The 144,179-nt window shown below is 40.2% G+C and overlaps 2 protein-coding genes and 2 pseudogenes across 2 annotated transcripts; all 4 read right to left on the reverse strand.

Moving 5' to 3' along the window:
• Positions 1 to 2,282: 2,282 nt before the first annotated feature.
• LOC126016275 (keratinocyte-associated transmembrane protein 2-like) lies at positions 2,283 to 3,089 on the reverse strand (annotated as a pseudogene).
• Positions 3,090 to 4,994: 1,905 nt separating this feature from the next.
• LOC126015950 (guanylate cyclase soluble subunit beta-2-like) lies at positions 4,995 to 77,667 on the reverse strand. The gene is made up of 18 exons (XM_049778480.1): positions 77,600 to 77,667; positions 61,538 to 61,632; positions 45,345 to 45,505; positions 39,211 to 39,310; positions 37,776 to 37,960; positions 37,073 to 37,184; positions 35,662 to 35,765; positions 34,075 to 34,291; positions 30,254 to 30,574; positions 27,264 to 27,412; positions 26,629 to 26,775; positions 22,208 to 22,362; positions 18,627 to 18,778; positions 16,525 to 16,620; positions 7,701 to 7,791; positions 7,486 to 7,573; positions 6,853 to 7,029; positions 4,995 to 5,030 (listed from the first exon to the last, which is right to left on the reverse strand). Exons 2-18 carry the CDS (start codon positions 61,602 to 61,604, stop codon positions 4,995 to 4,997), a joined length of 2,358 nt encoding a protein of 785 aa, XP_049634437.1. The 5' UTR covers positions 61,605 to 61,632; positions 77,600 to 77,667.
• LOC126017195 (uncharacterized) lies at positions 42,354 to 42,453 on the reverse strand (annotated as a pseudogene).
• A 22,956-nt stretch (positions 77,668 to 100,623) lies between the features above and the next one.
• On the reverse strand, positions 100,624 to 125,614 carry C8H13orf42 (chromosome 8 C13orf42 homolog). Its single transcript, XM_049778826.1, has 4 exons — positions 125,189 to 125,614; positions 103,834 to 103,981; positions 101,785 to 102,022; positions 100,624 to 100,798 (listed from the first exon to the last, which is right to left on the reverse strand). The coding sequence occupies exons 1-4, from the start codon at positions 125,612 to 125,614 to the stop codon at positions 100,624 to 100,626; spliced, it is 987 nt and encodes a 328-aa protein (XP_049634783.1).
• Between the last annotated feature and the right edge of the window lie 18,565 nt (positions 125,615 to 144,179).

The following is a 144,179-nucleotide window of genomic DNA, read 5'->3' on the forward strand; positions in this document are numbered from 1 at the left end:
TTCTCATGTTATTTCCATGGGTGTTGTGAATGAAAACACAGGAACCAGCATTCAGAAGGAATTGAAGATGATACTCACTAAAATCAAGCGGATCAAGAAATGCAATATATGGAAATTAAATTGGCTCATCAATGTAACTAGGAATTCTTCTAATTCTGTAAGAAAATGCACAGATGTGAATGGTATATATGTGTCTTGTATATATGTGCATTTACACAGTATATGTGTATTATATATTTATGCATCTATGTGTTTCTGTATGTTCCAGTATGTATGTACACATGAATTTTTCAAATCTAAAAATACATATTGCACAGCTTAATTTACAAGGCAGTATGTGCTTTGCAAGCATTATCTCATCAATCATCAAAATATTTCAAAGTGGGGCCGGGAAGATGGCGTTAGAGGTAAGGTGTCTGCCTTGCAAGCGCTAGCGTAGGACGGACCACGGTTCGATCCCCCGGTGTCCCATATGGTCCCCCAAGCCAGGGGCGATTTCTGAGTGCATAGCCAGGAGTAACCCCTGAGCATCACCGGGTGTGGCCCAAAAACCAAAAAAAAAAAAATTTCAAAGTAGGAATTATAATATTTTTATTGTACTAAGAGGAAACCAAGAGTTCAAAGGTAGAACATGATTTACACAATCCATCAAGCCACAGAGCAAGATTCCAAAACTAGTGGCTTAGTGCCAGTGCCCCTGCATCATGCTGAAAAGTTATCATGTTATTATTTGGAAAAGTCAGAAAAGTATGGAGAAAAAAAAGAAAGCCAACCATAATTCTAACTCCTAAAGATGTAAAATTTTTTGTCTAAATCAGTGGCTTTCAACCATTTCTCCACCCCAGTGCATCTGGGGACTGTGACTCATTTCTATGTGTAAATGTGGCTCTGTCTGAAAAAAATTTCTCAAGGGCATGAAGAGTGTAAGCTGAAAAATCCCACATGTGTTTTTTATATAATCCACTGTCTTATTTATTTCTTTTAATATGTGACATGATTTTTCCAGGTTCACATTTTCACAGTCAGGTATAAAAAAGTTTATGCTGTTATTGGATGATGAATGAAAAACCTTTCTGCAGATCTATATCCCAATTTGTTTAATTCCCCCCATGGATATCTTTGTCATTTATTTTAAAGTCTTATTCAAAATATTAAAAATACAATTTCAGAGATGATAAAAAGTTCTCAATAAAACAGTTCAAGTGCATTTCCATGGGCTTCCCCCTTCCTTCTCAGTAAAGTGCATCGTCTACCCAAGGAAAACAATGGGTGGCTGCTTGTCAGCTTTATACACACCATGTCCAATGGTCAACCATATTCTGAAGTGAGTGCTTGATGTGTGTTAGGGGTCATACTTTCTAAAATGTTGAGAGATCACTCATTACTCAACTAGCATTCAAATCATATATTTATGATTTATGGGTTAAAATAACACAGGAAATAATTAGCAATTGTTTAAAAAAAAGTTCAAGGGAGAGGGAAAAAAAGTCAGAATACCAGAGCATACATATATCCTTTATATATACAAACAACTTCATTCAAAAACAATTTGAAGATCCAAGATACAATATTATTTAAATGACAGCAGTCCCTAAGATTTATTCAAAATTACAAAATAATAAAGTGAACAGATCTCATATATAATTTTTAATTATGGCCCTTGCTTGACTTTTTGGAGGAACAAGCCTGTGCTATAAAATTGCTACTTAATTGCTACTAAATTTGTAAACTTATGTGATATTTTGCCTCAATTTCTACCTCTAATTTAATTCAGCAATTTAACCCAAAAATGGCATCACAATATGCACAATGAAATAGTGTGCTATGTCCACTGCAAATTTCAGACTCTTTTTCCAAATTTTTTAAATATATTGTTATAATACTGTGGTCAGCTTGAGTAATATCATTATCTTATATTAGGTTTAAATTATCCAAAAACAACCAAAGTGATTTTCCTGGGAGAAAAAGAAAAAAAGTGACTTTTATGCAAAAGATTATAAAAAAAATTATACATCCTATATATTACAGTTTGGAAACACAAAGAAATATGTGACTAAAAATAGTTTTTGGATATATAAAAAGAAACTGAATCAGTGGTACCAGTTTCGTTAAAATTCAGATAAAAGTTGAGATCTTTTAAAAGTAGCATTACTAATACTTCCAAAATAAGTATAATAAAGATATTTAAAACAATACAAAATTACAGTTAATGTTTAGCTCTACATTTTGAAAACGTGATTGACATTAACTCTATGTAGATAAAAAGTATATACTCGTTGTTTGTGACATTAAATTTCCAAAGCACCAAGGCAAAATAAAGAGAGACCCATCTCTCATTAAGTACCAATTAATTGCACAGGCAAACATTTGTACAATAACATAAAAAAGTCAAGCAAATAAAATTATATAATAAGCACACTCAAATCACAGTGCTTTAAAATATATAATCATTGGTAATCTTCAGAGAAGGCATTGCTCTGTTAACATTCTGGTTTAAACGATGATATTCCACTTTTTTGGAACAAAGACTATCACACCATTTTCTGCTTGAGCTAGAAGGAAAATCTTTCTTTTATTGTGGTAGGTAATGTAAATAATTGCAATACAAAAAGCAAAAATAGTAAGATGAGAAAAGAAACGGTTATCTTTCTCTTCTACATGTGAAGATGGAGTCTTAAAGGACCTCACTAACTGGTCCATTTCCATGTAGCCCCTGTTTTCTTCCAAGGCCTCATTGGACTCATCATCTCTAGGGCTCGTGGGCCAGCCATAGTCTCCATTGTTCAGATTGTGGGAACTATTCAGGGTGAGAAAGTCCTCATCCTCAATGCTAGGCTCCTCATTATTGTCAACTTCCTCTTGGAACAGAGCAGCAATGGGTGAGGGATGAGGGGCAGTGGATGGCCTTCCACTTTTCTCTGTGCTGGTCGTTGAGATGGAGAGTGGGGCTGGCTTGGGAAATAGGTTTGGTTTGGTTTTCCTATGTTGAAACATTCATATTTGTGGTTGAAACTTCTGACCATTTGGTTGTATGAATTATTCTCTGATAAAACATTGGCCATAGTGGTAGATGCCAGCAGGAGCGCCATGCCCAGCCCCGTGAGACAAGCATCAGTCCCACCACCATCTTCATCCTCTCCAGAGTGGCATCAGCCATCTGCGTTCCTATTTGTACCTCTGTTGGCCAGCTATTTCTTTTTATTTGGGAAGAGCTAGGTAAAATCAAATTTGATTTTTCCAATCATAGTTTTAAAAATTCACAATCAGAAGATTATATAATAATACATTCTAGTAAATGTATTAATACAAGATGAGAAAAACAAAATCAATCCCTCTTTAACCAGTTTTTTAAAAAATGTTTCTATCAGAGGGGCTGGAGAAATAATACAATAGGTAGAAAACCGTTTTTCCCTGAGCCAGAGGTAGCCCTCCAAAAAAAATCTGGTCAGAAGTTGATCAAAAGTTTTTGAATGCTTTTCTAAAGTATATTAAAGGTTTTTAAAGGAAATTTATTTCTAAGTATATTAAAGTTAATATACTTAAGTAACTAACAGAATTGATGGATGTTTGTGTTTCTCATATTTGTTAATCACAGAGAAAATAGTAGGAACTTTAGGTTTTATTTTGTAAATTATTTCTGAAACTTGGGAATCCTGAGCTATCAAAATAGTACTTGTTGAATCTGGGAAAGTGCAAGAAATTTATCTGTAAGCTGCATTTTAATAATTTTTAGTAAATGTATTAATATGAGATAAGAAAAATAAAATCAATCCCTCTTTAACCAGTTTTTAAAAAAATGCTTCTGTCAGTGGGGCTCAAATAATTTAAATAATTTAAAATTATTTTTGATGTGCTACTTACTTAAAATAAAACATTAAACAGATTACTTTAGGGGAATTTGTTATATGCTAATGTCTGATTGGCATTGTAATCCAGAAGTTATAGGGACAGTTGTATAGAAAAAGAGAACTAACCATAAAAAGACACAGACTTGCAAGTTGAGTAGTGATTCTGACCTGAGCTGACTTATAGACAAAATTTCAGATGGACTGGAAAGAAGAATCAGCCATTAGAACAAGTAGAGTTAGGATGATGTAAAAGTCAACATATTAAGGAGTCTCCCAGAAGGAACGTATATATATTTGTAAGGGGAAACAGTAAGCAGTCTCAATTGAACAACATTCAGTGACATGAACAGAATAAAATGCTATTTGTACAGAAAAGAGTAGAGAAATGTCAACAGAATATATGGTTTTAATAAGATAATGAAAGAATACAGAACTCTGTTAAGAAAGTCTTTAGTGCCCAGTCTCAGATGACCAGATTCAACTACTCAGTGCTCTGGGATCCCTTTCACTCCATAAGGTGTTGCCAAGCCCTGTTGTGGCCCAATCAGAGTTAAAGAATGTTTAGTAGCTCTCAAGCAGTGGGGTGTCACATAGTCCTAGTAGTAAGGTAACCGGATATCTTGGATAATTCTCTCTAATTTTTTCCATTGTTTTGAAGGCCTTGCTGTGCTTGTAGTTTATTGTATCTGGCTGACCCAATTGTCTCATATAACCTGGTCCAGGAGATGATGCTTCTGTGTTTTAGAACAAGCCATTTGAGACAAATTTGTAACTTTAGCCTCTTTCTGTGCTTAGCACAGTTGTTTTCTGTTTTGTTTTTTTTTTTATTAAGATATCCAGGAGATAGAGATAAACTATAATAGGTAGGGCATTTGCCTTATACTATCTGGCGTGGGTTTGATCCTGAGCATTTCATATGGTCCCTGAGCACCTCCAGGAGTAATTCCTGAGTGCAGAACCAGAGTTAAGCACTGAGCTTCACTAGGTGTGGCCTAGAAATTGAAGATCTTCAGGACAAGATGATACATTTAATATTATTAGTCATTTCTCATATGCAAGTTTTATGTGTTCAATAGAGATAAAAGGAATTAATTTTTCCATAGTACAAATTTAAATTTTCCTAAGTTAATACAAAACTAGTGTGGTCTAAAACACTTTGGATTTCTTTAAATGTTTTCCCACCTATGGATAAGATAAAAGAAGTCATAATCAGAAGTGTACTTTTGATTTTTTAGTGATTTTTTTAGTTCCCAATAAGTTAGTAAATGTTTTGTCTCCTGAAACCTCTGGTTTTGTAAATTTTATGCATTCTCTGGGGCTCTATGAACTTTCAAAATGGCACATTTTGACCTAAAAAAATTCTTCCAGATTCCTATTTTTACTTGTTTTGTTTTGTGATTTGCTTAGTTAAAAAATACTTTTTCGGGGCCGGCAAGGTGGCGCTAGAGGTAAGGTGTCTGCCTTGCAAGCGCTAGCCAAGGAAAGGACCACGGTTCAATCCCCCGGTTTCCCATATGGTCCCCCAAGCCAGTGGCAATTTCTGAGCGCGTAGCCAGGAGTAACCCCTGAGCATCTAACGGGTGTGGCCCGAAAAACCAAAAAAAAAAAAAAAAACTTTTTCTAAGAAAAGATATTATAGGGAGTAAGGTAATTGCCTTTTCTTGATGGATGGCCATTGTTCTAACCCAGTACCATATGTGATTCCCCATCACCTAAGCACAGAATTAGAACATCACTGGGTATAGACCCAGCACCTTACCAGAAAGACTTCTGGAAGATATAAAGTTTTATTAGTTTGGTTTTTTTTTATTTAAACACCTTGATTACATACATGATTGTGTTTGGGTTTCAGTCATAAAAGGAACACCACCCATCACCAGTGCAACATTCCCATCACCCATGTCCCAAATCTCCCTCCTCCCCACCCGACCCCTGCCTGTACTCTAAACAGGCTCTGCATTTCCCTCATACATTCTCAATATTAGGACAGTTCAAAATGTAGTTATTTCTCAAACTAAACTCATCACTCTTTGTGGTGAGCTTCCTGAGGTGAGCTGGAACTTCCAGCTCTTTTTTGTGTCTGAAAGTTATTATTGCAAGAATGTCGTTCATTTTTCTTAAAACCCATAGATGAGTGAGACCATTCTGCGTTTTTCTCTCTCTCTCTCTCTCTCTGACTTATTTCACTCAGCATAATAGATTCTGCTTTTTTTTTTTTTTTTTAATTTTCAGACCATACCTGGCAGTGCTCAGGCAAGGCTCCTACCAAGGCTCTAGCAACTATATAGGGTGCCATGGTTTGAACTTGAGTCTACCAAGTGCAAGGATCTACCAGGTGCCCTACTCATTGTACTCTTGCTCCAGCATCCTATTTTTCCAGTTTGAATTGGTTTCAGCTTTAGTCCAAAAGGCTGCATGCAGAAGAAATTTAGGGAGTGCTAAGGCCCAATATCTGGACTAAAACCATCTGAGTTCTTCAGTGGCAGAAGAGCACAATGACAAGATTGGGGCAATTATATTTTGATACTATGAACAGTTTGGGATTGGAAATAGGTTTCAGTAGTAATATACATGCTTTGCATGTAGGAGCCTCTAGATTTGATCTCCAGTATTTCCCCCTAAATTAAAAAACAAAATATAAATAAACTTACATTGGGGAACATTGAAAGGTGACTTATTACGAATGTTTTGGGCTGCAGGTGAACCATTTCCTTAAATTGGATAATTTATGGGACAAGGAAGGTGGGAGGAACATAATAAGTTTTGACTTTTATTTAGCTCTTCTCTGTTTAAGCTACTTCAACTAGATGCATCTGGCATGAGGACTTTTATTAACAAAGCACATGAACAGGTAAGTATCTTTGAGGCTTCTTGTGACAGAGGAGGGTGCCACTCAGACAAAACTATAAAATGAAGCACATCCAGGCAGATCTGACACCAAATTCTTCCACTTACATCTGTGCCTGTCTCCCATCTGTAAAATACAGATAATAATAGCACCTACCTCATGCCCACAAGATGAGAGCAGGAGGCTGGAACTTGGCGCATACCCAATGCTCGGAGGGAGCACTCGGCTGATGATGTCACCATAGTTTTGTGGCAAGAGCAGCTGAGCAAGAAGCTGCAGTAGCCTTGGGAAGACATCAAGCTGCTCCCAGCTTCTTTTAAGGCTCAGAACACCCTATTCAGGGAAAGCAGGTAAACACAATGAAATAAACTCTGTAGTTTTGCCTTTGGAAGCAGCAAAATGGATTTGCAGAGCAGGGTAGCAGCTATTTGAATGCACTTTGTGACCCATTCCCTAAGGACTCCTTCCAAAGGATGAGTTCAGTGCTGCCTTGACATATCATTATCACCTTTTTGTAGTTCAACAGCCATAGGATCTATGAACTCTCATCACACAGTTCATTATTCCTAGACTTCTATGCCCTCTTGAAGCGTATCCTATTTATTTAAGCATCCCCCTAGAGCACGGGCTGCCTTTGTCCCCAAGACACACGGCCAGTGGTGTAAAACCTCTGCATCTGTCAGATTTCTTCATGTGGAACATAATTGCCTGATTTCCATTTGAAAGTACAGCCCTGACATTACAACGACATAAACCCACCAGTGATAACAATGATGTTCTGACACCTACAAGGGGCTGGGAAAGGGGCACAATGCCAGAATAAATGTGTGCCTCAAATGAGGGCTCCCCTTCCAAGGGACCAGGTTTGAGTTTACAGCTGCAAATGAAGTGTTCCATGGGCACAACCACAGATTTAAAAAAAATTAATTAAAAATAAAAATAAAGCAATAAAAGAAGAAGAGGAAAAAAAAGAAAAGAATCAAGAAAGAAACTAACAGATTAACATCAGCGTGAGTCTGGTGGAGCCAGATGGCTCACTGCGGAAATCGAGCTTTCTCACTTGCTTCCAGTAACCTCGACCAGCAGACTTCAAGCCTGTTGAGAGGGGAGAGGCATGATCTCATTCTCAGCCAAGCACCCGATTCACCTTCTTTCTCTCTCACACAACTCTAAGTGAAAGAGAGTTGGAAAGGAAGAATGGGTGAAAGAGAGATGAGGGCTGTGGGAGGGTAAACTGCTGTTGGGAATGAGCCAGTTGTGGGCCAGGGGGAAGGCCAAGACCCAAGGCCCTGCCAGGTCTGGATATTCTAAACCCACTGGATATTCCAAACCCAGGTTCAAGTGTCAGAAGTGAAAGCACCATTCACTGAGATACGGGGACTGGAGGCACCTGACACAGTCCTGCCCTCTTCCTCTCTGTCCTTTGCTTTGGTTTCATGTCTTAGTGGCTTGGTGTGTCCAAGGTTGGAAGGTAGCAGGGTTGTCAGGAAAAACCTCAATGCTTAAACTTTGTATTCTCCCAAGGAGTTTAGTGGATAAATATGGGTTTCAAATTCTTACTGATGGTGAAATGAACCTCATGGGTGGTAGGTGAGGGGAGGCTCTTCTCCTGGTGTTAGGTTAAAGCTTAAGGTGCCTTAGCCTTCTCATTCCAAGTCCTCCTTAGCAGAGTGTTCTCAGCACATGAACCTTGGACAGATGAATATAGGGCTGACATTATTGGAGGGATGCAAAGGCCCAACATTTGCAAAGGGATATCTCACCTTCCACCCCTAGCTGAACTCCAATTCTCCTAAGGGCTCAAACCTATGAAAGAATCTCTGGAAGAAAAATTCTCAGGAGCACCTGGGACTCACAAGCAGGCTGTCAGCTGAGTGGGTTTCCCAGAACACTCATAATTTGTCTCCACCATTGTTTACTCCAAAATTAAATTGCAGCCTCCTGAGGTTGCCAAATCCAGGGTGGAGTCATTCATTTACAGATGGAAATGATTTATTTCTATCACAATGTGCACTATAAGAAAATCCTTTTCATTTTCAACTGGGATATGGACACCTGCTTTTTTATGCCTGGCAGTATGGGTATCACTGGGCATCATACTGACATGTCCTGTTGGGCCAAGAAAGTAGAGCAAATTGTCAGCTGCTAGCTAAGGTCTTGGGATTCCATTTTTCTCTTAGACAGAAAAGATATCACTCCATTCAAGCTCTGTTTGATTCTTCAGCTCTGGGAGAAGTGTAGCCACCTAAAGGTGTTCAAAGTTCTAGGTCAGGTTCCTCTTCATAACTAAGCTTAAGAATTTGGGGGAAAGTAATGGGAATGGCAAGCTGGATCATCGCTTGCCTCTGCTTGAGGCAGAAAGTGCAATAGCACAGTGGGAGGGAGTTTGCCTTGCACACAGCCCACCCGGTTTTGATCCAGCATCACAGATGGTCTCCCAAACCTGCCAGAAATGATTTCTGAGTGCAGAGCCAGTATTAACCCCTGAGCACTGCCGAGTGTGACCCAAAAACAAAACAAAACAAAAAATAATAACGACTTAATCAAACTTCTGTTTGGGCATATCTCAGGTATGCTCAGGGCTTACTTCTGACTCTGTGCTCATGGGTTATTCCTAGCAGAGCTGGGGAATCATATGTTGTGTCATGTGCCAGTTATAGAACCCCAAGCCTGCTGTGGACAAGACAAGCATCTCAACCTCTATACTATCTAAGCAGCCCTTAAGAGGACGTTTTAAAAATGAAAATACGGACCCAACTTGGTGGCGCTGGAGGTAAGGCATCTGCCTTGCCTGCGCTAGCCTAGGACGGACTGTGGTTCGATCCCTCAGCTCCCCATATGGTCCCCCAAGCCAGGAGCAATTTCTGAGCGCATAGGCAGGAGTAGTAATCTTTGAGTGTCACCATTGTGACCCCCCCCCCAAAAATAAATAAATAAAAATGAAAATATTAGATTTAAAGAGTGCTTACTGAACCTCAGCATTGTTTCTAGTGTCTGATGTATATTTCATGTAATGCATATGACACCTAAAAAGGAGGACCTCAGCTTGTCCCCATTTTGCCAAAACTGAGGTATAGAAAACAGTGGTAATCAATTTCCTCAAACTTACAACTGGTCAGTGGTTGAGCCAGCAGGATTCTTACTGGACTCTCCTACCTTAAGTTTTTGTTACATATTTTATGGAGAAATTTCTTTTTATTTATGACTGTCTTCCTTTCGAACTTGCTCTAACTTTGATCAACATGTGTGCTGTCTCAGCTCTGAACTGTGCCTGCAGTGTGATCTTGCTTTTAGTCTCCTTTTTTGTTAGGTGTGATAGCATCACCCTGGTTGCTGCTAGGACCAAAAGTAATGTGCAGTGGACATGCAGGCCAGCTGCTGCTTGATGTCTGCTGTGACTCTGCTTATAAGCATTGCTCATCTTTGTACGCTTGTATGTCACCAAATCCTCACTCCTAAAAATCCTGTGAGGAATGTTGGATAACTGTCCCTTCAGCTGTTTATGGAGCTAATGCATCTGGGTGGCATCTGGGCAAGAAGCTCTCTGGACAAGAAGTTGTATCACTGACTCTGTTCTTGTCAATGATTCTAACATGGGCTCACTTTCTGTTTCTCCCTGTTAACCTTCTGCCCTGCTGAACTTGCAGTCACAACTGCCTATTTTTAGTCAAGTTACACAACTGTTGTTAAAAATGAATAAGCAAGGAATTTAGTTCTCACCACCATCACTTTCTTTCTGCACCAGGGATTGGTTGGGACAGTTGTCCTCAGAATCACTGGAAGTTAAGGGATATCTCTTGGGACAAGAAAGGTGACAGCAAGAGTGAATCATCAAATTTTGTGTACCCTGCTAAATTTCTAGAAACATAGCTCAGGCCAGGGATGTGACTTAACTCATAGAGTACATACTTGTCTGGCATGTGTAGAGCCCTGAGTTTGATCCCTAGTATCACATGCTTTCCAGCCCCACCCTCCACTACAACCACATAGAAACTAGTGTTTTTCATTTTCTTTCCCATCATTAAGTGCTAATGTATAGCTCCATACTTTGCTGCCACCCTCTCCTACGAACTCAGACCTCTGAACACATTTCCAGCACAGTTTACTGCAGAAGGGGCTTCCAGACTCCCAACTTGAAGCAGTTGGAGGTGTTTTCTCTGCTCAGAAAGCAAACACTGACAGGGACCTAGTGTTTATCTGGCTGCAGACTTCCCTCTCTTTCCTAGCTCTGCTCTTCCAGCAATTTTCACATTTCCCCCAAATTCAACTTCAGGAAATTCTAGGGAAAGCAACTCTGATGTCTTGCTCTGCATCATTCCCGAGGCTGGGAATGAAAGTGATTTTCTTCCATGGCCCTAGCTGAGTGCCTTTCCTATCACTGCGTGTTCTGGGGTGATTTATAAACTGCTCAGTTTGGGTCTTTTCTCTCCTCCTCTCACCCTCTCCCTCTGTCTGTCACTTAAAACAAGACATTACACATGATGAACTTTGAGGTCAGAATGCCCTCTGAAATTGGCCACTAAGTCTTTTGCTCAGAGGCAGCAATTCAGTGAAACTTCGGTGAGGAGTTGATGAAAGCCACAGACTCCTATTGGAAACCAGAAAGTGGTCCCAGGGCCAAGTGTATCCTCCCCTAGAACAAATCCAACCCCAAGTCTCAAAGCACAGAGAATGACTTTGAACTGAGCCTGTAAAAGCACATTTTCCAAACTTGTCAAGATGGGATTTCGTTCCCTGGCTTTTATTCTCCAAAGAACCCAGAGGAAAAGATAACAGCAGAAGTTTTAAGCTGCAGCTCAAGTTGCTTTTAGTTGCCACCATATAGCAAAGGCCAGGGGTGCTCCCTCCATGCCCCCACCTCAAACATTACAACAAAGCACAGAAGTTGGAAGGCAGAGGATCAGGAGGGAAGGGATTTGTCTTTGTCTGAGTGCAAGGCCACGGTCCAGGTTCCTCAGCCTCTCCCTTGTCAGTCTCTGCATTCCCCATGGCTGCTGCTGATCCATCAGGAGCTGAAACAAGATGTGGGAGTAAATGAACCAATAGATTAACTCTCAGACTAGTATCTGTGGTCAGGAGGTCTCTCCTAGTCAAGACTAAGGGGAACACGGTGGGAGCACTGACGGCTCCCTGCTGACCTGAGCAGATACCCTGCACGCTGCTGTGTCACTTGTGCTTCACTTGCCTGGGCATGTCTTCTCTGTACTGATTTTGAGTTCTTTTGCTTTGAGCCACACCCATTGGGCTTAATCTGGGCTTAATCTGGCTCTGTACTCAGAGATCACTCTGGCAGAGTTCAGGGAACTGTAGAGAGTATCGGGAATCAAACCAGGGTCATTTGTATGCAAGGTCAATGCCTTATCTCTGTCCTATCTACTCTGTTCCTTGACCCTGAATTCTGAGCTTGTTGGGATTTAGCCAAGCACTGTCACTGCTGTTTGTAACATTGCTGAACCCCCAAAGTGGGAAAATAGGAAGTAGGGAACCCTACCTTCTATGATGGTCAATATCGTTAAATCAAATGGTTTCTAAATATCAGTGAGCACAATATCCACCTTCTTTCCTCTACATTTCAAACTTTAGAGTGCCAATTATTTTGGGCAGGGAGCTTTTCGAGCAACCTTTGGGGGTCTGGACACCACACACAGTAATATGTGATGGGAGCCATCAGGGCCACACCCATTGGTTCTGGGTTCAGAATGCTAGGTGGAGGAGGTTGCAGTACTGGAGATTGAACTCATGGCTTCTGCATTCAAGGCTCCAAGCTCTCTGAGCTAGCTCCAAGATGCCAATTCTTCACAAGGGAAGAAGTTCAGAAAGAAGTGACTAGGAAAGGTCTTCCCCAGGAGAGTGAACCATAACAAATCAGGGAGGAAGCAAAACCCAGTAGGGAAATACAAGTAAGTGTAATGAACGACAAGGTCTCCACTTCCTTCTGCTATCCCTGCAGTTGCAGTTGGATGGGAGAAATGTGAAAATTATCAGTCCTTCCTATTTCTTTGTGTTACACTCATCATTGCTCCAGGGGCATTCAGATGCAGAGAGGTTACCATATTAAATTTAAGGCTCATCTAAGTTAAATGTTCTGAAAAGCAGGAAATACAAACAGGGCTTCTGTCTTCAACCTTTTATTCTCAAAATAATGAACGAGCTTCTGTCTTCAACCTTTTATTCCCAAAATAAAGAATGACTTTTTTGCTATTAGGAGCTGGAAGCACCTCAGACTTCTTCCTGAACCTTTGTTTTAATAGGCAAAAAACAATGTAGTTAGTTCTCAACACAAGCAATTAGATGGAGACAAGCTCAACTTGCTAATGTGATGGTCATTAATGAACATAAGAGTTGACATACATGTGGAAAAATTTTAACTAATAGAACGATCTACATTCTCAGGCCCAGGTTGAGAAAAAAAAATCACTGAGAGAGGATCATAGATAAAAGAAGTGAGAATTCCTGGGACATTTAGAACCATGTGAGAGGGACAGTGTTGGGTGAGAATTCATATGAAATTTATCTATAATATTTAGATATTGCATGAGTAAAGCTATTATGATAAGGAATTAGTGTTCATAAAACTAAAATATGATTGATGTTTTATGGTTTTGGCCAATGTACAGTTGACTAAGTGTAATGCCATTAATTATAAGTTCATTTAGGACCACAGCATATCACAACTATCACTAACACCATCATTCGCTACTATATACACATACAAATACACAAACACAGAGGACTGAATCATGTATAGCAATTTTATGCTATTGGGAAACTTAATTATTTCAATGTCTAGAGTTTTTATTTTCTTCTTTGCAGTTGCTAATTTTTGCTAATTCTCAATTAGCTTTATTATTTCAAATACATATACCCTACCATTTTGAATTGCAAAGTTTATGCAGTACTGTTTTTCTTTAGGGTGAAAGCACTATTATAATTTTCAAGGGAATTAGAAAGCATAAGCATGACTTAGGAGAAAGCTGCCTGAAAAACACAAGGTCTTGAGTTTGATCCCCATTATTGCCTGAATTCTCCAAGCTCTGCTTCCAAGGTTCTGCTGTCTGCTTCCCAGCCCCTGGCTGCCTACAGCAATGTTCAGTCTCCAACATGTAGCCAACTGTATACAAGCACCACAACGAACTTATGCAGACCCTGGAGAGCAACCCAACCAACAGTTGGGGCGCCATAATCAAACATGTCTGCAATAGCAAATGGAAGAAAACAGGGAAGTATATTTAAAAAACTAAACTCAGAAATGGAAACATGTCTGATAAACGATAAGGACAATTTGAAATGTTTGATCAATTGGATATTATAGCAAATGGGGAACATTGATGATGGGAATGTTGCACTGGTGAAGGGGAGTTGATTTTTTTTATAACTGAAACCTAACTACAAACATGTTTGTAATCATAATGCTTAAATAAAGATATTAATTAAAAATTAATTAGAGACAGAACTTTCCTTCAGGTTTATCATTGCTCATGAACTTAAGGAGTGGTGACTGAATTCTCCTCAATGTTTTTCTGTGCCTCTGTTTCTCCAGATGTATAAGGATTACTGAACAGCCTGTTTCCCCCTGAACTAATAGAAATAAAATAAGAACTTCCGAGAAAAAAATTTCCCTAAATAGTATTATTATCCCAGAACTTCCTCATTTTGTGTTCTTGTGATTGTACCTTAAGTAGGGATTAGCTTAACAAAAATTAAAACATAAAAAAAGAGGTTGAATTTGATAGAATAAGAAAGAATACAGCAAAAAAATATTCCTTTTGCTGTCAATAGTCATACACCATTCAAAATGTGCTGCTTCTAAACAGGTTTAGGATTTTCCAGCCTAATCTTCCACAAACATTTTGGAAATTTATGAAAAAATAAATAATAATTTAAAGACCTCTCTGTCTCCCTTTGGCTTGATGTTTGTTTGTTTTGTTTTGTTTACAATTTTCTTTATTCTAATTTCTTCCCCAAATTTCAACTAGGCTTTTCATTTCTGATTTGTTCTCAGCCCTCAGAGCACATCAGTTTCTCTTTTAATGTGGGTATTTTTCATGTTCTTGCTTGTGTCTTAGTTGTGTTTCTCTTCCATTACTATTGCCCATTTCTCTTGCACTTTTATTTTTCTTTTTCCCCTTTCTATTCTTGGGAAGACTTTCTTGCTCAACAGGGAAAAAAAGATGACAGGTGGGAATTGATGGGAAAAGAACCAAGACAGCCTGTTGAAAGCAGGGCAGACAAAACATGACTCCTTCAATTTGAACTGAGACTGCCAAACAATTCAAACAAGACCTGATGAACACAAAATTGTAAGACTCTCCTGGAATTCCTACACACATGCATGTGTGCACAGACACACAGACACAGACACACACACAGACACAGACACACACACAGACACAGACACACAGACACACAGACACACACACACACACACACACACACACCACAGTAGACAAGTTAGTTCAATCCAATTTCACAGTCCAGATGGTGGAAGAATTTCTTTGTTTACTTGAGATGAATTCTCATTTATCATCTTTAGCTCCCCAAAGACCATTGCTCACAACCCTGAGTACTATTTGTACCATCACTTTGCTACAGTTAATGCTCATTATTGGGAACAGTTGGGAAATGTAATGTTCTGGTTAATTAAGTTCTCTGATTAATTGAAAATTGCACATCTTTTGCACTACTAAAAGACTTCTGAAATCATCTAGTTCAATTCAACTGTAATTTTAGGTTATTCTTAGAAAACAGAGGCAACTTCAAGATTTACAGAATGACATGATAGTTGGGGTTTTTATTTGATACAATAAAATCTAGCTTTGGGTAGATAACAGCACAAAACCTAGAGAGACCATTGGACCTGGTCAAAATGCATGATATCTCTTTTAAACTTTTCTCTTCTTTTTTAAAATATAATAAAAAGATTTCAAAGATAATAAGTGTATGATATATGAAGTGACAAGACAGTATGTGACAATCCCCTTTTCAGTAAGAAAGAGTAGATCCTTGGTATCTCATACACACCCACAAGCACTTGAGCCGGGAAGAATTATTGTAGTCTCTGCAGCTACATATGCTTTGGGCTTATCTGAACTTTCTGGTTTTAGAGTATTATTATTTAGAATGATAATTTAAAACTTCATCTATAATATAATTGAAAAACATAAATAATCTTTGAGCAAACTAACCTGGAAAAGAATTAAAAGCAATTTAGAAAGTCTTGTAGATCAAAAATGATTTAAGTGCTATGAATGGTTGCAGACATACTCCATTGTTTAGAAAACCACCATTGTAAGACTTTATTATATTATAAATTAAGAAAATTAATTAATTAATTAAGGGGTACTGCAGCATAGATGTGATGGAGCAATGTGTCCAGATATTGTCAGTAAGACATACAATTTTAGGGTTGTCAAGAGTAAGCTCATATCTGAAGAATGGTGGAAAATTCTCTCTGAACTTCTCATGTCCCAAAATCTAAGAATTCATTTAAACTGAATCCAAATGAGAAAAAAATGGTAGCTTATGCTCTCCAGCACTGAACAGCACTCCTTACCGACACTATGTAAAGGGTACAATGTCCAAAGAAGCTTAATTTTGTGAACATGTAAAAAAAATGAAATTTTTCAGGTATTAAAGATTCCTTGACATGAATACTTGGAAGTGGGAAAGACGGTGGACGATTTGAGGAAGGATTGAAATAAAAAAAGACCATGGAGCAACAATGGAGCCGACATGACACCTGAATTGGACCTGCCTGTCTGGGTTTCCTTATGCCCTACAAACCCTGTCTCTGTGCAACCCCACTTATTTCTGTGAAGCAGCACTCACCATCTGCAGCCACCCTCTTCGGGAGCAGCTCCTTGTTATCTGCGTACCTCATGATAGCCACAGTCTTGGCCCTCTGACCTCCCTCTGCACTGGCTTCTGCAAATAAATAGAAGGAGGTGGAAGAGTAAGGAGGATGTGCCTGCAGGCTTTCTACAGCATACCTGAGGTATTTTGAGGGACCTCTGAACCCCACAGCCTTTAGCTATTTTATAAGTTCCCCTTATTTGGAGAACATGTTCCCTACCAGAGCTCAGAGGTCATGTGCACATTACCTAGAGAAAATGCAAATGTGCCTGCTTTGGAGAACTCAGGAGGGAAAGGGAGAATAATTCGCAAGTGCACTCTTCCAAATGTCCCCTTTTCCTGTGGCTTTCACTTCCAAGTATTTTCCTCTCAAATTGGATGCTGTCACCCAGGAGGGCAGGATAAGGCAGCCCCACCCCCTGAATGGCTGCCACCCAAATCTTAGCACTCACCACTGCCTGCATATTCGCTTCATTTCATGTCTGTGCTGGGAGTTAAGCCCATCTGCACAGATAAGTTGAGTCTCTCTCCAGCCATTTGAATACTTGGAGAAGGTCCTCCAACCCCTGTGACCTGTCTCCTTTCTTCCTCTGCCCTCCTATCTAGTCAGCTGGTCCTTAGCCACATGCTGTGTGCCATCACCCTGTCAGGAAACCTGAGGAAAAGGGCAAAGGCTAGACAAAAAGCACCTTGAGTTCTCCCTATGAGGCACAAGCAGCTTGGTACTGAGACCTATAGGGATGAAGTCAGTTGATCTCTGGGATGCCTCCTAAATACAACTCTGTCCTTTGGTGAGCATGAATCAGGAAGAGAAGGTTAAGGAGTGGAGGAGACCCATCTTGCTCCTGAGGGAGAATTAGTGTAGGTGTCAGTTACTGCTTCTTTGAAAGGGGCCTCCCAAATGACGCTGGGCAAGGATGATAGGGACCATGTTCTGTGATATTCAATTATCTGGCCAACACTGATACTCTGGACCAAAGATGCTGGGGACCACTCCAGTAAAATTTTCATAGGACTACACCAAAAGATCTTGTGAGAGCAGTGAGATGCAGGGATTGCACTCAGAGCTTCCTACATGAAAAGCTTGTGTTTCATCTTGTTTAAGCTTCTTGACCTCCATTGCAGCTTTTGAAAGCATCCTAGGCAGGGGCCGGAGAGATAGCATGGTGGTAAGGCTTTTGCCTTGCACGTAGAAGGTCGGTTGTTCAAATCCCGGCATCCCATATGGTCCCCGAACCTGCCAGTAGCGATTTCTGAGCATAGAGCCAGGAGTAACCCCTGTGCACTGCCAGGTGTGACCCACAAAAAAAAAAGAAAGAAAGAAAGAAGGAAGGAAGGAAGGAAGGAAGGAAGGAAGGAAGGAAGGAAGGAAGGAAGGAAGGAAGGAAGGAAGGAAGGAAGGAAGGAAGGAAGGAAGAAAGAAAGAAAGAAGAAGCAAGGAAGGAAGAAGAAAGGAAGAAAGAAAGAAGAAAGAGAGAAAGAAAAAGAAAAAAAGAGAGGGAGAAAGAGAGAGAAAGAAAGAAAGACAAAAAGAAGAGAAAGAAAGAAAGAAAGAGAAGAAAGAAAAGAAAGAAAGCATCCTAGGCCAAAGAACAATTCCTCTCTGACTCAGCATAGTTGTGGGACCTTAAACTCCCTCTCACTACTGGGGATGGGTTGTGGATAGGTTTGTCCAGCATCCCAGCTTGGGAAAACAGTAGAACATGAAGAAAGTGGCTAGTTTCAGTGTGAGAGAAGAGCCTATTGAAAGCCCCTGAAATTTGACTAGCAGAGGACTACTAGAAAACTTCCCCCAGCAGCAGAAGAGGCCAGTGGGAGAAGAAAAAGTCCCTCTCTTGCGCAGGAAAGAACCTTGAAAGCAAGTACTAGAGGAGTCCTCTATCTTGACTTTAGCCCTGGGCATGACTTAACACTGTAAGAGGAATTTTCTGGCAGCTAGAATGGGAGGTAGTCACTTGATGATGCATGAAGAGGACTCCAGCACTGAACCTGCAACCAAGGATCCCATCAAACACGGTCCAAACTATTGGAGGAAAACGTAGTTCAGCTTTTAGATTAGAACAAGCCACTCTGCTAACCCTTATCATCCAGCGCAGATGGTGCTCGGCCCATGATCTCATCTTCAGAGGCATTCAGGTTCTGAATCAGAAAGTACGTGGTCATTTTTCCTTTCCCTTTCACTTCAATTTCACCTCTCTCAATGATTTCAAACCCTTGATTTTCCAGGGCACTGTATGAAGAAGAAAATGAACCAAAATAAACATTACAGGTCTGTAAGGCAAGAATTCTCTACATTGAGAAGGGAGGGTGGGAAAAGAAAGCAGACCCAAGGAAAGAAGGGGCCTCCCAGCAACACTACAGCCTGCTTAGAGGAGCAGAGAGGCAGGTGGAAAGAGGAGGGTATGAGTTCTGACATGGTGAACAGTGTACCAAAGACTGTGGGAGAGCCCAATGGAGCCACCAAATCCTCATGAAACTATTAGTGGCCTTTCTCCTTCCAGCACTCCTTACTCATCCCAGGAGTCCTGCTGTTTCTATAACCACATGCTCTGTGCCCATGTGTGCACATCACTGCATGATTTTTATTGGAAATAGGAACTCCTCCCCATCTTCCAATCATCTAATATGTCTCAACATTGTTGTCAGACTCATCTAAACACTTGCTGTTTCCCAGTTTTGACTGCCAAGGAACCAGACAAGGAGTATAGGATGGGACAAGAAAAAGAACAGAGCTATGAGAGAATTGTGAAATGTTTACCCATTTACTAATTGGCCATTTGTTTACTGCCTACTAGGAGAGGCTGGAGTGAAAACACAGAATCTAGCAGACAGCAATGTTTCAAATTTAAGAACAATTTAAGAACACCAACACAGCTGGGTCTAGCACTCATCAATCTCCCCCTTGTCCTTGGGCATTTTCACAGAGATTTCAAACCTTCACCTCACTCCTCCTGGCTCCTAGCTCTCAGTGAATATACATTGTCCTTTTACTTTCAAGCTACTCACTGTGACTCCTGCTTGATTTGCCTCATCTACAAAAACTATAGCATTACAGGCAAGACTCTAATACTCTCCTGCCCACCCCACTGAATGCGCACACACACTCTTTCCCCAAATATCAGAAGGTGAGGTTCTTTTTTTAAAATATATTTAAGCACCATGATTACAAACATGTTTGTAGTTGGAGTTTAGTTACAGAAAAGAACACCCCCCCTTCATCAGTGCAACCTTCCTACCACTAATGCCCCCATCTCTCTCCTCCTATCAGAAGGTGAGGTTCTTGTGCATGGTCACCCCTCCTTTATTCTCTTCCCACTCCTCATGGACTGGCTCCATATTTTATTCTCAACTTCCACTCCATTTTAGCCTCTCCTTCTACTAGCACTCAAAGGTCTATTCTCATTCAAAGTAGCAAGTTATAACTTGACTGTTTTCTGATTCAATACCACATATATTCTTACTTTTATCTTTCAATCCATAATCCAGTATCTAATAATTCATTCTATCAAAATTACTTTGGATAACCTTCCCCTAAACCTCTTGATTTTCAGTTTCTCTTAATGATGTTTGACATTTTTATTCAATTCCTCTTTCCCAAATATAACCACAAAGGCACTCTCAGATGAATTCTTGACTATTTCTCTGCCTCTTATGTAGACTCTTTAGTTCCATTTACCACTGAAATACAAGTTCTATTCGGTATTTCATTATATTTCCATCATTCTCACTCCTCACCCTTCCTGACATAACCTCAACAAACCATATGACTTTAATTCCTGCTATTTTGTTTTTCTGTATTGTTTATTCCAAGTCTATATCTCTAACCAACAATTTTATCTAAATTTTATTCATGCATTTAAGGACACCTCTACCTAGAGGCTGCACACTTCTTTTGAATTTAAAATGTCCCAGCTTGAACATCTTCCCCCTGTGCATTGGAATCCTTCACCCTTGTTCTGATGAGGTTCACTTTCTAGTCAATGAGAAGTGAGACAGGGAGACATTCAAGGCTCCTCCCTCCATCTCATCCCCCTTTTCTAGCTGTTACTAGATTTAACTAATTTTACTTCATTCCACATTTTCACTTAATTTTTTAAGTTTAAATCAAACTCCCAAAGGTTTTTTCTTGCCCATACCATGTTTTCAAATCTGTTCTTACAAGGTCACTAGTATAGTCTCTGTCAAGTATCACTATGATTTTGCATTGTCTCTGATGTCATACTTCTTTGCCTCCCTCTTGCTCACTGAGAGTATAGTCCTTTTCCCTTCATGAAGATGCACACAGCTCTCAGCTCTTTCTGCCTCTTATTTTCAACTTCAAACCTAATTTGATTTTAGTTCTTTGCACCTATTTTACACATGTGCTTTGATCATGTGGTTTTTTTACTCACAATACCCTAGCATAGAACCACAAAGACTGACTTCATCATAACTCCCACCGCAGGATCTGTGCAGATACTGAGATCCCTAGAAACAGAGGCCTGATAGTATCACCCAGGACAGAGCAGAGGTCTTACAAACACCACAAAAGCACCACCAGGAGAGTAAATGATCCTGAACAGAGTCTATAGTTGATCCCATGACAATACACTCCAAGGGCGGAGAAACCCCATATCTCTTAGGCCAAGTGAATTCCTTTTCGAATGACCCCAATATTTACTGTGCCTGGGCAGGAGGGAAAAAACAAAAAGCACAAAACATTATTTTTTATATATATATATTATTTTATTTTCATTTATTATTATTATTTTTATTTACCCATCTATTTTTGGTCAATTTCTCTGTTTGGGTGTGATAATTGAAGTTGTCCCCAGTTATACTTATTCTTTCTCTTCCTTTCTGTTCTTCCTTTGTATGCTATGCCATGTTCCCTATATCAAGACCATGGCATTTTTTTGTTTGTTTGTTTGCTTGTTTTGTTTTGTGTTTTTTTTTTTTTTGGTGCTTGTGTTTATTGTTGGAGTCCTCACGGGATATTTGACACTTCTTTTTGTACTGGTGGAATGTTTCACCTTTTTTCTCTCCTTCATTTCTCAAACCGATGTTGAGAGCCTCTGGAAGAATTCCGCTTATTTTCGGCGTATTAGACTTTTACCCCAGTTTATTACTTTTCTCTCCTTCAAACAAAACCACGTAACTTGAAATAGCTAGTCCTGCCCCCCCAATTAGAGGGGGAAACAAGGGAGACACCAGGACCAAACAGGTGCAAGACTACTATGCAGTAGGCTAGATACAGAGGAGACCACATATCCTAGCTACCCTGGGGGTGAGGGAAGAGGATATGGGTGGTAGGACAAAAACGGAGGTGTAGGGAGGACAATTTGGTGATGGGAATCCCCCCTGATTTTATATAAATATGTACCTAAAATATCATTGTCAACAATATGTAAGCCACTATGATCAAAATAAAATTAAAAAAAAAATTAACCAAGAGGATTTTGCCACTTGCTATATAATTTGCACTAGGTTATATGCTTCCTAAGAATAAAACCTATTTTATAACATTGTTTTGTGACGTTTTTTGTGTGACAAGGAAAACACATGGATTTCTTTCTGATCATTCTCTTTCTTCTCCCTCCATCCCATAGCTATTAGGTACTTTGTGTTGAGATGGGGCAAAGCAAAGATGATAGTAACAATGAATAAATGAACGACTTACCTGTAAGCTGTAGGGCTGAGGTGCACTTTATCAGGGAGACCATGACTTTCCATCCTCGAAGCTGTGTTCACAGTATCACCAAACAAGCAGTAACGTGGCATCTTGTCTCCCACGACACCAGCTAAAACAGGTCCTGTGTGGATTCCCACTCTGATCTGAATAGACAGAAACTCAATAAAAATAGATTCTTGTTTTATCTTTTCTTTTCAATTTTTGTTTAGTTACCTTGATTTACAATATTTACCTTGATTTAATAGAAGAGTTTCAGGCATACTGTGTGACAACTCTACATCCACCTAGTGTCAGCTTAAATGATTCTTTAAATTATGTTGCAATTACTCCAATTATTATTTATAATACTTAAAACTGGATCAGATAGTCTGTTTAAAGCTTTTTTCTTTCTTTAAAATCTATTGTGCTCTCATTGAGTAGAAATAAAAAAAAGACCATACTTAAACACAAAATCCAAAACCAGCGACAACAGAATCAATACCCAATCTACAACAAGCTAGACACAGAGGGGACCACTTATACTAGCAGCCTGGGGGACAAAGAAGGGGATTAGGGGATGCATGCTGGGAACAGGGGTGGAGGGAGGACTACACTGGTGGTTGGAATGCCCCTGATTCATTGTAATTATGTACCTAAAATATTACTGCAAAAGATTTGTAATTCACTTTGGTCACAACTAAAATTATTTAAAAAGAAATATATTGTGTTCTCAATTAGTTTTTATGTACTGTCCTGTGTCTGACACTGATAAATACACTTACTAGAAGTGATAGTTTTTATAGATTTCTAGTACATTTTATTGGTCTTATATTTTTCTTTCTTTACAATATTTGTGTCTCACATTTATTTTCATTGCCTTTTTGTACAGGGTAGGACTTTTGGTTGAACACTAGAAGTGTTTGTATTTATCTTGTTTGAGTTTGCTAAACTCTTGGATATGTAGGTTGGTAACTTTCAACAATGTTGGAAAAGCCTCAACTATTGTTTCCTCAAATATTTCTTCTAGTCCTATGATACTAGGACATAGCTAGGATATTTGGTTTCATTATTTTTACTATTAATTCTTTGATTAAAGTTTATATAATTCTGTTGCTCATGATCACTTATTTTATTGTGTCCAATCCTTTTTAAGTCCATAAATGTTTATTTATTTCAAATACCATAATTTTTGTTTCCATTTGGTAGACAGAGAAAATAGAGGGAAAGAAATGAGGATGAAGAGATACCGTTGTGTATATTTCACATCTGTTCAAATTTATTGGTCCCCATTTCTAATAGGTCCTTTAAAATTCTTAGCAAAGTTTAAGTATGCTATCTGAGAAAACTACATCACCTTTGTTGATTGCTTTCTGCTTCAGTAACTATTTCCTCTCTTGATCATACATATAATATTTTCTTATTTCTTTTTTGCATCTTATTTTTAATGATTTGTGTGTCCCTGCTGTGGGTGAAAGTAAAGATTTAAATAGATAATATTCACCCCTCAATAAAGTTCTTATCTCATCTATCAAATTGCTGGAGTGTAGGCTGAGTAAATTTAATCTGTCTTTGAGTTGTATCTAAGTATTTTCTAGTGTTTTTGCTAGATTCCTTGCACTAATTTGAATACTATGAAAGCTGTATTGGTCCATTCCTCCAGCAGAATATCAGATTTGAGCAACAGCAAAGTTCTAAGTATTTCCTTTGGCTTCATACAAAAATATGTCGTTCTATAGCCAAACTGTGCACTTACTGAAATGTAGAACATCTCTTTATGCCTTATAGCTACCCATGGAATTTGAGGTGGGGGAGGTCTGATGCTCTATGTCTTGGGACATTATTCTATATTATTTTCTTCTGCCTCCAGACTTTAATGAGTTGCTGCAGTGCACTTGGTAAAGATCAAGTCTACCACAGAGGGGTTCTTTCAATGACCCAAACTTAAACTGAATAATTTAAGAATTTTACCAAGTACTGGGGAAAATGGTTGGCACAAATTTGCATCTACAAGGATCAAGACAGCACATTTTGGTTTCTAAAGATTCTGATGCTTTTCAGTCCCAGTTAAATATTCTATAAATTCTTGACTAGCTCCTTTTTATTTGCAACTCTAGTAAAATACTTCTGCTAAACTAGGGGTAAACATATTTGTGGGTATTCTCTTAAAAGTAGAATCTCTCTGTTTTTCCTTTTCATAAAAGGAAAAATGACTATTGACTATTCTTTTGCAGCTTTCCACATCCTAATCATGCTTAGACACTTAGTTAGGCTTTAGTACCAGATATTCTTCTTCTTAGAATAATATTTATTTATTCATTTATTTCTCTAGGTAAAGTACCTAGGAATGCTATTTCATGCATAATAGGCCCCCTCCATATAAGTAAAAACAACATGTGAAGACATTATGAACAAAACAATAGAAAAAGTCAATGATTAGAAGTTTAAAAACTGTAGAAATAGCATCACAATTCTCTTAAGAGAGAAAATGTTTCCTGTTCTTTTCCTTAAGTAAACCTACATGATATGTTGTTTCTGGGGAATATTTTATGGTATCTTTATTCTTATCTTAGATGTGATCACATCTTTTCCTGTTTTCTTCTTCATAACTTCATAACAAGAATTTTTAGGAATTTATTGTTGTTGTTTTTTTTACTGCAGCAGTATTGTTTGCCATCTCTATTGCTAAGTATTACATGCATACTATTTGCGCAATATCAGGTTTTCAAATATTTTGTTCTTCAGCAACTTACATGAGAGCTCTTTAATAGAAACTCTTGGGCCCGGAGAGATAGCACAGCGGTGTTTGCCTTGCAAGCAGCCAATCCAGGACTAAAGGTGGTTGGTTTGAATCCCGGTGTCCCATATGGTCCCCCGTGCCTGCCAGGAGCTATTTCTGAGCAGACAGTCAGGAGTAACCCCTGAGCACCGCCGGGTGTGACCCAAAACCCCTCCAAAAAAAAAAAAAGAAACACTAACTCTTATTTGACCTTATCTCTATGTTACTTTGCCTCACATCTTGATTTAATTCTTTCGTGAGATATTTTATTAAACAGATGTATCTGTGAGTTTAGAATAGGCCAAGTAATGGACTTACTGTTGTTATGGTTACTCACAGCTTTCTTTTACTCAAAATTACAGAGGCACAATAACATAGCCCTGCAGTGTTTCTCAGCTTCTATATTGTTGTAGTGAGGGTGAGTGGAATACTTTCTCAGTATCTTCTACAGGAGGTTATAATCTAGAAAATTCACATTTTTATTATAATTGGCTTTATTTTTTTGAGCCAGCACTTCAGTTTAGTTTGAACACCTGACAGGAGATGGAAAGGTATTTTAATGTGTAAAAGCAGAGACAGAGACAATCATCACAGGATGGTTGGGAACTGCTGAACAGAGGGAGGAGGACACTTAGTTTCATCTCCAAAATTGTCCCACTCTTGTAGTGTGAACAAACTACTGAACTTGGAAGAGTAGCTTCCTGTGAGTAAGGCTTTGCTAATGGTTATAATGGTGGAAGGAAAACTGTTCTGAATATCTTATGGCACCCTGGTGGCTAGCCTGCTGGCTAGAGGCACTTTCACACCACAGCCTGAGATATGAACCTGTCAGACAGCATGTTGTATACACAATTTTCCTAAGTGAAGAAAATTTGACTATTTAATAAGCCTGGCCCATTTGTTGAAAATGTGTGAACAAAAATCAGGACGTATCAATAAACTGGCATCTGAGATGGACTGAGACTACAAAATAAGTGAAGAAATAAACTCTACACTATGGACAAAGAAAACTTGCAGCAAATCACATGAAGATCCAAAGTTCCAAAGTCTCCCTTAAAACTTGAGATAATTTTGGGCTAGAACAATAACATAGTAGGTAGTGCTTTTGCCTTGCACATAGTTGACTCTGGTTCAATCTCTAGCATCCCAAATGGTCCCCAAGCCTGCCAGGAGTAGCTTCTGATTGAAGAGCAAGAGTAATCCATGAGTGCCACCAGGTGTGCCCGCCCCCCCCAAAAAATTGAGGGAATTTGGGTAATAAGACTTTAAAGAATTAGGGCAATAATCTCAATTATAACTCTAGTACTCAGAAGCACATGCAGTAAAAGAGAAGAGTTAGGGGCTGGAGTGATAGCACGTCAGTAGGGAATTTGCCTTGCAAGCAGCTGATCCAGGATGAACCTGGGTTGGATCCCCTGTGTCCCATATGGTTCCCTGAACCAGGAGCGATTTCTGAGCACATTGCCAGGAGTAACCCCTGAGTGTCACTGGGTGTGGCCCAAAAAAAACCAAAAAGTAAAATAAAATGAAATAAAAGAGAAGAGTTAAGATAAATTGCCTGTCATTACTAACACACCTAGCAACTATCTGAACCAATATAAAATGTTCTGGTTTCTGTGTCTGAGAGGTTGGTATTAAGCAAATTACTCTGTACCTGGATGGGTTCTCCAGTAACAGGATTTATCACTTCTTTTGCAGAAATTCTCATCCCCAAGGCAAAGTTAGCTACTCTTAGAGCATGGCTTTCAATAGGCACAGGAACACCTCCAACCACCATATAGGCATCTCCTATAGTTTCTACCTGTGAGAGGAGAGAAAAGGGTTTCCTCAATGCACTAAATATATTACTCAGTTTTCTCACTTGACAAAAGAATTATATTAAAGCTGGGCATATGAAGGCATGAGGAGACAAGATCAAAAGAAAGTGATTCAGAAACCAATCATGAAAGAGCTGGTAGGCCTTTCTAATCGATAAAATAAATAAATAAATGGTTAAAATAAAATAAGTCCTCTAAAAGATGAATCTCCTGGGATAGACAGACAAGGCTATATATTATCTGTATGTGGTTTAGATTAGTCTTTATGAAAAAACTTAAGGAATAAGAAAACAGTTCTCTGGGAAAATAATGCTTACAATTCACAGGCATTTTAGCACTGAATATTGTTAAAAAATAAATGTTAAAATTTCTTAATTACTTTGCTATCATCTTCATTCCACTCCCACTAAAACCAAATCACAGACCAGAGAAGAAATAGGCAACTGGGACTTACACCGTAATTCATGCTTACTTTGTAGACATCATGGACGCTGGTTAATCTGTCAAACTTGGAGTACATTGAATTCAGCATATTCACTATATGGATAGGTTCACAGGCTGCACAGATGTTAGTAAATGTCACAACATCACTGAAAAGTATTGTGCAGGTTTTAAATTCTCCTACAACAAGAACCAGGTGTCAGTGACCACGAAGGGCTAATAAATAATAAACAATTCTATACATTCTAGATTCAAGTGCCCTTGAACCAGAACTGACTTTGCCTTGGGGAAAAGAAACCCAGAAGCTATTAAACAGTTTTGATTCATCATTTACTCAACAGACATTTACTGAGTGCTTGCTGTGAGCTCTCTCTCATGCCCAGGGAATCATATAACATGAAACAGATAGGAATCCTACTCATGAGGAGCTCCCAGTCTGGTGAAGGAAACTGAAGTGTAAACAAGCACTCAATGAGATATGCTGATAGCTGTAATGTCAAAACTGGGCTCTGGCTTGTAGAGAGGTCCTTAGGAGTGGGCCAAGGCAGATGTTGGGCTATAGGATACCCAGTTTCCATGCTACTAGAGACTGGCCCTCATGAAGTGGTGGGTTCCCTTTATCTCTGTACCAAGTCACCTTGTCTCACATTTAATTTCCACACAAATTGCTCTTACAATGATTTCTGTAGAACAGTAATCATCTGTTTAAATTAGATGCTGCCTCCTCTAACTCAAATCTTCTACAATTTCCATGACTTTTAGGAGGAAAACACACATACTTCCTTTGGCATATAAAAAGAAAAACTTTCTTTTTTGTTGTGTTTTTTGGGTCACACCCAGAGGCACTCAGGACTTACTCATGGCTCTGCACTCAAAGATCACTTCTGGTGGAGCCCAAGGAACCATATGGGATGCTGAGTTTGAACCCAGTGTTTGAAAGGCAAATGCCCTACCCACTATACTATTACTCCAGCCTTTAAGAATCCATGCCTGTTTCTATCACCCCTTGACCTCTTGTTTCTATACTCTCCCCACTCTCCATGTTCATGTCCCCATCTTAAAAACAATCTTGTGTTAAAACTCCCCTGGGTAGTCAGTCTTCCTTATTCTAAGCACAATTACCTCAACAGCTCTAACACTAACCTTTCTTCCCTTCCATCCTTCCCTCAAGTTTATCCATTCTTGTTCTGCTTAAAAATAAAACATCCCATCTTTTGCTTTTGAAAATCTCACATCTGTCACTAACTCCTATAGGCCCATCTCACCAGCTGAAGCCTTCCAGACCTCAGATATCTTTGCTGAGCCCAGTACCATCTTTTTATTTCCCCAATACCATCTTTAAATGCACTTGTGGAATTTAGGGTGGCTTTTCCCTTGTGTGTTCTCTACACAGCACTCACAGTCATTTTAATGAAGCTAGTTATCACAGTACCAGGAAAAAAACTCTGTGATAGGGCTAGAGCAGTGGCACTGAGCAGCAAGGTGTCTGCCTTGACCGCGCTAGACTAGGATGGACCATGGTTCGATCCCACGGTGTCCCATATGGTCCCCCAAGCTAGGAGTGATTTCTGAGTGCATAGCCAGAAGTAACCCCTGAGCATCACTGGGTGTGGTCCAAAGAACCAAAAAAACAAAAACAAAAACAAAAACAAAACAAAACAAAAAACAGAATCCAAAATAAAAGATACTTTTTTATCAGGTCATAACTAAATACCCAAGCTAAAGTCAATGACAATAGAATCAAGAGACCCAAACTATAAAAATATAAACTTAAAATGGACCTGTTACATTGGCAGGCCAGAGGGCTAAGGGTGGAGGTATGGGATGCACACAGGGAACTTTGGTAGCAGGAGGTCAACATTGGTGATGGGAATGGCCCTAATTCACTTTCACTATGCTTGAAATCCAACCATGAAGGACTTTTAATTCACAATAGTCTCATTAAATTTTTTTTAAAAAGATACTTTTTTTCTTTCAAGTAATTTAGGTTTATCACTTATCATCGCCTCACCCTCTCTATGTCACCAGTACCACTTTTTCTTCTACCCCCATATTCTAAGGATCATTCTCCAGTACTTACTTTCACTTTTCATATATTTGCTTTGGTATTTCTTTCTCCAGAAAGGCCTTTTCCTTCTTGTACCTTTTTTTCTTAAATTTTACCAACTGGCCTAATCCCAGTGCCACACACTTTTAATGAGCAACTCATAATTGCCATGCCTGCTTCTCTTTTGACATGTACTGACTATTCATTTTCTGTCACTTACTTCTACAGCACCTTATGTGTCAAAGTAAAAGTTTTGGAGTTTGATAAGATTAAAATTTCTTTCTTGCTGTTTACTCAAAATGAAATGAATCTAACTTTGCTCAGCTCTTATGGATAATAATGTCTGCCTTATAGAGCTACTCAGAAAATTAAGTAAAATAGCAGATGTAAAATGATCAACACAGACCCTCACACAATAATTGCTTTGTAATTTACATTAGTCTATTTTCTTTGGCTACCTCCACCCTTATTAATTTATTCTGTATATATCTGCTAAACTCAAGTTCTTGGTCCTCATGGCCTAAGCAAACACTTTGGCCCTTAGTAAGTTCCCTGGAAGGGTCTGGTACACAGTTCCTGTGACAAATGGAAAGTGACTAGAAATAAACATGCATCCATTCCTCTAAAGAGAGCTGGCTCTTTCACATATGATTTAGTCTGTGTGATTCTACAATTCCCAGATGTATGGAAAAACTCTATTCTTGGTACTATGCAGAGACCAGTATCAAGACCCAACTTGAAAATCTTAGAGACTATGACATATGTGCATACAGTTGCAACTTAGTAAACATTTTACTCGTATTATATTTATGTTTCTCAGTTTAGAAAAAAGAAAACTAAAGATATGCAGCTTAAAACATTAGTACAAGATCATGTTGCTAAACAAGTAGCAGAGACAGAATTCAAACTTAGATCTGTATGGTGAAGAGAATCCTCCTGCTCAGAGATCCCTGGGAAGCACAGGCAGTGCCTACCTGCAGCGACTTTTTTACCCTCTTTCAGCTGGTTGGCCACATGTTCAGGCAACATAGCATAAAGCAAGGTCTCAGTTTTTTTCTTTTCTATGGCCAAGTGCTTGGAGAGGATGCGCAACTCTTCCTTCTTCCTCTCCAGCTGATTGGACAGTTCTATCTCAGCCAGACGCTGCTGGTTCAGGAGGATGAGATCCCTGGTGGTGTCATGGGGGGCTATGTCAGAGAGGTGCATCCTGCGTTCCTCCAGTTCCTGCAGGCTTCGGAGCTTGGGGGAGCACATGTAAATCATGCATCGCATAGACTCCATCCAGATCATCTGACCTTCCATCACAGAGAGAAAGGAGACTATGTGACTCTTTACCACCAGGAAACAAGAATAGCTCACAAGATCCCACCCAACTTTCTAGCCACCACACAGTTTCTCTCCCCGTTTTAGTCACATTTTATGGATGTGATTATTACATTATCTCTGCATTCTCATCTCTGCTTCTCTTCTTCAGGGTGGATATTTTTCTTACAATGAGGTGGCTCCCAGCCTTGGCCTCCAAACTCCTTATTCCCGTTCCTTTCTGTCATGTTGTCTATACTCAGCACTCATGCTGTTTGATGATGTTAAATGGACCCTTTTCTCTGGAATCTTGCTTTTAGGCACTTTCTTGACACTCTCAACTTTTTCCCACTTCCTTTAGTTTTTGTCTTCTTTCCTTACATGTTCATGTTGCCCTTACATGTTCAGGATAATGTTTGAGTAGTCTCTTTTAACATTCCATAACTACATCTATATTATGCTGACAATAAAACAGAGAAATCTTGCTTCTTCAATGCAAGATTAAGGTGAATTAATATATATATTTTTTAAAATATATATCTCTTTAAAAATAAGATATATTTCTTTAAAAATATCTTAAAGTAGATAAACTTATTGTCTTATATACAAGCAGTATACATTTACTACAAGTGATAAAAGAAAATGAAATAAAATAGTAGCTATTATCTGTATGCATGCCACATGCATATTACCCCTAAATGGAAGGATTAGGCATTTTATTATTGTAATATAAATTTTTATTTAAAATTTATATTGTTATTCTTCCATAGCATTAAATTTATATATGTGTAATTTTTGTCAGTTGAATTGACTGTACCAAATAGTATTTAGCTAATAAACTATCATTAGGTATATTATATTATTATTCTAGCAACAGCATTTCAATAAGTCAAATTTAGGTAAAACATGATTACAAAAAAAAAAAAAAAGAACAACCATTAGTACAATCATGTTCATTTTGTTAAAGGATACGGTCCTTACAGGAAATTAGATTAAGAATATGTAAGGGAGGAGGGAGGCATTGGTGGTGGGAATGTTGCACTGGAGAAGGAGGGTATTCTGCTTATGACTGAAACTACAAACATGTTTGTAATCATGGTGCTTAAATAAAGATTTTTTAAAAAATAAATTTAAAAAATAATATGATTATTTTGGGGCCGAGCGATTGCACAGAAGTAGGGCATTTGCCTGGCACAGTAGCTGACCCAGGATGGACCTGGGTTTGATCCCCAGCATCCATATGGTCCCTGAGCTAGGAGCAATTTTTGAGCACATAGCCAGGAGTAACTTCTGAGTGTCTGTCACCGGGTGTGGCCCAAAAACAACAGCAAAAATAAAAGAATTTGATCACATATATGAATTTTCTATATATTGCAGATTGCCCTTTAGAATAATTATGAGAATTTATTCTCATAAACATGATTTTTAAATTATCTTTAAAGTCTTTTTATTATCTGTATGTAGATGTTTGCTTACTAACTCAACTTGAATCCCCTTTGCAATTCTACCACTCTTTGCTCATTCTTTCATCTCTAAATTACTTGGTCTACTAGGAAATGGACATACTATTAACTGGCAATTTACCACTGACCCAAAGTGACAAAAGTCTCTGCCCTCAGAAAGTTGGCATCTGTTTTCTCAATTAATCAAATTTTATCATCCAGTTATCCAAAATAAGGCTAATATATATTCTGTCAATGCTTGTATCCTATACTAGTTTCTTCCATAATCATTTCATGAATCTGTTCCCCAATAATCAGTTCAATGAAGTGAAATAAAAGCTTATTTTCACCTATTTTCACCACCAATTCTTCCAGATATGGTTTTACTATAATCTCCATCCTACATATGCCTTCAAACTGACTTTCCAAATCTCATTTCTGAAATAATAAGTACTTGAAAAACTAAGTCCAGATGAAAAATAGAGCTCACGTACTTATATTGGCCATTGTTTTGTTCTACCACTCCATAGTACACATCACATGTTTTCCCAGAACACAACTATTTTCCTGACACAATACCATAGTTCTGTGCCTAAAATCAATGTGACAAAATCAATGGCCTAAAATAAAACTCAGTAAAAAGCACAAGATTAGAATACTTTGTTTTCCCAAATATTAGAAGGGATCAAGTGTTAATGAGGATGTAGAGTAATTGAGAAACTTTGGTATGATTGAGGAAAATTAAAATGATGCAGCATTATGGTGACCCCTAAATAAACTAAAAATAGAATATCATTTGACTCTGTAATTTCACTTCTGTATTTATACTAAAATGAAGTACTTTGGGAGACATATTTATGGCAACATTATTTATAGTGGAAATAAAAAGTAGAAGCAACCAAGCAAATTCTGGTCTATTTATATATATATATATATATATAACATAAATATAATCATGTAATAATAATTCATCCTTTAAAAAGTGTCTGATATAAGTTGCAACATTGCTAAAACTTAAAGAATAGTAAGTGCAATAAGTTAATCATAAAGGGCCACGGGCCATAAGACATTGGTTAAGGTTCTGCCTTGCACATGGCCAACCTCCAGCATCCCATAAGGTCTCTCAAGCCCTGCCAGGAATTATCCCAGTGACAGTCCCCCGAAAAAAGGTTAATCACAGAAGTGCAAATACTGTATGATTGCCTTCATAAAAGTACCTAAGATCATCAAATTCTTAAACAAAAGAGAAAATAGTGATTGTTACTGAGGAAAAGCCAACAGAAGGTTGTTTAATGGTTGCTAAGTTTCAGTTTTTCAAGATGAAAAAATTTCTGGAGATAGATGGTGCTGAGGATTTTTTAAATTAATACCTTAATTTAAACACCTTGATTAAAAACATGATTATAGTTGGGTTTCAGTCATGTAGAGAACACCCCACCTCACCAGTGCAACATTCCCATCACCAATGTCCCAAATCTCCCTCCTCCCCACCCCACCCCCACCTGTACTCTAGACAGGCTTTCTACTTCCCTCATTCATTCACACTGTTATGATAGGTCTCAATGTAGTTATTTCTCTAACTGCTAGGGTTGAGCAAAAATAAAGCACCTATCTCCACAAAACAGTGTGTGCAAACAGAGTTAAAATGGCAAACTCCTATAGAAAATGTACCACAACTGGAACAAAAGCAAACCAAAGTGTGTGTGCTCTGTTAGCTCTAGGTCAAAATACCTTGTTGCTATCTAAATGGTAAACATTAAAATAACACCAATAGTACCCTATGCACTCTGAAATTTTTGATCAAGGGGAGTAGAATTATATAAGCATATGCTTACTATTAAATTTATGCCTAAACCAGATATAATTGAGGAAGTAAAAATATTGTTTACAAATCAAATCAACTGAAAAAAAAAAAAGGCAAGAAAGAGCAACTGCTCAGCATAATCTCTGCTTTACTTTTATCAAACATTTTGGAAGAGATTGGATATCTGCCTCTTCCCTTGCTGACCAGATTCTCCCAAACTACCGCACCACGGAAGGGGAGTTACTACCTCTAAGTTTGAGCGTGGGCTGGTTCCTCCATGCTTCAGGCATCATTTCTCTTCTAGTCTTCAGGACAAATTGACTGTTGATGAATTTGCAGATGCTTAAAATGTTAAAGGTCACTTGGGGATGAACTATGGAGAAATACTCATCAAGTCGAATCTTCTGTGTTTGGAGTCCTGGGACATACTTCTGGATATTCACCCCAGCTTGCTTGATCCTTAGCTGTCCACAGAGAAGAGATGTAAAGCAGGTTGCAGAAAACAACCTGCACCACAGATGTTCCCTTACAGACGACATTTGAGCCACACTCTGGGACTCACTAAAGAAGGAAAGGGATCTGAGAGGAAAGACACACCGTGAAAGTAAAAAATAGGCATTTTTAAACTGTGAAGTTAACCTTTAAATGAGAAAAGAATAGTGCAAAATATTCAGAAACATCTTTTAGATCAGCAAGTGAGAGAGGCTAAAGAAAGCTCTCTGTTGAGTTCATTGAGCCTTCCTGGTTCTGAACAATGATGTATCTGTTTCTCTCTGTGTCTCTGTCTCCATCTCTCTCTCAAAATCCTAAAAAAAAAATATGTGGTCCAGTCCTGGGCTCATCACAGAGGTGGATAGATATTTTGCGCTAATCTCAGGGAACACCTGAATGAAGAAATAGTGAGTGTCCTGTATGGAAGAAGCTCACAGCCAGCACAAGCCAGGAATACTTACTTAGCCACACTAGCCAATAGGGGATTCTGTCAGACCACAGAGATCAATCTGAGCACATGAAATAAGTACCAGTAACATTGAATCTTCTGCTAGTCTATGCCTGATGTGTCAAAAAAACAACCACAACATGACATTAAAGTAGATGAGAGTTTAAAATGTTAATAGTAGTAATAATAACATCATCATGGCCCTAGAGAAAAATAGGTACATTTTAGTGGTGTTGGATTTTCTTGTTGTATCTATTCTTTGTAAACAGAGATGACACTTTCAAGGAGCAAATGTCAAAGAATCTGTAGAGTTACTAATTGGTAGGTAGGTGATGATTCACCATATTCATGCAATCAAATAAATAGCAGATGATTAAAATGTATCTTAACCAACTTTGAAGACCAAATTATTTTGCTTGGTGCCCCTCAAGTAAGTACATAATCAATTTGGTGACTGTATATCTTACCTAAGACAACAGATCATGACCAAACTTGCTCATTGTTACAATCCCACTCAACAGAAAGTAGCATGAGTTGGTAAAGACCTCTCAGTCTGGGGACACTGAGATATCCAGGGTGGCTATCAGACACCCAGTGTCATATTAAATTCCACCTTGAAATGGCTCCTGGCTGCTCTCTTTTATCATTTGATTACTGATTTCAGTGTCACTTCTCCCCCCACCCCCATATGGGCTATATGCTTAGATACTCTTGTAAATCCTTTGAAGCACCTTTCCCATCAGGAAGGTTCCTATTCTAGCCACTTAGAAAAGGAAGGCAAGGTCATGCGGGGCTAAATTCTAATCCCCACAAGCCTTAAACAAGTCTCCTCCCTCCTAAATATTTCTCCCTCCCAAACCCCAATTTAAGCTATGAGTGCAAGGATTCTCCTACTGATTCATCAAACACAATGTGGAAAGGAAAAGCATTGCAGAATGTCTTCTCCTCAATCCAGAGCCGCTCAGGATAAATGGGCAAGAAGGTGTTCACAAGGTGCCCTGCATGAAGAGAAAAGAGTCTTGTTGACAGGCAGTTCCCACCACCATGGGCTCAGAGCCAGATCAGGAAAGTAGCTGAAAAGGCTCCTGAGCAGAGAGCAGTGCTCACTCTGCATCACAGGCTCTCAGTGTCTCCAGATGGCCACAGCCATTCTTTATCCAAATTCAAACAAACAGAAAACGTGCTACCAGGTTGAGAAGCCCTCCTGGCCCCTGCCAAGTTTCTGCCTGCTGCTAAAGAGTTTCTGGGCCAATTGAGTATGTCTCGCCATGAAAACAGAGTCGGCATTGAGAAGGTGACAGCCAGACAATGGGCCAGTGGAGCAGAGCGTGTGTGCCCAGCCCAGCGTCAGGGACATTTGCCATGGAGCTTTTTAGACTGACAGTTTTGGGTGGCACATGAAAATTTAACCAACAGCCCTCTTTGGCAGGGGCTAGAGATTCGAAATGGAGCCTTTTTGATATGAAAATCTCTGAGACAAAGGATGTCAATTGAGTATTTGACTCGCTTGCCAAGGGCTTGTTGGACTCAAAATACAGCCCTTTCAGCTACCAAATGACTGTCGCTATGACCCATGGGACAGAAGGGGGGCGCCCTAGCTCTTGCTCCCTAAATATGGGTCCTTGTCTTGACTCAAAACTTAAGTGCTGTTAGACAGACTAGCTCAGCACCACCAGGGACACATTTAAGAGGGCACTTTCATTTTTCTGGTGAGAGTTTCAGAACCATTATCTGTGATCGTACATCTCCTCCTGAACAGACCACACATCTGTCTTCTGTACTAAATACAGTGACTCTGAACTGTTGGGCACCTAAGTTATTATCCTTTGCCTCGTAGCCTTGAATCTGAAGGGGAGTTGTGGAAAGTGTGTAAGAACTCGTCCTTGTCTTCCCCGTGGGGGACAGTCTCCATCTTGCTCAGCACAAAGAAAAGGGAACAAGAAAAGCAGTTTAATGTTGGTTATTTTGTTTTTGTAATAGGAATCATGTCGAATAGAGCTTGAGGAACAAGACCTAGAATCAGTCCCCAAGATGCATGGTCTGGTGATCTGGTGTTCATGGTACCAGTAGGACTACATTCAGCAGTGCTTGGGGGCCATATGGTGCTAGGGCTGAACTCGGAATCTTGCTCATACTAGGTAGGCATGTGCACTTCCACTTGTGTTATCTCTCAAGCTCAGTCTGATGCCTGAATGTGAATGACTGCCAAATCTAAGCCTTTAGAAAGCAGCCCTGTCATCCTCACAGAAGATGTCACCACACAATCATTCTGCTCTGAGAGCAGCCTGGAGCAGAGTCCCCTCACCTTTGCCAAACATGACGATACTTCTCACGATTTCCCATCGGGATTTCTTTACAGGGAAAAGAGAGACACTCAAATATTTCTCCTTCATTCTAAGGAAGGCTGCCTTCATGTCCTGCAGACAACAGGAAGAGAGGTAGCTATTCTGGTTATATGATTGACCATGTGACTGTAGATATGTACATGAATACACACACATACACTCATTTGCTGAGATTCAGATGAGAAAAACACCAAGAGTGTTTGTAAGCATTAAGATTTTTTAAATCTAATTAATTCTCATACTGCTTCTTTATTGAAGGAGACAGCAAAGATGTGCTTAAGATCTCACAATGGAATTCTACTTGACTATAAGAAAAGAAGAAATCATGCAATTTGGCACTGGTGGAAATGGAGAGGGTCATACTAAGAGAAGTTAGTTAGGAGAGAGACGTGTGAGAGACACAGAATGACCTCTTTCATATGTGAAATAACAAGAAGCATAGTAAGGAGAAACATAGTAAGGGAACAACAAATAGCCAAAGGTAACAGAAACTGGGTGTGGCTCCAAAACAAAGCAAACAAAAGGTAGAAGCCTCTAATTCTGATATGACCCTGCCTTTATTCTACCATTATATAGTCTAGCTGATTTTGTTCTATGCTGTGATTATTCTAATATTGGTAGCTCCATCAAGGTAAACTTTTATGAAGATAGCAAACAAAATACCTTTTGGTCTTTCTCGAGGTCTTGAGTGTTAGGGTTTGCCTTTCTTATCTGTCTGTGAGGCTTCTGTACAACTAGAAACACAACGTGCTCCTTCTTTCCAGTCCTTTCCTCTTCTTTACTCATGTCAAGGATATCCATGGTCACATCTATGTTAAAGAAGTCTTTGGCCACAGCTTCAATGATACCTTCAGCAGAAAGACACTGACTAGTGAGGTTTGGCAAAGCAGTTGTTTCAGCAAAAAAAGAAATTACATGATAAAACTTATGATGAATATTCCAGAGAATATTCATTATTCTCCACCCTTGTGTCAAGACAGAGAGCATATGATGGATCAATCAAATAAAAAAATAATTTAAGGGTATAAAGAGATAACTCAATGGCTTAAGCACATGTTTTACATTCAGGGGATGCAGTTTGAGTCACAGCAACATATGATGCCCTGAACATTTTGGGAAATAACTCCTGAACATCAAACAAAGAGACCCTGAGCAATGCCAGATGTGGCCCCCAAATAAAGAATATTAAATAAATTAAAAATAGATTTAACAGCAGATATCTAAGTTAATATATTACTAGACACTTAATATATTCCTACTAGTATTGTTTCTAGTTCAGTTTCTATGTATATACTTATTTCAGAAAAGCATTCAACTCAATAAGTAAACTTTCAAAATAAAGTCAAATTCAGTTATAAAAGAATTATGATTTTCTTAAGATGTGTTCATTTGGAATTTTATCCCAATATAAAATATAAGAGAAGCAGGCCTAAAGATAATCATCATAGCACTACTTAAAGCAGCAAAGGAAAATATAAAATAAGTAAAAATAGCAGCAAAGAAAACAGTGTCAGTTCAAGAACAGAAAACATTGCAACAAGAAATACTATTCAGCTGCTAAAGTTGGCAAGATTTATTTTACAGAAACTATGGTCACTGGTGTCTGTGAAGTCATGTGATGTCAAGATCAGACTCAGGACTTTGCAAACACTAGGTATATTTACCACTGGATTTACCTCCCTGGCCATTTAAAGTTGATAGTTTTAAGGAGTAAGTGAAAAGATGGATGCATCTTTTTCAGTATCTGTGAATGCAAAATGTTTATGCAAAATAATACAGCAGAGGGGCCGGAACGGTGGGGAAGTGGTAAGGTGTTTGCCTTGCATGCATCTGACCCAATATGAACCTGGTTTGATCCCCTGTGTCCCATATGGTCCCCCAAGCTAGGAGCAATTTCTGAGCGCATAACCAGGAGTAACCCCTGAGTGTCACCAGGTGTGGTCCCAAAAACAAACAAAAAATACAGCAGAGTTATTACTATGTAAAAATCTACATCATTTTATATGCTGAAACAAAACCAAAAAACTATTCTGTCTTCACCACTGTATTCTAAAGGCTCAATACTGCAAAGAATCTCACAATATAAGGCACCCTCTACCTGGTACAATGTGGCATAAACCACTTCTGTCCGAGTAGTAATGGAGAAGCATCTCCCCATCTGCTCTTCTTTCCACACGAAATGAAGGTGCATTCATCTCCTAGTCAAAAAGAATAAGACATTTTAGGACCCGGAGAGATAGTACAGCTGTGGCGTTTGCCTTGCAAGCAGCCGATCCAGGACCAAAGGTGGTTGGTTCGAATCCTGGTGTCCCATATGGTTCCCCATGCCTGCCAGGAGCTATTTCTGAGCAGACAGCCAGGAGTAACCCCTGAGCACCACCGGGTGTGGCCCAAAAACCAAAAAAAAAAAAAAAAAAAGACATTCCACCACTGCACACAGTTGTTTAAATTAAACTTTTCATTTTTTTTGTTTTTGGATTTTGGGGGCCACACTCTGAGACACTTAGGGGTTACTCCTGACTCTGCACTCAGAAATTATGCCTAGTATGGGGCCAGAGAAGTGGTACAAGTGGTAAGATATCTGCCTTGCCCGCACTAGCCTAGGACAGACGGCAGTTCGATCCCCTGGCATCCCATATGGTCCCCAAGCCAGGAGCAATTTCTGAGCGCATAGCCAGGAGTAACACCTGAGTGTCACCGGGTGTGTCCTCCGGAAAAAGAAAAAAAAAAGAAATTATACCTAGCAGGCTTGGGGAACCATATGAACACCAGGGATCAAACCTAGGTCAATTGTGTGCAAGGCAAATGCCCTATCCACTGTGCTATCACTCCACAGTGATAGCCTTCGCTTTTGAGGCTTTTGGAAACAACTTATTCATTATATCTTCCCCTATGCTACATAAATATAAAAATAAAAATAAAATCTTCCCTGGGGCTGGAGAGATAGTACAACAGTAAGTAAGGTGCTTGGCATATATGTGGCCAACCTGTTTCAATTCTGTATGTCCCCCTGAGACAAAAAGAAATAGTCCCTGAGTACAGAGCCAGAAGTAACCACTGAGCACTGCCAAATGTGGCCCCAAACCAAAACTAAACTAAAAATAAATAAATAAATACTTTTTGGTCCCTAAATATCAAGAATTTTATATTGTACTTTATCTTTGAACCAAATCTCTCTGTAAAATACCATAATGATTTTTATTTATACCATGTTGTATTTTTTTATATTTTTTACATTTATTTATTTATTTATTTAGGTTTTGGGGCTACACCCAGCTCAGGGATTACTCCTGGCTCTGCATTCAGAAATCACTTCTACCAGGCGCAGGGGACCACATGGGATGCCGGGAATCAAACCCAGGTCCATCCCAGGTCAATCACATGCAAGGCAAACAACCTACCGCTCCAGCCCCTCCATGTTGTATTTTAAACATCAGTAAGCAGAGGCTTATTGATGTAACTCAGGCTAAATGCATGATAGGATATTTGGATCCCTGTGTGAGTCTTTTCACAGTGCTATAGTTTTTCCACATTGCACTGGTGGTGTCTGGTTGTAGTATTTGACTTGGGACCAAGTGGTCCTGGGCATCTTCACTTGTGGAAAGATTAGGAGCTCAGAGAAGTTTACAAATAGAAAATGTTTCATTTCTTGTTCTTCAAGTATAATGTCATCTGTGCTGTAACACTGTAATTTAGAAAAATCAAAATTCAGCCAATGAATCCAAATGGGAATAAAGAAATGACATTGCGATCCACAGTATCATTTGGCAGGTATATGACAGAATGAAGACTTGGTTAAGAGAGCACCTAGGAGGCACTTTTCTTTCCTGCTTTGCTTAATGGAAAGACAATACCTAGTGAATACCTTGTAAAGCTGGACTCACTCACAATCTTTAGTCTGATGATGGAAGAGGCTACAGAGGTGGTGACATCCTCAGATCTTTGCTGTCTTTGATGCTTAGGGAGATTTCTAGCTATAATAGTTTTTCTTCTCAAATATTTACCTATTTATTTATTTGGTTTTTGGGCCACACCTGGTGATCCTCAGGGATTAATTACTCCTGGCATTGAGCTCAGAAATTGCTCCTGGCTTGGGGGACCACATGGGACACCAGGGCATTGAACCTTGGTTTGTCCTAGGTTAGCGCATGCAAGGCAAATGCCCTACCACTTGTGCTACCATTCGGGCCCCACAAATATTTATTTTTTACAAAACAATATTCATATAGAAAGTAAGGGCTTAGTGATGAGTGCTGTTAGAGAAATAACTACGTTGAGAACTATCCTAACAATGTGAATGAATGAGGAAAGTAGAAAGCCTATCTCAAGTACAGGTGTGGGTGGGGTGGGGAGGAGGGAGATTTGGGACATTGGTGATGGGAATGTTGCACTCGTGAAGGAGGGTGTTCTTTACGTGACTGAAATCTTACAACTACAATCATATTTGTAATCATGGTGTTTAAATAAAGATAATTAAAAAATAGAAAGTAAGGGCTTATATGTCTGTTTCTATATTTTGACTGACTCAAATAAAGAAAGTTGAGACAGCACATATGAAAAGCATAGGATGCATATACACATATACACAATGAAATATTATGCAGCCGTCAGGAGAGATGAAGTCATGAAATTTTCCTATACATGGATGTACATGGAATCTATCATGCTGAGTGAAATAAGTCAGAGGGAGAGAGAGAGAGACGCAGAATAGTCTCACTCATCAATGGGTTTTAAGAAAAATAAAAGTCATTTTTGCAACAATCCTCAGAGGCAATGAGAGGAGGGTTGGAACCTCCAGCTCACTTCATGAAGCTCACCACAAAGAGTGGTGAGTGCAGTTATAGAAACAACTACACAGAGAACTACCATAATCATGTGAATGAATGAGGGAACTGGAAAGCCTGTCTTGAGTACAGGTGGGGGTGGGGTGGGATGGAGGAAGATTTGGGACATTGGTGGTGGGAATGTTGCACTGGTGAAGGGGGTGTTCTTTACATGACTGAAACCTAATCACAATCATATATGTAATCAAGATGCTTAAATAAAGAAAAAAAAGAAAAAAAGTTAGTATGAAATCAGAAGATACCATGAACAACCCAAGCCCTATAAAAATAAGAAATATGGAGGCATTTTATTATCTTATTTGAAACTGTATTATACAGCTATCCTGATTAAAATTGCTTGGTACTAGAATAATATTAGGATCTCTGATTATTGGGTAAAAATAGAATACCCTATGACAAAAATCACTTATACCTGGCCAGTTAATTTTTGCATGTCATCCTTGCTAATCTTCTTTGTATCATTCCAATTTTAGTATATGTGCTGCCGAAGAGAGCATGATGTGGCCAGTTAATTTTTACAAAGAAGCCGAAAACATGAAATGGAATAAAGATAGCCTCTTCAATAAAGGGTGAAAAAAAAGAAAGAAAGAAAAGCATAGGATGAAACAAGGATTATGAAAAGATATTCTTAAGTATATCCAAAATCAATATAATAGAGAAAAGAGGGTCTGAGAAAGTGGGTAGGGCACTTTTCTTACATTCAGGTACCACATATAGTTTTCCTAAGCACGACCAAGAGTGATCTCTGAACATAGAGATGCTCTCAGCCCTGAGCACTGCTGGTTAAGAGCTCCCCTCCAAAAAATTATAATGATAATAGTAGTTATAATCATTGTAGTAAAAGTGTAGACAAGAGTAAAGAAGGATAGAGTAAAATCCACACACTTCTGTGACCACCTTTATTTTCATTACTCCTTGCCTAGGCCACTTCTCAGACACACTTCTCAAAATTTCTGCATGAAATTCTTCCAGTCAATACCTCCAGCTTTCTAATATCACAATTCCACTTTTGTTTATAGAGTAAAACAAGGCCATAGAGAAGATGTGAAAATGATTAGGGGGGAAAAGTTGAGAATCAGACTGAAACATAATTTTCAGAAACACACACTTAGGTTCAAGTTCAAGTACAGCCATCAGCAACTGGACATTTGAGGATAGTTCCTTGATTTCCCTTGACCTCAATTTTTTGCCTGAACAATGAGAAAATAAGAACACCTTATCTTAGGAAGCAAAAGGGTAATTTAATGTCTATAAGTAATTTAATCTAATAATTGCATAACAGTTTAATTAGTAAATAAATGGAATAATGTTATTTTCTTCTAACAACTGTATATAGCCAAATTTTTAGACAAAGGAAGTAAATTAAGTAAATATCATGCAAATTTATTAAAATGTATTTATTGTATTATAATTATAATGCTTTAGATAAAAAATTTGCTTTTGATTTTTTGGGTCACACCCATTGACGCTCAGAGGTTACTCCTGGCTCTGAGCTCAGAAATCGCTCCTGGTTTGGGGAACCATATGGGACACCAGGGAATCGAACCTCGGTCTGTCCTAGGTCAGCAGCATGCAAGGCAAACACCCTATTTTTGTGCCACCGCTCCAGCCCCTAGATAAAAATTTTAAGGAGGGCCGGAGAGATAGCACAGTCATAGTGCATTTGCCTTGCAAGCAGCCAATCCAGGACGAACCAGGTTTGAATCCCAGCATTCCATATGGTCCCCTGAGCCTGCCAGGAGCGATTTCTGAGTGCAGAGCCAGGAGTAACCTCTGAGCACAGCAGGGAGTGACACCCCTCCCCCCCAAAAAAAAAACAAAAAAAAAATTTTAAGAAATTTGACATGAAAATAATTGTAACTTTAAAATGACCATACTAAATGAAGAGAAGGAAGAGGAAGAAGGGAGATTTTATTTGTGAAGTCATTTATTATAATACAAGCAATTTCTCTCTTTCTTTCTCTCTCTCTATCTCTCTCTCTCTCTCTCTCTCTCTCTGTTTTTTGTTTCCTTCCTTTTTCTCTTTTTTCTTTCTTTTTTCTTCTACTCCCAGATATTCCTGGCTCTCTGCTCAGGGATAACTCCTGACAGTTCTAGGGAACCATCTGCAGTGCTGGAGATAGGACCCAGGATGACTATGAGAAAGGAAAGTACATTACTGGCTGCCCTATCTCTTTAGCCATGTTCTTTATTTTAATGTATCCATACTATGTTGTTAGATTATATTCCTTTTTTGTCTCTGTGTCTGCCCAAGCTTGAGAAGGTGATAGGTATAGGACAGGCACTTAACAAATACTTAATAAATAAATGTGTGAAAAATTAGATCTGGAGAGGGTAAATAATTTGTCTGAGGTCTATTGAGTAAACGGAGAGTTGATCATATAACATATAGCCTTTTAGTGTCACCCTTGCCTTCCCCAGCAAGTGCTGGTACCAACAGAATAAGCCTTCAGTCGGCAATTTACTTGAGGTTTCTTAAAGTTTCAAGCCTCTATCCCTAATTTGAACAATGGAAACAATAATTGGCTCCCCCATTCACACATTCTAAGTGAGTTATAATTCATGAAGTGCTCCTGTATGCAAAATCTCCTCCCATCTCCTATCCTGACTACCATCCAAAGTTAGAAATGATGAGCTTGGTCAACTGTAAAGGATCTTTAAAATAAATAGCAACTAAATTTTCATATTAGTATGATTAATATGTAAACTTATTTTACATACAATCAATTCAAACAGATTTATTGGAAACCATGAAAATACTACTTTCAATAAAACATTTTCTTTGTAAACAGAACAGAAAGTCTAGGCATTTGAATTTCCAATGATCTCCAAAACATACAAACTCGACATGAACTCCTAGCGGACAGAGCCCCACAGGGAAATTAGTTTCTTGACACCTTGGGCCTTTCCCCCTGTGAGTTAATCAGAGTTGGATGGCTTCCGAGATGGGCTCCCAGCACTGTGGCGTCTCTTTCTGATACATGAATAAATGAATCTGGCTGCAGATGCTATTTTTCAGTTCCATCCAGGCCAGGAAACCTGAGGAGAGCTTTTTGTGAAATTTACTGAACCCTGATTCTTTCCCAACCTTTGTTCCACTTTCATCAAGCTTTGAGATTTCATTCCAAACCCATACCACCATTATCAGGATGGGCCATCCTCCATCCCAAAGCTGAGTGCTCCAGTCTATTCTCCTTGGATTGTTGTCAGGCTGTTAGCAAAAGTGGCCAACAGGTATCTATTTCATATTCCTTCCTTGAGGACTTCTCTGCTCCCTCTGACACCACGAATCAAAGATTCCACAGAAGTCTTGCAATTATACCTTTTGGAGGAGGTAGGAAGACCCCTCCAGAACAGAACCCCAACCCTTTGCTTCCTCTGGCCATACCTGATAGGAAAGTGCAAGGTAGCTGTGGAGTGCATCTAGGTTCTCTATAAACTCCATGAGATTTCCACCCAGAGTGCGCAGCATCCGGTCATAGCCAGACATCTTACAAAACTTAAAGAAGTATTCTCCAAAAAGTTTCAGGACAGTTTCCATGGAGACACCTGTGGAACACAAAGTACTTGCACCTCAAGTGGGTTGGTTCTTCGTCGGGGGTTCCCCTTTACTGGCACACAGTTTAGCTTCTGGCCACCTGGAACTATTCTCAGCTCCCCCTTCAGGTTGCCTTTCTTCCTCCATTACTAAAACATTCCTCATCGTTTCTGTGCATGTACAAACATGAAGAGTGACATCTGCAAGGTGCCCCCGAAACATGAGTACTCCTTGTGTCCCCCACCCACCCATGGAAGCAAATTTTTTGCTGTTCAGAAAAGGGTGCAGAACTGCCTCATCCTGCTGGTTCCATCTGGTGCCCAAAAGGAGGCTCCCCAGAGGGGTTAGGAACCCCACAGGGTGTAACCTTCTGCTCTTCATTCCACCACACAAGTAATCATGAAGTAATCAGAATCATGATAACTTTGGAGCAGGTGGAAGAGCAATCTCTGAAATATGATAGATACTGTGATTAAAAGGCAGGACAGGCTAACTAGTGGTATTCTGACTTACTCCAAAGGTGCCCTATGTTTGCAATGACTACCCCTTCCATCCACCCTTTCTGCATAGCACATCCATAAAGATGACTTGCAGAATCCCAGAATCTATAGAATTATATTTTCCAACATTGCAGCTTTACCCTTTTAAGTGTCTGAGGACAGTGACTTCAGTTCTATGCATTTTTCTTTGGTGTTTGTTTTTGGTGTCTGTTTTATGTTTGTTTGGTTTTACTTTAGTATTTTTTGCTAAATACAAAGTAAATGCATAGGGACTGAAGCAATAGGACAGTGAATAGTGCACTTGCCTTGCAAGCAGCCAACCCAAGTTTAATCCCAACATCACTTATGGTTCCTTGAGTCCTTCAGGAGCAATTTCTGAGCAAAGAGTTAGGAGTACCCCGGTGCATTACTGGGTGTGCCCCTCCCAAAAAAGAACAAAATAAAAACCAAAGTGTATATTTAAATATCCAGGGCCTGATTCATGGTATTTGGGGGACTACTGATCCTACCTGCGGTATCAAAATCTGCAACATGCCTGTGTGTTCTTAACAGAGGGAAAGCCAGTACTTTAACTATTTTGTAGTTCTTAAAGTAATCAGTGTCATTCAGGCCCAAATCTTGTAAATCATAAAATGAATCACACCTCATTTTCACAAGTGAGCAATTGAAGCTCAGATTGAACATTTTGAAAATTTTGAAAAACAAAAGTCAGACAGAAGGGTTGAGGCCCCAACACTGACATCTGTGTGTCTGTATTTACCACAGAGTCTCTGGAGTAGTAGTCAGAGAAACAAAGGATGTCCTCAAATAGGAGTCTGATGTTCCTACTAACAAAAACACAGCCCCAAAGTCAGGATATTTTTCCCTAGGCAAAATAGCATGAGGTCTTAGAATATAAATGGTCAGTAAAAATGTGTCTAGAAAAGACTAGAATAAAACAGTTTAGAGTCTTCTAGATAGAGAGGCAAAGATAGAGTAAGACAATATCACTACTTTACTTTGTCCTTTAAGAGTGCCTGATGATTGGCAATGTGGAACATCCTAATGTACCCATTGACTTGATGTCCCTACTGATTGTGCTGAATTTTTCTGTCAACTTAAACAACAACTCATTTGCCAGGAACATGGTCAGGTTGTGATACTGAACTGAATAAATTGTCAGCCTAAATATAATCATTGATGGCTTCTCAGGTGACCCTAAAACTTAGATAGTTCATGTGTGTTCGTCTCGTAGCTTTAGACACATGATGCATGTACTCATGGATGCTGATGGCCTAATAAATCTGTGAGAGCATGTTCTTGTTGACAGTGACCAAGGATACCAGGTAAGTGCCAAAGTCAGGCTTATGGCAGCCCATGGATTCAATTACAGTCTGGGGATAGACCTTTGCAGGATTCTACAATGTTCAGACTGGGTCTGGAATTCACAGTTAAGGGACTCTCCAGCTCTCACAAGCCGTCTGTGAACACTGGAACAGAATTAGAGGAGATCAGAGGAGCTGTGGTCATTTTTCCACCTCTCTTTTTTCCTAAAATGACCTGAGCAACAGGTTCATGTTACCACAAAGATGTCCACAGCCAGACAATAGGAACTTTTGTTTGTAATCTGATCAGCAGAGTCTGCACTGAGTTGTTCTGGATTTGTCAGGGATGAGTTATATATACACCCCCAAATGCATTAGCCAGGCCTTCTAAATCCATGCTTGAGGCGGTAGATTGGGAATGTGGAGAGATCCTGTGTTAATTATCTCCTCTCTGGTCCCTGGTGTGGGTCCCACCCTCACTGATGGATCTCTGTTCTGGAAATCCAGAACCATCTGTGTCCTGGAGGGAACTGAAATTAATTCTGAGCAAGTCCTTTGCACGGCTTGTGAGTCCCTGGGAGGAGAACTCCTGAAAAGTGTGTGGACAGGTGTGGAATTGCACCTTCCTCTTTCTTCCTTCCACTTCTGTTTCCCTCTTACTGTAACTTGCTGGAGCTGAAGAAAAACAGCTGGGCTATGTGTCAGGCAAACCAGGCCTGGAGCAGGTGCTTCCTGTTACCAGCCAGGAAAAGCCAAGAGCCTCATGGGCCCCCTTTCTCCTGGGGACCTCTCTCTCTTGGGCTGTCTGCCAGTCAAGCTGAGTTTCAGTGAAGGGACAGTGGCAGCTTTGTATAGAAAGACTGACTGCTTGACTTTTCAATATGTAACCCACAAAAATCCATGAAGTGGCTTGTTCCAGACCCTGGTTATTTTGTTTCTGGGCACTGGCTCTGTTAATAGAAAAAGACATCTGGGTCTGAGACTGAGCATTTCTTGAATAAGGATATGGGTGTGGCATTTTCCACCCATGCTGGACTTAGGCTTCTTGGTCGTCTGACAGTGGATGAAGGCTGTTTTTTGTTTGTTTGTTTGTTTGTTTGTTTGTTGTGGTCACACCCGGCAGTGCTCAGGGGTTATTCCTGGCTCCAGGCTCAGAAATTGCTCCTGGCAGGCACGGGGGACCATATGGGGCGCCGGAATTCCAACCGATGACCTCCTGCATGAAAGGCAAACGCCTTACTTCCATGCTATCTCTCTGGCCCCTGAAGGCTGTTTTTTAAAGCAGAGCTTCTTTTATTTTGATATCCAATTTTATCTCAAAGTATTTAGGATAAGTTTCTAATTAGAGTGCCATTGGTATATGTGAATTAAGCATGAAAATGGAAATGAGAACAAATCAAAGTGGTAGACATCTTAACAATTTTAAGTGAGGCCAAGGATATAGTGTAAAGCAGGGGTCTCAAACTCAATTTACCTGGGGGCCACAGGAGGCAAAGTCGAGGTGATCCTTGAGTGCAAAGTCAGTAGTAAGCCTTGAACAACTAAAACAAAACAAAACAAAACAAAACAAAAATAGATTTCTCTAGGGCAGGGCCACAAAACGTTGTATGGAGGGCCACAAACGGCTCGTGGGCCACAAGTTTGAGACCCCTGGAAAAGGATGGAATGCTTGTGGGACCCCTCATTTCAGTTCCTAGCACTTCAAGACTTTGGGGTCACCACTGGGTATGACCCAAGTCTTTAGTGATTGATTCAAAATAGGGATGCTTTTGATAATTCAGAGGAGATCTATAGTATTTTTCTGCTCTATTTTGTCAGTAACAAATAGGAGGAAGTGAAGAACTATGTATCTATCAGCTTATTTGTAAAAATAAAAAAGGCACCAGAAAGAGAAGCCAGGTACTTATTAAGACTGGTTGCCATATTCATCTGACAGAATGAGGTGCAAAGTTAGAAAATGGGTAGCAGTTGGGGGTGCTGACTTTTCTCAGATCATAACTATAAACAGTTCTGGTCTGGGTAGTCATCTCAATGAATCATTCCCTTCAAATAAAAACAATCAATAAAGCTAGGGCATACCCAAAATGGGATACAAGCATACAAGCAGAAACATATGAACAAAACAGTATTTCAACAGTACAGTGTTGAATAACCTAATTACTCAAGGGAAAAAACGTAGACCAGAAATATTTGGTCTTAGTATTTTTACTGCTTTATCCTCAGGCTAAAGACAAAGAAAACTTTAAACAAATATTTAACTGTTATTTGCATGCTTCCTTTCCACAGCCCTGTGGGTGAGCAATTCTGGAACAACTCTGAAACAACTTTCTCAACATTTGCGCATATAATCAATTGCATTATGAAGAAAGGAATCCAGCTTTCCACAGAAATGGAAAGAGGAAAAGTAGGATGAAGCTAGTCTGTTGGTGAGAATGTTTACCAGAATAGGCCATAAAAACATCAGTTTTAGATCAATTTGTATGTCCTTCGACTCCAGACTCTAATAGTACAGGACTGTCATGTATACATGTGGGTGTTTGCACATGTGTGTGTGGTTAGAGTTATTTGCAGAAATGAAAACTATCACTGGAGTAAGAAAAGATAAGATGAGTTCATGATATATGTTTTGGGACAACTCAGGTTCTGTGGTGCCAGGGTTACCATGATCAGGCTAGTAGTGCTAGAGGCCTCCAGGGCTAGACCCTGCAATGTAAAGAGATATGTAGTGCTAGTAATCAAGCAACTCTACTGTCACCCCACTACTATAATATCTTTATGTCAGGAATTGAATAAGTAATCATAGAATGATAGAGAAAAGTCATCAGAACACCAAGAGTAGCTCAGAGGATTCCCTCTGGAAAAAATCTGAGCATCAAATAAATCATGAAAGTAAAGAACATCAATCTAATAGTATCGAGTTCACATTAATATATATATATATATATGTATATGTATATATATAAAAGTAGGGGAGAAATGTAATTGTTCCTAATAATATAGATCTGACTAAAATAATTTTAATGAATGTATTTTTATTTTAAAATATATTTAGTGAATTATTAGTTACCACCTTACTTATTGGCTTATAATAAAATTATAATTTTATTTTATAAAATAAACCTGAGAATCTGAGAAGCATCAAGAAATTCACATAGTCTGAAAATATCTTTAGAAAAGATAATAATTACAAAGGAAAGAATAGTAACTTAAAAATGGACAAACTTAGGCTGGGAGATATTGGTACTACAAGGCTTATATATGTGAGACCCTTAATTCTATACCCAACACTACATGATCCCCTGAAAACCAGTTAATATGGTCCTTATATTTATACATATAGAACATGGAGAAACTTGACAGATTTTTCATTAACTAAACAATCAATGTTACCTACAGATAGGTAGGAATATACCGACAGATAGGAGGAACTTGGAAAAACAAATCATATTAGTCTTTCTACCAAAAAAATTGGAGTTGAAATTGTACAAAATTGTAGATAGAAAACCTTTGCAAAGATCCAGTATTACAAAACACAAGTCTCAAATAATGTTATATATTGTAGAGGACAAATGGGAGGTAAAAAAGGACATTATCCCTTTTTTTTCTTTTGTTTTAAAGAAACTTACTGGGACAAGTGGGTCATTTTTTCATAATCTGTAGACTAAAAAATTTGCTACTCCAATATCCTTTCTGAGTTTCATATCTATAGTTACTATATATGAGAATGGGAGTACAGAAAAACATGTCTGCAACATGCAAATAATTCAGAAGAAATATTATTGATCTGGAGAGTAGTAGAGAGCCAATATGGTAAAAATGTTAATGTTTGGGAATTATAAAGTACCTAAAAATTCTTTGTACTATTCTTATAAACCTTTTGTAAGTTTGAAATTATGTCAAAGAACTTTTTCTGATTGTCCTGAAAAGACCTTAGGAAATATAATATAATCAGACCACAAAGACGACATTTATCCATGGTGAGCTGAGCTACAGCTGGGTTGCTGTTATAGTATGAATTTTTCTAGGTAAAATCAGGGCATTATGATTATTTTTAAAATGTCTTTATCTTGTTAGAAACTCATACTGAAATATTTACAGGAAAAATTCTGGGAAACCTGAGATTTGCTTTAAGACATTCCAGCAAAAACAAAACCAGAAAAGGGGTGGAGGGACCAGAGAGATGAAACAAGACTGGCAAAATACTAATAATTATTGAAATTGGGTGAAGGAGCTGTGGACTTTAGTAGCTCATAAGTTTCTGAGGAAAATTCTCTTTAAAGATGTTTTTGTTTTTAATAGAAGGTGTCATTTTTGCCAGAAAAATAACTATCCCTCAGAGCCTAGGGTGATTTCCCAGGTATGGAGCTCTAAAAGCTTTTCAATTGGAATGATGGGCAAGCTCAAATTTTCTCACTTAACCAGCTTGGCTCTTGTCACAAGAAATGTTTTCTTCCTGCTTGGTGACAGCTCCAGGAACAGTAGGGAGCAGAAGATAGCTGGGCAGGGGAGTGGGGGCTGCCTAAAAAGAACTGGCATGCCAGGGGAGGTCAGAGACCCAGCCAATGGTTTCAGTAAAGCCAAATGTCCCTCCACCCCTGCCCACCTTTTATCTCCCAGATACCAATGATAAAGAGGTTGTTCCTCATGCTTGATCACTAGGAGCACCCCAGAAAAACACATACTACTACACAAGATAGTGACATGGATGCTGAACATTTTAGAAAGGTTTTCATTGAAAAGGAGTATTTCTGGTGAGAAATTGTGAGTGCTGCCTGTGTCTGTGTTTCCTGTCCTGCCTGAACCTCTTGGGAGTGGGCTGAAAAGAGGTTCCAAAAAACTCGCTCTCCCAGAAGCTCATTCAAGGGGGGGAACACCAAGGAACTGCTTCATAATATAAAAACTGGCTATAAGCAGTACTTTGCAGAAGTCAGGTCCCCTGTTTGTGACGTCAGGCTGGGAAAATATTGTGAGTGCTGCCTGTGTGTGTCTGTCTCCTGTCCTGTCGCCTGAACCTCTTGGGAGTGGGCCAAAAAGAGGCTCCAGCAGAGCATAGCTGCTCTGCTTTGCTACGTGGCCACGTGCTCTTTCTAAGGAAAGAACGCAATTGCAACAAGAAGAAAAAAATCACACTAAGAACTGTGTTGGATTACTGAAGCCCAGCATTTCTCCCCAGACTGTCTTTTCTGCTGCATGCTCGGGCCTAAGATTTGATCCTGTGTGAGGCTTCATCCATGGAGGACACCCCTCACTTGGAGGCAAGTCAACCCACATATAAAGAGCGGAGCCAGAGGAGCGTGTCCCATACATCATTTAGCCAATGAATACTACCACAACACATAGAAAAACACACAATAAAAGTGTCACAATGAGGAAACAACGCAGGCCAGCATCAGACATAGAGAATGAAGATGACAATTCTGATGACCAGAAAATGACCAACCAACTAATCAATCTCTCAGATAAGGACTTTAGACTAGCAATATGGAAGATACTCAAAGAACTCAAAGAAATCATAGATCGAGTTGAACAGAACACTAATAAAAACCAAGAAAATATGAAGACTGAAATCACAAAACTCCAAACTGAAATAACAGGTCAAATAATGGGCCTGAAAAACTCAGTAAACGAATTGAATGACAAAATGGATAAGCTCTATACCAGGGTAACAGAAGCTGAGAATAGAATTGATGCTGTGTAAGATCAGATAAATAACAACTCCATAAAGCGGGAGAGATTGGAAAAAAAACTTAAAGCAAATGAACAGACAATGGAAAAATTAGTCAAAGAATGGGAACAGATGAAAATAGAACTTTATGATAAACTCAAAAGAAACAACTTAAAAATCATTGGAGTCCCAGAAACCCAGAAAGAAAATTTCCAGGAAGAATCAACAGTCAAGAACATCATTAAAGAGAAAATTCCAGAGCTAAAGAATATATGTGATCAAATCCTGCATGCCCAAAGAGTAAAACCAAAAGAGACCCCAGAAAAAATACCCCAAGACACATCCTATTCACAACCATGAATCCCACAGATAGAGACAGAATTCTGAAAACAGCAAGATCGAAAAAGGAAATTACATTCAAGAGAGCATCCTTGAGATTTACAGAAGACCTGTCACCAGAAACATTCAAGGCCAGAAAGCAATGGTGGGACATAGTGACAAAACTCAATGAAATAAATGCTTCACCTAGAATACTGTACCCAGCAAAACTCACTTTCCAGTTTGACAGAAGAATACATGGTTTCACTGACAAACAACAGCTCAGAAACTTTACAGACTCAAAACCAGTCTTAAGAGAAAAACTGAAAGACCTAATTTAAGACAAGACTGACCAAAAAACACACCAAATTTCGATATAAAGATGGCATTAAATCCCAGAACAATTCTTTCTCTCAATGTTAATGGACCAAATGCACCAGCTAAGAGACACAGAGTGGCTAAATGGATCAAAAAACTCAATCCAACCTTCTCCTGCCTAAAAGAAACACACCTGAATAGTCAGAACAAGCATAGACTCAAAATAAAAGGCTGGAGGAAAATTATCCAAGCAACAACACCCATAAGAAAGCTGGAGTGGCCATATTAATATCGGATAATGCAAACTTTATACTCAGGAAGATTGTAAGGGACAAAGATGGACATTTTATAATAATCAACAGGTATATAGAGCAGGAAGAAATCACTCTCCTAAACATATATGCACCGAATGAGGGGCCAGCAAAATATTTAATACAACTGTTGACAAATCTGAAAAATAATATCAATAACAACACAATAATTGTGGGGGAAATCAGCACAGCTTTGTCAACACTGGATATGTCAACCAGACTGAAACCCAACAAGAAAAACTAGACCTGAGAAGAGAAATGGAAGAAAGAGGCCTAGTGGATATATATAGGACACTCCATCCCCAGAAACCTGGATACACATTCTTCTCCAATGTACATGGGACATTCTCCAGGATAGACTACATACTGGCACATAAATCATACCTCCATAATATAGAGAAAATAGAAATTTAGCAGGCTACCTTAGCTGAACACAAGGCTCTGAAATTATTTGTGAATTTCAAAGGGACACAGAAGAAAAACTTTAACACCTGGAAGTTAAACAGCCTCATACTTAATAACCAGTGGGTCCGAGATGAAATCAAAGAGGAAATCAAAACTTTCCTGGAAACAAATGATAATAAAGACACAAACTATCAGAACTTATGGGACACAGCAAAAGCAGTACTGAGAGGAAATTTATAGCTTTACAAGCACACATCAGAAAGAAAGAAGGTGCTTACCTGAGTAGCTTAATGAAGCAGCTCATAGAACTAGGAAGTGATCAACAAAAGGATCCAAAAATAGGAAGACAGAAGGAAATAACAAAGCTGAGAGTAGAAATCAACGAAGTGGAAACCCAAAAAACAATCCAAAAGATCAACGAAAGCAGAAGTTGGTTCTTTGAAAAAATAAACAAGATTGATAGACCACTGGCAAAACTAAAAAGAAAGAGAGAAACTTGATAACTCATATTAAAAATGAAAAAGTAGAGATAACTACTGATATGGCATAGATTCAAAAGGTAATCAGAAACTATTTTGAGAAACTCTATGCCACTAACAATGAGAACCTGGAAGAAATGGATAAATTGTTGAATTTTCCACAGTTGAATGAAGAGGATATAGCATATCTAAACACCCAAATCACTATTGATGAAATTAAAACGGTAATCAAAAGTATGCCCCAAAACAAAAGCCCAGGCCCAGATGGATTCACTAATGAATTCTTTCAAACTTTCCAAGAGGAACTACTACCAATCCTCCCAAGACTCTTTCATGAAATTAAACAAGCGGCAGCACTTCCAAATAGCTTTTATGAAGCCAACATCACCTTGATACCTAAACCAGAGATGCTACCAAAAAAGAAAATTACAGACCAATATCGCTGATGAATGCAGATGCAAAAATCCTCAACAAAATCCTGGCAAATAGGATTCAATGCCTCATTAAGAAGATCATCCACTACGATCAAGTAGGTTTCATCCCAGGAATGCAAGGATGGTTTAACATCCATAAATCTATCAACATAATACACAACATCAACAACAAGAAAAATAAAAATCACATGATCATATCAATAGATGCAGAGAAAGCATTTGATAAGGTCCAACACCCATTCTTGGTCAAAACTCTCAGCAAGATGGGAATGGAAGGAACCTTTCTCAATATAGTTAAGGCCATCTACCGCTAGCCAGTGGCAAATATTATCCTCAATGGAGAAAAACTAAAAGCCTTTCCTCTAAATTCTGGCACAAGACAAAGCTGTCCTCTCTCATCACTCCTACTCAACATAGCACTGGAAGTACTTGCTATTGCAATTAGGCAAGAAAAAGATATCAAGGGAATCCAGATAGGAGAGGAAGAAGTTAAGCTCTCGCTGTTTGCAGATGAAATGATACTCTACTTAGAAAACCCTAAAGACTCTACCAAAAAGCTTCTAGAAAAAATAAACTTATATAGCAAGGTTGCAGGCTACAAAATTAACACACAAAAATCAATCGCCTTTCTATACACCAATAGTACTAAGGAAGAAATGGACATTAAGAAAACAACCCTATTCACAATAGTGCCACACAAACTCAAATATCTTGGAATCAACTTGACTAAAATGTGAAGGACCTATACAAAGAAAACTATAAAACTCTGCTCCAAGAAATAAGAGAGAACACGCAGAAATGGAAGCACATACCCTGCTCATGGATTGGCAGGATTAACATCATCAAAATGGCAATACTCCCGAAGGCATTTTACATATTTAATGAGATCCCTCTAAAGATACCCATGACATTCTTCAAAGAAGTGGATCAGGCACGTTTGAAATTCGTTTGGAACAATAAGCACCCTAGGATAGCTAAAGCAATCATTGGGAAAAAGAATATGGGAGGAATTACTTTCCCCAACTTTAAACTGTACTACAAAGCAATAGTTATCAGAACAGCATGGTATTGGAATAAAGACAGGCCCTCAGATCAGTGAAATAGTTTTGAATACTCAGAGAATGTTCCCCAGACATACAATCACCTAATTTTTGATAAAGGAGCAAGAAATCCTAAATGGAGCAAAGAAAGCCTCTTCAACAAGTAGTGTTGGCACAACTGACTAGCCACTTGCAAAAAATTGAACTTAGACCCCCAGCTAACATCATGTACGAAGGTGAAATCCAAATGGATGAAAGACCTCAATATCAGACCCGAAACCATAAGATATATATAGAACAGCACATAGGCAAAACACTCCAGGATATTACAGGCATATTTAAGGAGGAAACTGCACTCTCCAAGCAAGTGAAAGCAGAGATTAACAGATGGGAATATATTAAGCTGAGAAGCTTCTGCACCTCAAACGAAATGCTGCCCAGGATACAAGAGCCACCCACTGAGTGGGAGAAACTATTCACCCAATACCCATCAGATAAGGGGCTAATCTCCAAAATATACAAGGCACTGACAGAACTTTACAAGAAAAAAACATCTAATCCCATCAAAAAATGGGGAGAAGAAATGAACAAACACTTTGACAAAGAAATACAGATGGCCAGAAGACACAAGAAAAAGTGCTCCACATCACTAATCATCAGGGAGATGCAAATCAAAACAACGATGAAATACCACCTCACACCCCAGAGAATGGCACACATCACAAAAAATGAGAATAAACAGTGTTGGCGGGGATGTGGAGAGAAAGGAACTCTTATCCACTGCTGGTGGGAATGCCGTCTTCTTCAACCTTTATGGAAAGCAATATGGAGATTCCTCCAAAAACTGGAAATCGAGCTCCCATATGACCCAGCTATACCACTCCTAGGAATATACTCTAGGAACACAAAAATACAATACAAAAACCCATTCCTTACACCTATATTCATTGCAGCACTATTTACCATAGCAAGACTCTGGAAACAACCAAGATGCCCTTCAACAGACGAATGGCTAAAGAAACCGTGGTACATATACACAATGGAATATTATGCAGCTGTCAGGAGAGATGAAGTCATGAAATTTTCCTATACATGGATGTACATGGAATCTATTATGCTGAGTGAAATAAGTCAGAGAGAGAGAGAAAACCACAGAATGTTCTCACTCATCTATGGGTTTTAAGAAAAATGAAAGACATTCTTGCAATAATAATTTTCAGACACAAAAGAAAAAAGAGCTGGCAGTTCCAGCTCACCTCATGAAGCTCACCACAAAGATTGATGAGTTTAGTTAGAGAAATAACTACATTTTGAACTGTACTAATAATGAGAATGTATGAGGGAAATGGAAAGCCTGTCCAGAGTACAGGCAGGGGTTGGGTGGGAAGGAGGGAGATTTGGAACATTGGTGATGGGAATGTTACACTGGTGATGGGTGGTGTCTTTACATGACTGAAACCTATACACAATTATGTATGTAATCAAGGTGTTTAAATAAAATAAAATATATTAATATATATAAAGGAGTATTTCTTTCATTACAGCTTTAGTATCACTTGTAGACTGGAAATGAGACCAGAAAAAAACACACATTTTGCCTGAGGGAGGTCCTGAATTTAGTCATCTGAATTGCAAGGAGTCACCTCCACGGTAATCAAAAGTAATGATGTTAAGAATATTTAGGGCAGCCATACAACAGGACAAGAGATATGTTGTGTGACTGGTGGAAATGGAGTGAGTTTTAGGGATGTAGAGAAACCCATGTTGACTCCTTAATTTGTAGGAGTCAACACTTGAAATCAGGATGGTTAGCTTCCAGATAGGGCATTACTCTAGGGAATAGAGACTCAGAGCCTGTGGCATAGATTTCAAAGCAGAAGGAGCACCTGAGCAGAGGTAAAGCAGTTCATCTGGAAAATAAGTAGTACGGTAAGAAGCCCAGCAAACTTTAGGATCTGGACAAGGGTTCAGTTGGAGCTGTGGTCGAGGGAAAGGAGTGTCCTGCAAGGAAAGGAGAGGAGGATGTGTCTTATTGAAGACACAACCATGTGAGGCCCTTTGCTTATAGTATTCATCTTTAGGCCATCCTTCTGTGGTATCACTGCTATGTGGATGTTTTTGTGTTCTCTTTTACATTTTATTACAGTTTAGGACAGTTTAACCTCTTTACACCTGTGGACCTGCTTAGGTTTGTTGGCTGGTGGTTAAAGAACATGGCTTTAAGTAATATGGGTACAATCATGTTTATGTTTATGGCATTGATAAGCAAAATGACTCTTGTTTTTTTGTTGTTTTTTGTTTGTTTGTTTGTTTTTGTTCCGATGGAGCTGGTAGGGCTAATTTGCTCCTAATAGTAGTGCTTGAGGGATTGTACAGTGTTGAAAAGCTAACCTGAATATATTGCATGCAAAACATGTGCTCCAGCCTTTGATCTATCTCCCCTATCCTTTGCTATTTTACTGATGAGGAATTACACACACACACACACACACACACACACACACACACACACACCTTATTAGCAAGTAATATAGCCAAAGGCTCTCACGGGTCCATCTGATTTTGAAGTCTTACCAGCCATCCTTTCTGACCCAGCCCACACTGGTTTCCACCTAGCTTCCACACCAATTTTGGTGTGAGAGTACTGGGGTTTGGTTCTCAATTTTCTGATGGTTTTGTGGTCTAGGTTACCTGTCTCACTTCAAACATTGTAATAAAGAGAAAATAATATAACGATCAATTTCAAGACTTCACAGTTTTAGGTAACTTAGAGAGAGAGAGAGAGAGAGAGAGAGAGAGAGAGAGAGAGAGAGAGAGAGAGAGAGAGAGAAGGCTTGTTGGCATTTGTTGATCAATAACTATTGAAACCCATTTTACAATGGTTTTGTAGCAAGCCAGGTCCAGGCCAAGCCAGCTGTGCCAAACAGCTATTGTGTGTTGTTTTGAATTTTGTCACTTCAGCTCACTAATAACTCACTTACACATTAAGTAGGCACTTATTCATATGCAGAACAATTCCTTATGCAATGCTCAACCTGCCATCTGGTCCTGTCCTGAATTATGCTAATTGGAGAGCACAGAGCTATGCAGTGGCAGAGTTGCTGGAAAACTCCCAACAATTGCTTCAAGGTAGGGAAACTATGTTCTGAAACTATTGGAAGGCAGAGCACCAACCCAGCAAAACTCACTTTCCGGTTTGACGGAAGAATACATGGTTTCACAGACAAAAAACAGCTCAGAAACGTTACAGACTCAAAACCAGTCTTAAAAGAAAAACTGAAAGACCTAATTTTGTCTTTGTTGAAGGGAGGAGTTTGAACTAACCAGTATATTTTATTAAATAGTAAACAGGTCTTCCCACAGGTCCTCTGGCTGGACCCAGCACTCACAAGTGACACTTGTCTGGAGAGAGAAACAGAACATTTATATACCCTATGTTTCCTTGGTCAGCCTGACTCCATGTATCAAGCATCTACTCAATTTTGAACCCAACTTGTGTTTGAAAAATACTCTCACCACACTAATATACCTTCTTGCATCCTGGTCAAAAGGCATTGTGGAGACAAACAACATGGAAAGTGCCTGTGATTTTCAAAGCTAGCTAGATAGAAATCATTGTGACATACTTCAACTTTTAATAGAATAGTAATGTGGATGAACACATACTCTAGTCCTTGCACTTGGTCGATGTAGAGCTGTGAAAATGATGGGAATCTTGCACTGGTGAAGGGGGGTATTCTTTACATGACTAATCATACAACTGCAATCATGTTTGTAATCACGGTGTTTAAATAAAGATAATTTTAAAAAATATATAATGAGTGTTACAGTAATAAAACAAGCAGTCGATAAAAAACAAGTATTAGGGTAAATATATGAGGAACTTTCTCCATAGTATGGTGCTTACTGCTGCTTCCCATCATGGGAACAAAGATGGCCTGGGCATGACACTAGATACTTGGAACAGCTTCTTCTGGAAAGTAAATCTTAATCACATTTCTGTAATGTCTCCTAAAACACCAGAGATAGAACTTGAAAGGCCAAGAGCAAGAAGCCAACCACAGTTGTCCTATGAGACCTCTCTTTTTTTTTTTTTTTTTGGTCACACCCGGAGGTGCTCAGGGGTTACTCCTGGCTGTCTGCTCAGAAATAACTCCTGGCAGGCACAGGGGACCATATGGGACAGCGGGATTTGAGAGACCTCTCTTTTGGTTCTCACTGTGTCCACATATGGCAGGGGTTGGGAGACCAAAAGAGAGACAAAGAGAAAATGTAAAAGCTTAAGATAAGGATCTTATATTCAGGATGTAACTTAAACTTAAATATTTCCCAAAGGCCCTATTTCTAAATACCATCACATAAAGGGTTCGGCTTTCAATGTAGGCATCTGAAAGAGGATTAAATTTAGTACATACTAGCTCCTAAATCATTTCTAAAAATCTTGAAATTTCAAAAGAAATGTTTATTCACAATCCATTCTCACCCTTGGGGAGTGACTCAGTGGTAGAGCACTGGCCTTGCATGTGTGAGACCCTGCTTTCATTCCCAGCATTGTACAAGTAACCTCTAAGCATTAAAGTATTGTGTTAGACCTCATACACTAACACTAAGCATTGTGTTAGGCCTCTTGCACTACTAACTATAGACCCCAAACAAATATTGTTTTAAAAAGATCCCCTAAGAGCATGAAATGAAAATTTTTTTCTGTAAAGGGAAGATAATTTGGTAAATTATTCTACTCTGCCATCATAACATGAAAGCATTTATAGATAATATAAAGACAGACAAAGCTATATTCCCATAAAACTTTATTAACAAAATAATCTGGGGACTAGATTTGACTTAAAGATTCAATGAAGTTTGCCAACCACTGCTCAGAGAACCCAGGGGGTTCTTTTATTTCCATCATTCAGAACTAACAGCAAAGATTTTCTCTGCTCTGAAGGGATGGTATCCAGAGGTACATAACATAGTTATGCTTCCTTTGCCTTGACCATCACCCCTTTGTGCACTTACTATGTGCCATGCTTAAAGTTAAAATTTTTATATTTGTTATCTGATTGAATTAATTCTTTCTTATAATCCTTTGAGGCAGGCATTGTTCCTTTAGCGGAAAGAGACCAATTCTCAATGAAAGTTTATCTCAAGCCCAAGGTTACACAGTTGGCATGATGGTGTGTGCTACCATGCACAATGAGAATTCACTGACATGATATACCAATGGACAGTCCAAAGACACTCAAACAATACAAGTACTCTACATACTCACCCAGAACCTTGCAGGCTTCTTGTATGAGATTAATAGTGATGATGTCATCATACACTGTGTAAGTCATGAAGGCATCTTGCACTTCTGTAGATGACCTGAAAAATAAACAAAGATGTAGTGAAAATCCAGCAATTGGAGCTTTATCACAGGACTATCGTCACTGACACAGAAAGATACAGGATAGCAAAAACACTATGAACATGAAGAATGAAAGACAGTGGAGTGCTTGAATATCAACTCCTCCTCACTAGGGCACAAGAGCTCCCTTCCCAAGTATCAGAAATAGATTGCGTGTTCCCAAAAATAATTACTCTCACTTTGTAGTTGGGCTTCATGAGAGTGGGCATTTGGTTAATGTTTCGTTTTTAAAGCTCCAGCAAGTGGAACCACGTTAACACATATTGAGAGACAAATTGATAGCAGTGAACTTGGCACACAGTGGTCATAGAGACTGGGTCTCTGAAGCAAGTAGAAAAGCTGCTAGAGAAACTCAACTGTTTCATAATGAGGATGTTTATGTTGTAGGAATTATGAATAAACTATAGGCTTGCTACAGTTAATCCCAGAGGCTTCCCTTCTTGACTTGATCCTTCTGTAAATCATTGAAGTATAGTTAACAATTCAATCAATTCTGGGGGAGATTGAGGCTGATCAAGGAATGCTTCTCTGATAAAGGGGAGCTTAACTGAAATTAGAAGATGGGGAAACTAAGAAAATCATTCATTTTGAACAGAGTGATAGGCTATGAGGCAGTAGAAAACATGTTTAAAGAAGAAAGGAAAGAGCATTTGAGTTTATCCGCAAACACATCTGCAAATCTTGGAGTTGTGAGAGTGTGAAATTCCTTCTTCATTCAACTTCCTACCCTATTCAGTCTCTGTTGCTCCTTCAGTTCCTTCCCAAATGCTTCCAGGGACAAAGAGCTCACTCTGCCAGGTAGCACATTCCAGTTACAGGTTGTTCTCTCCCTACATTGAACTGCACCTGACTTATGGACCCAATTGGTAAAGCCTTCTATTTATTGAGCACTTCTTTTGGTCCAATTGTTGGCAGAACTTTTCACATTCCGTATCTTGCCAGGATTCCCCACTCAAGAAGAGAAGGCTCTGGACATATGATCCAACATCAATACCTTTCATCCATCATGTTGCCCTGATGTCATTCTTGGCCCTCATTCTGTCCTTCAGCAAAATGCAGCTGGTCTGGTCCTTTTTTGAATATCAACACACCCTATAAGACTTAAATACTAATTTGTTCTAAAATCTTTATCTGCTTATCTATTTTAGAAAGTAATAATTTAGTTTTTATTATTTTATCATCTTTATGGAAACAATGGTAATACCTGTTTTTACAGGAGTACTGGGGTGCTAAGGTCCTCAAAGTGAGAGAGCATGAAGAAGTGAGACCCAGCAAGCAAAGACCATGCAGCATTATGATAGCAGTGAGCACAAAAAGGTGACATAAAATATTGAGGTGTGATCAGAGCTGGTAGTCAGTAGACTAATTCCAGGCCCATTCCTGACACAAATTAATTTTAATAGGGAATTTTTTTCCCCATTTTAGGCCTAATTTCCTTATCTGTACTTAAAAGATGCTTGGTAACATGAACATATCTTAAACATTTTTAAAATCCGTGTCCCTTTTGCCCCACACACATTCCCTGGAAATTCTTAGACAATCCTGGAGTCCTGCTTATAGCTGAGTGTCCCTGCTCTAGAACTCTATGAGATTCCTTCTGCTGATAAGAATGACTGTAAATCACTGTTCAGACAGCTGCTCAGAGAAACTGGTGGTGGAGTCCCAGGTGAATGCAGGATAATGAAAACTGCTGAAACTGCCTTCAGAATTTCATTCTTTCTCTACCCTCTGAACACACACCCTGGAAAAGAGAGCCTTTGTGCCCTGCTTCTGAGCTTCAAACTCCAGGAAAGAGATGGACAGGACTTTCATTTAAACTTGACACTACATTGTTATTTGTTCTGAAGGCTCCAAAGGAGATTATGTCATATCCCAGCCCTTTGAAAATGTAACCAACTCTGGAGGAACTCCCCAAGACTACTGGGGACACTCATTCACCCCGATTGAGTCTGGCAACTTCTTCTCCGAGGAGGGTGTGGCAAAACTCATAAACAATTTCATGCATATCTTTGGTTTGTGTCTATGTTACATGTTTCTGGAGTGCCAGACATGTCCAGGCTGTTAGCATTACCCAGTGACTGTCAGCTGGTTGATTGATGCCACCATTTTGCACACAGCCCTTCTCAGAGTCAGTGTGCCTGGTACATATCACTATTCCAACTAAATATGTAGTATAATATATTCACCAAGAGTGAGGAAAAGGAAAAAGCTAATGGATCTCTTTCTAGTTAGATAACAAAGTCACTTATAAGAGGAGAAAAAAATGGCCATCAGAAAGCATTAGAATGTGAACAGGAGTTGAAAAAGCAACCAATATGGGAAGTTCTATGCAGCCGGAACATGCCCAACAAGCACAGAGCAGAGCGCCTCTGCTGAAACATGAAAAACATTGTCCACATAAATAGTGATATGTGCACATATTTTAAAAAGGGTACAAATCAATATTTTATACTAGTTATCCTTAGAATTGTATGTTCTGGGGTCAGAGCAGTGGCGCAAGTGGTAGGGCATCTGCCTTGCACATGCTAACCTAGGAGAGACCTCGGTTCAATCACCTGGAAACTCATATTGTCCCCCAAGCAAGGAGCAATTTTAGAGCGCATAGCCAAGAGGAGTAACCCCTGAGCATCAACAGATGTGGCCCAAAAACAAACAAACAAAAAAATTGTATGTTCTTCTTGCATTTACTTCTAACTAAAGTTTGTGAAACTATCCCAAACATCTCGATCAGATACAAGGGCTATGCTATTTCAGGATATCCTGTGGAACAAAAGAAACATATTCTTGGGCATGGGAATTGGCTTTTTTAGCTACTGTTTCCAGATGATTCTTCAAGTTTGGAAACAACAGCTCAGAAACATTATCTAGGATTCTACTTGGAAAGGCCACAGATTACAAATCATAGAATTTATCTTGTGCTAAATCATAGAACATCACTGACTGGTGCCATAATTTTGATGGGTATACTTGCAGTAAGCTATAGGATCCACAGAAATAGAATATGGCATTTTGTAGCAAGTTGAAAAGCCATGAAAATGGGATGAATTTTAAGGCTTCAAGAGCTCTTTCTGGCTGGTGGATACTCATAGACCCTTTACAATCTCTGTTCTACCTAAGTATGTCATGTGTGACTTACAGTGTGTTCTTGATAGTCTCAGACCTTATCCTGGACATCTGGAATATAAGGGCAGCACCATCTGCCTCTCTAGCTAGTTCTCCAACAGCATTTCTAACTCTACCAGACTTTGCTAATCAAGTCCACACTTTCTTGGTTTTTTGCTTTTTCTTTTTTCTTTTCTTTATCATTATTTTTTTATTTAAATACCATGCTTACAAGGTTGTACATAATACAGTTGTTCATGATTGAGTTAGAATCATACAATGTACAACAGCCTTCACCAGAAGTCCACACTTCCTTGGAGGACACACTTCCTCTAGGACCTGTACTTTTCTCTCAGATCCAAACACCTCCCCTCTCCACATTCTGCCCCAGAAGGGAAGTTCTCTGAGGTAGGGAACCTACCTCCTGCTATAGGTTCTCCCATGCTATAGGTTCCTCTTCAGCCCCAGGAAGGAAACAATTCTGTCTTATTTGACTGAATATTGTTCTTCTCTCCAAATTCAGCCTAAGGATTACAGACTCTGGTTATTGAGCAGCATTTCAGTTTAGATGCTCCTGAGCCTCCCTCTGGTGTTTCCTGGTCACAAAAGTGACCAGTTTGACCCAGCTGCACACTTCATAGAATACATAGCCTCAAAAGCAAGATTAAACTTCTTGATTTCCGATTTCAATGCCTAGTATTTCAGCTGGAACCTACCAGGAGCCTCACAGACACTTGTAAGAGAAATTAGGAAATGTAAGACTTCATCTGACAGAGAATCACACAGTCTATGGGAATGAGGTAGGAGAAGGTATGGGAACAAATCTTGGCTCTTCCACACTCCAACTGCTAGTCTGGAACCAAATTCCTTGTACCTCCCTTTTTTCACCTCAACAGAACTAGGACTGGGTCAGCTCAGAGTTTTAATGGAGATTTTGATATGTAACCTCTTGTTTGACATTCCATACCCAGGCATTGGTGATGAGATTCACCGCAAAGATTCTGCTATACCTAAACTAGCAGTTCTCTGGAATTTCCCATGGAACCCCCTAGTGTCCCTAGGTCTATGAGGTCAAAAAATGTTTGGGAATCAAACAAAATCATTATTTGGCATCTTTACTGCTTGGTATTGGAACTTGATTTTTGGTAATAGTACCAACGCACTATTGGTTAAATATTTTGTGTCTTAGCATGAATCAAGAAATGGCACTACTATCTTTAGCGTCACACACTCTAGATAAAATAAATACCAGAACTAGAGATAGTACAGCTTGCCTCACATACAGGCCAACTAGGGTTTTTTCCTAGGAAACACATACAGTCTTCCAAGCTCTTCCAAGTTTGTAGTAAGTTGCAAGGCTATGAGTGATTCTTGGGCATAGAACTGGAAATAAGCCCTGAGCACTTTTGGGTGTGTCCTCAAAGCAAACAACAAACTCCCAAATCATCCAAGTACACATTTTTTTAAACTTTCTGAGTGATGAACTGAGATATGCACAGCCATTAAGAATATGAACAGTCCCTCAATGAAAATCACATGCACCATTGTTGGGGGAAATGGACTTAGCTACTGGTTCTCACAACATCATTTCTAAATGAAATAGCCACTGACAGATAATAACAGTTACTCAAATTTGGATATTTGGCAGACATTTTTATAAGAAAAGAACAAAGTTAACTTGTCATTTCAAGGCAAGTAACTGACATAATTTGTTGCCAAAAACAAACTCAAGCTTTTAAGTAAGAATTAGAGTTTTGGAAAACTTGCATCTGCTCCTGCTCATTCTCTTTCCCATTCTTAAAGACATTCAGAGGACCAGTGATACTGACAAATATGATTTTGACATTATAGGATGTATTATGTCAACATTCATGAGCACAACTCGGGCAGCTAATGTTTTCTAAAGAATGAATGTGTGATGTGCAAAATTAAGATAAAAAATGTATTTCCAAAAATAACACAGACCAGAGATCTTCCTATAAAATGGTACAGAAATGGTCCTGAATGCATTTTTACACCCGATATTGTAACTGACCTTCAATAAATTACCACTATGAAGCTTTAGTGAGATTGGAAAGGATCTCCACAATCATATAAAAATTTCATTAAGGTATTTTCTCTATTTTTTCTTCATCTAATTCAACTCAACCCAAAGCTCACAATATGTTCAATGAGAAAGTTAAAATCCAGCTTCTTTCATTAAATCAACCATTAAAGCCATTTGTAAAAAAAAAAAATGTGCAAAGTGACATTTCACTTTTCTCAGTATTTTTTATTTTTTAGTCATTTTTCATAATTCTATGCGTTTGGAGTGTTGGGAAGCAACTCAGAGGGTTTCAATATATGTTTTGCTTGTGGAATACTTGGGTTCAATTCTGAGTACCACTTTGATCCCCTGAGCACTTCAGGGAGTGACCTCCAAGCATCACCAGGTGTGGCTCAAAAATAGAACAAGATAAAACATATGAACAACAAAAAAAACCTATTTATAACCACATGTAACAGGTTTATAAATTGGAAGGAAGCACCCTAGACCTGACTATGCTCAAGGCATAATCCTGTCTCTATCCTCAGAAATCAGGATTGGGCTGATTTGGTGGGGCTAGGAATCTATAGATGTGCTAGAGATTGAACCTAGGTCAGCTACATGGAAGTTAAGTGCCTCACCCTATAGTCTATACTATTTCTCCAGCCTATATTACTGTTACTTTTAGATAAATTGATATGTAATTTTTAAAAATTTCTGCTTTAATTTCCAAGGCAAAATTAATACATAATGAAAAGGGACATTCGAGAATGTTTAAAGAGTAAATATGCTCAACTATTAACCCATTAGGTACCAAGGTCAACCTTCTGCTCCAATAAACCACCACCAAGCTCCCAAACTGAAAGGTCACCATCCCAGCCCCACATCATATGCTTCAGCAAGAAACTACAACCAACACACCTGCTGACTCATGCTCTATGGCCCTTCTTACCCTCCTAATCATGGACTATCGCATGCTACTGAGTCAGCCCTAGAAGGACTCCAGCTCAAGGACACTCCCCTCATGGCTACAAATAATTTCGCAAATCCAACAAGACACAGTGTGTGATGAAAAACTGCCCTGGATTTCACCCTCCACAAGAATACATCAAAAGACTCATTGGGAAAGCCTATATTTCCTTTATGTGTTTAATACCTCCATAATAATACCTCCTAGTCTGTTTATTAAATTAAATTAGCCTTGTAAATGGCATTGTTTTTGAACGCCTTTTCTAAATGCAATTTTATTTATTTCTTCTAATATATATATGTATGTATGTATTTTTTTCTCTTTGTCTCTCCAACCTAACCTGTTTTGGTTTTGAGTGGTATGAAGACCTACAAGAAAAGGCCTGCCTCGGATAGGATCCCAGGTCAAAACTAGGCACAGGGACTGTGCAGACTATCATTCCCACCTCCAAGTCCACCAGCAATATAATTTGTCACTATACCCTTTTGCATAGGTACCCTAAATAAAGGGAAATGTTATACACAAAAACAAGCTCTTATCTACTCTTATCTACCCATACTCATTATAATATAGACTCATCTTCTACCCTGAACATATGTCATGTGGACTCAACTTAGACTTCATGTGATCAAACACTGACCGTCCAACCCAGAATTTCAGATCCCAGAAGTGAAACTGACACAGGTTCCAGCAATAGCACCAGGAACCAGATTCCACCCAGGGAAATTCCAAAGGCAGCCCTGGCACCAACTTGCACCATTTATACCATGACATCCTGACATGAGGAAATGACAACAACTTGAGCTAGGAGAAAGCTGCTCACCATCTAGCAGTATGATACAATTGGGTGACATGTCATCCTTTGCCCTTAAGCAAAAACCAAATTGCTATTTACAGAAGACTGACCTTGACAAAAAAAGGGCTGGACAGAACCTAGCAAGAGACCAATGAAGAAGTTCCTTGACTAGGCCTCAGCTTAGGATTCAAACAAAAACCATGATCTCTAATCCCAGAGGTCTGACTTGACAACTGCAACTGAGCAAGAACATCTAGAACCATGCTGAAAGACTATAGCCTAGACTCTGACCTGGGATCTAAGCAAAAAACAAGTTCACTAACCACAGAAGACTGATTACAACAACAGTGATGAAACAGAAATCCTATAACCATAAAAATAAAAATAAAAAAATAGCCCTTTCTCCTAGCCTTGGCCCTATGACCTATGCAAATAGCAAATCTTCAGCTACAGAGGCAGAATGTCATGGCCCACACCTGAGAAGAAAATCTTCTGGCAACATAAAAAGACCTTGGGGTGCATAAAAGAGTGAGTATGGAGCATGTAGTTATTCCCATGGCAGTATGCTTCAAGGACGGAGAAACCATGTATGTCTTAGGCCAAGGGAATTCCCATTCAAATTTCCCCAATGTATACTGTGCCTATGCAAAAAAAGAAAGAAACATAACCCTTTTTTAAGAAGTTGCTGGTCTGGTTTTTTTGTTTGCTTGTTTGTTTTTCTCTTTTCTTGTTTTTTGCTCTCGTTTTTGTTTTTGCTCTTGTTTTTTATTTTTTATTTTTTCTTTTGGTTTGTTCCTTTGTGGCAGATGGTTTTGGTTTTTGGGTTTTGGTTTACTCTTTTTTTCTTAATATTTTTTGTACTTTTTTTTTTTTTTTTTGTGGTTTTTGGGTCACACCCGGCAGTGCTCAGGGGTTATTCCTGGCTCCAGGCTCAGAAATTGCTCCTGGCAGGCACGGGAGGACCATATATGGGACGCCGGGATTCGAACCGATGACCTCCTGCATGAGAGGCAAACGCCTTACCTCCATGCTATCTCTCCGGCCCCTATTTTTTGTACTTTTTATGTTACTCCCTTATTGGTTTTTTGTTTCATTTCAGTTTGTTTTTGTCTTGTCTCATTTTATTTTGTTTTGTTACTTTCTTCTTCTTTTTTCCTTCTTTTCTCTTTCTTCTTCCAAAGGGACACTTACAGCACCTATACAGACTCCTCTCATATCCCTTCTTATATCTCAAATAGAGCCACATTACTGGACTCAGCTTGATCAGCATCATATTTGGAGGGAGAAAAATGGATGGTACCAAGACCAGACAGTCGTATGTCCATTTGGTGGAAATAAAAAATGATCAGACTTGAACACAAAATCCAAAGTCAAAGACAACAGAAATGATACCCAATCTACATAAAGCTGTACATGGAGGGAACAGTTGCACTAACATTACGGGGGTCGAGGAGGGGGAAGAGGGATGCATGCTGGGAACAGGAGTGGAGGGAGGAAAACACTGGTGGTGGGAATGCCCCTCATTCATTACTACTATGTGTTTTAAATATTACTGTGAAAGATTTGTAATTCACTTTGCCCACAATAAAAAAAGAGTAAAAATGCTCCTAAAACCAAAATATTGTGAATGTCTCATTTAGATCCAAGGTAAATCAGATTTGCTTTGTGAACTAATGAAACTGATGTTCTGGGAAGAGGTGGCTCTCCCCAAACTCCTTTTAGATAGGAGCCATCCCTGGCCTGATGATGTTCAAATGGGGGACCCATGGTATGTGTGAGAGGGGAGCAGGCCAGATAAGCCCTAAAACATGTTCCCCTAGTAAATTCAATAAGTATGAAGAACTTAAGATGACCCCAAAAACAAACATGAAAGGAGAGACTGAAAACCCTTATCCCAGATAACTTGTTAGAAGGTGTGGGAGAGGAGGAAGATTTCTTGCTACCAGGAAATAATTCAAGCTTTCTAGATACTGTGGAGAATTATAGACATGCATAAGAAAATTGATCTAGGTCACCAAAAAAATTAATGTACAATAAAGATAATTTTCATTCAGTAGAATAGTCATTCTATTCACTCAATAGACAAATTGTCTTATTAAATCATAGTTCTATAAACAACCAAATCAAAAGCAACAAATGATACTGAGAAAATATTTCCAAAGTTGGTGTGACAGTAATGAATAATATTAATTTTAATCAAAGGTGGCCTTTTGGTCTTTTGGTATTTGGTATTTGTATTTGGTATTTGTTACCTTGATCAGGTTTTATATTTTTCTCATTCTGAAAAAATAATACATTTTAGTTTAAAATTTTATAATTTTATATTATTTTAAAGAGAGATGACTAAATTGCATAAGTCTCATAATTTCTATTTTTACCAATAAATATATCTTCCATAGCCCAAGTAAGGATAAGTACGTTCTAAATTTTACTTCTTAGTTTCTAGTCCAAAAATGATATTCAGTTATATACAGTAATATTGTAATATCAACTATATATTTAAAATGTATAAACCCATGGATATTACTATATAGTATTTGGGAGAATTAAGTCTCCCACTAAGATATCTTAACCAGTTTGATATATCAAATTTTTTTTTTTTGTTTGTTTTTGGGCCACACCCGGTAACGCTCAGGGGTTACTCCTGGCTATGTGCTCAGAAGTTGCTCCTGGCTTGGGGGACCATATGGGACACCGGGGGATCGAACCGCGGTCCGTCCAAGGCAGGCACCTTACTTTTAGCGCCACCGCCCGGCCCCTGATATATCAAATTTTAATGATTGATTATTTTAGACAACTGGATAAGATAAAATATTGAAGGTATTCATGATCAAGAAGGCAGTGGAAGTGTGGTGACTGGCAGACTTCTAAGGTAAAAGTAAAAATAAAGAATCTCTGCTTTCAGGTCCCTTTTATCTAGATTTTTCTCTCTGAGAAAAGTAAAATACTTGGAGCAAGTTGGAAATCTGAGTCTTTAAGGAAAAGGTAAGAGATTTGGGGAGCTGATAAAAATTAAAGATAGAAAAGGTGGGAATTGGGTCATTGCTATCACTTCTGGCTTAAGTTTTCCAGTGTAGCTTTCTTGCTACACCTGCTTGCTTGCTATTTAAGATAATGAATGCTAGAAGTGAGTCTTATTTATTAAGAACAAGCCTCAAGAATATTACATAAAAGATTTGTGAACTTTTTAGTTCACAGAACTTTCATAGATTCTGATAAAAATCAGTGGCCCTCTCCCCAGAAAATGCACATAGATACATGTATAAATTTCATGGATGATCTTCATGTTTCTCAGGCTCTTTCAAATCCCATGAAATTCTGGTTAAGAACACAAGGCATAGAGCTAATGCACAAGCTTTATATATCAGAGGCAAAGTTTCAATTACTGGTATTATAAGAACCCCTGAGTACTACCAAAAGTTACCCTAGCACTAAGCCAGGAGCAGCCTGAGCACCAAATATGACCAAAATTAAAAACAAAAACATCTGACACAGAAAATACCACTTAATTTATCTACTTGCCTCCTAAGTAAATTGACCTGGGACAGCATTGTTTACCTACCACTCTTTTATTCATCTTCCATTCATTCATATAAATCATCCAACCATTAGTTCAATCTCTGTGCATTTGCTCTTACAGTGGAGAAGTTGTGGCAATTATGGTGGCTCCCCTCAATACCTATTTTTAGGGACCCCATGCTCCAAGTCCCTCTGATGGGCCAGATTAAAATAGTTGAGTTTGGTCTGCATTGAGTCCTCCGTCTAGAAACAGAGAATTCTGTTCTATTTCCAGAACAGAGATACTGAGAAATTGAACCAACTAACAGTGATTGAAGAGGATAGAGAAAGTTGAAAAGAAATAAATATTAAAAGACTTGCTGAGAGAGCCAGGAAAATAAAGTACATACAAATAGGGAAGAGTCTTCTGTTTGCTCTTTCTCTATATACTTTCCACATTTATCTTCTGTGAGTTCACCAAATCCCTCTACTAACAAAGGACAAAAAAAGAGGGGTGGGTCCTTGCACTTGAATGTCTACTTAAATTCTACTGCCCAAGTGTCATATACTACACCTAGGTTAGTGCCCAGTCCTCATAAGTGAATGAAGAGCATGCCATTATTATCTCCATTTTAAATTAAGGAAACTCAGGCTCAGAAAACTTGTTTCAACATTGTCCTATCTTCTATATGCCACAATATGCTGATCCTTAATTATTTTTGTCTGTTTTCATATTCTACCAGACTCATACTGAGGATATTCCAATTATACTTACTTTTCTTCTGAGTTTTGAGTCTATAAGGACCTTTACACTTGCTATTTTTTTTCTGCATAGAATTCAGAAAGTCCCTACATTTCAGCTCAGATATCACCTTTACTAAAAGGCTTTTTCTGAGCCAGAATGATAGCACAGCAGGTAAGGTGTTTGCCTTGCCTGCAGCCAAGCTGGGCTCGATTCCTTCTATCCCATATGATTCCCTGAAGCTGCCAGGAGTGATTTCTTAGTGCAGAGCTTGGGGTAACCCTGAGTGCCTCCTGGTGTGCCCTCCAACAAAAAGAGACCTTTTCTGACTCACAAAAAAGATCTTTCTCTCTAGACACTACCAAGTAGGTTATATAGATAATATATATAAATTTTACATATATTTATACATTTTTGTATGCACACAAATATATGTATGCATGTATATACACATATATATTATGTATGGGAAATATGTATATATTAATATATTTTGTTTAGGGGTCACACCCAGTAGGGCTCTAAAACTACTCCTGGCTTGATACTCAGGGGTCACTTAATCAGCAGTGAGAGGGGAAACATGTGACATTGGGAATCAAACCCAGGACCTCACACTTGCAAAGTAAGTCCTCTCCCTGGTCTCCCATTGAGCTGCAACCTTCACCTAGTTACCTGTATTTTTATAGTACTCAACACAATCTAAAGTTTTTTCTATTTTTTTTCTTTATTGTCTTCCCCCTTTTACACACACATTAGAATATACTATTGTAAAGAAGAAAGCCCTTCTATTCACCTCACCGCTATACACAATGCCAGAAATTATCTTTGGCACATAATAGAAGCTAAGTAAATACTTGTTGGATAAACTGTCCCAAGTCAAATAACTAGCAAATGATCCAGGCAAAATGTAAAGATTTATCTGACCCAGGGGGTCTTACTCTTCACAGTCTTAGTTGCTTCTTATTGGTTAAGCCTTGATAAAGATTTAGCCAAGAGCTTATAAAAGATAGGCTCCTAATTAACAAAACTATAAATCTAGGTTATATGAGAGGGAAATAAACAATGCAGCAAAAGAGGACCTCCGTCTGGTTTTGATTATTTCATATAAAATAAAGTCTCTGTCATCAAGTCTGGAGACATTTTATTTCACCTAATTCGTTTCTTTTTAAAGTTTGTGTAGACATTGATGGGTATTTTCTGTTTCAGTTGAAATTTTATTTTAAAAGCACCAGGGAAGTTGTTATTTAAATGTAGCCTGAGGTTAATCTTTTTGCACCACAAATCATCTTGCCTTAATTTCTGTTTTAGAAGTTAAATTTTTTGCACTGCAGCTTCGTTTTTTTTAAAAGTTCTGATCTGATGCAGTTCTCAGGTTGAGATTGTTAAATTGTTAGATTGTTAGGCGTTGATGGTGTTATATAAAAATGCATTTCCAAAATGACCTCCATAGGTGTCTTGTGCTTATCCTTGGAGAATCAATTAATTAAAAGATCAGCACTCAGGATTCAAGGTAAAGCACAGTATAACTGTGGCATTGGCCACTGGATTCTCTTTTCCTGACATGGTCTCCGACTGCCTTGAACACTCTTTTCGGTTTCTCATGCAGTTTTCTTTATCACCCTTGAGTGTGCTAAGAAAATGTCACGTACCCTTTAGTGAAGTTGCACAAGGATCCCCAAAAGTAAAAGCCTTTTCCATCTACAGGTACACTGAATATGTTTTTTTCTGGATTTGCTGAGGACTGTCTATCCAGGGCTCTGCTTGCTATCATGCCACTTCTACTTCTCCAAGGAGCATTCCCTCTTACAATTATGCGTGCCAAATGTACAAGCGGACTGCAAACCCTGGCTTATCTCCACTCGAATTTAAAAGTCTGGCTCTTGGGTCTGGCTTATGTATGGTGATTTCCAGAGCTTTGACAAGGAAGACTCTCTCAAGCCTCCTGCTGTGCTGAAGCTGAAGATCAGAACAATAGATGATATGGTACAAGGTTCTTAAGTTTAAAAATGTACTTGAAGAGTCACTCCTTATATGTTGGTCATACATATTGGCCAATGGTGTATATGGGGTCCTCGAGACAAGGCCAAACAATGGCCACATTGGAGGTTAGGGAACAAACCTAAAAAAGCAGAGGAAGAGCAGCCACCAAATTACAACAATTCAAGGAAGTCAATTCTCCTGACAGAGGCAAAGTAATGTTTACTAATATCAACAGGATCTAATCCAGATTAGACTGACACTGAGTATCTTCTATGTATTCAATTGATGTTTTTCTGTCTGTAGCTTAGAAGATAAGTGTGTCATTCTTCTTTACCCTTTAAGAAACAAAGCCTGCCAGGACCACACAGCACTGCTGCTGCAGAGCCGGAACTCCAGTCTCATGCAGCAGGATGCAAACCCTTCAATGACCGACCACTCTCACTCCCATCATTTTGCAAACTACTTTGTTGAATACTGATCAGGAACAAACATTTTTCTCTAAGCATCCTGTTCCTATTTATAGTTTGTTTATATTTCATTGCATTTTTGGGTTGTTAATAGGAGCCACTGCCAGCAGTGCTGGGGTAGTGGGGCCACACTGATGCCAGGCTGGTACATATAGGACCTCACACATGAGCTCTTTCACTAGATTCACCTCCCTGGCCCTGTATTATCTCATTTGACAATTGCAACCTTCACTTAGAGGTCAGCTTCCTCTCAAATCAGTATTGAATGATGGAACACCTGGTTAGCAGAATGGCTGACTTGCTAGACCAGGACACCCCCGCTTTCGGGAGAAGCTTCTCTTTCTGCAGCATCTTAGGAGGTTGAAAAGGAGCGCTTCAGGACCCTGCATTGCCTCCTGGCTCTGTTGCCCATTGGCTGTGCAAGTCTCAGACAAATTTTTCTCTCCTGAAAAATAAGGTCTGGGCCAAGATCTTTCCAAAGCTCACCAGTCTGGGCTTTCTCTAACTGTAATTATTAAGTAGTCCTCCTTGAAATATTTGGAAATTAAAAGTCTTTGCCTTCTGGGATCAGGACATGAAACCCTCCTGGTATTCTAAATTGAATGATCCCAGTGATCTGTGCAAATGGTCTAGGCAGCTTTTCCCTAGAATAAGGGGACAGGGAACCCATGTTCCTGCAGTTGATGGCTGTGGCACTGCAGGCTCCTGCTCAGTTTCCCTCACACTTGCAGATCTGCTCAGAAAGCTCTCATTATTTCACTTCTACAAAGGGTGAAGGAGGAGAGTAAAGGAAGAGGTCATGCTTTATCCTTTTTTACATTACAAAAGCAAGCATTTAGGAAATTAGGAAAATAGATGGGGGAGGGGGGAGTTTTGCCCAGGATTTCCCCTTTCTAGTTCAGTGGCTATTTCTTGGTTTGGTAGCTCTCGTGGTCTTTTATCATGTGTGTGATTGACCTAGTCGTTTTATAAATATTTGTCTCTTATATGTCTTTTTTTTTTTTTTTGCTTAGTATTGTCAGAGAATTTGTCAGGTTGCTTCATGATCTTTGCAATCATTTCTGTAGTGATGCAAATTTCTTTGCCATTTTATTGTTTGTTAGATGGTTTCTGAACAATGCTTTTCTTATTATATATAAATATGAGGTTATGTTGAATCTTTTTTTGTATACCCACATATTTGTGTGTATAGAGGCTTACCAAGGAATAGACCCACAAAAATAAATTCTCAAGAATGGAATGACTCCTTCAAATTAAAACCATTTTCTTGGCTTTTAGTAGTACATACTGAAATGGCTTTCCAAAAGGACTGCACTAATTTACAGTGACATTAGCAATTATCCATTTTGCTCCCTCTTCACTAAAATTGGTTATTATCATTTAAATTTTATGAGGCAGAGCAGAGACTAATTGTTTTAATTTGCATGTCATTGATTAACTGAGGAAATTAATCATTTTTTATATATTTTGATTCCTTTCTCTTCACAGGATTATGTTGTTTCAGAGCTCTTTTGGGCCCAATCTTCTAATATTGTAAGGTTGGAAATGTCTCCAAAATGCAGAGGACCAACACAAGATTACAGGGATCAGATAGGAGACTGTATAGACATAGAAATAATACTGTTGAGGCTTTATCGGAAGGAGATGGCATGAACAAACTCTGAAAGTGACAAGTACCTGAGGGTTTATTTCTTCTGGTTCTCTTTGTTTGTATTAGTTATTAATCTGTCTCATGAATGAAATTATATATAGGTGTCAGAGAATAGATTGGTGATCACCAGAGACCTGAATATTGAGTTTATAGCACATCAGAGGGGTCAACTGGATGTTGATATGAACATATCCAGTTTGGTGGTGATCATAAAGCATGCAGATGTGGAAGAATCACTGGAAATGGGTATAATGTCACAAAAAGAGTACCAAAGTTATTCTGGTTGAATTTAAAGGACGACTCCCTTCCTGTAAAGATTCGTCAACTCCTTTTTTTTCTTTTTTTTGTGCAATGAAAATAATAATGCAATTGTTTTCTCTTCTGCAATTATAAGAACAAATAAGAATTCATGTAGGAACAAAGAGTAAGATATATTGGTTTTTTTGTGTTTTTGTTTGTTTTGTTTTGTTTTTCACAAGTAAACAGAAATTAAGGATGGTTTTGGACATTGAGAATTATTCCTTTTTTTAATTCAGAGATTCTAAAGCAGGTTTTTATCTAGCTGGTACATTGAAGGCTCTTGAATTACATCCCCTAATATCCAACTGGCTTAACCCAAAAGTGAATAAAAACCTGAAGCCTTCAGAAACCAGAGATTCTTAGAACTTTTATCCTGTTTTCAATATACTTACTTCAACTTTTCCCATGTCTCTTCGCCAAATTTCTCTATCACAAGAGACTGTAGACAGGTGTTGATAAATCCATACTAGAACACAAAATGAGAAGGGAAATATGTATAAAGAAGCCTCGAGGCCCAGCCATCAACCTCAAAATGAGAACTCAATGCTATCTTCTCAGGGAAATGAATTCTACACCATTCTCTTTCTTCTCCTGATTGTACTTCTTAGGGGCTTCTTTGTGTTCATTGTCAATTTAGGGGAAAGGCCATTTCCATAGAGAAAACATATGAACTAGACTTGAAATCAGATTATAATAAAATAGAGGCCTGTTGTCATCATCTCTTAAATAAGAATTATTTGGTTGAGAACAAAGAGTTTAAAACCACAATAGTAGCAAAAGACAGGAGTGGGTGAGTAAGGCCACATTGCTACCAATTCCAAGAATGCATTAAAAAAAGACAAAGGTCTTTAGAAAAATGAGTTTCAGGGAATGCCTGTGTTCATGGGGGAAGATGTAAAAAAATAGAAGGAAAGAAAATAAATAAAGGAAAAGAAAAAGCATCAAGATTGGCTAGCAGGAAGAACTTTCTAAGAGATTTTCTCACTAGTCTGTGGTTTTCCTTCTCTCCTCCTTCAAGTCAGCAAATTAACAAAACAATTTGGGACTGGAGTTGGGTCCCTACTTGAGTGAGGGCCATTTGTTTACATTTGAAACTATAGAAGGTGTTTAGGGCTAAGAAGATCTGGTCACAAGGTGAAGACATGAAGATCTTTCTAGTTCAGAGTTTTACCATGTGGGGAATTTCTAAGGAAAAGGAGGGAGTCTGGAACCTTGTAGCCCTTTTCTGGGAGAAAATGTGAGGCTGCACTGATTTTTCCATTCCCCCACATCTTGGCCTTATTCTTCTTGTTCCTTTTACCCTTCTCCACTGTGGGACCCTCACCTGACATTCTAAGCCCTAGAACTGGCTTGAATTGCTTGTATTGTCTGCTCCTGATGCCCAAGGCTCTTTCAAGACACAGTCCTTCACCCCACCCCCCAGCACCCTTTGCGCCCACACTCTTCTCCAGCTCTTTGCTCCCCTGTTGTTCATTTGCCTTGGGCAAATTTCAGCACTCATATTCCCTACTGTCTAAAACTGACCCTCCAAACTTTCAGTCCCTATATTCACCACTTTCCTCTCTGGGTCCTCAACACCAGATAGTTGGTTTTTGTTTTGGTTATTTTGCTTCTAGTTTGGGGTCACACTTGAGTTTAGGGTTTACTTCCTATCTCTGTGCTCAAGGATTACTCCTGCCAGTGTCAGGGATCTAAACTGGGTTTGTTCTGTGCAAGGAAAGCATTTAACTGACTAAACTATTTCTCCAGCCTCTCCCAAAGAATTATTTTAATATTATACTCACACATTTCTTTCCTATATATTAATACACATGGGTAAATGTGTCTGTAAGTATCATACATATGCATTGTTTTTGCCTATAATTCCCCCCCCCTTTGCTAAACTCCTGGGGGTTCAGAAAGCAAACATCATTTATCTACATTCTAATTGAAGTGCCATATCCATACCTGTCACACAGTAGGTGTTTAGTAAATATTAGCTGAATAGGTAAGTACTGAACAGAAGCCTCAACTCTGAGCTCAGAAAAAAAACTTTCACTATCTCCAGGCATTTAAAACCAATCCAACATTAACAAAGAGAGCAGTTGCTTATGCTAGCAGTCTCTGCAAAGATAGGCCAAGAGCAATGTGAAAACCTCGAGCCCACAGCCTAAGTCCCCTCATTCCTAGTGTGGGACCAAGGAAACAGAGGCACCAGGAATCCAGTGGTCTGCGGTGACATGCTAGCCATGTGGATAATGTATCTCGCCTTTGGGCAATTTAAGGTCAGTGAGGCCTGAGGTTCAGCACTTGGTATTTGGAATTCTGGGAAACCTGGGGAACAACTACTCATTTGGGGGACGCCCATTACACATCAGAGTGTGGTGCCCTCACCTTTAACTGATTTGCTTTTTCCTAGCCACTGAAAGCAGGGTATTTGTTCTCATCATGGTAAGCACAAAAAAGAAGCAACTTTTGGGCTGGCCTCACTTCAACTGCTCGGCAAAGCCTGAAGCTTTATGCACCTGCTTCCTCCAGCACCTGGCAGTTTTCTGTGATCCTACTCCTCTGCATTTGAGCATTGTAGTGACTAGTGACCAAGCATGACAGCACCCCAATTAATATACCCTCAGGAATGAGCACTGCTAAGCAGGTTCTGAAGCCAGGGAGGAACTTGGATTAGTTGGCGGTACCCATATTTTTGGAGTTTCTTGACTAAAACTGCGCCACCCCTGAGAAATGTTGGGAGTCACAAGAAGCAACCTACAACTTTGTGAATAAGTCTGAGCATTAGCTTGCTTGGTCTTGGAAGCCAGATGCAGTGACATGTGTGTGGCCCCTGGCAATGTAGATTTAGCAGGCCAGTTGCCTAGCATTTCTAAGCCTAGCTGTTCAAGAATGAAGCTGGATGGGATGGGGCTTACTTTGTAAGAGAACTGCCACAGAGTTTATAGAATAGGGTTTAGACTCAGGTTCTGGAGATCTGAAGGCAGACTCCACATCTTATAGTCTGTTGGACCTTGGCCCTTCACCTTTCATATTTAGTTATTTCATCTAGAAAATGGTTTTCCTTCTAGAACTGTGGTGAGGATGATATGAGACTGTCTGTTGGAGACTCTGATCCTAGGACAGTGCTTAGGAAATGATCACCCCTAGCTCTTAGGTCACATATACTCTGGGGTTGAAGACAATGTCCCTCCATTTGGGGGAACTTAGAGCTCTGTATTTAGAGATCACACCTAGCAGGCAGTAACCCAGAATGAATTGAACCTAGGCATGCAATGTAAGTGCCCTATCTCTTATAATATCCCCCAGATTTAGTTTGCACATGTTTTGAGCAATAAATGGGTGCTCCACCCACAGCAGCAAAGGGGATACACAGAGTAAGGCTTGGGGGCTCCTTACCATGTTGCTGGGGAGAATGTCTGTAGTCAGAATAGGAAGCAACAATCCAAGCTAGGAGTCAGCTGCTCAGGACAATCCTGCTCCTCTACAAGGCTATCTTGTAGAGGACTGGGGGACCACAGGGAAATCAGGAGCTAATCCCCAGCCTCCAGGCAAAGATCCAACTTCTGAGTCAGTTCCTCAGGGGTGGGGGGTTAAAAGGAAGACAGACCTACCCCCCCCAGTGCAGGGAACATGAGGCCAGGAGTCCTGGGCAGCGTGTTGGCCCAAGCAAAACCCTTGCGAGACAGGCTGAAAAGCGAAGCTGCTCTCTGAGGGGCCAACACAGCAGCAAATGCCAGCATAGTGCCTGGAGCCAGCAGAGGCCTGCATAGCCCAGTTGGTGTTGGCTGAGTCCAGTATTCCCTTCATTTGAGGAGAAGGCTCAAAGGATAAAGCTCATCCCAACCATGCCTCCATTTGAGCCTTTGGTCTTCCCATCAAAATCCTGCCTTCACCTCTTATCATCACTTCTCATCATCACCATTATCACCTGCACATTCAGACCCACCTGCTCAGCTTTTCTGCTCAGAGGCTTGCATGAAATTCACTGCTGAGCTTTCTGATGACTCTGTGAGAAGCTGAAGGGCCCAGAAGGCTTTGTACTAGGCCATTTCTGTTCTCACAGCAGAAACTGGGACAAGCTGTGGGTTATCTTTCCGCTGAAGGTTAAGGAAACCTAGAGGTAATGGTGTGAAAACTGAATTACTGTCTGTGGGCAGTGGTTAGAGCGCCTGGGGGGTAGGGGTTCAAGGTCTTGTGAACCCAGAGGTGAATACTGAGGATGCCCCAGGGCCCTGCAGGCAGTACTGTAGTTGAAGTGGCTTATTGAGAATCATTTTTAGTTCTTAAATTATACATAACTTAAAGATGGCCTGAGCATAGACTGGGCTGCCTGGAAGAAAACTTGACTCTCTAAGGTTGTAATGAAAGTCTCCAAGCCTCATGTCTTATGCTTTCTCCCCATCACCTCCTCCAGATGTGCTAGTGAGGTTCTGCTACAGGAATCTTTCCTGAATAATCTCTGTGCTGATTAAAGACCAAAAAATCCAGGTGTAAGGCCAGAGATATAAAATACAGTATTTAAGACATTAGTCTTGAATGCTGATGACACAGCATGATTCTTGATACCCCATATGGTCCCTAGAACACCATCAGAAATGATCCCTAAGCACTTCTTGGTATGCCCAAAACTCAAAAGAAAGAAAATAAAATGAAATGCAGTCATGGGACCTGCCAATGTGACATGTAGTGATTCAAAAATAAATGCTAGCTTGGGTGTAAAACAAGACAGAAATATAATCTAATGTGACCCCACAGGGCAGATCAGCATACCAGGTTGCAGCACTTTGGGGAGGCCAAGGGCTGTCATATGGATATGATAACCAACACAGCATCCATAAACCCATAATGCCAGAGACTCCGGTGAGCCCCTGAAATGACAGCCTGACATTTGCCACATCTCCGAATTCAAAGCATCTTTATTTTCATATCCCAACCCCCAACATGAGTTTGACAAAGTTCTTGGAAGGTTTTTCTCTTCCCTCTTCCTGCCCCTCCAGTAGGAAGCCTCCCCAGCCAGCAAGTCTTCCTGCCTCCCCTTTGTCTCTTCTCTCTTCCTAGTACTGCCCCAACCTTCCCAATGGCCTGCAGGGAAGGAGCAGTGCGAGGCTCACACATTGTCCTTAAGCACTAAAGAAACTCTAGTGCTCAGAATGCACTTGCTTCTTCCAGAGACACTGTTCCGTCTCAGAAGTTGGTCTCTGTGTAGTGACTGTAACAGAGCATGTGGTAGAAGCAGAAAAAAAGGCTCTGGGAAGGTGATTTCCATAATTATGCTTCCCTCGTCTTTACCACCATTCAGCTGCTGGGTCTTTTCTCTGCTGCCAAGTGGGTTTGCTCTGGCTCCCTCTAAAGCACCCCTCCCAGCCCCCATCCTCTCCCCCCACCCTCTGCCCAAACACACCAGCACACTAGCATTTTACAATGAGTAAATGGTTAAAACAAAATCTCCCTTTTCTTCTCTTGCAGCAGATGGCAGGTCTCAGGAACTTGGTGAAAATTAGGCTTTCTGATTTTCTAATAAATTTCAGCATCTCACACAAAAAAGCACAAGCTCATTTGGATTCTGATGTTAAGTACCATATGGCGTATCATTCGTGGGCCATGGCAGCTCCATCCTCAGGGTAACAAGGAAAGTGGAATCATTCCTAGAACAAGGAGACTGAGTTCATCTGGATCAATGGGGTCCCTCCGTGATTACCATTTGATAATAATATTGTATATAGTAGTGAGCAATTATGCCTCTTTTATGGTATGTGCTAATTTTCTCTGCCAGTTTTCCTAATTACAGCTGCCACCCAAAGGACTCCTTTTTGTAAATACTCTGTAAACATTTGAAAAGACATAGACTGCGTATGCATGCAGAGCGTGTCTAGGATGTGGAAACTGTCTGGGAAATTGGCTGATGTTTTCTCTTGCATAGACGGTGGCAGAATAAGGCAGCCTCCAAATCTGGAAATTCTTGTCTCTTCCCTGCGCCGAGGATGGAGGAAAGGTGTGTGTGTGTGTGTGTGTGTGTGTGTGTGTGTGTGTGTGTGTGTGTGTGTGTGTGTATTCCTGCCCCTGAGGACTGTCAGCATACAATCAAAAGAACCATGACAGGGGTCAGAGCAGTAACAAACTATCTGGGTTCCAACATCAGCGCCCAGTATGGTCCCTCAAACCCAGCTAGGAGTGATCTCTGAGCACTGTTGGATGTGGCACCAAAACCAACCAAACAACCAAACAACAACAACAACGACAAAAAACAAACAAACAAACAAACAAAAACAGAAAACCTTGGAGCCTTGGCTTTTCCTTGAATAAACCATGCAGGTGCTAATAGAAAATTGGGTCCTCAAATCATCACCAAAAGTTCCTGCTCACTCAGTCCCTCCACCCCATGATTCTGATTGCTCTCTCCCTAGATCAGTTAAATTTACCCTTGAACCTCACATTCACTGACTGTTCTCTCCTCCCATAGGCTCATTACCTTGTAAGACAGCCTGCTCTCTCAGAGAGTCAGATATCATTCTCCAGATGAGAAGACCCCATGTGAACTCCTGGCTCCTGAAATACACATTTTAAGCTTGATGCTCAGTCCCTGATGGACCCTTTTAGCTCTGTGGTCTGTGTTTCATGGGCAGTGGGGATCAGTGACCTTCTCTTTTCATCTGGCCCCGGGAAGTTTATGCAAGGGAAACTTGTCCCTTTTTTTTTTTTTGGTTTTGTGGGCCACACCCATTTGATGCTCAGGGGTTACTCCTGGCTAAGCGCTTAGAAATTGCCCCTGGCTTGGGGGGACCACATGGGACGCCGGGGGATCGAACCGGGTTCTTCCTTGGCTAGCGCTTGCAAGGCAGACACCTTACCTCTAGCGCCATCTCACCCGCCCCAAACTTGTCCCTTAATAAGAGAAAAGAAATAAAAGGGAGAGGGGGAGAAAAAGAGTGCCGGGGGGTGGGGGTGGGGAACAAAACCTTCTTTGATGACACAGATCCCTGATCTGGTTTTAGTCTGTTTGTTTTTGGGCAACTGACTCTGTAGCCGACCTACTCCTGAGGTCACTTTACCTCTTCCTGGCTTCATTTGGGGCCTGAAGCATAGGAACCTGAGGTGAGTGCAGGGAGAAGGGAAGAGGAGGATGTGGTCAAACTGTTGGATTCCCAGTGACTCTTAAAATCAAAAAACTTCGACCCCCACCCCCACCACAGGCCTGCCAGGTGTCGAAATTCTTGTTCATTTTGGCTATAGCTTTAGAAACTGCAGCCAAAATGAACGTGGTATCTATTCCTTCGGCTAAAAAATTAGCTAGTGTTCCCCTGAGTGGATAAGAGGAAACTGGATGTAGAAGAGATGGACTTTGTGTGTGTGTGTGTGTGTGTGTGTGTGTGTGTGTGTGTGTGTGTGTGTGTGTGTGTGTGTGTACCCACGTGAGCGTGCACGCTGAAAAGATAGAGGGAAAGTAGCTCCTGTCTCTGTCCATGGCATGGCATGACCATGACAGGCACAATCTGAATGAGGCACCAAAGGAGTTTGGGGGGAAAAAAAAGAGACTTCAGCTTCCTCAACACCAGTGACAAGACTGGGTTGGCTTGGATTTTCTCCCGAGATAGGATTCATCACACATGGAAAGATGGTGTCATGGAAAAAGGTGTCTTTGAGCTTAGAGAAAGACAGATTTCTTTCAGAAATCTTTTTTTTTTCCATAATTAGGACTTGAGCACCTGAAAACAGCAGAGTGGCACCTCAGTCACTATCTTCAGGAGTTTTCCAGAAATCAGGAGGTGCAGCTTCTAACTGTTCACAATGCCAAGCCAACTAAGTCGTATTAATTTGTTTTGACCATGCCTCATTATAGACAAAGTGCATCTTTACACAAAGGTGGCATCTTTAAAAGAAAATAAAAATTATTTTAGGATAGTAAGTGTTTGTTTAGGTGGTCCCTATTATTTTTAACAATGCTTGGATACAAAAGAGTTTTACTTTATATGGAGTTAGTGCAAAGTTTGGAGAAAATAAAACCAAAGCTGTGGAAATGGGCTTTGAAGGAGGGAACTATTGAGTCTTTTAACTCAGAGCCTTCCCTTGAGTTCTGAGGATACAGGCAAGAACCAAAATTCTTCCTACAGTATCACAATCAGGTAATGAACCCAGCTGAGCCAGCATCTTCCCTAATGGAGACATCCATGCAAGCAACTCTGGTGTCTTTCTAGAACATTTTCTGAGACAGATTTGAGAATTGTTAGGCTATGAGCGCCACCGTGTGACCAAATAACCACATAGAAACAGTCATTGCTTATGCTACCATCAACCACTACCAACACCCCCAACTCTGCTACACATTAATCACATTAATCCTGGAGGGAAACTTGGCTTATTGGGCAGGACCATTAGTCATGAAACAGCCATTTATTTCCCCATTGAGGGGTCCCATTCTCCTCAGTATAAAATAGGGGTAGGCTCTTGGGGAATGGCTGTCCAGGTGAGCAAGCATACCTAATGAACATTTGTTTCAGGGATTTTTGGTTTCTTTTTTCTTTTTAATATCTTATATGTGTTTTATTCTTTTTTAATTCCTATTTTATTAAAGCGGCTTGAAAGTTACTCATAGTTGAGTTCTAGACATACAATACCAATGCAGATTTGAGAAAAAGGAGGCTCAGAGTTGCCTATTCCCCATCCAAGGACCTACAGAGGCCCTCACAGGACTGGATAAGAAGACTGAGGAAGGCTGGAAGAGCACTTTCAGAGGCCCGTTAGTTGTGTAAAGATACTGTACTGCCAGCAAGATCCAGGGAGCCTGGCCACAGCCTTCAGCTATCTTGATCAATAAAAAAGCCCAGAGACAAGGCACAATGGGGGCCCAACTGCTAAGTGGGCATGGACTCTCATTTGAAGTCCAGTTCTCAGCAGCCTGTCTCATTTGGCTTTGCCTTTGCAGCCCTTCTTGCTCTCTGTACCCTGTCTCCCAGCTTTGAAGTCTTTCCTCATACTTTTTTCTTGCTGCTTAGCTACATCTTGAGATGCACTGCACCCAACTCTTGAATTCCTCTCTCCTCCAAATAACTTGGTCACAGCATTTCCCCTCATCCTTGTACCCAGCTTTCTGCCTCCAGCTCCTTCTAAACCCCTAAACTGAGCTACCTACTGGATGAGCCTAACAGCAGCCTCTAAACTAATAGTTTAGACTAGAGGTTTCCAGTCCCTACCTCACATTCCTCAAATCTTTGTCAGTGAGCCCTACCTTTTTAATTTAATAAATTATTTAATAGTTTAATTTAATGGTTTAATAAATAAAACTTCTGGTGCTTTGGGATTGTGGTGCCTCATTTTAAGTCATATTTACTCATTGTAAAATACTCTGGTGCCTTCCCCAGTTCCAAAGGTCCGGCAGAGACAATTGTAACGGAATGGGGCTTCTGGAAACACAAAGAAAGACGCTATCCTAGGTGCCATCCTAGGTTTAGTGCAAAGACCAAGACCACCAACCACAGAAGATGGATTAAAATGACACTGAGGGAACAAAACTTCTAGAATCACAAAGACTGACTTCATCATAAGTCCCATCCCTGGAACTGTGCAGATACTGAGATAGATAGATACAGAGGTCTGATTGTATCACCCAGGATGGAGCAGAAGTCTTCCAAACAGCACAAAAGCACCAAGGGGAGAGTAAAGGATCCTGAACAGAGTCTATAGTTGATCCCGTGACAATATACTCCAAGGGCGGAGAAACCCATATCTCTTAGGCCAAGTGAATTTCTTTTGGAATGACCCCAATATTTACTGTGCCAGGGCAGGAGGGAAAGAAACAAAACACAAAATATTGTTTATCTTTTTATATATTATTTTTATCTTCATTTATTATCATTATTTTTATTTACCTATCTATTTTTGGTTGATTTCTTTGTTTTGGTGTGGTTATTGAAGCTGTTGCCCCCATTTACACTTTTTTTTTTCTTTTCTTTTCCTTTCTTTCTTTATGGGCTCTGCCATGTTTCTTATCTCAAGACCGTGGCTGGGTTTTTTTTGTTGTTGTTGTGGTGGTGGTGGTGGTGGTGCTTAGCATTATTGTTGGAGTCCTCACTGGATATTTGACACTTCTTTTTGTACTGGTGGAATGTTTCACCTTTTTCTCCTTCGTCTCTCAAACCGATGATGAGACCCTCTAGAAGAATTCCGCTTATTTTCTGCATATTAGACTTTTACCCCAGTTTATTACTTTTCTCTTCTTCAAACAAAACCACATAACTTGAACTAGCTAGTCCTGCCCCCCAGTTAGAGGGGGAAATAAGGGAGGCACCAGGACCAAACAGGTGCAAGACTACTAAGTATTAGGCTAGATACAGAGGGGACAACATATTCTGGCAGCCCTGGGGGTGAGGGAAGAGCATATGGAAGGTAGGACAAAAACGGAGGTGTAGGGAGGACAAATTGGTGATGGAAATTCCCCCTGATTTTATGTAAATATGTACCTAAAATATTATTGTCAACAATATGTAAGCCACTATGATCAAAATAAAAATTAAATTAAAAAATACTCTGGTGCCTTTGGCATCTGATGCCATTTCTGGTGCCACCACCCCTTTCTTCATATCTAATCCATAGCCAGCTTCAATATGGCATATCCACTTTGAGTTTATCCCTTTTTGCTTTATGGTGTTTGGATTTTTTGTTTGCTTTGTTTTGAGAGTGTTGGGAAGGTAGGTGTTGGCTTCCATCCAGCTGTGCTGAGGGCTTACTCCTGACTCTACACTCAGGGATCTCTCTTCACAGGGCTCAGGGGAATATGTGCATGCCAGGGATTAACTGAGATTGGCTCTGCAAAGCAAGTGCCTTAGCCCCTGTACTATCTTTTACACCTCCAGGGTTTATACTAAACCTAAGCAGTTATCTTCATTTGCCATATTCTTTTCATTCAAGCTGCAGTCACAACTAGCTCTAGTTTGGAACATGGTGGACCTACCCAACTGGTTTCTTAACTTTCCTTTCTGGCCTCTAAAGTCAAATCCTCACCCAAAGTTGAGAATCATTCTTGAGAAAGTATATTAGACTATGTTGTTCTCCAGCTATATCCTGTTGGAACCTCTGGGCATCCTCCTTTCTGCTGATTCCAATTGCCTGATGCCCTTCTTCCTGCCTCGACAAGCTTTTATAATTGGTTTCTTTTTGTGTCTGGCCTGTCCTTTGATCTCACTTAGCCACACATTCTGGTCTCTATCCAAATATCACCACCACAGAGGAGCTTTCTCCCACTAAAACTCCATTCCCACCTCTCCTGTCTCTAGCTTTCTGTTTGACTTCAGAGCATTATTCATGACCTGACTCTCGGCTGTGTTTTAGCAGGCATGAAGTGTGTGATTGTTTGGTACCTATTACTTTACCCCAAAATTAGAAAGCTCTAAAGAAATTCTGTGTTCTCTTGGTGCTAGGTAAAAAAACTTGAGTTCCTCTCTTGGGGCCTGGAAGAGTTCTGAACAAGTGTGGCTGTTCATATATTTTTAAATTAAATAAATTTTCACTTTTCCTGTTATCATTTTATATTCTTAACATAGCCTCAGGCTCTAATCCTTCTCTGCAGTATCCAGTCTCCCAGTTTCCCAGCTCACAGTCTTTCATTCTAACACAGGATTCAAAAGTGCATAAAGAACTATGGCTGTGAGGACTTCTGGGTGTCTTCGACTGGTATGTTGGGGGCTCTGGGCAGGACAGCTAGCCATAGGCCCCCTGGGCTGACCACTTAGTCCAGGGGACCGAGATCCCCCACTCCAGGCGGGTCTTCAGGGCCACACCTGGTTAATCGGGCCCTGGGGGGAGGGGGTGACAAATTCCTCCCTATGCATCCAAAAACTACAGAGGCAGGGCTGGGCTCAGAACACTCCACATGCCAGGAATTCTGCGTGTCTTCGACTGATATGTTGGGGGCTCTGGGCAGGACAGCTAGCCTTAGGCCCCCTGGGCTGACCACTAATTCCAGGGAACCGAGATCCCCCACTCCAGGTGGGTCTTCAGGGCCACGCCTGGTTAATTGGGCCCTGGGGGGAGGAGTGACAAATTCCTCCCTATGCATCCAAAAATTACAGAGGCAGGGCTGGGCTCAGAACACTCCACATGCCAGGAATTCTGGGTGTCTTCGACTGGTATGTTGGGGGCTCTGCGCAGGACAGCTAGCCATAGGCCCCCTGGGCTGACCACTTAGTCCAGGGGACTGAGATCCCCCACACCAGGCTGGTCTTTAGGGCCACGCCTGGTTAATTGGGCCCTGGGGTGAGGGGGGTGACAAATTCGTCCCTATGCATCCAAAAACTACAGAACCACGCAGGGGCACAAGCACCCGCGTGCATTTTATGTATTAAGAGTATTCCTGAGAACATAAAAATCGGCAAGCTTTTGCAGAAGCCGGATCCCCTGTTTGGGACAACAGGCGGGGAAAATCCACAAAACTACGCCTGCCCAGTGGGGCCCAACTGTGAAAAACTGTGAGTGCTAACTGTGTATGTCTGTCTATTGTCCTGTTGAGTGAAACTCTTGGGAGTGGGGCGAAAAGAGGCTCCAGCAGAGCACAGCCGCTTTGCTTCGCTACGCGGCCATGTACTCTTTCTAAGAAAAGAACACTATCGCAACAAGAAGAAAAAATCGCATTAAGAACTGTGCTATATCATAGAAGCAAGCATTTCTCTCCGGACTGTCTTCTCTGTTGCATGCTCGGGCCTAAGATTTGATCCAGTGTGAGGCTTCATCCACGGAGGACTCCCCTCCCTTAGAGGCAAGTCAGCCCATCCAGAAAGGGCGGAGCCAGAGGAGTGTGCTGCCTGCATCACATAGCCAATGAATACCACCACAACACGTAGAAAAACCCACAATACAAGTGTGTCAATGGGGAAACAACGCAGGCCAGCATCAGACATAGAGAATGAAGATGACAATTCTGAGGACCAGATAATGACCAACCAACTAATCAACCTCTAAGATATGGACTTTAGACTAGCAATATGGAAGATGCTCAAAGAACTCAAAGAAACCATGGATACAGTTGAAAAGAACACTAATATGAACCAAGAAAATATGAAGACAGAAATCACAAAACTCCAAACTGAAATAACATGTCAACTAACAGGCCTGAAAAAGTCAGTAAACGAAGTGAATGACAAAATGGATAAGCTCTGGGACAGGGTATCAGAAGCTGAGAATAGACTTGGTGCTGTGGAAGATGAGATACATAACAATTCCATACAGCAGGAGAGATTGGAAAAAAAAACTTAAAGCAAATGAGCAGACAATAGAAAAATTAGTCAAAGAATGGGAAAAGATGAAAATAGAAGTCTATGATAAGATGAACAGAAACAACTTAAGAATCATTGGAGTCCCAGAGACCCAGGAAGAAAATTTCGAGGAAGAATCAATGGTCAAGAATATCATTAAAGAGAAACTTCCAAAGCTAAAGAATATATGTGATCAAATCCTGCATGCTCGAAGAGTACCAACCAAAAGAGACCCCAGAAAAACCATCCCAAGACACATCCTAGTCACAATGACAAATCTCACAGAGAGAGACAGAATTCTGAAAACAGCAAGATCAAAAGAAGAAATTACGTTCAAGCAAGCATCCTTGAGATTTACAGCAGACCTGTCACCAGAAACACTCAATGCCAGAAAGCAGTGGTGGGATATTGTGACAAGACTGAATGAAATGAATGCTTCACCCAGAATACTATACCCAGCAAAACTCACCTTCCAAATTGACGGAAGACTACATGGTTTCACAGACAAAAAACAGCTCAGAAACTTTACAGACTCAAAACCAGTCTTTTTTTTTTTTTTTTTTTTTTTGGTTTTTGGGCCACACCCTGTGACGCTCAAGGGTTACTCCTGGCTATGCACTCAGAAGTTGCTCCTGGCTTCTTGGGGGACCATATAGGACGCCGGGGGATCGAACCGCGGTCCGTCCTAGGCTAGCGCAGGCAAGGCAGGCACCTTACCTCCAGCGCCACCGCCCGGCCCCTCAAAACCAGTCTTAAGAGAAAAACTGAAAGACCTAATTTAAGACAAGACTAACCAAAAGACACACCAAATTTTGATATAAAGATGGCATTAAATCCCAGGACAATTCTTTCTCTCAACGTCAATGGACTAAATGCACCAGTCCAGAGACACAGAGTGGCTAAATGGATCAAAAAACTCAATCCAACCTTCTGCTGCCTACAAGAAACGCACCTGAATAGTCAGAACAAACATAGACTCAAAATAAAAGGCTGGAGAAAAATTATCCAAGCAAACAACACCCATAAAAAAGCTGGAGTGGCCATACGAATATCAGATAATGCAAACTTTATACTCAGGAAGGTTGTGAGGGACAAAGAAGGATATTTATATTAATCAAGGGGTATGTAGAGCAGGAAGAAATAACTCTCCTAAACATATATGAACAGAATGAGGGGCCAGCAAAATATTTAATACAATTGTTGACAAATCTGAAAAATAATATCAATAACAACACAATAATTGTGGGGGACCTTAACATGGCTTTGTCAACACTGAATAAGTCAACCAGACTGAAACCCAACAAGAATATACTAGACCTGAGGAGAGAAATGGAAGAAAGAGGCCTAGTGGATATATATAGGACACTCCATCCCCAGAAACCTGGATACACATTTTTCTCCAATGTACATGGGACATTCTCCAGGATAGACTATATGCTGGCACATAAAACATACCTCCATAATATCAAGAGAATAGAAATTTTGCAGACTACCTTCACTGAACACAAGGCTCTGAAATTATTTGTGAATTCCAAAGGGACTCAGAAGAAAAACTTTAACACCTGGACGTTAAACAGCCTCATACTCAATAACCAGTGGGTTCGAGATGAAATCAAGGAGGAAATCTAAAGGTTCCTGGAAACAAATGACAATAAAGACACAAACTATCAGAACTTATGGGACACAGCAAAAGCAGTACTGAGAGGAAAATTTATAGCTTTGCAAGAACACATCAGGAAGGAAGAAAGAGCTTACCTGAGTAGCTTAATGACACAGCTAATAGACCTAGAAAGTGCTCAACAAAAGGACCCAAAAATAGGAAGACAGAAGGAAATAACAAAGTTGAGAGCAGAAATCAATGAAGTGAAAACCCAAAAAACAATCCAAAAGATCAACGAAAGCAGAAGATGGTTCTTTGAAAAAATAAACAATATTGATAGACCACTGGCAAACCTAACAAAGAAAGAGAGAGAGAAACTTGATAACTCGTATTAGGAATGAAAAAGGAGAGATCACTACTGATATGAAAGAGATTCAAAGGGTAATCAGAAACTACTTTGAGAAACTCTACACCACTAAAAATGAGAACCTGGAAGAAATGGATAAATTCTTGGACTCTTATAATCTTCCACGGTTGAAGGAAGAGGATGTAGCATATCTAAACACCCCCATCACCATTGATGAAATTAAAACGGTAATCAAATGTCTGCCCAAAAACAAAAGCCCAGGCCCAGATGGATTCACTAATGAATTCTTTCAAACTTTCCAAGAGGAACTACTACCAATCCTGGCAAGACTCTTTCATGAAATTGAACAAACAGAAACACTTCCAAATAGCTTTTATGAAGCCAACATCACCTTGATACCTAAACCAAACAGAGATGCTACCAAAAAAGAAAATTACAGACCAATATCGCTGATGAATGCAGATGCAAAGATCCTCAAGAAAATCCTCGCAAATAGGATTCAATGCCTCATTAAGAAGATCATCCACTACGATCAAGTAGGTTTCATCCCAGGAATGCAAAAGTGGTTTAACATCTGTAAATCTATCAACATAATACACAACATCAATAACAAGAAAAATAAAAACCACATGATCATATCAATAGATGCAGAGAAAGCATTTGATAAGGTCCAACACCCATTCTTGATCAAAACTCTCAGCAAGATGGGAATGGAAGGAACCTTTCTCAATATAGTTAAGGCCATCTACCACAAGCCAGTAGCAAATATTATCCTCAATGGAGAAAAACTAAAAGCCTTCCCTCTAAATTCTGGCACAAGACAAGGCTGTCTTCTCTCACCACTCCTATTCAATAGCACTGGAAGTAATTGCTATAGCGATTTGGCAAGAAAAAGATATCAAGGGAATCCAGATAGGAAAGGAAGAAGTCAAGCTCTCACTGTTTGCAGATGACATGATACTCTACTTAGAAAACCCTAAAGACTCTACCAAAAAGCTTCTAGAAATAATAGACTCATATAGCAAGGTGGCAGGCTACAAAATTAACAACAAATATCAATGGCCTTTCTATACACCAATAGTAATAAGGATGAAATGGACATTAAGAAAACAACCCCATTCACAATAGTGCCACACAAACTCAAATATCTTGGAATCAACTTGACTAAAAATGTGAAGGACCTATACAAAGAAAACTATAAAACTCTGCTCCAAGAAATAAGAGAGGACACGCGGAAATGGAAACGCATACCCTGCTCATGGATTGGCAGGATTAACATCATCAAAATGGCAATACTCCCCAAGGCATTATACAGATTTAATGCGATCCCTCTAAAGATACCCATGACATTCTTCAAAGAAGTGGATCAGGCACTTTTGAAATTCATTTGGAACAATAAACACCTGTAGGGTACCTATCTGAGACCCACCCGTTTCTGGGAGGGGTCTTGGGAACCAGATACTTTACCTGGAAGACCCGGCCCATTCCTGGGAGGGGTCTTGGAATAGGTAGATAAACCCGGAAGCCAGGGGATTAAGGGGCTTTTGCCTTTTGGCCCTGCTGGGCTCTCTGAGGGAGATGGCTGAAAGAGGATAAGATGCAGGGCAAGCCTAGAATGGCTGTATGCTTGAAAGGTTATGAGTAGGCCACACACATGTGGTGGCTAGGGCCTAAATAAAGATGATTCTTCCTGAAGCCTGCCTGTGAGTGAGTGATTTCACCTGGGCGACTCGCTGGCTGCATGGGGGTTGCTGAGCCAAGTGGCCTGGGATGGCAGACAGAGAAATCCACCTCCATCCATCGCCATCCAGCCCCATCCTTAATTATTTAATACAACAAACACCCTCAAATAGCTAAAGCAATCATTGGGAAAAAGAATATGGGAGGAATTACTTTCCCCAACTTCAAAAGTGTACTACAAAGCAATAGTTATCAAAACAGCATGGTATTGGAATAAGGACAGGCCCTCAGATCAATGGAATAGGCTTGAATACTCAGAAAATGTTCCCCAGACATAAAATCACCTAATTTTTGATAAAGGAGCAGGAAATCCTAAATGGAGCAGGGAAAGCCTCTTCAACAAGTGGTGTTGGCACAACTGGATAGCCACTTGCAAAAAATTAAACTTAGACCCCCAGCTAACATCATGTACGAAGGTAAAATCCAAATGGATTAAAGACCTCGATATCAGCCCCAAAACCATAAGATATATAGAACAGCACATAGGCAAAACACTCCAGGACATTACAGGCATATTTAAGGAGGAAACTGCACTCTCCAAGCAAGTGAAAGCAGAGATTAACAGATGGGAATATATTAAGCTGAGAAGCTTCTGCACCTCAAACGAAATAGTGCCCAGGATACAAGAGCCACCTACTGAGTGGGAGAAACTATTCACCCAATACCCATCAGATAAGGGGCTAATCTCCAAAATATACAAGGCACTGACAGAACTTTACAAGAAAAAAACATCTAATCCCATCAAAAAATGGGGAGAAGAAATGAACAAACACTTTGACAAAGAAGAAATACACATGGCCAAAAGACACATGAAAAAGTGCTCCACATCACTAATCATCAGGGAGATGCAAATCAAAACAACGATGAGATACCACCTCACACCACAGAGAATGGCACACATCACAAAAAAATGAGAATAAACAGTGTTGGCGGGGATGTGGAGAGAAAGGAACTCTTATCCACTGCTGGTGGGAATGCCGTCTTCTTCAACCTTTATGGAAAGCAATATGGAGATTCCTCCAAAAACTGGAAATCGAGCTCCCATATGACCCAGCTATACCACTCCTAGGAATATACCCTAGGAACACAAAAATACAATACAAAAACCCATTCCTTACACCTATATTCATTGCAGCACTATTTACCATAGCAAGACTCTGGAAACAACCAAGATGCCCTTCAACAGACGAATGGCTAAAGAAACCGTGGTACATATACACAATGGAATATTATGCAGCTGTCAGGAGAGATGAAGTCATGAAATTTTCCTATACATGGATGTAAACAGAATCTATTATGCTGAGTGAAATAAGTCACAGAGAGAGAGAGAGAGAGAGAGAAACGCAGAATGGTCTCACTCATCTATGGGTTTTAAAAAAAATGAAAGACATTCTTGCAATAATAATTTTCAGACACAAAAGAGAAAAGAGCTGGAAGTTCCAGCTCATCTCAGGAAGCTCACCACAAAGAGGGATGAGTTTAGTTAGAGAAATAACTACATTTTGAACTGTCCTAATAATGGGAATGTATGAGGGAAATGGAGAGCCTGTTTAGAGTACAGGCGGGGGTCGCTTGGGGAGGAGGGAGACCTGGGACATTGGTGATGGGAATGTTGCACTGGTGATGGGTGGTGTTCTTTACATGACTGAAACCCAAACACAATCATGTATGTAATCAAGGTGTTTAAATAAAAAAAGAGTATTCCTTATCCTTATGTTATGTTTTGCGTATCAAGAATGTTCATTTTGTATTCTGCCCTTTCCCACACCTTTTCAAAGCTTCTTTTTACTCCTTAACTCTCTAACCCCCCCCAAACGTCACTAACCTACATTACTCTTTTTAACTTCAATACTGTACAATCCTAATCACAGACCAAAGCCGTTTCAAGATACATAAAATGGACACGTATTTCTTTAGAATATTTTGTGGTTTTTCTCTGACAGCTATAATTCTTACTAAATGTTGTCTTATACAGTGATGGTTCTAACCACTTTTTATCTTCTCTTTATGAGCTTTTTAACAAGGAATTTTGGTGAAAGAGTCCCCCAGTTTAATGCTTATGATTGAACCATATCATGGGAATCGTTGGACTTGTTCTTATGGCTCCCATATGCACCAATACCACCACGTGGCATTGTTGCTTTTTTGCATAGGCATATTAAAATGGGAAAATACTGTACATACAAAATAAGATCCTATCTAATAGAGATTGAAACACACAAATCTTGTAGTGCAAAGGGACCTTACACCCTGAATATTGACATAACGACCTGGCACAGACCTCAAAAGAAAGGGCATTTTCCATTCACCCTTGAACCAGGGAAGCCATCCACGAAACATCCAGGCTTGTCTATAACATCACCTGGAAGCAATCCTCTACCACAGAAGACCCTACACTGCTCAGACATCAACCTGCTCAAAAGAGACTTCCCTTAACACTGAGAAGACTTAACAACAACAACGACCTGCTTACAGGACAGGGCTCCCTGCATTGCTCTTTGATTGTGAGGTGAAATGAGAGGACGCTCCACATCCTGACTTCAATGTAGAATATGCAGATTCCAGGATCTTTAATACAGAAACATGATACCAACAACAGAGACTGTGTGAAAAATAAATGTGTGTTGGCACTACAGACAATGTCTTGGATTGGACGATCTAGCTTGCCTGGAGCCTAGAGTGGTCTTGTGCCAGGGAACTTCGGGGGTCGGGTCTCTTTGTATTTAGGCCAAGGTTATTCCTTTCCATGTCCCTCATATTTTGGTGGGCCTATGCAAACAACAATTGCCACTCTAACACCATTTTTACTGTGCTCCTTTGACTCTAATCCTTAAAAAGAACCCACTTAAAATTTGAGGTTAACTTAAGCTAATATGCATGTACATGGAAATGTAAAAAAAAAATACTATGCCTGTAATGTTTAAGGAGTTACGTAAGTTTTATGGCTTTAGATTGCCTTGTAATGTGTTACAATCTGGGGACCTGAGGGACAAAGTAATTGTACATGGATTCTGTCTTATTTATCTTAATGTTCATTGGCTAAAATTTCAAAGTTAAGATATCAGCAAGGGGACTTCTGAGAATTATGTTATGGGTGATTGTCCTTCCACTGTAACTTTACCTTGTCCTCTTTCTTTGCATCTTTGTTCTCATAATTAAAAATTAAAAATTAAAAAAAAATAAAAAAGAACTATAGCTGTGAACACTATTCAGTGCATGGGATAAAATACCAACTCACCCTCTGTGCTAATGTATCTCTCTACTTGCTAATGTTGTCTAATTAGAAACTCAAATTCAGAAAGAAGAAATCCTGAGAAGATCCAATTCCAACTTCACAAAACTACTGGGAACTACTAGAACCAAAAGAATTAGGAATTGATTATTAATTCAGCATGTCATATCTGGACCATATCCCATGTAAATGAAATGAAGCTATGTTGATTCAGAGGATTAGAAATAAGAGTCTCCCCCATATCATCACCACCTCTTTATCTCTAAGTCTGTTACTTGAAGTCACAAAAGAACTGTGTAGTTGTTATTAAGTGACTAAGAGGGTCTAAGAGAGATTCTATTTACTTCTAGATGGAACTGATGTCATCACAGAGACTTTTACAAGAGTGAGGGCTAGGGGGTTCTACGTGAGTGAGTGGAGATGTGACAAAGTGACTGGGAAGATGCAAGGAGAGGGGTTACACACCCAGGAGGGCAAGCAACCTAAAAAAGTTAGAAAGGGACAGAAAGTGGATTCTTCCCTAGAACTTCCAAAAGGACTAACCTTACCCACACTTTGATCCCAGTGAGGCATTTCCCTGTCATAAGGTGTTACATGGAAGGCCCTGAGATTGTGGTTGCTTGTTACAGCAGCATCAGAAATGGATCTTCTTTGAAAAGGCCATGAGTGTGGAGGGCAGACTCTGAGAGCATTCACCAGAAGGCAGTGTGCAGCAGCCTTCGAGCATGCTGTGGTTCCAGATGGCCCTGCTGAGCCTCTTTGGAGACAGACATGTCATGACAGTAAGAAGCCAAGGATTAAGAAACAAGGCAGATACCTTGTGCTCAGCTAACAGGGATGCGTAGAACATCATATTATCAAAGTGAGTCTCTGGGAAAGCAAACACAAGGTTTCAAGATCAGGTGACTAAAGAGTTGATCAATGTAAGAGGAAAAAGTATCTATTAAATTAGCATTTTTTAATTTGTCTGTTGGTTTTTGTAGGTTTTATTTTGGTTTTGATTTTGTTTGTTTTTATAGAATCTTCTCTCTCTCTCTCTCTCTCTCTCTCTCTCTCTCTCTCTCTCACACACACACACACACACACACACACACACTTTTACTAATTTTCTAACCCCAACAGACCGAAGAACACCCAGGCATGCCCAGATCCTGGGGAGAAGGTCAATCTTACATACTTCAAATGCTGCCCAAGACAAGTCATTCTATATGTTGGATTGTGAAGTTTTCAAGCAGTCTTATGTTGAGTCTTATATAAAGATATATATATATATATTATATATATACACACACATATATATTAATGCAGCAAAAGACAAAAAAACACAGCATTACATCCCCTAATAAATAAATGCTAAAAAGAAGATATCAAGACTCCAAACTCTCACTTTTATTTATTTTTTTTCTTAGCTGTAAATGCAAAATTTACAGGGTGTCTTCACCACTTAATACACTTAATATCAGGACCTGCCTCTGATAAGAGGTGACAGGAGAGAACTTTCATCCTAGTGACGAATTTTTCTAGGTGGACTTCAAAACAAGGTTATGGTGGAGGAAATGTGAGATCCATGGTGCCGGTTCCTGGGTGTGATTTAATACAGCTTATAAATTAACAAGTCTCCCAAACATTTATTTTCAATCATTCTTCTGTCTATTGTGGGCTTAGTATATGCAACAAAAGGAAAGAATCCTCCCAAATAATGAATTGGCACTAAAAAAAAAACATTAAAGATAAGTACTACAACATTTCACAAGGTATTTTCATTCTGAAAAAAATGTGTTGATAAAAATTTTCAAAGAATTCTTCTTAGATATTAGGCTGCTTTTTCTCATAGAAAAAGTCTGATGATATCAGATAAAGTTACAAAAGAAAAGAAAAAAGAAAAAAAACTACTATTTTAATACTAAAACCAGTAAGACTAAGGTTTGGGGCCTGGAGAGATAGTACAGCGGCATTTGCCTTGCAAGCAGCCGATCCAGGACCAAAGGTGGTTGGTTCGAATCCCGGTGTCCCATATGGTCCCCTGTGCCTGCCAGGAGCTATTTCTGAGCAAACAGCCAGGAGTAACCCCTGAGCACCGCCGGGTGTGACCCAAAAACAAACAAACAAAAAAAGACTAAGGTCTGGCAGAAAGAATATTTATCACTTTTTCAGAGTGATATCTGCATCCTTGGCTTAACTTGGGTGATTGGTAATTGCTGATATGTTTCCCTCCTGATTGCCTCACTAGCATACTGCCTTAGTGGGGATACTTTTTCAGGTGCTATTTTTTTCAAGAAAATTCCAGAATAATTGAACATGGATAAATGACAAGGGATGCTTAAAGGTTCTCAGACTCAGATGGGCACAAAGTATGCAAGAAACTCAAAAAATACATCTAATGGGCCAGAGAGATAGCATAGCATTAGGGCATTTGCCTTGCATGCTGCTGATTCAAGAAAGACAGTGGTTCGAATCTCAGCATCCTATATGGTCCCCCATGCCTGCCAGGAGCGATTTCTGAGTGCAGAGCTGAACACTGCCGGGTGTGATCCCCCCCACAAAAAAAAAAAAAAAAAAAAAAAAAAAAAAAAACGAGAAAAAGAAAAACATCTAAAATGCAGTGGGCAGAGCTCTGCCTTGCATATGGCTGACCAGGGTTCAATATCCAGCATCACATATGGTTCCCCAAGCACTATCAGGAGTGATCCCTGGGGTTCAAAGCTGGGGTAAACCCTGAACACAGCTAGGTGTGCTTCTCCCTCCAAATGTAATTCAAATTCCACCGCTGGGTCTTTCCTCCAGGATAACACAGTAGAAGTTTCCAGGATACTGTGAAAGTTTCCAGAATAGGGTGAAAGGAACAGTCTCCTATGCTGAGTGGCATTTTGCACAGCAGGAGGCAACCTCTGTATTTGAGGAGAGTTTCAACTCCAGCAGGGGTCTCCTACTGTGAAGAATTTGGCCAGGAATCTGGTCCTAAACATGAAATTAGAGGCCACTTGGACACATGCAGAGAGCGTGAGAAACAGGTGGGGAGCTGGAAGTACACAAGTTCCAGCCTTCCCATCCTCCTGAGTGCTAAAACTTTTCAGGTCACCATTTACTAATTAGCTCCTTCTACAAGAAAGCATGCTCCCAAGGGTTCCCCAGTAGCTCCTCTTGGAGGCCTCAAGTATTTGGCACTCACTGGGTTTGATAGGGTCACCTCCCCAATTCCAGTCCCTAGACCCTTATGTATACCCCAGTGCAGACCCCTCCAGTGGCAATCAGGGCACCGTCCGCTCCCACAGGCGTTCTTGAAGTAACCACTGCCCGTTGGGACTCTCTGGCTCATAGGCATCCTCTCCTGCAGATGCCAAGGGCTCCAATGCAAAGAGCTCTGCATCCCAGTCCATGTCATCTCCAGTGAGGTTCAAGAGGATCTGTCTGGAGCTCCCCAGGCTGGAAGGGACAAATGACACAAAGTGTTAGGTTTGTTGAGGCTGGCCACACCAAGAATGGATCTTCTAATCCCTGATATAAGGGAAACCATCAGTTGCTCTCCCAAGTCTAGGACTTGGAAGGACAAAGTGGATAGACCTCAGCCTGGTTCTGAAATTGAAGTGCAACAATAGTGGGTCATCATATCCCCAAACCTGGTCCCTTCTTAGAGTAGAAAAATTCTATTTAGAAACCTTCTGATTCATCAAAATTGATGACTCTTGCAAAAATAAAGACAGTATATTTGGAGTATTCAGAATGGGAACTGAGTTAGGCCTTTCCCAGAAGTTCCTGCAGCTTTCCAGGCTGGCCAGATCAGAAATCATTGACTGCTGGGAGTGAGCAGGAGTACAAACTTGGAGGTCAGATATTGGAGTGAAAATTGAAACAATATTAAGTGGACATGGCCAGGGAGCTTACACCATTTGATACAGATTCTCTCCAGGTGCTATGCATTTTAACTCCAAATTCTCATCGGAAACCTTGATCACACTGTTGGCAGCACATGAGAATACCAGGAGAAACAGTGGCACCAAAAGTATGGCTGGGTTGGAGTAGAAAGAGAGTGAGTGATACGAAGTCGATAGGAACTTTAGGTATGGTATTGGCAGTAGAGATCATCCAAGTACTTTCTTCTACTTAAGAACATATACAGGAATGATCTGTACCCACAGAATATTTTTTATATTTATATGGAGTTTATATTTATAAGAAGATATATGCCTGAAAAAATACTCGCAGAGTCTGGAGGCCTTGAAAACATCTTGGTTATACTATTTGAAATCAAGTTCCCCCCCCCTCTCTCTCTGTCTCTCTCTCTCTCAGATCACACACACACCCATATTTACATACCATGCATATGGGTCCAAGTACCAAGTCCAGGGTCTCCTACATGCTGGGCCTGTGCTGAGCCACTTGAATTATTTCCCAAGTCTCAAGCTTCTTACCTTTTTTTGCAAGCTTTGGGCTTAAATTTTAAGGTGTTGAATGCTCCTTCCACAGCCTTGGGCAAGTAAATGGGGTGCCTCTCAAGTCTCCTCTGAGTGCCCAGAGTCCTGCACTCTATGCCCTTTCGAAGCTGACTGTCTGTCATGTGCCCAGCCACAGCCATGTCCTCTGAGCAACGGCGAGGTGCCCGCAGGATCCAATTGGAGTGCAGGCTGTGTTCTCGGGAGCTGGTGGCCACTGAAAAAAAAAAAGCAGGCCCCCAGGAAGAGAGAAGTTGCCATTGGGGACCACAGTGGACAATGGAGAGGAGAAACAGTGCTGAGGGCTCACAGGGCTGAGGTTCATCAGAGAATTCTTAGAAGTAACTGTAGGGAAAACAGCTGAGAGAAGAGTGTGATATGCAATTGTGAGTTCAGGACACAATAGACTATTGTGTGTCCACCAAAACATAGGACAGGGCTGTGGATAAAGCTCATAGGCCAGGAATGTAGCTCAGCATTGTATGTGTGAGGCCATGGGTTCCATGCCCCAGCACTGAAAAAAACTTTTAAAGCATACATGAAATAAAGACATACATTTAAATTTACCAGCTTGGGAAGAGGCCTATAATGTAAGTTGTTAGGTAAAAGGAGAAGATGATAATATAGGAAATATGTCCTATTTAATATCAATCATGTATGTTACAAATCTTCCGGGAGGTCATACAGACCACATGAAGAGTGTTATGGTCTCTGGTTGGCAGCATTTTAGTTCCTAGTCTTTTCTTTCCTCTTTAAGCTTTGGTGTGTTATTGGGTTCATTTGATTTACAATGAACATATGTTACTATTGCTATTAGAGAAAAAACAGAAAGTCATTTCCTTTCAAAAATGACATTGCAGGGTCAGGGAGAGAGAGATTACAGGGACTAAGACACTTGTGCCAACCCTGGCTCTAACTGTAGCATCACATACGCTTTCCTGCACACTATCAGGTAAGCCCTGAGTACTGCCAGGTGTGGCCCCAAAACAAAAACAAATACTGCAAAGATGACTCTACACTTTGTCTTTGCCCCATGTTTTCCAGGCTTAATTCCCAAGACCTGAACAATTCTTATCAGGGGACCAAGAGATCTAGTGGGCAAAGTCGGGGAGGAGTTATAGTAAACTTGAGGTAGAAGAGGAGCTGCGGAGATACTGCCTCAATGCCCAGTGAGGACTGAAATCTCCCAGACACATATGGAGTGAGGTCACAACAACCAACCACAAGAATGTGATTTTGAGTCTTGGATGAAACAAGAATTAGTATTGGTTCTAAACACTATTGCTTCAATAACCGGGGCCCAGGAATGATTCGTTGCATTCTGAGGAATAAGACACAGATAAAAGTAATAAATAATTGTATCAGGGAATTGGAGAAGAAACTGGAATTTTTCACTCCCCACCAGGTTCCTACAAGGCTGGCAGGGCCAGAAGCCTCCCTGAGGTGGCCTTTCTTATTTTAGGTTGTGAAAAAGCACAGAAAACAGAACTTTGGTTCCGTATGTTGGTTCCGAATATTTCTGTTATTATGGACCAGATCTCTAGAACTGTTCCACCAGCACAACTCAGTTGCAGGAACGCTCTCCTGACTTTTCCTTTCCTCTAAGTCTTTGCCAACAGTGCCCTGACCTCTGCTGTAATCACGGACTCCCCCTCACCAAGGACCCTCAGAAGGACTTTGTGTGGTGTATGAGGGTGGGGGAATGGCTGCAGAGGAAAAGGCCAGATCTTTCCCCCTAGGCTTGCAGAGAATGCCCCCTGATCAGGATAGAGCTTTCTGCAAGTCCATCTTCTTGGTTGGTTTGGGGGCATGCCCTGCGGGGTTTCAGGGGTTACTCCAGGCTTGGATTACTCCTGAAGGTGCTGGACTTGGGGGTGGAACCCAGAACTCCTACAAGCAAAGCATGTGTTTGAGCCTTTGAACTTTCTGCCTTCACACACACCCCTGAAAGTCTATCTTACATAGAATGCACCCTTGAAGCCTGATCCCATGTCCCAGCACCATGCACTGCCCACCCGCGGCGCTCACCATCGAAGTCCACATCCTCATTGGGTGGCTGCAGCTCAGCAGTGCGAGGCCGCTTCTCCGTGTCCAACTCGGCTATGATGGAGTCAAAGAAGGCCATGGCCTCTGCCACGTCCGCGCTGAACTGCGAGTATTTCTTGGCAGCTGCCTTCTGCATTGGGGGGGAGGAGGGAATGCAGGAGACAGTGGCTCAGGCAGCCTGCATGACTCCCCGCACCCACGGTCTGAAAAGTGGCTGAAAGAGTAGCATGGAGCTGTTCAAGAATCCAATTTACATGCATGACCCCAAGAGAGGTGCCCGCTCCAGACCCAGCTTGGCTCTACCTGCATGTTCCCAATATTCTCAGAGAGGAAGGCAACGTCAATAGGTTGCAATAGCAACTGTCAGTGATCCCCAGGAAAATACTTTAGCTTCTTGGTCCCAGCTATTGCACTTAGGAGCCAGAGTGGTTCCTTGGGGCGATGAGAAGAGGGCCCAGCAGTAAAGAGAGGACAAGTTAGGTTGAAAAGGCTTTGACAAGAGGTCTTGGCACACGGGCTCATAGGCCTGGATCACATGTTTCTTTGAATGTTGACTTCCAGGATCATATTCTCTGCACCACAACTTCCCCCAAATTCCTAGTGTGCAGGATGACGTGTCTATGTATGTACAAGATGTAAGTGAAGCTTATGCATTCTGTACTACCAGAAAATGTTGCTAAATAGAAGACTGTTTTTCAAAAAAAAATCTTTTTGGTTTTGGGGCCACACCCTGTGACACTCAGGGGTTACTCCTGGCTATGTGCTAATAAATCGCCTCTGGCTTGGGGGATCATATGGGACGCCGGGGGATCAAACCACGGTCTATCCTAGGTTAGGACATGCAAGGCAGACGCACTACCACTTGCGCCACCACTCTGGCCCCTCAAAAATATTTTTATATTGGTAAGAAGTTTTCTGAAAATAAACGGCATCTATCTCATATATACAAGAATTTGGTAAATTTTATGCTTTTTTATACTACCATAAAATGTCATTAAGTGGGATTTTTTCAACCTTTTCAAAAACCTTTTGTATTGGTAAGGAGTTTTCTTAGAGAAAATATATAGCCATAGCACATACCCAAATTTCTATTAAAAATAGAAAACTTGGGGGGGGGCTGGTGAGGTGGCGCTAGAGGTAAGGTGTCTGCCTTGCAAGCACTAGCCAAGGAAGGACCGCGGTTCGATCCCCCGGCATCCCATATGGTCCCCCCAAGCCTGGGGCAATTTCTGAGCGTTTAGCCAGGTGTAACCCCTGAGTATCAAATGGGTGTGGCCAAAAAAAACCAAACCAAAAAATAGAAAACTTGGGCTGGATAGATAGCACAAGGGCTTAGCACTTGACTTACATGTGGCCAATACCAGTTTGATCTCAGGTACCACATATGGTCCCAAAGCTCCTGATTCCAGGATCTCTGCCAGGAGTGACCCCCAAGCATGAGTCAATAGTAAGCCCTGAGCTCCAACGGTATAAGCAAATAAAGCAAAAAGGTGGGAAATTACTCACTTTTTAAGATCCCCTGTCTTATAATCCCATGTTTATTATACCTGACAATGATTCTATTGATTATTTGTCTCTTGGTGCTCTAATTATTTTTCTTGCTTTTCATACATCTCCTGCTTTTGGTCAAAAGGCAGACCAAAAATCCATTTCTATCAATTTTTTCTCAGAGAAAAGCTTGTAGCAGGCCAGAAGTGCACACTGAGATACAAGTAAGAAGATTTATTTAGAATTAATAAAGTGGTAGTGAGAGTGTGACTTGTGCCCTTGGTCAGGTTTGACTCAGGGCACTCACGTTCCATCACTGCTGCCGATTGCAGCTCCCCTGAGAGGAGAACATCTCTGTTGCACTTCAGGCTCCAGCCCAGTTTGTCTCTCACCTTTGACCTTTAGAGAGTAGCTTGAGGGTTATCATTTTCCAAGTCTCTCCGCCTGTTCCCTCTCACCAGGCCTGAGTCTCAGATTACTTTTCCCAGATGGAACCTTTTGCATTTTCCAAACCAAACATCTCATGTTTCTCGAGTGGATCCAGCAAGGCAGCTTATGATAATTTCTGCCTTTCACTCCAGCTGCAGCCTGCCCAGCTTCTCCCACTTTCTGATCATTTGGACTCCCTGTCTCCAGTAGGTCCATTTTTCTCTTTAGTGGTGTGGAATTTTTGTTGTTTAGGTTTGGTTTGGGGGCCATACTCATGGATGCTTGAGCATTAATCCTAGCTCAGTGCTCAGAGATGTTCCTTATATTGCATGGGGGACCACTTAGTTCTGGGCATTGAACCAGAGCCTCCTGCATGCAAAGCAAGTGGTCCACCACTTCGAGTCATTTCTCTAGCCCATTTTCTTTGGGTCCTACCAGTATTTGTCTATAAGAGATCTGGATGTAAGAAAAGGAATTTTCACTTGAACCAGCAATGTTTCCTCTGATACTAGGAGGAGGAACAATCTAAGCACACCCAAAGCCTAAGAACCACTATGAACATGAAGCCTCCTTCTCCAGCTCATTTGCCCATTCTTTCTTCTCTTCAGAGAAGAAGCCTCCCCTCTTTTCACATGTCATTAGCTGCAGCAGAGAGACATAGGAACAACTTTTCCTTGACTGTATATATGGACAGTCTATACAGGATACTGTATTATGCCCTCATTAACCTCATTAACTAGTCTAGTATTCTCCAGCTATTCTTTGAGATGGTTTCTAACAAATCACTCACTGATATGACTCATTTGCTAGATACTGGCAGCTTCTGTCTGCTTGACAGATTGTACAGACAACAGGCATGACTCCCAACATTCTGGTTGTTGTTCTATGGGTTCCATTCCCAGAAACCCCAGAAATGGTGCTGAGAACTGCAGTTTCAGACTCTGGGCTACATAAGGACACACAGATGGCCTTTTCTCTGTAATGGATTTGGTTCCTTTGCAGAGTAATAACTATTTGGTGAATGAGTGAGATTATGCTAAATATACATATATGTGTGTGTATGTGTTTTTCCCCACAGCTTTTATTCTCCAATCAGTGTGCATGTTGCTAACTTATACTTTTATATTTCTACTTCTACTTTTGGGGTTGACTTGGCAAAATTTAAGAACTCTGACTTCTTAGTTTTTGGTTCACTAAGACTATTCTCCTGAGAAAATAGGTCTGAATTCAGTATTGGTGGTGTAATTTTTGAGATCAAATGTAGAATTGGTCTGGATTGGGAGAATAATTTTTCTTTGCCTCATTCAGCTGGGTGAAATTAAAATGCAAAACAGCTCAAAGAAATCCACAATTTCAGCTAGTCTAAAGAAGATTTTGAAAATAAATTTAGACTTCCTGACTAATTCTCTTCTTCTGCCATCCTTGGAATAAATACACAGGCGAAGTTCAAAGTGAGAGTTATCCTTTTTATATTACAATATCAAAGATGATAAGTTTCTTAATTGAATAGGGTTTTTGAAAGAAAATCAGTTTCTTTTCTTATTTATATATATATATATATATATATATATATATATATATATATTTTTTTTTTTTTGGTTTTTGGTTTTTGGGTCACACCCTGCAGCACTCAAGGCTTACTCCTGGCTCTATGCTCAGAAATCGCTTCTGGCAGGTTTGGAGGACCATATGGGATGCCAGGACTTGAACCACCGTCCTTCTGCATGCAAGGCAAATGCCCTACCTCTATGCTATCTCTCTGGTTCCAGAAAATGATGAGTTTCTAAAGCAAGAAATGGAGAAATAAAATGGGAAATACCTTGGCCAGTTAGTCATTGCAATTTAAATTCATATTATATGCATATTTGAACAAAAATGTGCACATTTTTGATAAATAAACTTAATGGTAGGCCTGCCAAAGCTGAAAAAAAAGCAATGAATGAGAATAGAGATGAGATAATCAGCACAAAGATAAAAGAGAGATAGATAATTTTTGTTCTGAACTCCAGTTTTTACCCTTGGAATCATCTAGTATACATAACTAAATATCTAGAGCCTCTGGTAAATAAAGCTGCTCATATTTGGGGTATAAAACTCGAGACTGCTGGGCTGATCTGTTTAGTTGGAGAAATTTTTTCTCAGTGTTATGATATGAAGACTATTATTTCTTTTGGTAGCCCCTGGTAACTCCTGACCTTATACATCCATCATCATATTGAACTTTAATAAAACACTGAATGAAAAAACTTTGCTCACATTTATCAAATGCTTAGATGCCTAACTGACACACTGAATCAATATCCTTAAAACACAAGATAAAAACCATATTTAGGATAAGTGAAAATCACAGTCCAATGAGATGAGGGATGGATTTGCTGAACAACACTGAGAAATTTTGCTATTTGGAAAAAATTCAAGTTTTCTTGAATTAGATACTCACTTTCTTCTTCACATAAAATTTAATTTCTAACAGAAAGATTTGCATCTGTTTTTTGTTTTTTTTTGTTTGTTTTTGGTTTTTTTTATTTGTTCTTCATTTGTATGTGGGGGCACACCTTGTAGTTTTAAGAAGTTACTTCTGGTTTAATATTCCAAAGGTTGTTTCCTGGTAATATTCTAGGATCTATGCAATATCAGGGATCAAACTCAGCCATCCTGCATGCAAAGCGTTTGCATTGAGCTGTATCTCTCTGATTCTGGAATTATTTTATTTTTAATGGAAAAATTTTAAAGGGAGGATGATAAATATGGAGCTTATTTTGAAAACCAAAAGCCTTTCTAGTGATGGAAGAAATATCACAAAGATTTTATTTTTGACTATTAAATAATCAGTAGTATCGGTACATCAGAAAATGGTCAATTAAAATGAAAAAAATACACAAAACAGAAAAATAGTTAAACATGTATTCATATCCTTAGTAAAAGAAAAATTCACTTAAGTAAATTTGAAAGCCAGAAGAAATATTTATTAATGAATGGTTAATACCTAAACAAATACATTGGGATTTTTCTATGTTATTTTTGTTGTTGCTTGTTTGTTTAACAAGGGTTTACTCCTGGCTCTGGGCTCAGAAATTATTCCTGGCAAGCTCAGGGGACCATATGGGATGCCAAGTATCTTGGGTAATACCCAAATACCCAAGCTGGTAATTTGGGTCAGCTGCATGCAAAGCAAATACCCTACCCATTGTGCTATCACTCTGGTCCCCAAAATAGGTTAATTTTTGCAAAAACAATGATTTAAAAAATGTTATAAAGCATTTCAACTAATCAATTATATCAGAAAACTTTTAAAGTTAATGACATACTTGTGCTGATATACATATGACATATTTGGTGCTGATAAAATTACAAAGGATAACTTTCTCACTGTTGAAGAAAATATAAATTATAAAATGCTTAAGAAATCAACATGTAGAAAAATCTTTAAAATTACTGACTTTAGGAACATTCATGGCACCCCTTCATGAGTAATAGTTCAAACTACAATGTCAAAAAAGAAAAGAGAGGGAGGAGAGAGAGAAAGGGAGAGAGGGGGGGGAGGGAGGGAGGGAGGGAGGGAGGAAGGGAGGGAGGGAGGGAGGGAGGGAGAGAGAGGGAGAAAGAGAGAGAAAGAGAGAGAATTTAAATGCCTGCCCCAAAGCAGATAGGAGAGGAGGGGAAGAGGGAAGAGGACATCAGAAAGGGTGAGAGGGAAACTGTTGGCATTGTTGGTGGGAAATGCACACTGGTGAAGGTTGTTACACATTGTAGGATTAACTCAATAATGAACAACTTTATTATAAAAAAAATAAAACTGTACTATGAACAAGCTTGTAACCTTGGTATTTAAATTTAAAAGAAGCAATATAAAAAAATAATTGCCAACTTTACAGAAAGAAAATGAGAGATACAGAATCATCTGTCTCATATATAGGGCTTAACGATATACAGAAAGGTAACACCAAAGGGCCAAAGGCAACATAATGGAGAACTGAACCAAACAATTGATTAGTGTGGAGGTTTGAAAGGGGTGGGGTTAGAGTTCTTGGGATAGGGAAGTGGGTACACTGATGGTGGGTGTGGTATTGGAATTAAGTGCAGGAGACAAACCATCAATAACAGTATTATAAGTCATAGAATAGCAATAAAAACAAATTTAAAACAAAAAGTAAAATAAATTAACTGTCTTCAAAACACCATTAATCATACTTCCAAGAATCTGGTTTCTTTTTTGTTTTGTTTTTGTCTTTTGGGGTCACACCCATTAGTGTTCAGGAGTTACTTTCTAGCTCTGAGCTCAGAAATCACTCCTGGTGAGCTCAGGGGACCATATGGGATGCCAGGGATTGAACCCAGGTCTGCTATGTGCAAGGCAAGTGCCCTAGGCATTGTATTATTGTTCTGGCCCATAAAATTTTTTATAAATGTCTTCTAAATATAGAAAAAGATGTATTTATAATATTTAACAATTAAACCTGTTATTAAAAACATTAGTCATTATCAAATATATTGCTTATATTGTTAATATTATTTAAAGATAATACTTTGCTATTCATATTTTTAATTTTGAAGCTTATTAATAAAAGAGTCAGAACTCTACATTAGAAAATAAAATCTTTTGTATTGAAGGTTTTTCCTAAATGATGATCAGGGCACTTTGGAGGGGGTTATTGGATGAGGGTGATTCTTGGCTGACCAGGGATGTTGTGTTGCCCTAGAACTATGGTGTTGGGTTATCACAGGACATCACCTACCCCACAGTGTCTGGGGTCCCCCAGGGCTGTGCCTAGCAATTCTTTGGGGACCATATGGTAGGAAATAAAGCCCCATTGGGCCTATACTATATTTTTAATAAAGTGCATAGCAAATGCAGCAAATGAATACATATGCATCTGTACATATTGGGGAGGTGGGAGAGTGGTATAGCTATACATCTAAAGCACAAACTCAATAAAACTGAAAGAATGAGATCTAAGCATGGACCTTTAATGTGCCTACTAAGGTGGCAGACAGTGAAAAGGACATTGGTTGGGGTTGATGGAGTATGGGAGCAATGTTGATGACTTTTGACACTGGTGGTCGGATTAGTGTTAAAATATTATCTGCCTAAAACTATCAATAACTTTGTAAACCATAGATTTTTTAAATAAAAAATTGAATAAGTAAAAAATTGTTTTATGGGGCCGGAGAGAGAGCATGGATATAGAGCATTTGCCTTGCATGCAGAAGGATGGTGGTTCAAATCCTGGCATCCCATATGGTCCCCCAAGCCTGCCAGGAGTGTAGAGACAGTAGTAACCCCTGAGCGCCGCCAGGTGTGACCCCAAAAACCAAAAAAAAAATTATTTTATTTGGGAAAAAAGATAGTCAAATTAGTAATAGAAATAAAGCATGGTGGTTATATTTCAATTTCATATTAAAGTTAACATTATTAACATAAATATATTCCAAATACTAAATGAGATATAATTATATTTAACAATTATCTATTGTTTTTATGAAATTCAAATGCAATGGCATCTTTAACTTATCTGACAACATTCATGCACATATGTAATTATACAAGAAATATAAGATTGAAAAATATACTATTACATAGAGATAACAGTTGATAATAACACTTAAGTTATCTTTATTTTAAATTTTTGTTTTTAATAAACTTACTTTTATTTTCTTCCTTAATTTTCTGAATTTTATGAAGTTCATCAAATAAAAATAAAAATTATCAACAAAAATAATTGACCTTAAATATAGCTCCTTTTGACAGACAGTGGACTCCAGTTAATTACACACTTGGGTGGTTTGATTATTTGGTTATAATTCATATGAGCATATGATTCATACAAGCATATTTTAACTATTTCATTAAAAAGAAAGATAATTTTCTATGCACTAAAAACCATAAACCTATTTCTTTTTCAGATCTTACATCAAACTTTGTAGTAGTTTCTTTTTAAAATTACTGTCAGAGTTTCTCAGGTTAGTTAGTTAATTGAACAGTTACAATGTGCTTGGAACTCTGCTAGAGGTTGGCCATCAAGACATAAACAAGACATGGCTTCCTCACTCAGTGATCTCACATCAGTAGCAGGAATAGCAAGTGTACAGACAGTTACTTGTGCTGGAGGCTCAGTGTAGGTCCCAGGGGCCTAGATAGAAAGCAGACAAAGGAGGAAAATCTGGGTGAGACTGTGCATGTGAGAAAAGACTGCCTGGGAAGCATAGCTCTGCTTTCTCACACATGTAGGGACTGACAGGTGGGTGGAGGGTGGTGGATAGGAGGAGTGCTTCCAGGCTGAGCAAACAGCACGTGCTTGGAAGGTAGATTGAGGAATGTAATTACCCATCCTGTGGCTTGACTGAGAGGGGCTGCAGGAATTATATGCTCCGTTATCAATCATTATTATACTGTCTGTCATTTCATGGAGCACTCTGCCAAGCATAATGCAATATTCTTTCCAGCTCATATTGGGTTTTTACTGCCTTTCAACTCTGCAAACCAGATAGATATAATCTAAGTGAGAGAGACACTCCTCCACCCCAGTAACTGCTACTCTCAGAAAACCTGCATTTTAAAATCACTGTGTTTGTAAGAAGTCTACCCAATTTAAAAAATAATTCCCAACAGTGCAAAAAAAAAAAATCTAGAATCTTTCTTCCAACTCCATAGACAACCCTCAAAAACCCTCAAATCAAAAGGCTGATTTGGATTTTTTTTATGAGTTAGTCTCAAAGTCTCCCTACCATAGAGGAGAATGTCCTATTTTGCTGTTGACATGTTATTTTATGAATAAAAATTGGGTAGCTTTCCATAGAAAATTCATTCTGAAAGCTAACTGTTGTAAGAGTAAAACCACTGTAGAAAAAAAAAATCAATCACTTTTTTGACAGGCATTTTCCAGAATATCATTGGTTCATTTAAAGCAATTCTTATGGTGAATTTCTTTTGTCAGAGAATGGGGGTGGAGGAATGCAGGGAAGAATGTTTATTTGTAGCAACTTCATCCAAATAAACTTCTAAGGAATTTAACCTGCTCCAAATTAGACAGTGCATTGGAGAATTACCAGTACTTCATCTGTTGCAGTAAATAAGGAGTAAACCCATCTCCTCTAACCCAATTAATTTCCTGGGCAGTATTCCATGGGCAGTGAACCACTCCAAGAGGTCCCAGGGGTGCCACCAATGGTGTAACCACCCCTCTGAATGAAGAGGCTCTGCTCTCAGGTTAGTATCTTAAACATGGTCAGTTTTCAGTTGAAAACTGATTGTTACATGTTCACCCTAAATGCCTAGGAAGCTGTATGCAGTGAGAACCTGAAATACCTTTAATCTCCCTGGTCAAGAATCAGAACAGTTTCAACCCTTTCTTCTTCACTTCCCATCAAATCCCAAGATTACCCTACTGTAAAGTATGTTCTTATAAGTCTTACCACACGGACGGACCTAGAAAACAGAACACTCAGTGACAACAGACAAATGCTGTCTGATTTCATTTGTGTGAGGTTCCTAGAATAAGCACATTCATAAAGACAAGGTAGAAAAGAAGTTAACAGGGATGTTTGAGGGGGGGGGGGGAAGAATGAGAAACAAGAGTTACTCTTTAATAGATAAAGACTTTCTGTTTTGGACAATGAGGAAGTTTTAGAAATGGATAGAGGCTTTGGCTACACAAAATGATGAATGTACTTAATAACACTGAATAGTGCACTTAACATGATTAAAATGGTGGGTTTTTTCAAAGTTTATGTTTTTTACTTTAAAAAGACTTTTTACATTTTAAGAAGTAAACTGTCAGAACTTTTATAAAAACATTCTCTTAAAAATAGTATTTTTAAGCTCCCATGCCCACTTAAGGAACTAACTTTCTAGTGAATTACTAATATATTTTCATAAGAAGTACAAAAATATATGCATTAGGGCTAATAGTCCTTGGAAGGATAGTGTGGGTTTAAGTGATAATTTGGAAACATTCATGAAGTCTACTGTGAACAATTTTGGTTCTTGTCTAAAAGAAAAATTTGAATGGTATCCAGTGTTATATACTTTTCCTGAAAAGAAATTTCTATAAATCATTAAATGACATGAAATACACTTAATTTCTTAAGAATTTATTAACTGATAGTCTTCATTGCCTACCATTAGGTATTCTTACAAATCCTCATTTAAGACCCTTGCCTTTGCTGTAGCTACAACCAAGACAATAGATTCAATCCAGGCCCATCATATGTTGCCCTGAGCATAGAGTCATGGATTTCCCCTTTATATCCCAAAGCCAGAGAGAAATAGTTGAAGAGGCAACAGTTCGCTTTACAAGATCCTGGAGTAATAGCAAGAAATGTCACAGGACAGCTTTGTCTTTTTCACAAATACTTCTCTCTCAGTGCATGAGCCATTTTCAGAGGACGTACAGAAAGGTCCTTGAAAGGGGTGTGCCTGTCCCACATCTTTGGTGTCAGCATTTTCCCCTGTATCAGAAGGGTCCAGCAGAGACTCTGGTCTGCTTCTCCCACCACCATCCATGGTGTTTCCAATCAGTTATTGAGCCAGTTTCTTTTTTTTTTTGTTTGTTTGTTTTTTTGGTCATACCTGGCAGTGCTCAGGGGTTACTCCTGGCTCTACGCTCAGGAATCTGGCTCAAGGGACCATGTAGAATGCTGGGATTCAAACCACCATTCTTCTGTATGCAAGGCAAACCACCCTACCTCCATGCTATCTCTCAGGCCCCTGAACCAGGTTCTTTTAAAGATAAAGTTTGTGACTTGGCTGCCTCTCACTTTCCTAAGAGAATGGTTACATTGAGGACAGGGATTTCCATGTGCTTACCAGCATCTAGAAGAGTTCCTGACACATAGACTGTGCTCCATAAATACATGCTGATGAGTGAAGCAATTAATAAAGGAATGATGTGCCTATTGATGAATTGTTACTTAGCTATTATTTGGGCCATTCCCAATCATGGCACATACAAGTCCTTGTATCAATGAGAATTTTGTAGAATGACCACCTATTATGAGAGTAGAGAAGATGGTCAGAGGACCTAGTCAGGAACCCCCATTCTGTGGGATTCAAATTTAGGGAACATGCCTCTCTCCTGGCCTGTCTTTATCATCTTCTGTCCACACATGTGCATGCCATTCCCACATTTAGCATCCTTAGGGGCCCTAGACAACAGACTAATTTACCTGCTGTACATCATATTTGTCATTCCCTCAGCCTTTCAGTAGAACCTACCTCTGATTGATTGCTCCCAGGCATGAAATACTGTGGGCAGTAACCTAGTTTTGTAAAATAAATATTGTGTGTCCTGGTTAGCATTAAAAGTCTGACTGAGACAACTACAACCAAGCAGATCTTCTGGAAACATAGGAGAGACTCTATCCTATGCTTCATCCTAGGATTGGGGCAAAAACCAAGACCACTAACTACAGAAGACTGATTAAAACAACAGTGATGGAACAAACTCCTAGAACCATAAAGACTCCATCCTAGGCTCCATCTTTTGACCTGTGCAAATACCAAGATCTCTAGCTACAGAGGCATGATTTTATCATCCACGATGGAGCTGAAAGTTTCCAGACACCACAAAAGGACCTAGGGGAGAGTAAAAGAACATGTATCGAGTCTGTTGTTATTCCCATGACAGTATTCTTCAAAAATGGAGAAACCCTGTATCTCTTAGGCCAAGGGAATACACAAATTAATTTTTTTGGTTTTGTTATTGTTGTTGTTTATTGTTTTTTTCATGGGTTTTTTTGTGCTTTGTTTTTTATTTTCATAATTTTTTTTTATTTAAACACCTTGATTACATACATGATTGTGTTTGGGTTTCAGTCATAAAAGGAACACCACCCATCACCAGTGCAACATTCCCATCACCAAAGTCCCAAATCTCCCTCCTCCCCACCCAACCCCCGCCTGTACCCTAAACAGGCTCTACATTTCCCTCATACATTCTCAATATTAGGACAGTTCAAAATGTAGTTATTTCTCTAACTAAACTCATCACTCTTTGTGGTGAGCTTCCTGAGGTGAGCTGGGACTTCCAGCTCTTTTCTCTTTTGTGTCTGAAAATTATTATTACAAGGGTGTCTTTCATTTTTCTTAAAACCCATAGATGAGTGAGACCATTCTGCGTTTTTCTCTCTCTCTCTGACTTATTTCACTCAGCATAATAGATTCCATGTACATCCATGTATAGGAAAATTTCATGACTTCATCTCTCCTGACAGCTGCATAATATTCCATTGTGTATATGTACCACAGTTTCTTTAGCCATTCGTCTGTTGAAGGGCATCTTGGTTGTTTCCAGAGTCTTGCTATGGTAAATAGAGCTGCAATGAATATAGGTGTAAGGAAGGGGTTTTTGTATTGTATTTTTGTGTTCCTAGGGTATATTCCTAGGAGTGGTATAGCTGGATCGTATGGGAGCTCGATTTCCAGTTTTTGGAGGAATCTCCATATCGCTTTCCATAAAGGTTGAACTAGACAGCATTCCCACCAGCAGTGGATAAGAGTTCCTTTCTCTCCACATCCCCGCCAACACTGTTTATTCTCATTCTTTGTGATGTGTGCCATTCTCTGGGGTGTGAGGTGGTACCTCATAGTTGTTTTGATTTGCATCTCCCTGATGATTAGTGATGTGGAACATTTTTTCATGTGTCTTTTGGCCATGTGTATTTCTTCTTTGTCAAAGTGTCTGTTCATTTCTTCTCCCCATTTTTTGATGGGGTTAGATGTTTTTTTCTTGTAAAGTTCTGTCAGTGCCTTGTATATTTTGGAGATTAGCCCCTTATCTGATGGGTATTGGGTGAATAGTTTCTCCCACTCAGTGGGTGGCTCTTGTATCCTGGGCACTATTTCCTTTGAGGTGCAGAAGCTTCTCAGCTTAATATATTCCCATCTGTTAATCTCTGCTTTCACTTGCTTGGAGAGTGCAGTTTCCTCCTTGAAGATGCCTGTAATGTCCTGGAGTGTTTTGCCTATGTGCTGTTCTATATATCTTATGGTTTTGGGGCTGATATCGAGGTCTTTAATCCATTTGGATTTTACCTTTGTACATGATGTTAGCTGGGGGTCTAAGTTTAATTTTTTGCAAGTGGCTATCCAATTGTGCCAACACCACTTGTTGAAGAGGCTTTCCCTGCTCCATTTAGGATTTCCTGCTCCTTTATCAAAAATTAGATGGTTGTATCTCTGGGGAACATTTTCTGAGTATTCAAGCCTATTCCACTGATCTGAGGACCTATCCTTATTCCAATACCATGCTGTTTTGATAACTGTTGCTTTGTAGTACAGTTTAAAGTTGGGAAAAGTAATTCCTCCCATATTCTTTTTCCCAATGATTGCTTTAGCTATTCGAGGGTGTTTATTGTTCCAAATGAATTTCAAAAGTGTCTGATCCACTTCTTTGAAGAATGTCATGGGTATCTTTAGAGGGATGGCATTAAATCTGTATAATGCCTTGGGGAGTATTGACATTTTGATGATGTTAATCCTGCCAATCCATGAGCAGGGTATGCGTTTCCATTTCCGTGTGTCCTCTCTTATTTCTTGGAGCAGAGTTTTATAGTTTTCTTTGTATAGGTCCTTCACATATTTAGTCAAGTTGATTCCAAGATATTTGAGTTTGTGTGGCACTATTGTGAATGGGGTTGTTTTCTTAATGTCCATTTCATCCTTATTACTATTGGTATATAGAAAGGCCATTGATTTTTGTGTGTTAATTTTGTAGCCTGACACCTTGCTATATGAGTCTATTGTTTCTAGAAGCTTTTTGATAGAGTCTTTAGGGTTTTCTAAGTAGAGTATCATGTCATCTGCAAACAGTGAGAGCTTGACTTCTTCCTTTCCTATCTGGATTCCCTTGATATCTTTTTCTTGCCTAATCGCTATAGCCAGTACTTCCAGTGCTATGTTGAATAGGAGTGGTGAGAGAGGACAGCCTTGTCTTGTGCCAGAATTTAGAGGGAAGGCTTTCAGTTTTTCTCCATTGAGGATAATATTTGCCACTGGCTTGTGGTAGATGGCCTTCACTATATTGAGAAATGTTCCCTCCATTCCCATCTTGCTGAGAGTTTTGATCAAGAATGGGTGTTGGACCTTATCAAATGCTTTCTCTGCATCTATTGATATGATCATGTGGTTTTTATTTTTCTTGTTATTGATGTTGTGTATTATGTTGATAGATTTACGGATGTTAAACCAGCCTTGCATTCCTGGGATGAAACCTACTTGATCGTAGTGGATGATCTTCTTAACGAGGCATTGAATCCTATTTGCCAGGATTTTGTTGAGGATCTTTGCATCTGCATTCATCAGTGATATTGGTCTGTAATTTTCTTTTTTGGTAGCGTCTCTGTCTGGTTTAGGTATCAACGTGATGTTGGCTTCATAAAAGCTATTTGGAAGTGTTTCTGTTTGTTCAATTTCATGAAAGAGTCTTGCCAAGATTGGCAGTAGTTCCTCTTGGAAAGTTTGATAGAATTCATTAGTGAATCCATCTGGACCTGGGCTTTTGTTTTTCGGTAGACATTTGATTACTGTTTTAATTTCATCAATGGTGATGGGGGTGTTTAGATATGCTACATCCTCTTCCTTCAACCGTGGAAGATTATAAGAGTCCAAGAATTTATCCATTTCTTCCAGGTTCTCATTTTTAGTGGCGTAGAGTTTTTCAAAGTAGTTTCTGATTACCCTTTGAATCTCTGTCATATCAGTAGTGATCTCTCCTTTTTCATTCCTGATACGAGTTATCAAGTTTCTCTCTCTCTCTTTCTTTGTTAGGTTTGCCAGTGGTCTATCAATCTTGTTTATTTTTTCAAAGAACCAACTTCTGCTTTCGTTGATCTTTCGGATTGTTTTTTGAGTTTCCACTTCGTTGATTTCTGCTCTCAGCTTTGTTATTTCCTTCTGTCTTCCTATTCTTGGGTCCTTTTGTTGAGCATTTTCTAGTTCTATTAGCTGTGTCATTAAGCTACTCAGGTAAGCTCCTTCTTCCTTCCTGATGTGTGCTTGCAAAGCTATAAATTTTCCTCTCAGTACTGCTTTTGCTGTGTCCCATAAGTTCTGAGAGTTTGTGTCTTTATTGTCATTTGTTTCCAGGAACCTTTTTATTTCCTTCTTGATTTCATCTCGGACCCACTGGTTATTGAGCATGAGGCTGTTTAACTTCCAGGTGTTAAAGTGTTTCTTCTGAGTCCCTTTGGAGTTCACAAATAATTTCAGAGCCTTGTGGTCAGCGAAGGTATTCTGCAAAATTTCTATCCTCTTGATCTTATGGAGGTATGTTTTCTGTGCCAGCATGTAGTCTATCCTGGAGAATGTCCCATGTACATTGGAGAAAAATGTGTATCCAGGTTTCTGGGGATGGAGTGTCCTATATATATCCACTAGGCCTCTTTCTTCCATTTCTCTCCTCAGGTCTAGTATATTCTTGTTGGGTTTCAGTCTGGTTGACCTGTCCAGTGTTGACAAAGCCGTGTTAAGGTCCCCCACAATTATTGTGTTGTTGTTGATATTATTTTTCAGATTTGTCAACAGTTGTATTAAATATTTTGCTGGCCCCTCATTCGGTGCATATATGTTTAGGAGAGTGAATTCTTCCTGCTCTACGTACCCCTTGATTAATATAAAATGTCCGTCTTTGTCCCTTACAACCTTCCTGAGTATAAAGTTTGCATTATCTGATATTAGTATGGCCACTCCAGCTTTTTTATGGGTGTTGTTTGCTTGGATAATTTTTCTCCAGCCTTTTATTTTGAGTCTATGTTTGTTCTGACTATTCAGGTGCGTTTCTTGTAGGCAGCAGAAGGTTGGATTGAGTTTTTTGATCCATTTAGCCACTCTGTGTCTCTTAACTGGTGCATTTAGTCCATTGACGTTGAGAGAAAGAATTGTCCTGGTATTTAACGCCATCTTTATTTCAAAATTTGGTGTGTCTTTTGGGTAGTCTTGTCTTAGATTAGGTCTTTCAGTTTTTCTCTTAAGACTGGTTTTGTGTCTGTGAAGTTTCTGAGCTGTTTTTTGTCTGTGAAACCATGTATTCTTCCATCAAACCGGAAAGTGAGTTTTGCTGGGTATAGTATTCTGGGTGAAGCATTCATTTCATTCAGTCTTGTCACAATATCCCACCACTGCTTTCTGGCATTGAGTGTTTCTGGTGACAGGTCTGCTGTAAATCTCAGGGAAGCTTGCTTGAACATGATTTCCCCTTTTGATCTTGCTGTTTTCAGAATTCTGTCTCTATCCGTGGGATTTGTCATTGTGACTAGGATGTGTCTTGGGGTGGTTTTTCTGGGGTCTCTTTTGGTTGGTTCTCTTCGGGCATGCAGGATTTGATCACATATATTCTTTAGCTCTGGAAGTTTCTCTTTAATGATGTTCTTGACCATTGATTCTTCCTGGAAATTTTCTTCCTGGGTCTCTGGGACTCCAATGATTCTTAAGTTGTTTCTGTTGATCTTATCATAGACTTCTATTTTCGTCTGTTCCCATTCTTTGACTAATTTTTCCATTGTCTGCTCATTTGCTTTAAGTTTTTTGTCCAATCTCTCCTGCTGTATGGAATTGTTATGTATCTCATCTTCCACAGCACCACTATTCTCAGCTTCTGATACCCTGTCCCAGAGCTTATCCATTTTGTCATTCACTTCGTTTACTGACTTTTTCAGTCCTGTTAGTTGACATGTTATTTCAGTTTGGAGTTTTGTCATTTCTGCCTTCATATTTTCTTGGTTCTTATTAGTGTTCTGTTCAACTCGATCCATGGTTTCTTGGAGTCTGTTGAGCACCTTCCATATTGCTAGTCTAAAGTCCTTATCTGAGAGGTTGATTAGTTGTTCAGTCATTATCTGGTCCTCAGAATTGTCATCTTCATTCTCTATGTCTGATGCTGGCCTGCGTTGTTTCCCCATTGTCACACTTGTATTGTGGGTTTTTCTACGTGTTGTGGTGGTATTCATTGTCTATATGATGTAGGCAGCACACTCCTCTGGCTCCTCCCTTTCTGGATGGGCTGACTTGCCTCTAAGGGAGGGGAGTCCTCCGTGGATGAAGCCTCACACTGGGTCAAATCTTAGGCCCGAGCATTCAACAGAGAAGACAGTCCAGAGAGAAATGTTTGCTTCTGTGATATAGCGCCGTTCTTAGTGTGATTTTTCCTTCTTGTTGCAATGGAGTTCTTTCCTTAGAAAGAGTGCACGGCCGCGTAGCGAAGCGGAGCGGCCGTGCTCCTCTGAGCCTCTTTTTGCCCCACTCGCAAGAGTTTCACGCAAGAGGACAGTAGACAGACATAGACAGGTCACACTCACAGTCTTTCACAGCTGAGCCCCACTGGGCCGGTGTACTTTCGCGGATTTTCCCCGCCTGGTGTCACACACAGGGAGCCAGCTTTTGCAAAGGTTAGCCGGTTTTTATGCTCTGAAGTCCCTCCCTGAAAATGGCGTCTGGGCGAGCGAGGTTTCTGGAGGCTCTTTTTGCCCCACTCGCAAGAGTTTCACGCAAGAGGACAGTAGACAGACATAGACAGGTCACACTCACAGTCTTTCACAGCTGAGCCCCACTGGGCCGGTGTACTTTCGCGGATTTTCCCCGCCTGGTGTCACACACAGGGAGCCCTTGTGCTTTGTTTTTATTTCAGGACCATGGTTATTGTATGGTTGTTGTCCTTAATGCTGTGGTCCTTTTTCAGTTTTTTGTTTGATTTTTTAAAGAAAAAAGTTTAGTATTGTTGTTATGTTTTTCTTCCTTTTTTCCCTTTCTTCTCTTAAGTTGATATTTATAGCCTCTAGGACTCCTCCCATTTTTTCCTTGTTTGATTTTTGCCCCATTTTTTTTCTTTCTTTCAAACAGAACCACATAATTTGAACCATCTCATATCACCTCACAAATTGAGGGGGAAATAATGGAGGGTACCAAGACTAAACAATCGTATGAATATTAAGTAGAAATAAAAAAAAATGATCAGACACCAAATCCAAAGCCAGTGACAACAGAATCGATACCCAATCTACAACATGCTAGACACAGAGGGGACCTCTTATATTAGCAGCCCGGGGGGTGGGGTGGTAAGAGAGGGGAATAAGGAATGCATGCTGGGAACAAGGGTGGAGGGAGGATATTATTGGTGGTGGGAATGCCCCTGATTCAATGTCGCTATGTACCTAAAATATTACTGTGAAAGATTTGTAATCCACTTTGGTCAAAATAAAAATTAAAAAGAAAGACAACTGTAATAGCTTACAGATTGCATGTATCATTACTAAAATGGTGGTATCTATTACAAAGTCTCCCTGGAATGAAGAATGCACTTTTGGCAAAAAAAAAAAAAAAAGTCACAAGAAGAGGTGGCAATGGGGTGGAGATACAGTGGGTAGAGCAATTGCCTTGCAAAGAGCTGACCCACTATCAATCCCCACTATCCCAAATTGTATCCTGAGTCTCTACAAAAATGATCCCTGAGTGCAGAGGCAGGAGTAAGTTATGAACACACCTGATGAACAAACACCATGAATACACCATTCCCCCCCAAAAAAGAAATAAAACAAACAAAAGTCAGCAGCATCATTACAGCATAAAATTCTTTTTAAAACACCAGAGCTTATAGCTGGAGAGCTAATACAGTGGTTGATATGGTCCTCCAGGCACTGCTAGGAGTGATTCCTGAGCACTGTGTCAGAACTAAACATTGAGCAATACTGGGTATAATCTGAAACAAACAAAAAAAACCTTATAAATAAATAAAAATTCATCAGAGCAGAGAAAAGGAATAAATCTATTTTATAGAACTTTAGTTTTGATCATATGTTTGGATAACTATGTCTGGGTTGATAGGTAAAATATATCTCAAATAATTTTAAGAGGGTTTTGCTGAGGATGAAGTCAGTGGTAGTAGTAGAGCATTTGCCTTGCATATGTGAGGCTCTGGGTTTAATCCCTGGCTCCATAAATACACATATGTGCATACACAAATACACACATGCACGCACACACACACAAAAGCTATTATGGTGGGATGGAGCGGTGCCACAAGCAGTAGGGCATCTGCCTTGCATGCACTAAACTAGGACAGACCACGGTTCATTCCCCCAGTGTCCCATATGGTCCCCCAAGCCAGGAGCAATTTCTGAATGCATAGGTAGGAGTAACCCCTGAGCGTCACCGGATGTGGTCCAAAAAACACAAACAAACAAACAAACAAAACAAAAATAAAAGCTATTATGGTTCTCCAAAAGAAAGAGAAATGGGGCCTATGAGCTCCAGTCAGGCCTGGGGCCCATTTTTCTGGGGAAAATGGGATGGGTGATCTTGCTAGTGCTCATTCAACACTGCTCACTCCCTCCATGGATCTCCTCACAGAAGACATCAGACATCAAAGCTTAGAAAGCACCCACAGTGACAGACCAATAATCACTGCTGGACTCTGAGGATGAAACCCTAACATAAGACTGTCTTCGCTTTGCCATGCTCACCAGATTTCCTGCAGTCCAACAGGCAGAAAATAGCTCAAGCAATAGGGGAAGCCCAGGTAGATGCAGGAAGAGCTAGCCTTTGAGACCTGGGTCTCTACCTGGAGGTGGTAAGTATGGATTGGAACCATATATGCATGAAACTACAATTAACAGTCTTGTAAATCAGAGTACTTCAATGAAAGTTTTAAAAAATAAATTAAAAAATCATGAAGGATTAGTCAGATAGCTCAAAGGCCTGGAGCATGTGCCTGGCATGCACAGGCCCGTCATGCACAGGCCCAAGTCTGATGCTTATTAAAGCCCCTCTCCCTAGTACCCCTTGAGGGCCAAGTACTGCTGGGCAAACAGCACCACATTGCCAATGGAGCATAGAACCATCTGGCTGTAGCACTGGGTTGAGTATTGCTAACCGTGGTCTCCATACCCTCTGTGCACTGCTGGGGACCATACCCTAACAATAACAACAGAAAAAAAAAAACAATAAGGCAAGAAAGGAATGAGTTGGCAAATGAATTGGGGTCCTAGATTACCAAGCCTCATCAAGAAGAGTCTTCCGCGTGCTTTTTTCCTCCTTTGTTAAATTAATATGCTTGTTTAAGCATCATGATTACAAACAAGTTTGGGTGGTTTTCAGTCATAAAAAGTACACCCCCTCTTTACCAGTGCAACCATCCCATCACCAATGCTCCCTATCTCCATCTTCCCCAACTCCTGCCTGTCTTTGAGATAGGCATTCTGTTTCTTGCACTTACTACCATGATCATAATAGTTATTGGTGTAGTTATTTCTTTAACTGCACTCACCAATCTTTGTGGTAAGCTTCATATCATGGGCTGGTCATTTCAGACTTCATCTCTATTGTCTCTGGGTATTATTACCATACTATATAACAATATGGGGATTCCTCAAAAAACTGGAAATTGAACTCCCATATAATACAGCTATACCACTCCTAAGGATATACCCTAGGAACAAAAAAAAATCATAATACAAAAATGCCCTCTGCACACCTATGTTCATTGCAGTTCTATTTACAATAGACAGAATCTGTAAACAACCCAAATGCCCAACAACAGATGAATGTCTAAAGAAACTGTGGTACATAAGCACAATGGAATACTAAGCAGCTGTCAGAAAAAATGAAGTCATGACATGGAAACCACCTGTTTTTTGTATGTTATCAGGTGCTGGAACGAATGACTCCTGGCCTCTTGCAAGGTATAACTACAAATTAGCCCACTCCTTTCTTATGTTTCATCTATTTCTGACATCACTGCCAGGACAGTTGTAATCCCCTTTGAAAACATAATCTGGGACAGTGGCCAAGCCTTCCTATTTCCTGGACCCCAGTATAGGAGGCAGAGATCCTCCTGCAGAAAACAGAGAACTGAAAACATTTTATTCCCCTGACTAGTTCACTCTTCTCTGGCACTTTTGATCATGAACAAAGAAAAGCAGCCCCAATATTTGCAGAGAGATTATTCACTGGGCTCCAGATAAAGTATCACTCATGAAGCAGCCAGTAAAGCAGGTGACATAAACGAGGCAAACCTGTACAGCCAGAGACCTGAGCTCAAGCCCTCCACAGCTACTCTGCAGAGACATTTCCCTTAGTCTATGAGGGGAATTGGAATGAGACTGACCACTGCTTCCCGGTGGGCAATGGGGAGTCAGCACTGCTCAGAACCCATGTGAGTGTGGGGGTGCAAAAGGGCTGCCCCAGATTTTACACCAGCACCAAGACATCACAGAACTCATTCAAACTACTTTTGCCCAACCTTAAGTGGGCACTTCTGATTTTAATCCTGTGCCCACCCTCAGGCTATACCTGTTGCTGCCCCCAGTCTTACACCGTGACCCCATGTATATGATTTTTGTCTATGATTCATTTGAAATATCCTGGGACGGGGGGGGGGGCGTTAATGGGAGGAACAAGGGGCAATTGAGAAAGGCTGATCTGGGCCCTTACCTTTATCTCCTTGGAGGTGGAATGGGCCAGGGCATTTTTGCCTCCCTTGGAGGACTTGGAGGAGGTGGAGGAGGTGGAGGAAGGGACCCTGGCCCGATGGGGCGTCAGCTCGCTGAGACTGCTGAGGTATTTTCTGCGCAGGGCCAGCAGCTCCTGTAAGTACTGCAGGCAGTCCTGGGTTCGAGAATACATCCACGCGCGGTCGCCCTCCTGCTGCAAGTAGTACAGACTGCTGTCCATGCTGCCTGTGCTCTTGTACTTCTTCAAGGTCTCGCTGAATTTCTCTCCGTGGTCTCCCACCACGTACATGGAGCTGCTACGAATCAGCCGCACCCCCGAGCCAGCTCGGTCGTAATAGGGGCTCTGGGCCACCTCAGCCCTCCGCTGTGGGCTGGAGTGAAAGGCTGAGTGGATCTTTCGGAACATGGTGCCTGGTTTCTTTCCCTCTGTGGGTGCCTTCCAGCTGCGGGCGCTGTGCCACTTGATGCAGCCCAGCCAGCATCCAGGCCTCCTGCCACCTGCTTCAGGAGGCTTCTGATCTCTGCAGCCCGGGCAAAGTGGGCTTGTTCAGGCCCCCAGCATCTCTCTTGGGGATCTTCACATCTGATCACCGGGTGCCCCAGACTCCTGCAGCGACAAGGCCTTGCACTGTGAGCCTCAAAGCCCTACTCTCCAAGCAAATGTGTCCTGTGAGCTTGGCGCCCTTTTCTCAGCAGGCTGGGACAAAAATAACCATGCTTTATCTGCTCCGTTATTTTCTTGACTTTTTATTTCCCATTTCTAGATGTTTATCTCCCGCTGTTGGACTGACCCTGGAGGTCCATTTTTGCATTTCCAACTTGGCACTACACTCCTAGGAACCACAGTGGAAATTCTCTTTTGCCAGGGTTGCACTCAAAAGAAGCGAATTATCCGAGGTAAAATCCGGTCGCCCATTCTAGGCCAGTGTGGAACTAACTGCCAGGGCAGCAGGCAGGAGGTTCTCAGATCCCTGATAACTAGGCTTTGAGCAGGCACCGAGCCGTCCAGGAGGTGCCTCGCTCAGCTGTAATGAGACCTCAGCGGACACCTGATAGGCCCCATTGTGGAGAGACGACTCAGATATCCAGACCCAATTCCCTACACAAAAACTCTGTGAGCTAAAGACTGGGCCTCATGCTGACTGCGGACCCTGACAGCTTGAGTAACTTTTCAAATCTTCACACTAGTTATAATCAGCCCTCGAGGATTAAGCATCATTTGAGCACTTTAGGAAAAGCCAGGAATTATCCTTCGGCTTTAGGTTTTTCTCATTAAAAAATGATACCTATTATTGCTATTATTACACCAGTTTTTAATATCCTCTATATCTTTCCAAGATTTCGGTCTTAGAACTGAGGTCTGTAAGTCTCTAGAATATATTTTTCTATTCTCGAAGTTCATTAATGTTAAATTGAAATGGATATTAGAGAAGATGATGTATATGTAAAAAAAAAATCATTGGATGTCTATATCAATCCAATGTAATTTTGCTTTTTCATTTGTTTTGAGAGAAAGATTTTATGGGACTATCAGATAATTGAGAAGCTTTGTTATTCAAAACATACTGCTTAGAGTTCACTAAATAACCATGTTTTTGAATATGTAATTATATATTAATATCATTTATTGATATTAATACATATTATATAATATATTAATATATATTAATGCCAGAGAAGGCTAGAGTACATACTTTGCAAGCAGGAAACCCAAGTTTGAGCTCTGGTACTGCATAGCTCCAGGAACCCCTCTTATATAGAACCAGGAGTAGCCTCTGTTTATTCCCCCAAACAAACAAAAAGTATATAAGTAATTTCACATTGAGTTACCTGGCTTTTTCATGGGAACAGTGGTTAAGCTGACCCTGAATGTTGAGAACCCTCTCCACTTTGTATTTGCAGTTGTTTTAGGGCTGGCTGATGAGGCATATCCAAGTACCAGAACAAATTGTATCTTTATGGATTTTTTAGGAAGAAAAAATCATTTTCATAATCATTATAGGTCTTCAGTTCTCTGTTGAAATGGTGAGCCTGGAGAAGAGTGTAAGGAGACTGTCTGAGGCTTAAATAGGGTGAGTAATAAGCAAATCATCAAGAGATCTGGAGTGATAGTACAGTGGGTAAAGTTCTTGCCTTGTACACAACCAACCCATGTTTGATTCCTGTCACCCCCATGTGGGTCCCCTAAACTCTGCCAGGAATGATACCTGAGTTCAGAGCCAGAAGTAGGTTAAGAAAGAAAGAAAACAAAAGAAAAAAAGAAAAGAGAAGAAAAAGAAAGGAAGGAAGGAAGGAAGGAAGGAAGGAAGGAAGGAAGGAAGGAAGGAAGGAAGGAAGGAAGGAAGGAAGGAAGGAAGGAAGGAAGGAAGGAAGGAAGGAAGGAAGATACTTTTCTTTTTTTTTTCTTTTTTCTTTTTTTTTGTTTTTTTGTTTTTTGGGCCACACCCGGCGGTGCTCTGGGGTTACTCCTGGCTGTCTGCTAAGAAATAGCTCCTGGCAGGCACGGGGGACCATATGAGACACTGGGATTTGAACCAACCACCTTTGGTCCTGGATTGGCCGCTTGCAAGGCAAACACCGCTGTGCTATCTCTCCGGGCCCTGAGAAGATACTTTTCTATTGCCCTCAATGGCATCTTTGTCCCAGCCCAACCCTTCCATGCTGGTACCCATGGACTGGAAAGAAGCCTTTCTCACTGCAAGTGAGCCCCTTACTCACTCAGCACAGACGAAACCTGTGGTTTGCATGGCCATTAAAGTCCTGAGGCTGAATACATAGCCAGGAGTGATACCTGAGCACAACGAAGTGTGACACCCCCCCCCAAAAAAAAAACAGGATTTGAGCAATAGTACAGCATGTAAGGCATTTATTTTGCATGTGGAATACCTGGGTTTGATCCCTAGCATTCCTGAGTCTACCAGGAGTGATTCCTGAGTAAGCCCTGAGCACCATTAGGAGTGGCCCTGAAAACAAAGCCCTGAAATTGGGCCAGACCTTCCAGAGAACTTTATAAAGTGACTTAGAGTAACAAACGTGCTTTATCCCAGAAATTCTCTCACCTGTGGACTGTGTGGAACTGAGAGGGTATGTTTTTAGGGGATACAGTTCCTGCAGTGGTGGTGAGAAGGGGTGAGGATTAGAGAGATTCTTTCTGCCCAGGTGCTACCATCAGGTGGATGAGGAGCCAGAGCTGGGATAACATTTAGGGCTAGTGAGCAAGGTAGGAAGCCAGTAAGACTGTGAGTGCAGGTCCCACTCAGGGGGTCTGAGTCATAGATTTGCCACTGACCATTCAGGATACTTTATAGAACATGGTGCTACGGTGCTCTGATAATCAGAAGGTGCCACTATTTCATCAGTTTCTTGTATCTTGAGGTATCTTAGGGAACTGAGCTTGTCTTACTTATTCCCTCAAAATTAGCAACAAAGGGCTGAAGTGTCCATGGATTGAGGTTCATGTTTGGAACTAACACCAAATGGTCCCCAAGCTCTACAAGCTATGATCCTGGAAGCCTTGAACACCACTGGGTAGATTTGGTGGTTCTTGGCACAGCAAGACCTAAACAGAAAACCACATTCTGAGCCCAATTAACTTGTCAAGATCAATGGAAGTGTTTCCTGAGCACCAGGTCAGAGTAATATTCAAAAGAAAATAAAAAGTATTCATGCTTATTTTCATAATAATAAGAAAGTACTATTACTACAACTTCTATTTTGCATCACATACACATATCAAGATATGGTCCCAGGTGAAATCCTTATATCCATGGGGCTCAAAAGATAGTACAGCAGTTGAGACACTTGCTTTGCACATAAATGATACAGGTTCAATCCCCAATCCCTATATTGTTTCTGAGAAAAGCCAGGAGTGATCCTTGAGCAAAATTAGGAGTGATCCCTGAGCATAGAGACAAGAGTAAGCTGAGCACTGCCAAGTGTAACCCCAAAACTAAAATAAAAACAAAATCAATAAACAAAAATTTCTATCCCAAACCTTTGCATTAAGTCCTCTCACCCAACAGCCTATAGAGGCCATAAGCACCCAAGGGCAACTGTGCCACAGTTTGTGTAGAGCTATCTATACCTGCTTCTTGCAAGACTAGCTATCCTGAGTGTCTAACCAGTTCTGGTTGGAGTATCCTTCTCCTCTCTCAGACATGCAGGCTACTACGATGAGGTGTTCTCAGGGTCACAAGTTCTGTCAGCCCTCAGTTGTCCTTCTTCAAGTTATCTCTAGTCAGAAAAAAACTGTTCCCAACCCTTCCAGCATTGTACTCCAACTTGGCACCTGACTCTGAGTGGGCACTTATCCGGGGGCAGGTGAGTGAAATGAAGGGGAAAGCATGCAGAGGAAGGGGAAACTGAGAAAAGGAAGCGACCTGATCATCTGTGTTGAATATTTGATGGTGGCTAAAATTACCCAGGGCAACACCATGTATCTCATGTCCCACTGGTCCATTTGCCCAGTGTCCAGGAACATTTCAATGTTAGGTTGGACTGTGAATTTGACTTTCTGCCTGGAGATGGCTTTCCTGGCTCAGATGCTATGCTTGTGCCTTTGAAACTTTGTTTAATGAAACACAGCTCACCTCTAGGACCAACCTTGTCTGCAGGAAGATTTCACCATCCCCAACTTGAACATGCTTTGAGAGATCAAAATGTATTTGTAAAAAAATATCTGTGTTTAAAGAAAAAAATCCCTGAAACTCAAATCTATAGAAGGAAGAAGGGACTGAATCTGGTCACCCCTAAAGGCAGTTCTCGTTTCATGGCTAATACTGATTGGGGAAAATGAGTCTGAGGATGAAGGGGAGACTGACTTGGAGGTTAGTAATGAGCAATGAGGCTGGAGAATGTCGGATGGGAGAATAAGGGGCATCCCTTACCCTTTTAAATGAGAGACTTGGAGGATCATTCCAAAACTTGGGATTTGATTTAAACAAGTACTCAATGAAAGATCTAGCAGCAAAGCAGGTGTTTTTTATGTGATTCTAAAAAAAAGTGGCAAAGGCCCTAGGCAAGCAGTCCCACTGACACCCTCAGCAAGGTGCCTGGTACAGACTTCAACCCACATGACTGCATGTGATAACTGTCACTATTTAGTTTATTCAAAGTGGTAGACGGTGTTGCAAATGGAAGTGGGAGAGAAATCCCTTTCCAAAACCTCAAAGAGGCCCCGTGAACTTCAAGAAAATCTAGTGCATCATGCAGCTATGACTGTGTACTAACCATCCTAATCTTGGTGGTTTCAAACAGCACTCATTTAATTTTCTAGAAATTCTACAATCTAGTTTGTATGCATATTGTGATAGAAAGTGATGGCACACCTGTGGTTGTGGTCCACTGGCACAGGGGCTAGGACTGGGCTCATTGGGAGCTGGGCTGGCTGTGCTCCATAAGTTCCACAGTGGGGGAAACGGATTTTTCCAGAGATCTTCAGACTTCCAGCAGGGTGAAGGCAGAAGCTGTCAAGCCTTAAATCACAGGCTGGCGGTGAGCACTGCGTTCACTGAGATGATGAGCATTGTATCATCATAATGATACACTGACATGTTCCATAATTGAGTCAAACCACAAGGCCAGTGCTGGGAAGATAAAACTGAAAGCAGGTTTTTCTTTATGTAGAGAAAGGAAGTAAGAAAACACTGAGAAGGATCCTTGCATATGAAAAATATGCATCCAGTTTGGCTACTGCTTATCTCTGGAATTATCCATATCACATCCCAGACAAAGAGCCATGGCAGAGCCTAGGTGCTAAAGTCAAAGTTGGCAGCCCTGTGGTTCCCAGACCCTGGGACCATGCTGCACCTCTCAGCATGGAGGGCCTGTAGCACCAGTGTCCAGTATTGGGGAGGGGGCTGTCCTCAGACCTCCATGTTCAGAGGAAGGAAGATTTGATGGGAACTCAGTGCTCTTGGCTCAATGGGTGAATGAGGGCCCACAGGAGCTTAACAGGTGTGAAAGGCTTGAAAAAGTCTGAATATGTTTTAATGGATGCCACCTGCAGAGCCAAAAACAGATTCTTTGCTGCTGATGTCCAGAAGGAAGCATATCGAAAGCTAAAAATAGCTCATGTCACAAGAGAAGAAAAGTGTCTGCCAAAGACTCAGTCTTGGGCATAGGGCAGGGAAACTGGGGACATTGATGGTGAGAAGTATGCACTGATGAAGGCAGAGTGTTGGAATGTTGTACAACTGAAACACAACACAGAAACAAGCACAGCTTTGTAACTGCATATCTCATGGTTATTTAAAAATATTAAAGTTAACTCATTTCAAATTGGTGGGTAGCTGGAGAAACAAAATATGATATACATGGGTATCCCCCAATTTTCAAAAATTTATGTTAGGTGTTACCTCCCATTTAAGGAAAGCACGCACCAGATGTGTTTTTTTTCCTTCCCTGGTGCAGTGCCTTCCTCCAAAAGAATTATTTGTCAAAAAGCCTGCTTAGCGAAGTCTATCATTTGACCCTTTGTGTGGATCATTGGCGGTAATTCCAACATGGCTGTAACATTACATTTTTTCTCTATTTGGCCACTATAGAAATCCAGCCTCAGCTCTCCTACAGACAAAGAAATGTCAGTACCAAAAGCCCGCCAAAAGTCCCTGCTGGCTAGTTCATATAACCTGACGCCAAAAGCTTGTTTTTCTGAGTCTAACTCTATGATGGTAAACAATTATTTCCGTCCCCCCTAAAATCTATTTTCCGGCTACTACATAGACATCATAAATATCTCTCTCTCTCCTCCCGTTTCTTGAAAACCCTGCTTTTTGCTAAACCAAAAACATCTCTAGCTCTGGTTTCACTGCCCTCCAGCAGAGTTCTTTCTCACCTGAAGAATGGTCTTTTAATATGTAAAGTTAAGGCCTGTTCCCCATTGTACTGCTCTCCTGCTCTTTGAGGACACCTTGCACACCAGAGTTTGTGCTTATAAATGTCATCTGCTGAAAAGTAAATTGGTCTCTCGTTCCTTGGACAAGGTCCCCATACAATGCATTTTGTGTGGTCTCATTTATTTCATTTTCATATTTTATATTCATCCACTCATGCTCCTGCTTCTCTCCCCATTTAAGATTCCTGGACCCCAAAAAGGTTCTGCTTAGCAACGCAACACGTCTGCAGCAGTTAGGCTCATTTTAATTTTTTTTTTAGTCCCTTGTACTATCCTTTGGTGCTTTGATTTTATTATTTGAGGTACCCTGATAAACTGGTCATGATAGGGTTACATGCTCCCCAAACTACTTTAGAACATCCTGGCAGCAAGCTGTTCAGCTGGGAACCATCTGCACTTTATCTCTGCTGATGTTTTGCAGTCTTAGAAAGATGGGCTATGCCAGGAGGTATCAAAAAAACACTCCCCTCCCTCTTGACTATTTCCAAAACATAAAAGGGTCACATGTATCTTCTTTGTATATCTCTGACATCTTAACATCTATAACTCTTTTTCAAATATCCTCATATAGTGACAATTTTGCCCACTGGATTTGTTATTTGATTGTTTGATTTTCCCCCTTTGAGATCTGTTTTATAAGCAATACTGATAGAAGAATATCTCTGTATAGATTTCATGTTTGTACCAAGTTACGGGGAAATTTGGACTTTATTCGTCAGCCCCCAGATGCATCAACAATATCTTGTGGCATTGCTTCTCTTTTGCATAGGCACATTAAAATGGGGAAATAATACATATGCAAACAAGTTCTTATCTAATAGAAATGGGGACACAAATTTGGTAATGTAATTAGGCCTTTTACCCTGAACATTGGCATAAAGATTTGGCTCAGGCCTCAGAAGAATGGGCATCGCCCATACACACCTGAACAATGGATACCATCTATGGAAACAACCAGAATTGTCTTTAACATTACCAGGATTCAAGCCTCTACCAGGGAAGACCTACCACTGCTTTGGCAGTGACTTACTCCAAAGAGTGCTCCCAACACCCAGACGACTCAGCAACAGTCTGCATGCAGGGCAGATCGCTCCGCATTCAATGGTATGCTGAAACTAGAGGATGCTCCACATCAGCCTGACATTGATGAAAATAATGTACAGAATCCAGAGTCTTTAAATATAAGAATCTGATACCAACAACAGCTAAAGTGTGAAAAAGTTCCACCGGGATCTTGAGAATGACTGGAGTTGGACGGACTGATTTGCCTGGAACCCAGAGTCTGTCTTATGCCAATAAACTGAGGTGAGGCCTTTTTAGTAATCAGGTCAAGGATTTTTTTCCATTTTCTCCATTTTTCTGGACCTATGCAAACAACAGTGATTGTTACTATCACACCTTTACTTTTTTTTTTTTTTTTACTTTTTTCCTTTAAGGAAAAAAAAATACAACTTACTGAACTTAAAAACAATTGTAGTAGAATGCCTGTCTTGAATACAGGCAGGGGATGGGAAGGGGAAAAGGGGTAATGTTACACTGGTGAAGGGGGGTGTTCTGGTTATGTCTGTAACCCAAATATGATCATGTTACTTAAAAAATATGTTCAAAAAAAAAAAAGAATGAAAACCTGTCTAGAGTACAGGTGGGAGGGTGGGAATGGAGGGAGATTTGGGACATTGGTGGTGGGAATGTTGCACTGGAGATGGGAGGTATTATTTACATGACTGAAACCTAATCACAATCGTATTTGTAATCAAGATGTTTAAGTAAATAAAATAAATAAAAGGCCTATGAGGTGGACAATGAGTATGATGCTGAAGAGAATCATCTGAATCAGGGGTTCAAAACTTGGCAGGGAGATAGTGGCTGTGACCAACAGTGCTGCCATAATTGCCAGGAAATAAAGGCTTTATTTTTGAAAGGGTGAGTGGGCTTAGAGTGGGATTGTAGGATGTTTTGAGACCAGAGAGGGAGAGCTCTAGGTGCTTAGCACAGGTTGTACATGCACAAGACCTCAATTTTATCCCCAGTGCCAATTGATCCCCCAAGCATTGCCAGGACGAGCAGTGAGCAGGGGCCCAAAGTAGTGAGCAAAGCCAGATATGACCCACAATTAAAAAAATATAAATAAAAATGTGTGTCTGACAAATTTAAAAAGTAATAAAATTACATGTTAAAAAATGCATGAGGCTAAACTTGACCTTCAATCTCACAGCAGCAAACACAGAAGTTCACACTGTCCTGTCCTGACAGAACAGACAAGAGTGACGCAAATAGGTAATCCTCTTCTCACTCTCCTACACCCCAGTCTCCTGGGCCTGTCCATTCTTGTCCATACCTCCTGGGCCTCACCCTCCCAGGAAGTTCAATGTCCTCATAGTTCTCTGTACAATGCCTGCAGTCTCTTAATTTCCATTCACACAGACAGCAGAGTTGCCATCACTCCTGCTACAGTGATGGTATTATTTTAGGTTTTAGGTATTCTTTGGTGTGATTTGATGACTTCTTATTTGTTCTGGGAAACACTCAAAATTTTTTCCAAAGGAATGAATGTGATTGTGTCTTCATTTTCTGCCATAGGACTCATGAAAAGCTTCATAAGGACATTCATTATTATCTCAAAGAGACAGGGAACCTTCTCTAGGCAACAGAATATTATTCAGCATCAGAAGCAATGATGTTTATGACAGATGTTACTGTGTAGAAGCCAAGGATATTATGCTAAGTGAAATTAGCCCTTATCAGACTAATCTTGTATGACCCTGTTTATATGAGGTATTAAGAAGATCAAACTCAGAAAGATGGAAGGTACAAAGGGGTGGGGTCAGGGCCATCAGTGTTGAATGGAGAGAGAATTCTGATTGAAAGATAAAAACATTCCACAGACAGATGGTGGTGTCAATAGTAATGCAATTGATTGTCCTAAATGAAGGCATGAAAAATCCCTTCAGTGTGGTTCCAGTGGGATGGGGTATAGCTCAGTCTCAGAGCACATGCTTTGCATGCTTGAACCATTGTGTATCATCCCTGCAGCCCCTCAAAATGACTTAATGATAAATTCATATTTACATGTGTTATTTGTTGCCTAAAATTCCTGAGCTCTCAAAGGAGATATGGAAGAAAATCTAAGAATATGAAATTTCAGGAGGTTTTTGTTTGTTTATTTGGGGGCCATACTTGGCAGTGCTCAGGGATTACTCTGGCTCTGCACTCAGAGATCATTTCTGGAGGACTCGAGGACCATTTGTAGTATTGGGAATTGATCTGGGTCAGCTACAGACCAGGCAAGTGCCCTATCCATTGTACTACTACTCTGGATTATTTTATGGCTTTGTATTTGTTTTAATTGTTATGAGTCATTCCCTGCAGTGCTCAGGAACCCTGCAGTGTTTTGGGAATTCTGGGCCTCACATATGTTACATATGAGCTTTATCCCTTGAGTTATTGCCCTACTCAGATATTTTTCTAAAGAAGCATCTGGAAAGATTATTATTATCAAGAAAATCTGGGGAAACACTGCTGCTTCATAATGAGCTAACAGATGTTGGGCACCCAAATTCAGGCCTGATTTATTGCTTCTCAGTGGTGGCTCAATAATTGTAGTAATAGTAATGGAGCTAATTTTATATGTAGAGATTTTATATAAGAAATAGAATAAATACAATGTCAAACATTTGAAACCACTGAAATGTAGGGCTTTTTACAAGTATCCTCTTAGACTCCTCACAACCCTTCCTACTGGGTCCAATGAACTCCCTTAGAGAGATGAGGCAAATGAGACAGCTAAGCAATGGCCCAGGATTCCAGTCTATGGTGCACAGCAGCTGAAATCTGGTCTCAAAAAGACACACCTGTTACAACTGGCCTATTTATCAGGTTATACTAAGCTCCAGGAGAGCAGGAATTAGTGTTGTAGCTACCCTGGTATTTATTAGGTATTCAATTAAAATGTGTAAAGCAATGCTGGAGAGATATACAGGGGGTAAGGTGATTGTCTTAATTGCAGTGGATTCTGTTTCTATTCCTAATACCACATATGGTCTGGACAGTGACAGGAGTGATCTGAGCACAGAGCCTGGAATAAATCCTGAGCACTGCCAGGTGTACTTTTCTCCCCAAAAAGAAAAAAATCAAAACAACAAAAAGTGTTGAATTTTTCTACCTTTTCATGGTCACCAAACAAATTGAAAGTGTCTAATTATTTGTGAATATTTATCACAAGAAAATACCTTGAGGTCAGTGGACAATTTTGTCCTTCATTGAGGGGAAAAGTGATAATCCATTTCCACTGCTTCAAAGGTCCCTTTCTTTGGACTTCAGAGATTCTGGAAAGACTAGATCCAGATAGAGATTGAAAGCTTTTGATTAAGAACTGGATATTGGGGGCCGGAGAGATAGCATGGAGGTAAGGCATTTGCCTTGCATGCAGAAGGACAGTGGTTCAAATCCCGGCGTCCCATATGGTTCCCTGAGCCTGCCAGGGGCGATTTCTGAGCGTAGAACCAGGAATAAACCCTGAGCGCTGCCGGGTGTGACCCTCCCCTCCAAAAAAGAACTCCATGTTGAAAGGGGGTAAAGTGATAAACATGGTACCCCTTAATTAGCAGTAGTACAAACCACAGTAGCAAAATAGGAGAGAGTGAGAGAGACAGAGGCAGAGAGACAGAGAGAGAGACAGACAGACAGACAGACAGACAGAGACAGAGAGAGACAGAGAGACAGAGAGAGAGACAGAGACAGAGAGACAGAGAGAAGTAAAATACCTGCCCCAGAGGCAGGTGGGGAAGGACAGGTAGGAGGGAAGCTGGATATATTGGTGGCAGGAAATATGCATTACACTGCAAACCAAAGTGTCTAAAAGGAAAAATAAAGAGAGAGAAAAAGAGAGTAGAAAAATGTATGTTCCAGATCAGGAAGGGGAGAGGGCATCGAGAAGGGTGAGAGGAAAACTGGAAAATCGGTGGCAGGGAATATATATTGGTAAAGGTTGTTGTACATGTATGACTATAACTGAAGCATGATCAAATTTATCTGTAAAAAAAAAACTATATTATGAACAACCTTGTAACCATGGTGTTTAAATAAAAATACATTTAAATGCAAAAAAAAAAAGGTGATCCAAAAACCAAAAATAATAAAAATAAATAAATAAATGCAAAAAAAAAAAAAAAAACTTTTTTAGAATCTCCTTCCAGTCATGACTGTGTGGCTTCATGAGAGCCTTTGGCTTCTTCAGTAAAATGCCAGCATGATAAACTAAGTCATGCTTGCTGTTCCAGAAGGCTGGCAGCTAACCTCAGTGCTCAAGGCCAAAAGAGGGTTCTCTTGCCCACACTCTCAGGGCTCTGGGCCTTTTCTGAGAAAAGGGTACAGGATTCAACCAGCCAAGTCTCAACCCCAGATGCCTGGAAAGGCATCACAGGGCCAAAAGAATTATGCCAAACTGTACACATCACTGGGAATCATTCTCTCTCTCTTTTTTTTTTCATATCTGCTCATTTCTGATTATCATCTTAAAAATAAGTTTTGAAGAATCCATTCTCATTTGATCCTCAATATTACTATCATCTTCAGTGGTCCTCAAACTATGGCCCACGGGCCTCATATTGTATTTGTATCTGTTTTGTTTCTTCATTGCAAAATAAGATATATGCAGTGTGCATAAGAATTCGTTCATAAGTTTTGTTTGTACTATGGTCAGACCCTCCAATGGTCTGAGGGACAGTGAATTGGCCCCCTGCTTAAAAAGTTTGAGGACCCTTGAATCCTAAGTCAATCAAGGGGAGGATTTTTCATACCAAATACATGAGGAGGAAATAGAAAAAGGTTATTTCACCCACTGCTCTAACTCCTTTATTACTCAGCTTTATGGTCATCTCAGAGAAGACACAGAATCAAAACCACACAGGGTGGATGTTCAATCTGTGCACCAGGTAATCCAGAAATAATCTCCACATTTCACACGATTTTAAACTACTTCTCATTGGCTGTCATGTGTCAAGCATTGGGGAGCAGGTGCTGTGTCAATGGATATTAAACTTACACAGTTACTGAAGAGCTAAGCAGGGTCAGGGGTGGTAGAGTTGCTTCTTACCAGGACTGGTGAAGATGGGCAGTCCATTCCAAGCAGTTTACTGTGGCAGGGAGAAGATAGCATGGTGGTGCCTCATTCATCAACATGCTCAGGAAAGTAAGACCATCCCTTTTGTTTGCCTTTATTCACCATGTCTCCCAGGATAGCCCATTATGAAGGGAGTTTGTTCCCAGCCCAGGCCTGAAAGAGAACAGAACTATTTGTGACCCTCATTATTTTTGTTCTTTTCAAAATTTATTTGGTATTTGAGCCACACCTGCAATGCTCAGGGATTCCTCCCAGTCCTGTACTCAGGAATCATTCCTGGCAGCTCCCAGTGGACCATATGTGAGACTAAGGATTAAACTCAGGTCAGCTTTATGCAAGGCAAACACACTACCTCCTGTATTATGACTCTATCCCACTCTCATCACTTCTGTGAAGGTTGACAGTGGTGTTACCCAGTAGTGTCCTCAGATTACAGTGCAGGGCTATGGCAGACAGTCATCCATTCCTCCACACATTAAAATCTGCCTTATCACCAAATCCAGGGCCTGAAAGATTAACAAATGCTTAATATTTATTTAATAAGCAGATAAGTGAATGAATGATGGCCTCACACAATGAGAATTTAATTGTTTATGGGTCTTGGGTTGAGATATAAGGCCAAGTTTTTAGCAAGCAACTCTTTCCCAGAATTTTTCTTCTTGTATAGTTAACTTACCTGGGCTTTTGGAAGTGGAAGGCAAGAGAAACAATTACCCTCAAGAGGTTGGGAAGCAGGGACAATGATGGCATGTGGGGAGTGAAACAACCCTAACACAAGGATAGCGATAATTTCTAGCCTTCATGGTAAGTATTGTCCAAAGATTTCTTGAGAATCACAGCAATTTTCCATTAACCTTTAAGTAACCACCCTAAAGTTCTAGGTAGAGTTGTTTCCATGACTCTTCAGCTGTTTCCATTTGCCCTTCCGCCTCAGATCTTCTTACCTCATATAATGCCAATTCATGCTTTAGTTCTGCTCTTATAATATGCTGAGTGGCTTGAATTTGGGGTATTCCTTTCATATTCCTATTGGCAAAATGGAAAATTTCCCTTTGGGCCAGACTCTGAAGGAATATTTTTTTATTTACTCTGTGGAAGATTTGCTCTTAATTAAGAACAAATGTAGGTGTCACTAGAGGCAGTAAACCTTTCTGAATTTTAAGAGCATTGGAAAGGTACCAAAGACCTGTCCCTTTGACTTATAACTGCATTATCTCCAAAAGAAATCCTCAGCTCCCAGTTTGCCCCCTGCAGCAAAACTTGCCATTGACCTTTCCTTCGTATCCAAAGAAACTGCTACTGTGCAGAGAATGCTGATGGCTGATGGAACTGAAGTTTCTGGCTCTGGACCACACCATCCAGGATACAGATTTTATCTTTAAATGCTTTGATCCCTTAGAGAGACAAATAATTGACCATTTCAAGCTGACAATCAGGGTTGATGAGTATAAACGTCCCACCTCGAAAGTGCCAGTGGATTATGAGATTACTAGAAATGAATATTGAAAAATGACAGGATTAAGCAGGATTCTCAGTATTGTGTAAAATTACTTAGGTCACCTTGGTTTCCGGCTGTGAACTCCACTGCATCTTTAGATCACAGACTTAATCAGTAATTACATACTCTGTGCTTTCCACCATCCTAGATTCAGGGTGAAGAGAATTATTTCTCTGGGTTATTCATCTTAAGGTTTTGTGTTGTTGTTGTTATTGTTGTTTCCTGCTGCCAGTTATTAGTTAAATGCCATCACAATGTGGTTAGCTAATATTCACTAAATAGTGACTGTAATTTTTTTTATTTAGTAGGCATGCAAGTCTTTCATATTCCACCAGAGGGCAGCATCTTCATAGGCTCAGCATCCAGTCTACTCGATAGGATAGTAAGTAATACAAGAACAATTTGAAGGCAAAAAAAAAAAAAACCTGTTTGACTTAGTGAGTGTATCCAAACACCGTGTGTGTGTGTGTGTGTGTGTGTGTGTGTGTGTGTGACAGACAGACAGACAAATAATATACTTATATAAGTTGTTGCAAAGGCATAGACAAAATTGAAATCACCTACCATATACCAGAAAGTATGCTTCTTGCTTCAATATTTTTTAAATAATTATTTATAATTAGGACTTGACACAAAGAAAAGTGCCAATGAAATACATTTTCCTTGACACTCACATAAAAGAAGCGCTTCCTTCTCATCTTTTCACTGTCATCTAATACATTTACTAAGCATCTTTCCTGTTAATAATAACATTAAAAAGTGAGTAATTGCATTCAGGCAAAATTCTGTTTTAACTAATCTGGTGTGAGAGACAGATGTAGGAATGAACATTAGAACATTAGAACTAGGACATTAAAATCTTCTTGAAGTACAGATATTTCTTAATTGGGCTGCAAATTTAAAAAGCAGTACCTTCTGATGCATGGTTAAATGTCCACATCCACACAGAATGCTATCATGCTGAATGTGCAAGTCAGAGGTATAATGCAAAAAGGGGACATTTCTCAGCAGGTCCAAGATAGAGAATTGTGAGAGCTGACATCATTGTCCTGGCCTTGAAGAGAAGCTATGGGGACAGGAGATATGGGGCCAAGTGTGCCAGAGAGGTCTGGGGTAGGGAGGAAAATGCTCTGATAAAGGGAAGACAGAGACAAAAACCAGGAAGCAAAATTCAGAAGTGCTGAAGCCTAACCAAGGAGCAAGCTGTGCCAACTGAGACCCGGTCAGCCTATACCAGGGCAGACAGTAAATTCCAAACACTGAGGACATCAACTGTGTAAGGTGTGATCTGACCATCTCCATTCCTGAGAGACTTGTCTCTTCTTTGAGGGCTGTGAGAATCCAGGAGTCCTCTTGGGAACATGGTGAGGTGACTGAAGGACCAGGGATGACCAGCAGCAAGAATCAGCCCCCTCAGCCTGCTGAGCGAGGAAGCTTGTCTGTATGTATCTGTACATGTGAGCCATGTGTGTAGTGCAGCTTTATACATATTTCACTCTTGTTTACCCAGAGCATTAAGAGAGATTGCATGAATAAATTAAATCAGCCTATTATGTATATTATTTATGTTGATAAACAGCATATGTTTATGCTGATTAATTAACCAAAATTATGCCCTGTGTGTAGCTTCTGAACCTGCTTCATAACTAATGGCTGAAGGCTTCTGTGCTCAGCCATGGTCTCCCCCTGAGAGGCCCTCTGCAAGGAGATAGTATCAGCAGCTGCCTTAATGGCTGTGGCTTCCAAGGCCCTACCATGACAGGCCAGTGTAACCAGTGTCCTCAGGAATGGGGCCTGGGCCCAGGGAACAGGACTGTCTTAAGGGTATGTGAATCCTCTGTCACCAGGGCTGACCTCTTACCCATATTTCGCCTCAGGTTCTGTATGCTGCATGTCCACCTCTTCTGCAGCCACAGGCCCTTCTGTCAACATCTCTTGAAGCTGCTTTTATTATTTGGCAGTATTTTGTGGTTTGTACTTGTCAGGTCACTGAGTTTTGAAAACAATATATTATAGGATACCCACAGGGGAATTGTTTCTGGCAGTGTTTTGGGGTCACACAGAGAGACTCAAGAGTCCTGGAAAAGCTTCAAAATTTCAAGGACTTTTATTAACCAGCCACTGTATAGGGTCCCAGACCCAAATCACACAGCCTGGATCCCAGTTCTTCCAAGCCTTTTAAAAAGTGAAGCACATCCTTCAATTGTGAATGCACCTACAGATAAGCAGTTGCCTACATCAGGTTATAATAGTCACAAGAGATCATAATTGTTGCGTGTAGTGGGGGATTCGGTTACAATTGCAAGGTTAGTAATCACAAAATCCTATCTTTGGTCTTGATTGATTATTTACTCAGGTGCTAAAGCTTTAAATGACACCATGGTGGTGGAGGTGCCAGTCACTAGTCAAAATCTCAGGACATTTTTAAGGGTTTATTTATGGGGTTTATTTAAGGAAAACTCACAGCAAACCATTGGTCTGGGGACAAGACGGCTGCTTTTGTGTTAAGTCATTTCAGCAGTGTCTCTGAGCCACACAGTGCAGTGTGTACCTCCTGTGGAATACAAGCAGGCTGAGGGCAGCTCCTTGGAGAAGATGAAGGGCAGGAGCCAATTTCCACTCAGTTGTAGAGTCAGAAAGAATGTGAAGACAGTTATCAAATGCTGTGATGTCTGAATTGTGTTCCCCTCAAAAAAGGTGTTGAAAAGCCTCCCAGTACAGCCCACCTTTAGAAGTGGGCTTGCAGGGGAGGTAGGAGTGAAATGGCATCTTCTTGATGAAAAGAGACTCAGCACCTTTCAGCTGTCAGCCCTGAGAATCCAGGAAAAAAAGACCCCTCTGTGAGCCAAGCAGAGGTCCTGACCAAGAACTATTTAGCTGGCCCCTAGAATTTAGACTTCAGGTCCCGGAACTGCGAGAAATTAATGTGTGTTGTTTAAGCCACTTGTTGAAGTCACCACGGTTGGCTCACCAACCACAGTGAGCTACCTCCACCTACTGACATGGGAGATTCCTGGTACACATCGTAGCCTTTTGCCCCTGGTCACATCCCACCCACTGGAAGTGTGTTGTGAATACAGACTTCTACAAATCCTCTTTAAAAACAAACAAACAAACAAACAAACAAATTCTTTTTAAAAACTTCTCTTCAAAACATTGTTTTGTGGGACGTAGAGATAGCACAGTGGCAGGGTGTTTGCCTGCATGTGGCAGACCCAGAATGAACCTGGCATCCCACATGGTCCCCCAAACCTGCCAGGAGAGATTTCTGAGTGCAGAGGCAGGAGTAACCCCTGAGTACCACCGCTGCCAGGTGTGACCCAAAAACCAAAAAAAAAAAAAAAAAACCCAAAAAATCAAACAAACAAAAAACCACATTATTTTGTATTGCCATTTGGGTGTGTTTTGTTAAACCTAAATATGTCCAACAAACCGTGATTATTTTTCCCTTTCTAAATTGTTCATCTAGCATATATATTGATATATATATATATATCAACAGCTTGTTTCCCCTTTTATACCCCTATATTCTAAGTTCTTTCTGCAAAGTGTTTTCCTTACAGAGGAATCATGAGACAGTGAAAACTCTTCATTCTGGCCTCAGGAATTCAGCTGCCCCTTGTTCTGGGTTCATCCAGTCCTGTTTCCGGGGGATCCCTATCATCAGAACTGTTAGGATTTGGCGCTGTCACTGGCAGGCTGCATTAGATTTGAATTCACAACATCGCACTTGCCAGGCAAGTGCTTCAAGTCACTGAGCCATCTTCGAGGCACCCAATATTGTTGTTTTTTTTTGTTTTTGTTTTTGTTTTTTTAAGGCTCCCTGGTGCAAGTAACACAGGACCCTAACTGGTGCTGGAAGAGTTCTTCACCTCTTCCTATATCTTACTTGGAACCGAACAAGCCCCTGTATCCAAATGAGAAGCCTTCTTCACCCCCAAATAGCATTGCAAACTGCTTGTGAATGGACCTGCCTCCTTTGTCTTCTTTGCCAGGCAGGCTTATTGCCCTGGGGGAAGCTCCTCTGGCCATGTATATGTGACACTGGCCCTGGGGGTGCCTGCAGCCTTCAGCCTTTGCTCACTCAGTTCCCCAGTCCCTTGGGCCACTGTGGGTGCATATCACAGTTACCCAGAGAGCTCTTTTTCGCCCTGGGTCTTCCCCTCCTTTCGGATCAGAACCTCAGAGGCGAATGGGGCTGCTGCTACCTGGATTCTGAATTCAGCCAGGCCCCGGTGGGCCGCACATTTGCCGAGACTGTAGGATCCTGGGTTTGAGGAGATAGCTGCCCTCCCCCACCTCATGCTTCTTCTGCTTAATAAAAGGATCCGGGAAAGCAGATGTATTTAGAGTAAATGGAAGTTGGCAAATGGAAAGGAAACAGCACTTGAGTGTACTTTGCATTTGCAAAGCACCTGGGCCCCTGTGATTGCCTTAACAGCCCATAGCAAATTGCA

The sequence above is a fragment of the Suncus etruscus genome, chromosome 8, assembly GCF_024139225.1.
Source record: "Suncus etruscus isolate mSunEtr1 chromosome 8, mSunEtr1.pri.cur, whole genome shotgun sequence".
In the NCBI taxonomy this organism is placed as follows: domain Eukaryota; kingdom Metazoa; phylum Chordata; class Mammalia; order Eulipotyphla; family Soricidae; genus Suncus; species Suncus etruscus.

Bases quoted from the DNA above. Each gene is read 5' to 3' on its own strand.
- C8H13orf42 (XM_049778826.1), bottom strand. From the start codon at position 125,614: ATGTTCCGAAAGATCCACTCAGCCTTTCACTCCAGCCCACAGCGGAGG. The intron at 103,982-125,188 runs GTAAGGGCCCAG...CCCCCAATGCAG, and splicing joins CCACCTCCAAGGAGATAAAG to AAGGCAGCTGCCAAGAAATA. The intron at 100,799-101,784 runs GTAAGAAGCTTG...TGTCCCTTCCAG, and splicing joins CCCAAAGCTTGCAAAAAAAG to CCTGGGGAGCTCCAGACAGA.
- LOC126015950 (XM_049778480.1), bottom strand. From the start codon at position 61,604: ATGACTTACACAGTGTATGATGACATCATCACTATTAATCTCATACAA. The intron at 37,185-37,775 runs GTATTTTGTTTG...TGTTGTCTGCAG, and splicing joins ACCTCGAGAAAGACCAAAAG to GACATGAAGGCAGCCTTCCT. The intron at 22,363-26,628 runs GTACAGAGTAAT...CTGTCTATTCAG, and splicing joins TTACTGGAGAACCCATCCAG to ATCAGAGTGGGAATCCACAC.